Source organism: Echeneis naucrates, chromosome 22 (assembly GCF_900963305.1).
Source record: "Echeneis naucrates chromosome 22, fEcheNa1.1, whole genome shotgun sequence".
In the NCBI taxonomy this organism is placed as follows: Eukaryota; Metazoa; Chordata; class Actinopteri; order Carangiformes; family Echeneidae; genus Echeneis; species Echeneis naucrates.
Genome location: NC_042532.1, coordinates 3,174,091 through 3,317,683, shown reverse-complemented (window position 1 = coordinate 3,317,683; position 143,593 = coordinate 3,174,091). Strand labels below are relative to the sequence as shown.

At 40.0% G+C, this 143,593-nt stretch overlaps 8 protein-coding genes across 12 annotated transcripts in view; 6 read left to right on the top strand and 2 right to left on the bottom strand.

Moving 5' to 3' along the window:
* Positions 1-9,298, top strand: part of rin3 (Ras and Rab interactor 3) — a 16,326-nt gene extending 7,028 nt beyond the window's left edge. For both annotated transcript variants that reach the window (XM_029493773.1, XM_029493774.1), the window contains 10 exons: positions 1,034-1,125; positions 1,993-3,034; positions 5,225-5,405; positions 5,523-5,694; positions 5,982-6,103; positions 6,360-6,546; positions 6,839-6,970; positions 7,080-7,246; positions 7,456-7,570; positions 7,648-9,298. In XM_029493773.1, coding sequence (XP_029349633.1) covers positions 1,034-1,125; positions 1,993-3,034; positions 5,225-5,405; positions 5,523-5,694; positions 5,982-6,103; positions 6,360-6,546; positions 6,839-6,970; positions 7,080-7,246; positions 7,456-7,570; positions 7,648-7,913 — 2,476 coding nt within the window. In that variant the 3' untranslated portion in view covers positions 7,914-9,298. The remainder of the gene's footprint in view (positions 1-1,033; positions 1,126-1,992; positions 3,035-5,224; positions 5,406-5,522; positions 5,695-5,981; positions 6,104-6,359; positions 6,547-6,838; positions 6,971-7,079; positions 7,247-7,455; positions 7,571-7,647) is intronic.
* A 4,217-nt stretch (positions 9,299-13,515) lies between these two features.
* pth2 (parathyroid hormone 2) lies at positions 13,516-15,004 on the top strand. Its single transcript, XM_029494285.1, has 3 exons — positions 13,516-13,624; positions 14,271-14,445; positions 14,827-15,004. The coding sequence occupies exons 1-3, from the start codon at positions 13,516-13,518 to the stop codon at positions 15,002-15,004; spliced, it is 462 nt and encodes a 153-aa protein (XP_029350145.1).
* tedc1 (tubulin epsilon and delta complex 1) lies at positions 14,614-18,869 on the bottom strand. The gene is made up of 8 exons (XM_029494067.1): positions 18,460-18,869; positions 18,122-18,206; positions 17,552-17,766; positions 17,317-17,454; positions 17,057-17,119; positions 16,484-16,570; positions 16,243-16,374; positions 14,614-16,160 (listed from the first exon to the last, which is right to left on the bottom strand). The coding sequence occupies exons 1-8, from the start codon at positions 18,601-18,603 to the stop codon at positions 15,831-15,833; spliced, it is 1,194 nt and encodes a 397-aa protein (XP_029349927.1). The 5' UTR covers positions 18,604-18,869; the 3' UTR covers positions 14,614-15,830.
* A 1,507-nt stretch (positions 18,870-20,376) lies between these two features.
* On the bottom strand, positions 20,377-26,135 carry dnal1 (dynein, axonemal, light chain 1). Its single transcript, XM_029493980.1, has 9 exons — positions 26,052-26,135; positions 25,620-25,682; positions 25,070-25,108; positions 24,814-24,923; positions 23,359-23,414; positions 23,197-23,252; positions 22,942-23,068; positions 22,377-22,517; positions 20,377-21,949 (listed from the first exon to the last, which is right to left on the bottom strand). The coding sequence occupies exons 2-9, from the start codon at positions 25,620-25,622 to the stop codon at positions 21,900-21,902; spliced, it is 582 nt and encodes a 193-aa protein (XP_029349840.1). The 5' UTR covers positions 25,623-25,682; positions 26,052-26,135; the 3' UTR covers positions 20,377-21,899.
* An 8,264-nt stretch (positions 26,136-34,399) lies between these two features.
* On the top strand, positions 34,400-58,763 carry gphna (gephyrin a). The gene is made up of 24 exons (XM_029493651.1): positions 34,400-34,470; positions 38,155-38,233; positions 38,334-38,391; positions 39,091-39,183; positions 39,905-39,999; positions 40,129-40,195; positions 41,299-41,589; positions 42,253-42,354; positions 43,437-43,574; positions 43,983-44,025; positions 44,954-45,091; positions 45,435-45,527; positions 45,769-45,824; positions 47,919-48,038; positions 48,127-48,185; positions 48,285-48,438; positions 48,521-48,642; positions 49,025-49,112; positions 49,247-49,320; positions 50,447-50,511; positions 53,837-53,940; positions 54,663-54,759; positions 55,302-55,440; positions 55,538-58,763. Exons 1-23 carry the CDS (start codon positions 34,407-34,409, stop codon positions 55,433-55,435), a joined length of 2,334 nt encoding a protein of 777 aa, XP_029349511.1. The 5' UTR covers positions 34,400-34,406; the 3' UTR covers positions 55,436-55,440; positions 55,538-58,763.
* A 3,220-nt stretch (positions 58,764-61,983) lies between these two features.
* Positions 61,984-86,680, top strand: pals1a (protein associated with LIN7 1, MAGUK p55 family member a). Its single transcript, XM_029494353.1, has 17 exons — positions 61,984-62,144; positions 74,632-74,957; positions 76,848-77,025; positions 77,495-77,595; positions 78,692-78,799; positions 81,291-81,368; positions 81,466-81,606; positions 82,134-82,295; positions 82,582-82,659; positions 82,886-83,069; positions 83,163-83,234; positions 83,487-83,558; positions 84,474-84,641; positions 84,732-84,821; positions 85,266-85,378; positions 85,594-85,704; positions 85,834-86,680. Exons 2-17 carry the CDS (start codon positions 74,763-74,765, stop codon positions 86,008-86,010), a joined length of 2,028 nt encoding a protein of 675 aa, XP_029350213.1. The 5' UTR covers positions 61,984-62,144; positions 74,632-74,762; the 3' UTR covers positions 86,011-86,680.
* A 4,987-nt stretch (positions 86,681-91,667) lies between these two features.
* ccdc88c (coiled-coil domain containing 88C) lies at positions 91,668-127,921 on the top strand. 3 transcript variants are annotated; one of them, XM_029493452.1, is made up of 31 exons: positions 91,668-91,877; positions 95,147-95,259; positions 97,663-97,771; positions 104,928-104,997; positions 105,312-105,370; positions 106,328-106,411; positions 106,834-106,977; positions 107,242-107,465; positions 107,927-108,008; positions 108,624-108,782; positions 109,018-109,164; positions 109,828-109,978; positions 111,135-111,316; positions 112,168-112,305; positions 112,399-112,683; positions 112,795-113,592; positions 113,905-114,032; positions 114,599-114,755; positions 115,191-115,304; positions 115,591-115,752; positions 115,845-116,122; positions 116,420-116,563; positions 117,058-117,244; positions 117,356-117,501; positions 117,710-117,799; positions 118,271-118,575; positions 122,031-122,120; positions 122,469-122,579; positions 122,681-122,818; positions 123,147-123,385; positions 124,277-127,921. In XM_029493452.1, exons 1-31 carry the CDS (start codon positions 91,818-91,820, stop codon positions 125,057-125,059), a joined length of 5,877 nt encoding a protein of 1,958 aa, XP_029349312.1. In that variant the 5' UTR covers positions 91,668-91,817; the 3' UTR covers positions 125,060-127,921. The 3 variants fall into 3 exon arrangements, 2 of the variants coding, with proteins under 2 accessions (XP_029349312.1, XP_029349313.1); XM_029493453.1 differs by having other exon boundaries at positions 91,818-91,877; positions 122,750-122,818; XR_003840349.1 differs by lacking the exons at positions 122,681-122,818; positions 123,147-123,385; positions 124,277-127,921 and adding an exon at positions 120,108-120,483 and having other exon boundaries at positions 91,818-91,877; positions 122,469-122,517.
* Positions 127,922-143,190: 15,269 nt separating this feature from the next.
* gpr68 (G protein-coupled receptor 68) overlaps positions 143,191-143,593 on the top strand; it is a 9,181-nt gene continuing 8,778 nt past the window's right edge. For both annotated transcript variants that reach the window (XM_029493843.1, XM_029493844.1), the window contains exon 1: positions 143,191-143,357. The gene's annotated coding sequence lies outside the window, so the exon portion shown is untranslated. The remainder of the gene's footprint in view (positions 143,358-143,593) is intronic.

Genomic DNA, 143,593 nt, shown 5'->3' with positions numbered 1-143,593 from the left:
CTGACATCAGGAAAAGGTAATTAAAGTTAGGAGTCATCAAACCTGAAGTCAAATCAATCCAACAAGATTGGAGGTGTGTGTAAAAGCCACATCTGCTGATGTAAAATATGGCTCCGAAAAGCTCTCCTAAGACTGAGAATCTATTATTGCTTTGTATGAAGCTGAAAAAGTCGCAAAATTGTTTCAAAGAGCTAAGAAATTCATCAGATTCAAAGTTAACTAAGATGTCTACAAAACTAAAGGAATCCTTGAGGCTGCTTAACATCGCTTGACATGAGTATGTAAAAGTAAAAGTAAAATCATGCATGCATGGAGCAATGAGGAAGCTGTTGCTCTCCAAAAAGCATCACCTTTTACACCAAGTTTGCCAAAAAGGATTTCTACAGCTCAAATTGCTTTGGAAGAACATACATTACTGTGTATGTCATGAAAAGGTCGGTCATACCACATCATGAAGGTATCAGCCCATGGTTCATCATGACTACAGAGAGACTTCAAACCAAGAAAATCTAACTTCAGATGTTAGCAGCATCTCCGCAATGGAGATGCTGAAGACAGACCTGAAACAGACATCCTGAACTGAGCTGAAGCATCTCCATAGTGATCAATTGTGCAGGTCTGAGCAGCAGATACTGAAGAGCTGGTTAGTGGTTTTTGGAGCCAAAGGAGGGTTGAACAGTTAATGTAACACAACCAACAGTTAATAAATCCAAGGGCTCACTTACTGTTTCCACCTGTGCAGTGACTAATGTGCTTTTTTCAATAAGAAACAAGCAGATAATGCAGAAAAGCAACTTATTTCATACACACATGTGCAGACACATGCACAGTAAAATGCAGATCATATGTATACATTAAACATTCATAGACACATGTATGCATAAAATAAATGAACACGCATTCATGTACATACGCCTAATGTGTACAACTATACATATATGCACACATCAGCACAAAACACACACAGAGAACCATGATGACAGAAAATTTGTGTTAGGTCCTAATATTAAAATGAATTGAATATATTATTCAGAGACATCCTGACTGTCCCACTGAGGTTACCCCAGGCCATTACCACAGCAGCTAACAGAGAGGAGCTGGAGGCCATCTCTGCTTTGGGTGCAGGTAGATCACTCTACACTATTAGTACACTAGCATTTGATCGCCGCTGTAGCAAATGATTCAGAAAGAAAGGAGATAAAAGAAATAATATTGATTTGACAGTTGGCATTTGACAGTATGCATGAGTGACAGCATTTATGAAAAGAAATATAAGTAATTTATGAAATGACTGAGTGTGAAAATTCAAAAAACATGATTTATGACTAGCTGAAGAGGATGTGTAATGTCTGATTTGAATCACAAATCTTCATGTATATGAAAAGACACAGAGTAAAAGAGTTGTGACATGTGCTATATTTAAGATTCATTGAAACACTCAGAAACTCAGAAAAACTCAGAAAAAGTTCACAATTCTTGGTGGGAGTAATTCATTCCGCATTTCAATGCCTTTGTCCTGATATCCTGTCAAACACAAAACTATGGGAATCTTAGCTTAGCATAAAGACTGACAACAGCTACACATCTAAAGCTCACTGATGAATGAAAATGTTATATTTTTACTATTTAATCTGTGCAGTGATAAAGTCAAAATTGGCATTTTTATGAATTGTCATGTGCAGGGTCATATTTTTACCTGTTAACCTCACTTTGAAAAAAGCTCATGCCTCATCCACTGGACCCAAACACTGCACATGGCCTGTTTCTTACTCACAAAAATTAGCTTTGTCCAAACGTGTTGACTTATTCATGTGTTGAACGACACAAGTAACATGCTGTCAACCACATCTGATGATGTGTTTCTCAGTTGTTATGAAGTTCAAAGCAGCTGTTCACTATCTATGCTGGAAATCTGTTGCTCAAACAGATATTGAACATTCAAACACATTCAAACACAAACAACTTCTTCAACACTGTCTGCATGTGTTGCAGATTACTGGACATCTGATGTGAACCAGCAGGCAAAGAACCAGGGCCTTGTCTTGGATCAGAACCAGAGCAGTCTGTATTTGTATGTCAACCCAGTCACTGTAGAAGAGTGTCCCAGTCCCAGCAAAGACCTGGACCACTCCTGTATCTCTAAACATGATATCATCACCAGTGAAAACACCGGCTCTTCCCTGCAGAATGGAGATGTCCTGCTGAAAGTTAGCCCAGAGGACAAAGGTCAGACCAAGCTCACACCAAACCAGGAAATTAAATACAAGCGGCCCCCACCACGACCCCCCAGCCTGGGTTCAGGTACTGGGATGGGCCTCCTCTTCTCCTGTCCCCCCTCGCCTCACGCTTCATCTTCAGCAACCCCAGCTGCTGCGACAAAAGAGGAAGGAAAAGGTGGAGTAGGGGAGAGAGATGAGAGGAAGTCAATGTCAACATCACCTTCTCCATCGAGGCCTCCTGCCCCCATACAGAGCCGAGCAGCTCCCCCTCTGCCTCCTGCTCCTCTCCGTCGCACTTCCTCCAGGAAGAGCACTGACAGAGAGGTAGGGGAGGGGACGGAGAGAGAGAAGGGACAAAATGATGCAAAGAAACAGGGGGGAGGAGAGAGAGGAGAGGAGAAAGCAGGAAGAAAATCAGGCCTGTTGGGAGAGGACGCTGAAAAAGAGAACAGTAACCAAAATCAGAAGGAGGTAAAGAATGAGGAGGAAAAAGAGCCAAAATTAGATAAAGGGGAGGACAAACAAAAATCCAGTTCCCAGTGTCCACCATTAGCAAAGAAACCATCCCGTCCAGTCCCTCCACCACGGAAGAAGCCATGCTGCCCTGATGCTCCCATTTGCCCCAGCCAGGCTGGAGGAGGGTCAGCAAATCAGAGTGCTGGGATGAGAGTCCCCCTTCCCTCGCCAGCACGGAGACCAGATGTGTCGCTGTATTCACCACAAGGGGGGACCGTGCTCGCAACTGACCCTGACTCTTCTGCCAGCAGCACTGAAGAAGAAGGAGAGCCAAACCAGGAAGAGGAACAAAACCTCAAGTAAGTTTCCATTGTCTGAAGAAGGGATACAAGGAATTTCACATAGAAATTGGAATCCATTTAATAAAGTGTGAAGACAACATCTCTGGGCCACTGGGGATGGAAAGGTCAGCAAATGTGAATGTCAACGATAACATAACTGAATAATGAGGGACGGTTTAGTGTTCTGGGCTCGTTGGAGTGCTGAAAAGGTTCCTGCACACAAGGGAGGATTGGAAATTAAAGTTATGCAAAGGATTTACTGCAACTAATAACTAACGGTGGGGTGACTGACGGATAAGTTAGTATGACAGAGCTGAAAAACACCACAACACAGTACACATGTTTTTGATTAACTGACTGTAAACCAGGGGTATCAAACACAAGGGCCCAAAACTCAGCACACATTAAGTGGCAGGCCAAAGTGGAAAAAAAATGTATTGAACAGACAACATGTAAACATGTTTTGAATAAAAATAGGAATTGAAACAGACAGAATACTATATTTTATCATGTTTTTTATATTTATCGGCAATTGGAGGGCAAGACCTTGTATGTGAGGTTGGGGGAAGAGGAACCCTTCACTCAAAAGAGTTTATCAGTTAGGCAGATGAATTTGTATTTGTAAGCCCAACTGTCAATGTATTTTCTGGCCTGAAAAGAAAAGAAACACCAGACAGAAGCTAATTGTTGAATTTGAAATATCTTGTATACTGGGCATGTTGAATCTGAAATGTTGGCTGCAATATGTGGATTTAGAGTTTTGTAACTTTAAAAGAGTCCACATTGCATTGATTTCCAACTCTGTGATAATATCGTGGGGATAATGGCGGTTTGGACCATGTTTCTGTGATTATTGATGCAGTAAAATGTAGGTGCATCACTCTGCTGGAGCCAGGCTAAGCACAGTGAATATAATGATGCTGCTTATACCTCATATCAAATAGAAAAGGGCAAGAAAACAACATTGCTACAGGCCATTTCAGTAAAAGTTATTTTTCAAATGACAGACTACATTTCACGAGGCACTAGCTGCAGCAGAAATACAGCACTGAGATTTATTAGGTTTCAAAAAATAAAAAACAGAAAAAATAACTGGGGTGGTTTTTCTCTGAGCTAATTGGATGAAATAGTCATCTTGTTAATGTCTCATTGATTTGTGTGTACGTTACCTTGTTTACAACTTGCAACTGAAACAGCTCTTTACAATCATCACCATGTCCCTGGTGCTTTGGCTGGGCTCTGTGGGATGTGCTGGATCTCACTCTGGGGCCCGGTCTGGTACATGTCGGAGCTTATGGGCCAGTTTACTGGGGATCGTGTTACCCAGTGATTAGTTTACATATTGCACTTCCTGTGCTTGAAGATTGCAGTAGTTATATTAACCAATAGCTGTGTGCGCCTGTGGACTGCGGTTGCATATTACAAAGTCAGAACAAAAGCGATAATCGCCAGTTGATCTAAAATGCATATCTGGGCAATTTCATTTTAGATAAGGAAAACGTCTTGGTGTGACAAATCTTGATTTACCCCGAGGCAGTATGTGTTAAGGTCAAAATTTACCGACAGTCCAGTCTCCTGGTGGAGTTTGTTATTTTTCCTCACTTTAGGCCTGAATGGCAATCAGTTCTGGTCAGAATGTCTCAGTTCATCAAAAATATTGTTGCCAAACATGTTCATCCTTTTATAGCCACAGTTCACCAACTATCAATGTAAACTTCTTGAAGGATAAGACAAGATAAACTTGTCTCAGACTTGTTTCATCAACACACCAGTGAGTTTAGAGTGGTTCAGTGGCTTTCCCAGTCACCGGATCTGAATCCAGAAGCACTGAAATGGTGTGATGCATCTTGTGGCATTTATGCCACAAAGAATACAGGCTTTGAAAGTAAATCTACCCCCACGATTAGCAATTATCTTTGGAAACCAAACCCAGCACTGTGAAACTATTTAATGTTAACACGACATACTCGAAACTGGAGTCTAAGAATTTAGTCTGGTCCTCTAAGATTAAAACTGCTTTCTGTTTATTCATAAAAAAGAGAGGGTCTGGAATTAAAATGATCAAAACTATGCCTACATTTTTGTGTGTCATGTGTCATAAGTGCACAAAAAACACTCTCTACTTATTGTATAAAAAGTGCTATACAAATTAAGTTGGATTTGATTTGATTGTTAGACATAAAAGACTTATTGGATATTTCTTTGCAGTCGTCCTGTGGAAAGCCGTAACTCCAAGGTAGCAGTGAAGAGAACACCCACCACTGTTATTTTGGACCGAGCCCGTTACCGCCTGTCCACTGTTATTACTGGCCTTATCAGCCATGACCGCCGTCTCATGCAGCGCTTAGTAGAGCTGGCCAGGGACCCGCTGAGCTACTTCGGTAACCTGGTAAGTAGGCTCCACTGAGGAAGAAAGATTTTTTTATTCAACATTTATCAAATATCTGCTTACTAAGAGACTAAAATGCAAATGGACTCAAGTTTTGTTTTCATACTTAATGTTTAGGTAAAAGAGCATCGTGCTTTCACCTTGGAGACTATGTCAAAACACTCCTCCTCCACTGAGCTTCTGCAGGAGATCAGACAGATGATGACTCAGCTGAAGAGTTACCTACTGCAGAGTGCAGAGCTGCAAGCCATGCTAGAGCCACAACATCAGTATTCACAAGACAAACTAGGTAACTCATTGCTATCATCTGTAGAATTACTTATGTGGAATGTGGAATTATTTTGAAAACTCAAATTGGCACTACAGATTTCACTTCATATTGTAGCACTCAGCATGTGAAGCTGGGGGGTTGCTGGCTCTGTTTACTATTGCGCAGGTCTAGTTCTAACATTTACACATGGATTTTGAAACCTCTGCAATCAGGAGTTTCTATTTCTACGGGATTTATTTGTATGATTGTTTTGAATTTGTTCACGTAACGCATTCCGCGCTCTGTGCATGTGTGTGTTCATGCAGAGAGCATAGTGGAAGCTGCACTGTGTAAAAGTGTGCTGAAGCCACTGAGAGAGCCCATATACCAGATTCTGCAGAAACTGCGCAACAACGACAACAGCCTGAACCAGCTGACTCAGAATCAGGTACATCACAGGCTCTGTAGCGCTAACACTCGTAGTAGGGAAAAACAAAGGTAATATGCAATATGGTCCATGTGTTGTGTTGCATGAGAGCATGTTTTGTTAGATATCTATTTATGTTAATTTTTGTGAGGCTTTCAGAATGGACAGAGTCCAGACCTAATTCCCCTAAGGGGACAATAAATTACCTTCTCTATCTTGTGTTATAATATCAGCAGTAGCTGCTAAAATGTTGATGGCATGCATATTGTTGGATTAGTCTCTTGTATTAGGAAGCACCACTACAGCACTGGGAGTGACCACTGCTGTACCCGAGGCTGCAGCTATGGAGAAGATCAGCATTAAACTGAGCAACCTCCACCAGGAGTATTCTCCTCAGAAAAAGATCGAGCTGCTGCTGAAGACCTGCAAGATTATTTACGATTCCATGTCTATCAGCTCTCCAGGTTAGAGCCCCTCACAGTCCGACAGTCCTACAGCAACCCTGAATGCTTTTTCTCACATTTGTTAAAAAGGAAATAAATACACTTAACCTAGACAGGAAAGACATGCAGCAATTTATTTCAAATATCTCTGAGCTTGTCATATTTAAAACACTCGCTGTTTTTTGATATTTTACCCATATGCATCCGAAGATTCGTTATAAGGCAAGGCTCAGATAAAACTTTATTTCCCCTCTGGATTGTGAAAATATTTACATATTGTTGCGTGCGTCCGTGTGTGTGTGCATCCATTTAGGGCGGGCCCATGGTGCTGATGACTTCCTGCCTGTAATGATGTACGTCCTGGCGAGATCCAATCTGTCTGCTTTGCAGCTGGATGTTGAATATATGATGGAGCTGATGGACCCTTCACTAACAATTGGAGAAGGTATTTGTATTAATATGGCCAGCCCATCTCATGTTAGTAAAGCTGCTTATTACATGATTGATAATGCACAAGTGTGTGTGTGTGTGTGTGTGTGCGCGTGCGTGCGTAGGCTCCTATTATCTGACCACCACCTATGGGGCCCTTGAGCACATCAAGACTTTTGACCAGCAGAGGTCAGCAACACGACAGCTCAGCAGAGAGGTTCAGGACTCCATCCACCGCTGGGAGAGACGACGCACATTCAACCAGGAGCGCATGGCCCAAGGATCTGTTCGGGTGCTCAACACAAACACAAATACACAGACATCTCAAAAATCATTAATGTATTATTGATAGATGGACAAATGAGAAAGCATACAAATAATGATGTTGTTGGTATATTTTAAAAACAGAAAGTCAGGGTTACTGTGAAACTCACAGACTCACATTGTGAAACAAGCAACTGTGCTTATCTAACTGTATATTTGTTTATATATATTGTGCAGGACTTTCTGACAGTGTGTTGTCCTGACATTGGAACTAATCCTAAAACTCTGGGTGTCCTCCCCACCACGACAATTGAACAGCTGTCTGAGCAGTGTGCATCACGCTTTGAACAAGGTGAATGTTTGATCCGTAAGCACTGCACTGTCATTACTCTCTGGGTGATGTTAAGCCTCCCTCTTTGTCTCCTGTAGCCTCCTACACACTCAGCATGTATATAGATGGTGTTCACCGGCCCCTGGCTTCCACAGAGCTGGCCCTCAGTGTCAAGAACAGCTGCCAACCTGGAGCCTACTGTTTTGTCTATCACCCTATCGACCAACCCTGCAAGCCACCGGGCCGCAGCTGCCCCAGTGACCCGCCCCCTTCTCCGCCTGCACAAATCTTCCTCCCAGCTGAAGAAGAAGATGTGGACGCCCTGGAGCCTGAGGTGGAAGAGAAGAGTCTGATTAGCCTGTAACTCTTTCATCATCACAACAGCAGCTGCCCTATAACTATGGCAACGGCATGGCTGTTGTGACTGCATAAACAAAGGGCTCATTCACAAGAACAGGATCCAGTCTCAGTTACTGTAAGTACTTAAATGTGACACTTAAAGTTGGATTTCTTCTTAACTGAGGGAGTTACAAAAGATTGTTGCACAGACCCTCATAGGGGAAAAAAAACTGCTTTTCCAGCAAACCTGCACAGCTTCTATGGTGACCAATTGTGTGCTTGCATTAGTGATTGCGGTACCTGTGTCATCTCACCTGTTTTAGTGTCTAACTGAGTTGGTAGTAGAAAACCTAGTCTCTCAGAGGCAATACTTTGAGAATAGCTTCAAGTATTTGACTAAAGAAAACACTGTTCAGCAGACAGGTGGGATGGCACAGAACACAGTTGATCCACCGACACAACGTTCTTCACCCATAACTAACTGGAAGTATCCTTCAACATAAAACCCCAGTAACTAGAAGAGCATGGCTAAGTGGAGAGATGAGCTCTACTGCCTGCTGACAAAACTCTACAGTGCAAATCCATTCGTCATCGTTGAGGGTGTGCAGGCTGCAGAAAACTTTCATTGGGATTAACTCATCACCTGTGACTATCATCATAAACTCAGCCGTGTCACATTTAAGATACAATCAGAGGTATTTTTACAATTTGTCCCCCTTAGTTTTCCAAGGTCTTCTTTGTAATGGCTTTTTACTGACTTTAAATTAAGACCAAGATAAGGAGAAAACCATAACTACTTTAGTGAACATTTCAAATGGACGTTTTCTTTCTTTCTTTCTTTTCCTTAATTTGGTCTTTAATCTTACTGTTAACCTAAAGTATTTTGTGTAACCAGCCCTGGACATTTATGAAAGTATAATCACAGGCCTCACCTGGAATATTAAAGTAATTAATCTAAAACTTCAGTGGAACAATATGACTGATAGATTTGTGCATGATTTAGGTGAGATGAAGACAACAGAACGAGAAGAGAGTGATTTTGTCTCTGAACAAGATGGGGTCTGGAACCCTAAGGACTGCATGAGGATATGGATTTAAAATTACACGTTATTCTATACTGACTATGTTTATACTGTTTATAGTCTATGATACTTTATGCTACTCAACACGTCTGCTTCTAACTGAGACAGACTGTAAATGACTGATGATTGGTTCAAGATTAGATTAACAAGATGTATCAGTTGTTTCCATGAAAGATGCACAACATTCAGATCAGCTTCTAACAGCTGTTGTGTGGGCCAAAACCTTTTTCATACCAAAGTTCCCAGGAAAGATCAAGAAGTTACCTTCCACATGTGTCCTCTATATACTGATATTGATTGTATTGTAAATAAACTGATTTTCACTGTTTGTCTGTGCTGTGTCTATCCCTGCAAGCTCTATTAGCTGAACTGAATTAGAAATGAAGTATCTGTTCATGCTATATCCCATCATTCCTCTTCATTACAGGGATGATGGGACATTTGTAGGGTGTCTTTATTCATATCCATAAACTAATGTGAAGATACCACGTTCACCAGCTTTACTCACCTGAACCAAGAAGGTATACATATTTGTCAAGAATGAGCCAGATGAGCTCCATGTAATTTTATTCAGCCTTTAGGACCATGGTTTGAATTACAAAGGAAAATAGAGGTTATTTGACACACAGCTGTGTGAGGTAGTCATGCATAGTAACTCTATTACCTGCAGTAGATTCAGATCTGCTCCCAGTTTAGAGACGCAGCAGCTGGAGCTGAGCGATGAGCTGCTGTGGACAGAGATGGCAGATAAAATGTGGTTATCTGGCGTGTGCAGTGAGAGGGAGTCACAGTCCTGTCATAGATTCAGATTCACACGCTGTTCTGGTTTGGAGAGACAGCAGGAGCTATAGAATATATCTGTTTTAGACATTTTTTTTTAATGCTCACACATCAGATAACCTGAAACATCCATTAAAATGATATTTCAAATGAAGTGTTGGTGAGCCCAAAGCACTATCTGAAATTTTGGCCTTGTTCCATTGGGTAGTTTTTCCCGCGGTGAGCACAGAGTTGAGAACGAGTGGAGGAAGTTAACCCTTTTCTCTGGGTATCACTGTTGATTGTGCCTGAAAGGGCCAGCACGTGCCCTTCAACCCGTCTATTGTAGCCTGCCCTCTTCTCCCCTGTTTTCCCGTCTCTGCTCCACCCCTCCTGTCAGCCACACCCAGCTCCTCTGCTTCACCTGCTGCTCCCAGCTGCAGTCATTACTACCACACTGTGCAAGACTTCCCAGCATTCCTTACCTGCCTGAGCTTCTGTTGGTGATTCAGCCATCCTATGACCTGCCTGCATCATCTCTCTCCAGCCTTCTGTCCCTAACAATGAGTTCTGCCTCTGTGTTTCTGGTTTCTGTCTGTCCGGGGCTGTGTGTTGTTTTCCAATGCTGATGCTTCAATTCGGCTCCCCAGTCCCTCTCCTGGCTCCTACCTGCCTCCTGCTTAGCCCTCGTGGGCTGTGATGCTCCCTCAGTCTCCTCTTCTTGTTCTGGACCCCTCACCACCAATAATCCCCCCTCTGTAATCTCTTCCAGCCAGTGGACTGAACTGTTTAACTCCAAGAACTCACGTCCTTGTTCTTGGTTCTGCTTATAGCTCAACCCACTCTCCAAGCCTGAAGAATAAACTTTTACCTGCGTTTCTTCATCATCTTAGCTTCCTATAATCCCAGCATATGATTAAACATCATAATTAAACCCATTACAATTTCCTGCATTGACACTACAAAGACACACAAAGGTTGATGGAGAGATGGGAAGACAGTGGAATGACAGCTGCAAGTGTGTGCACGTAAACAACCACACATGTGGCTAGATCATGTCTCACAGACTAGTTATCCTCAAACATGCTACACCACAACCCCATGATGAAAAACAGACAGTCAAAAGCTTCTTTCTGTTTGACCTCTGCCCTGGTCTGCACATTTGGCACATTTAACAATTTCTGAACATGACCACTCACTACATCACCAAACAGCTATGGACAGCATTTATGATCAGGGGTGTGGACGAGCTTTTACGTCATCTCCAAGAGGAAAAATAAATAATTCAGAGATGGGAGTTGACCATGTGTCTGATGAGTACATAGGTAGTGTGAGGTGACTCAGTCCTTGTGTTTAAAGCTTGTTATCCTTTTTTTAGTGTGGATGTTGCAGACCCATTGTTAAAACCAGCTGCTTCCTGTCTGCAACAACATTATTTCCAAGAAGGACCATAATGAGGTCCTTAAATGGTAACAAGCATCCTGTTTGTTACGAACCGAGGAGAATGTCCAGAAATTCGACTTTGTCTGCTTTCATTTCACTCTGCATCCACACATCAAAAATATACATGCCAAATAGCACTTTTCCACCACTTCCAGTAAAAATGGAAATCCAATGCACACCCAATAAATGTAGATCAATTATTTCCTCATTTTAGACACATTATTAAGAAAGAGGTGAAACAATCCTGATTACAAACCTTAGAATGTAGACCCATTTAGGTCAAGGACTGCCACTTCAAAGACACAGCTGACCAGGATTTAGAATAAAAACAACAACGAAAACAGCTGACTGAGACATTTTCTATGCATTATCTGTGCACAGTAAGAAAATGTTGTAGTTTGGAATTAATTTCATATGAAAGTACTCTTCTAATGGTTTATTGAAGGTTTAGTCTAAAGATATCAAACTGATTATTCGATTGGGCAGATTATGTTTGGACTTTTGGTTTATTTCTTGTCCTATTTTATAATCCAGATGCCCTATTTGGTTCCAGATATGTTCAAGAACCCTATTTTGCAAGGGGAGGTGAAAAGTTACCCATATTTTTCTTGGACTGGTGTACTTTGGAGAATTCTTCCCATCTGAATGACTCAACAACTGTGAAAGGTGACTGTGAAAAAACAGTCAATGTCAATCTGGGCATTTTTGGGGTTGGTGGAGGCCAAATATGAGCTAGAAAGAGATTGAATGCTGGAATACTGAATACCTATGTTTACAGCGTGTTCCCACCTCCTGTCAGATTAGTTATTAGAAGGTAAAATGTTCATAAATTCCAAATTATTTTGATGCTGGGCGTCAGGTGAGATTATTTTTCACAGTGCTGTAGAGAATGAGAAGCATCCAGCGTTTGGTTCATCACCCCCAGGGTATGAATGAATGCTTTTTTATGCAGACACATGCGCACACATACAAGCACACACTAGCACAATAATGATTTTCAGTAATAAGATGCTGTGCTCACTACCACCATGACTGACAGTCTCTGAAATGAGACACTAACAAGCCAACAACACTTCCACAAGGGTTTTCCTCAAATGCAAACTCAAAGTTGGTTTGATCTGGCGCAGGGTGTGTCCGCCCGTGGGTGGCTTTGGTGGATGGAGGGTAACAACCCTCTGGTGCATTATATATAAGTGTGTCAGACCAGAAAGGGACAGTTTTAAACCACTGCAAATGTGCACACAGCAAGGCAAGACAAGGCACAACCGCAATGCTAAGTTTTTACCAAAAATTTTTGTAGTTAGAGTACCTGACTGCACAAACTCAGCGTGTTCCAGTGTTTAGCTCCTTCCTTTGGTGGCGGTTCATCAGGCAACATTTTTGTGCTTGGATGACAGCTGACCTCTGACCTGCCACATTCAGTTTGACAGGCTGGTCCAAACTGGTAACAAAGACGACAAAGCATCGATCTGAAGGGCAGGTAAGACTCTAACCAGCTGTTGGTCTTTGAAAACTGCTTGACATGCAACAAGCCAGTGTGATTTTTAACTGTGGTGCAGGTTATCAGCAAATAGTTTAGTCTTTGTGACTGCACAACTATACACATTTGTAGTGTTTTGTTGTGTTGGACTACAATGCAATGCAATTCAATGCAGAACTGATGCTTATATTTCACATGAAAATTGAGTTTGTCCTCCAGTTTTAAGAGCATTCTGCATTGAAGTGGACTACACAAAATTAATGACATATTTAAAGCGAATTATACTAACTCTACACTTTTGAAGTGTGACATATAAGAAAATTATATGATATGACATTTCATTAGTTTCAATAATAATAAAAAATGATCACTGCAAAAGGTACCCATACGCTCTACACATCTGTATAAAAAACATATGGTCGAGATATGCAGACATGTCAGGACCTTGTTTTCACCTAAATGACAGAATTTATGCATCATTAGGTGATGTGTGTAAATATAATGTTTAAAGCAGAAACTGAAATGAAATATATTTCAGCTCTTAACGAAAGGTTTTGCTGATCTATATATATATATACATATATATATATATATATATATATATATATATGTATATATATGTATATATACAGTATACCCATTGTGTCAAAAATGGCTGGAGTCATGTTGATTAAATAAATACAATAATACATCTTATTTCCTTTGTCATGCATTCTTTATATCCATTTGATAATAAGAACACATTTGGTTCCAAGACCAAAAAAAGAACCATGTTCTTCAACCAAGAAATGTATTTAGTGTGCTATTCACTCATTATTATTATTATTATCTTATTTTCTTTCTTTTCTTTTCTGTTTATTAGGATGCCTGAACAGCCAGTTTCTCCCCATAAATCCTTTGTATTGCTTTGCATTTTGGGTATGACTTTGATGACATCTGGCTTCCCCCATCCTCGACTACCTCTCAGGTACAATAAGTCTTGTTACGGGTCCAGCAAACTGCAGGTGTTCTTGGTCCACTGCTGCTGAATAATTATGCTATAGCTCAGATTTAACAGCCAACCTTGACCAAATTGAACCCTTTGAGTATAAAAACTATGGGGCATCAACCTCTAATGGCTGAGCTCCATTTATTCCCGAGTATAAAATATTTATTTCTGGGAAAGTTTTAACAGTTAGGTGAATGTTTAAACCTAAAAGGAAAAAGTCAACAAACCACAACTTAGGAGCAACACTTTGTGGACTGTCCCTAGTCAATACAAGTGTCATTGATTGTGACCATGGTAACATTGCACTTAGGCCTTGGTTCACCTGGGAATGTGTTGTCTAATGTTTTTTGTTTTAAATGCGTTTGTAAGGTGTAACTACTTGATTACTTACTACATGATTAAACACATCAGACCAGTCTGAAATATCTTTGTGAAAGTGGGCCCTGAATCAGTAGACCAAAGACCTAACTAACACTTTAGAGATACTTCACTTAAGGTTTGTTCTTCTCTCCGCTGATGTGTTTATGTGTGTATTCCTGAATTAAATAACCTGAGGTTGATTGGACTGTGCTTGTTAAAATTCAGGTTCATTTTTGTACTTGGCAAGTGTCACCTTCTCTGATCTTAGACATGATGATTCAGCTGAAGCCAAACACAGTGACTGGAACGTTCTCTTCCTGTCCATCTCTGTCCGTGACTGTAGAATTCAGACTATGTCAGCACCCAGCCTCAGAGCGGCAGCCGACAGCAAGTCACAGCTGATGAGGGAGGCTTGGCTCTTTGACCCAGACAGCACAGCAACAAGGTAACTCTAAAGCAATGCGTAATGCTGCAATGAAGCTCCAACAGGTTACCATGCATTACAATTTCAAACTTGATTTATTCATATGCTTTACATCTTTTGATTCTTTTGTAGTTATCCAATAACTTCTGTCTCCCATCATCGACATTTTATTAAACCAAAAAATAGTTGAACAATTTGGTGAACATGCATATCAAGCATCTTGAATCTGCAGCAGGTGAAATTCAGACCTTTCCCAATGGGAATAAATCCAGCTACTATTCTAAAATCTATTTGGTTGTTGTTGTTTTTCTTTTAATGGACATGCAGGCACTTAGTTATTGGATTTCTGAAGACAATGTTTTCTGTTAACTAATTTTAATTTGTTCATCTATATATTGCTAGCATGGAGCCAGCATGGCCTGTAGAATGGCCTTCTCAGGAAGCTGGGACAGTGAAGAGGAATATGGTGGTGGCTGATGACGCTGCCTTCAGGGAGAAGAGTAAGCTGCTCACCTCAATTGAGAGGCAGAAGTGGCTAAACTCGTACATGCAGAAACTGCTGGTGGTTAATTCTTCATGATAATTTATTCTTTAATGGCTATTTCAGCAGTAAGTAAAAGTGCACACTGACTAAGAACAATTTTAAGGGATTCACCCAGTTTAGGGTAGACATTCAAACTAACTGCTTTGTCATTAGAGCTTAAGTTCAGTGTCTGATATCAAAATTCTTTATACTTGCATCATTTTATTCCAGTCCTCAAAACTTCATGTCATTGATTTGCCAAAAGATTATTATATACACCTCAGAAATGTGAATGTTACTGAATAACCATTATTCAATTTAATCAATTAATAAAAATTAAAATAATGTTTTCATTGACTATTGCTGGTGTCTGACTGTATTCTTCAATTAATCTGTATATTTTACACATTTTAAGCGCAAATACTCCACATGTACAACTGTCATTAAATAAGTTCATGTACATTACAAAACTCTACTCTCCCGTTACTACATGGTTGTTAAGATCTGTCCAAAAACACACAGCACTCAGCTGACCAATCTAACTGCAACAGTCAGTCAGTCAGAAACGAACATTCACATTCATAGATCCAGCAAACAATGTAAGATAATATCTCATTGAACTGTAAAATAAAGTAAAAGACTAACTAACAAACCTGTAATTTGTTTGTTTTGTCCGAGTTGGTGCATTTACACATTTTTAAATCAGCATCTTATGTATTAAATCATATCCATGACAACAACTCAATCATAATTAAGAAAATAATGCTGTAAATAATCAGTTTTATATGATCATATTATAGCATATCATATGAAGAGTCATATAAATAGAAAAAAGTAATAGTCTTTATCAACTGGACAGCATCTCATTTACAGCCACATCAGATTACACGCTAAAGGTCAATGGTGGTATCAACACAAGTTCATTGAGTTCAGCTATCATTTCCTCCATCTGCATCCTGTTGGCCAGTCTCTGCTTGTCCCTCCTCTCCAACAGAACAGCCTCTATCTGAAGAAGCAGCTCTACAGCCTGAGATGCTGATAGCTCATCTTGAGCCTCCTCCCTGCCATGCAGCCTCTCTGCTGAGTGCATCATATGTCCAACAGGCTTCCCAACCTGGAGCTGGATTCTGTGGGTCTGGAGGAGGGTTGGTAGGGAGGGGAGAGGAAAGACTACTCTGTCTTCAGTATCCTCTCTTCCTCTCCTCTGTCCTTCCTGGGATATAAGATGAAAGAAATTACACAGAAATATTCACATTGACAAACATTACACACTAGACAACAAATGTGTAGTGCACCTGGGTTGTGGGCAGTCTCAATGGTATCTCATCCAGTTTGTCTTGCCCCTGGTTTCTGTCCTGGAACATACTGGGTGTATATGTTGACTTCTTGCCAACAGGGTCTATCAGATGGCAGTCCAACACACTGTCCTGCATGCACACAAACAAACAAACAAAAACACACACAGATAAGCACCTAGGTTTTTGTGAATTTAAGCCAATTTGATTTTAAAACATTTCAGTATTGAATCTAACTCACCATCCAAGTCCAAAAGACTTTCTCTTCCTGTTTCCAGTTCAGATAAGCTTCGAGGAGGTCACAAAGTTGCTGCATACGAACACAGTCCTATTAAACACACACACACACACACACACACACACACACACACACACACACACACACACACACACACACACACACACACACACACACACACACACACACACACACACACACACACACACACACACACACACACACACACACAGTGAATTCACCTGAGTGGAACAAAATCTAAAATATCCTTTATATTAGTCTATGGGTATGGATGAACAACATTCACCAAATGAACTTTCTAATATACTATTACTTTAAATACGGGAGCTTTGGAACCCAAGCTCATAATTTTAAATGAGCAATAAAAACAGTAAATGTGTTACTGTTATTGTGATTGTATTGTAACTGATATTATAAATTTTTTTTGTAAAGTCACATGTTTTTCACGTAGGGGGCACTAAACTGTAACAATAGAAATAGCTCATTCATCTGACTATAACACTTACAATAGTTGAGATTATCAGAGTAATTAATTTGTCCAACATACACACTTACACTCTGTAGCACTGTAGAGCTGTGGTCAGAGGACACAGTCGTAGCAGGGCTAGCAGAAAAAACCTGAGAAAAGTTAGAATCAAAGACACAGCTGTGTGTTTATATGCAATAATAAGACATATTTGCCATAGGTAATTTTTTTTCCTATTTAATCTTTTTGTGGAATGTTAATGTATTTGAGTGCAACTTGGAAATGCAGAACGGCGGCTGTTCTAAAAGAACTCAAAGCATATAACATGGACAGAAGAGGATTTTCTCACAGCATGAAGCAACCGAGCTCGCTCTTCTAGCATGAAACACAGGATCCGCCTTTGGTGTCTCAGACAGCCAACGAGCCACTGAAGCTTCCGCAGGGAGGCTGAGTCTGAGTGGAGCTCATGGGAGACCTGAATGTTTACCTAACACAGAGACAGAGGTTTGCGACATAAAAACTGAAAAATAGAAATATAGAGGTTTTGTAAACTAAAACAGTGCTGGCAGATGTGGATTACTTACAGATATAGATGTCAGAAGTGTTTTGTCTAGCTGTTGCACTCGCTGTGTCAGCAGTTTCTCTAATGTTCCTGCAGCAAGCAGCCAGCCTAAAGCCAGGAGGAGATCTCTGCTGGAGAAACTAGTACCCTCCTCTTCCTCTCCATCCTCCTTCACATGCATCCAGTTTGCATAGAAACCGGTCTGCCAGAGGCCTGCAGCCACCAACTTCCTGAGATCTACATTTAAACACAGACACAGGAAAACACACTGTCAATACATGTTCATCTCCTCCAGAGAAGTCTTCCTGAGATAACAGATCACACCATTAAACGACCGAACAGGACGTTATGACTTTATGACTTGATCTTTTAGGCCTAGAAAGATAAGTGAATAATAGAAGTAGGACGACAGAGCCAGTATTTCTGATCACATCACAGGTTTTGTCTTAAGTGCAAAAGTTGTGTTTTTATGACTGACTGAATTAGTATAAATGTCAAATAGCTTCCATAAATCCAACTGAATTGGTAATCCCAAAAGTTCAAGACATATAGCAAAAGCTATGTCTTCAAAAGAACAAACATTTTACCCGACCTTCTGGAAGCTGCGTGCTGGTTTCAGAGGAAATCACGCCAGTCTTCTGAAGGATGTTGGCAAGGAGCAGCCAAAACTGACTTTCCTGGAAAACAATAGCAAGTGAACAGATGACAGTCTAAAGTGGCATGAAGTGAACATTGTGAAATTTACTCCATCTATGTTTAAATCTGTCCAAGAGTTATCAAACCTGTAAAGCGGAATACAATGACAGCAGTATAAATTGGGCTGTTGCATTCCCATTAATAGAAACTGATCACATCTATTAAGGACAATATTTCCGTCTGAACTGGAACGGATGGAGTTGTCCCCGTCAGATCAAAGGAGGACAGACTTACCACATCGACTCCCTCGCCGAACTTTGCCCTTCTGAAGGTCTCTGGTGTCGGGACAGCGTTCAGACCCGTGGCTGCTAACAGTCTGCACAGAGCTCCAACCACCTTCTTCACCTCCACACTCACTGACGCTTTACTCCGCCGCATGACAACCAGAACACTCCGTGCACACAGCTACTGGGCGGACATGTCCCCCATTTTCTACCGCCACGAATTTGAACTGTTGACGTAAAGTACTGCAGAACTAACGTCCGGGAATAAGTTAGTATCTTTTCACCATAAATCAACGTTTTGGTTCGTTTCCAAAAACGAGGAGAACATTTTTTTTTTTCGTTATCTTCCTCGACATGAAAATCGTCAGTTAATTCCCGGTGCTGATCTTTCAGTTTTAGAGTTGTTCAAACTACGGATGTTGTCCCGTCGAGGAGAACTTCCGGGTGCTTCTTCTTCGCCTTTCCTTTCCTGGCCGGCAGCAATGGCCGTTAAAGCGCATTAGCGTCACCTACTGTGTTGGGCCAGCATCCCGTAAAAACGGATTTAAAAAGCCACCTATTCCATGATGGCATAACTCAGACGGATGCTTGTTTATGACATGCACAGTTTTATTAAGTCTGACATACACGCAGCTTAGTTTTTTAAAGATGCTTCTTTCCATACCTTCCTCATTGTCCAGAACTTGTTTTGCTGATGTTGCCCTTTATCTGTCTGTGAACTCATACCCACATATTATTACATTATTGAAATGTCTGCATTTTGTATTTAAAATAGTACAAACTTTCATAAATTTCATGAACTATGTGAAATGTAAATGATTGTTCTTCCACATGCATTTTGGGCAGGTAGCCATTGCCCGTTCTCAGTCTTTGTCTGTCAGTCCCTCTGGTGTCACCAATCAAACACATCTTTGACCCTTCCCCAATGTTCTTGCTGAGTCAAACTTGTTTTTTTGTGTTTTGTTCCTCCCTGACAGGCCTCTAACAACTAGTTCACACACAAGTGCAACTCGGACTGCCCCTACGCAAATTCTCAAAGCACGAGGCTGAATACCATTCAGACTGGATAGAACACATTGCCTGTTCTTTTTCTACTGTCAAACCATGTTCACTGCTCTCTTCACATCACAGCATTATAACAGCTGTATCACTTTACTCTAATTCCAACCATCTTCCTCACTTTTCCAGAGTTTGCCTCTTCTGTCTGTGCTTCCCTATTGAAATCAATTTCTCAAATTTACATCTCCTATATACGTGTAGTTCATCTCCCACAGTCTAATGCATGTATTAATTACATCACAACTTGATTACTTCAATGGTCTTTCTCATTGGTTAACCTATGTTGCCTACGTAGACTTCAACAGGTCCAACATTTAGCAGTAAGAGTTATTCGTTCATTCATTCATCTTCTACTGCTTATCCATGTCCGAGGGGGTTGCTGGAGCCAATCCCAGCTCACTCTGGGTGAGGGCGGGGTACACCCTGGACAGGTCACCAGTCCATCACAGGGCCAACACACAGAGACAGACAAGAGACCAACAACCACTCACACTCACACTCAGACCTACAGGCAACTTAGAGTCACCAGTTAACCCAAACATGATGTCTTTGGACAGCGGGAATAATCCCACGCAAACACAGGGAGAACATGCAAACTCTGCACAGAAACGTTGGAGGGCAACAGTGCTAACCACTATGCCCAGCTGTAAAATACTGCATTAATGAATGCATTAATAACAAAAAAAAAAAAAACTGTAGACCAAATCTCTTGGATCATAACTGAAGACGTCTTAATTTAGGTTTCTCTTTCTTGATACTCTTTTAAATGAATATCACGGTCCTATTGTGTTACTGATGGTAAAAGAAATCACCGCTCTCACACAGTCTCTTGAAGTCAGTATCTTTTTATTCAAGATGTGCACAGAATCTCACACAACAGAGTCATGAGAGAGGAACTCCCCAAACAAAGAGTAACAACAGTTTGAATACACTAGATAACTCCCCTGAGGCCTAAAATGTATATCTCTCTCAAATGTTAAAAATCATCCATTTCAAAGTACACAAAGTTCTTGACTGTCATATTTTTCTATTATTAATTAATAAAATGTATTCCCATAAATGAATAAAATGTATCAGAAAAATTCTACTACACAGCTCAATGTGTGTGTATTTCAGTATATAGGTGCATACGCATGTCTTTTCATATGTGCTGTTTCCATTTATTCATATATTTTATCTTGATTTTGCATATACATATTTTATTTCCTTGTTAACAGTCGTTGTGTCTTGAAAGCACTCATTAAATTAAGTTTTTATGTGAGAAAGAGGGAAAGACCTCTGAATGAATTACAAAAAAACCAAAACAAATAAATGTACAAATTTACAACAACACTAAACAATACATGTTTACAAATGAATAAGATCAGTACTTTGTAACAGTAATGGCTTACCAACCCACATCAAATGTATTTATTCAAAATTAGAAAATAATTTAAAGCATAAATACCTCACATTTGTGAGTACAGACATTCTTAAAAATTACAAATATAAAATTGTTAAACACAGACTCGTATTGGAACTGGATGTAATCAAACCAGATCTCAAATAAAACAGTACGAAGCAGAGCTGAGGGTGTATTTTGGTCACATTTTCACACTCAGCTCTTTTGACTTCACACATCTACCCAGTGTGGCTGGAGAGGGTGCTTTCATGTCCCATGAGTTCACACTAATTTAACCTTCTATTTTAATGTGAGTACTGTTTACTATGCGATAAGTCAATTTGGTGGAAGACCCCGATTTCAGCAAGTCCTAAATTCTGATGGCAACCTCACACAGATTCAGAAAGTGGCAAGAATTTCCATTTCGTATATCTAAGTCACTCTTCCTTACCATTAGTTTCCCCACTGCTCAGTCCAGTGTTATGTAAATGGAACATAACGCTGCTAATCTTTATCTGTATTTGGCCATCTTACCATGGTGATTTGAAATGAGAACAGTAGCAGGTGTTTGCAGCCAACTCCAAATAGGCTGCAGGATGTTGATGTTGATATTAACTGTTGTGTGTCTCTGTTTACCCTAGCTGTATAGAACTTTGAAGCATAGTCAAAGTAAGTTAAGGACGCCATTCAAACATGTTAGTTTTCATTTCAGCATCTTTCATGCCTTGACAGTCAAAACATCCTAATGCTGAAAATAGAAAACAGAAATGTGCTTATCCAGTAGTTCTTGGTCCCACACAGATAAGTCCTGTTTTGTCAGTTTACAGACTCCAAATCATAAAGATTTTGACAATTTGTTGCTTATTATGTGCCTGTTCTACAAGAGAGGCTGTTGTAAAAAATTATTTACTTTATAAAGAAAAGCAACTAGACGAACCACACAAAACTTAAAAAAGGGAAGACTTTCTAGGAGGATGGTTTTAGGGTAGTTTTGCAAAACATTACACTTCTTAACTCTCTCCATCTACTTCATCCTCTTCTTGTTTGATTACCGGGATTCCTGAAAAAAACAGAAAAGAAATAGATATTAAATCTCCAGAGCAGAGACTCTTTATTTTACTTAAATGTATATTTTCACTAATGTAAAAGTCAGTTATAATTTTCATGGTCTTCAACAGACTCCCAAACATTTTTTGTGAAAATTATGGGTGCATAATTTTCGAAGAAATTGAATGAAAGCATCTATTTCAAAGAGGTGTCCTGGTAAAAGGACATCATTTCTCAACCTGGTATTGATTATTTTGAAAAAAAAAATAATAATAAAATAAATAAATAATAATAATAATTAATTAATTACTGACAGGCTGGTCAACTATTACTAGAAGTGTTTATACTCCCCTTATTCACCTCTGTCAGTCATGATAAAAGAAGTAAGAACATGAAATATAAAAGTATTTTCACAGACGTTGTTGTTGGAACATCCCTACCATCTAACTTCATCAGATTAGGAAGTCTTTTAGAGGCTTCATCCATCCAAGTTCCCTCAGCCGAATGCTTCTCCTCCAGAGGATTTCCAACAAACACCAGGTCTGCAAGTCGTGGAAGGTCTGCAAGTCTCACAAACTCTCCTGTGCAGAACAGAATTCAACACCTCAAATTTTATTCAGCAAATCAAATTAAAAAAATTAATGGCCTAAAACTAAATACTGTAAAATCTTCCATGGTTCAACAGAGTGGGAAGACACTAACAACATCTAATGAATCAATGTTCTTAGCCTAGTTAGATTATCAGTGTCCTTTGAACATGTGTAGTGTGCCTCAAGATGTGTGGTATGCTTTTCAGTACCAGGCAGAAGATTAAAAAAAAAAAAAACTATCATTACAATGGACGTGCATTTCCTCTTAAGTAAAATTGAAATTGTTAGAGAGGTAGAGAAGTTATTATCTGCAACAGGCCACAGAACCTCATGTTAAACCTTTCTTGACACAATAAATAAACTCATTTTGAGATATAATTGGCATGTATTTACTGTATTTTTGAATTTATCTTACCCCATTCTTTCACCAGATTATTGGACATGTAAAGAACTTTTAGGTTTTTCATGCATTGAATTCCCTTCATTTTCTCTATTAAGTTATAGGAGATCCACAACTCTTCTAGTGTCTCCCCTACTGCGTCCTGCACAAACACAAAAATGGTACACAAACAAACACGCAAAAGTGTGTGTGATTTATAAAAGAGAGACAGTAATTGAAATAATAAAATAATCAAATGGGTTTCTAATTTCTCCCTCATGTGTAACTTACCAGCCCAGTGAGCGCCTTGATATTATTTCTCCCCAATGACAGTATTCTCAGGTTTTCTGAAAGGATACAATATAACACCTAATTACAGCACCACATTCCCTCCACGAATTTAGCTCGTTTTTGGTCTATGTGACTAAATGTGCCAGTATGCTCAATACTCACTCAGGCCATTGAGGTTAGTTATTTTTTCAATGCAGTTTGTGGATAGAGACAGCTTTCTGTGGAGGATATGGGACAATCATTTACCAGGGCAAAGTATGATGTGTTGGTCTGCTTTGAAGCTCAGTGGCTAACCAATAACTTGCTCTTAACTGATTTTGAAGCTAAAGTTTCATTTTTTGCCATCAGTCTATTATCAACTGCTTTACAACTGTGACTGCAACAATTTCATAATTGATTTGATTTGGTAGGATCTTCAGGAATGGCTTTTGAGCATTTAAGTGGTAATGCACATTAGAGATGGGTGCTTGATGTTATCAACTGATTTAACCATTATCAAACTTGCATTGAGTTATTTTGGTTCACTTAGTTTATTTCATGTGTTGATTTACTCTGTCGGATATGCTGTTGTTGATACCGAGGTGTTATTACTCTCAAAATATAATGTAAGATACAGCACCTGTATGTGTACAGAAACTGCTAAAACACGTATTGTTATAGCAAGAGTTTGTTTCTGGGGAATTGACAAGTGAGAAAATTTCATGCAGCTGCAGTTTGACTCCAGCTCTACTGAGAGATGTTTGTGAGATCAAATCAGGGCTCTGACTTGGAGGAAAACAAGTTTGAACCAAACTGTGAAAATTACAGGGCATATTTATGTTATATGCACAGGACAAGTTAAGTACAGTATCCCAGGCAGTGCCTCTTCTCTTCTCGACTTCAATGAGCAAATCCTAAACATAACTGTTACTGATACACTACAATTTGTGATGGACTGTAAATACGCAGCATTGCAGGAATTTTCTTTTTTAATTCTGAAGCTAAAATTAATTCCAAGATTTCACTGCCGTTGTACACATAAACAGTAAATTGATTAAATGAAGCAGAAGTTAACTGTTTTATCTCAACAAAGAGTACACTAAAAGCCAAGGGTTATCATTTCTCTCACACAACAAGAATAGACCGAACCCTTGTGTAAGACCAGACCATGTATGGTCACTGTGTGAAATTGAAGACATGACTGAGAACTGTTGCAACAGCTGTAAACAACTGACATCATCACTTCCTATTTGCATGCTGCCAGCTGTTTTCAGCCCTTTATCTGTTCGTCTCTCTGCTTTTGAACTCCAAATAAGTTGTTCTCATTTACACTCAATAAACCCTTTCTAAATAGAATAAAATACTTTCAAACTTTACACCAGATTACTAAAAATTACTAGAGAGCCAAAAAGTGAAGTGTAGCAGTGGTTTCAGCTCAATTGGAAAAGCATGGTATTTACGCAAATGAAGAAGTCTCATAGGTTGATGTTCACATTAAATCTGAATTGAATCGGAAATTAAAAAAAGGCATACATATGCTTTTCACTCCAGAAGTTACTCAAAAACTATATCAATTCAAAAGAATTTTGTCAGTGAATAGTAAGTTGTTGAAATAAGCAATTTTATGGCAGGACATACTCGCAGTTGGTGAGTGTAGACAGAGATGCGTCCATCTTCTCTATGGGAGGAATCTGACCATACAGCTTTATTGCTTTTGCTTCACTAGCTTTAGTGCCAGACTTTTCTTCCTACACACTCACAGACACACACACACAGAAAGAGAGAGAGAAATAAAGTGTGAGCGAGAGCAAAAAGGAAATCAAAAATAAAATTGTCTTGGAGTGTTGCATGGTGGTCGGTACGTGTTGTTGTTCTGTGCCTGATTGTCACTCACCCATTTGGCCAGAGCCTCTCTCACAGTTGTTGCTTTGGCCTGGAGACATTACATAATATTTAATTAGACAGGGAGACGCTGGGACAGATTGTGATGACAAGATAGCAGATCAGCATCGTCCAGACAAGCTGGAAAACCACTTTAAACACATCTTGATTCAACCACAGGCTGAAGAAACACTTTATCTTTATCATTATTATAATTAATTTTAAGCTTTTTCTGCTACACCCTTCGATCTGACATGAGTACCGTATCGTTAACTACTTCCTACCCGTGCAAGAGTGAGCAACAATTTAAACGACAAGTACAAAAACATCTCCGCGATAGATTAGCCAGCTATTGGACGCTAGCTTAATTGGCGTTGCGGGTTAGCCAAGGAGCTAATTAAAGTTAGCACACAGCGAGAACAATGTTTCACATAAAGGCATGTCTGTCAGCCAAGAAAGCGCTGCGTGGTCTGATAAGCGGTTTCCCCTGAGGCTATACGTGTATATATGGTCAAAGGCACACAATAAGCAGTGAAAACGTAACTGAAAACACAGACACTCACCATGTTGATGGTTGATGCCTGCTCCGGTTGCTATGGTGCTGACAGGGAGCTAACGACCTGCGCCTGCGCAAAAAAAAAAAAAAAAAAAATCGCATATACCGCAGATAGTAATAGAATAAAATATCTAAAATATATCGTATAACTGGCTTTATCCGCCATGAAGAAGAGAAAATAACTGCTACACTGAAGTGGAGGCTGCAGCTGACAGAAGTAGGATATTGTGCAAAAAACGGGGGGGGGGGTTAAAAAACAAGGTAAATAAATTTGTATCGCAAAGACTTTTATGTCCCTAACATTCGCCATCATATGATTGTCTTCATGAATATAAAGGTGTTGTAAGGCTGCCTAAAATCACATTATGCCATTCTTCTTCCTCACAAGAACTTTCCCTGCAAATATAAAACCATGAAAGCCAAGGTCCAATATACTGACCTCAGTCACTTGCATTTGCCGATTGAACATTACTCTTCGTTTTCACCTTGAAACAGTGTGAATTGATCCTGGTTATGCTCTACATGGGGGTGTTTGTGCTTTAATGCGGTAAATGCCTCTGTATAGCTGGTAAATATCGCCCCCCACTGATAAAACTGTACTGTTGCATCAAAGTCTGTCAGCTTTAGCCTTAAATTGCCTTGGTGAAAGCATGTTTTAGCACTTTCATCTGAACTGTACTTGTACAAGAGACACAATCAGAACAATAAACAAACATGTAATAATTAATGTCAATAATATTACATAACTATTGGAAATGTATATGGAAAATAACTTGTACGTAGATATTTTTTTCTTATGTATTTAAACACATTTGAGGTGGAGGCTACAGTTTCCAATGAAGAAAGTTCAAAATGACAATAACAAATTAATTGTTTTCAATTAGATTGGGTGAAATGCCAATGTTTTAATGTATGATATAATCTTGTAATAAGCAGCTAATCTTCAAATTACAGTATTGTTCTTGAAACAAAACTATCACCTATTCTTCTGAGACTTTCGCTAGCATGTAGTGCTTAAAGTCAGATGTCAGATACTCTTATTAAATCTTTTTATTATAAGTTCTATGTTGATATTTTGAACAGTTGCCTTCAACAGGGGAAAGTTGACCAACTAAATAGAAGCCACAAAGTTTTTCCACCAGCACAGCTTTCTGTCAAAAAGCCCTAAAGGCAAACTGATCCTGACAACAATGCTATGACATCTATCTCCAAAGCAACGTTTTCTGGTTCCTCCTGAGAGATCCTCAGACCCCATACTGGTTGGATGAGATAAAAAGACCTTCAGTGTGTGGTGGATCTATCCCCCTACCATTTCACCAATTCATATCCACAATTCACAAGCCAAACCACATGACCTCAGTCTAAATTTTGAACCCTACTCCTGTTACATACATGCTGATTATCAGTGGAAGAAGTGAGCTCACTTTGGCCGCTCAGCTCGCCAGCATGCACAGGGTGTCACAGAGCAAAACACAGCTCAGAATACGTTCACTGCAACTCTAGAACTAATGCCAGTCTCAGAGACACTGTCATATATAATATTAACATGTCTGGTGACATATGAACATATTAACTGAAGGAAGAGACATTTTCTTACCTGGCTTTTGTGATGAATAGCGTTTGTTGGATCATTTAAAATTACTTGTATCTTTTTTCACTCATTCCAACATTATATAGCTATGGCTGTACATGGTCTCTCAAAGCTGGTAAAGAAAATCCCCTTTTTAATGCCTTCATTTGGACATACCTTTAATTAATAAGCAGGAGGGGGATTTAGATGGCGTCACAAGAAGCTCTTTAACGGAGAATGTGACATGAAACTGAAACCTCTGGTTTAGGTTTGCAGAAGGCTTATATACCAGTCATTTCCTGTCCTACAACATAAAGACATCAAATACTCTCTGTGGTTGATATCTTGCAGGAGGCTTCATCTGGGAGCGTAAAAAGACTGTCAGGTGAAGGTGTCAGGTCAGGTGAATGAAAAGACAACGGGGACAGTGAATGACAGTCACGATATAAAGTATTTTGTAGAGTGGGATGAGATGGATTTTATTAATTTTGTGTCTTTTTTAAATACAGAACTGGACTCAAGCCATTTTAAATTCGATTTATTTTTTAATTTGAATGGTAGAACACACAGCATCAGTTTTACATTATATCATGAAAAGCCTCAAATTTTACTTGAACAAAATACAGAGAAAATACATGACAAAGCACTACAAAGTCTTATAAATAACACACTAATCAGGCATACATAACAAAAACGGCCAAAGCCTGTAGCATAAAGGTAATCAAGAATACATCTGTACAGCCTGGTGCAGGCATTCATTTGTGAGCAGTTTATCATTGAAGAAAGGCACAGAAACAAGTAGCCTGCCTCTGAAAAAAATCTAAATATTGCTATTGGTTTTTGGAGATTTAAGGTTTATCTCAACTGGAAAAGTTGTTAATAACGCAAAAAGAAGTGCAAGGGAAACTGACTTAAGTTGCAACAGACTGGAAGACAACAGCATCCTTATTATATCATGATAAGGATAACAGCCTTCCTCAGCTGTTCTCAATTACAATGAATCAGCACTTAATATCAGTATTCACTTTAATATGAATATAATATATAGATATTAATGCCACCTTCCCACTCAGAGAGAAAGTGTGTTCTATTAAAACATTTACTATCGTAAGACATGTTCCATGACATGGTGGTTTTACGTAAAAAAATGTAAATTCATATCAGGGAATAACTTTCAGTGGATCAGAATTTAACCATCAAATGAAATACTCTCCACTCCTATTATTTGTATTGTATATTTTCAGTGAAATGAGAGATTCAAAGATACTCTTTTGCATTGGTGGGTGTTACAGATGAAAGGCTTGTCATCCTCTGCGAAAAGTTTCAGTTCTTCCAGATAACAAATAGAGGGTACTGTTACAGATCAGGTGACTGCTCAAGAATGTGTGAGTGTGGGTGTTTGGAGTGGGCTGGGCCTTAGAGGGCCAACTAGTATAAAAGAAAGTTGAGTCAGTCAAATGCATCCAAATGCTTTAAGGATAGATCAGTTTACCTGACGGAGGACAGGACAAACCTTTGAAGCAATGAAAAGTTCATTGGACTGGACAAATTTACATAGGAGCAGGAGGTCAGGAAAATTGGGACTGAATGCTGATGAAAGTAAAAGTCGAACCCTGGAGATCAGCGTCCAGCGGATTGGCAGGCAAATTGCTGGACACATCAATATCCAATCATCCATTTATCTCCAAGGGGCTGCAAAAGTAGCCAGTTCTGCTTGTACTGTCATGAATTCAACAGGTCTCCTGGGGCTGTCTAAACCAAGACAAAAGACAACTGTCTTTCTACCACCTATCACTGGATCAAATGCCATCTGTGGCAACGTGGAACAAACTGCTGCTCAACCTGAACATAGAGAGGACACAGTCAAAGCAAAAGGATATAGTACCTATTTACCAGCTATGAGTGTGGTGTCAAAATATAAAATGGATGCACAATGTGGAAAAGTAAATCAGGGGTTCAACAAGCATAACAAAATGTGTGCTGCTCTTGCAACAGGAAACAAAGCAGCATACCTTGATTCAGAGCCTCCTGACAAACTGATCAAACAGACTTCTGTTGGACAGCCAACTGCAACACGGACTCTGGCACCAGTGGACCCTCGGGTACGTCAGCAGGAGAATGACATCAGTGATCCTGGTGTCAGTGACAGTAGTACAATGATGGCAGTCAAGGTCAAACATAATGCCAGTCTGCGTGAAGCAGGGAGACAAAGAGTTTTCTGTTCTAGTGACTCGGCTATTGAAACAGAATCTGACAGCTCTGAAAACAGAGGTCACACAGAGAGACTGAAAGACAACAATGATGATGAGTACTACACTGACCAGAAGATCATAGAATGGGTCCTTCAAGTCAACTCCAGCATCTTCACACTAGGAAATGATGAGCTAAAACACTTCAAACCTGGAGAGGAGCAAGATGTGGCAACTATAAAGATAGTCTATGCCGGAGATTGAACTGATAGAAAGATTTTATGTTGTATTTCTTTTTTTTTTATTGTTTACTGAAGTTGCACCTACTATAAATGTCTTTTTAAACACATACCACTGTCTTCGTCAATGAAAAAAGTTTTCTCAGTCTAGTTGAACATTTGTCACATGACTACAAAATTTCAGTGGTATCTTAAACATTGAGTAAAATTTGGTAAATTATATTACCATTTAAGATCAAGAATGAACTTTCATCCATAACCGCTGTTGGCTTTGAAAGATTCCAATGCCACTTTCTTTTTAAGATCATAATCAGAATATAATCCAAATATTAAAAAAAAACTTACGTAACAATTTTTCCATCCATCAAATAAACTTTGAGATTTAGTGATGGTTAATAAATTTAAATAAAAAAAATACCCTAAGTTTAAATTGAAGACATGCTATATCCTAGATGTTCAATTTATGTAAAATATAGTATTTTATGTTTGAGGAAATTCTTGAGCGTGTCCTGGGGACATAGCTCAATGGTAGAGTGCATGCAGGCCCCAGGTTCAAACCCCAGCCACAATGCAAACCAGTGGTAGGCTTCTGCTGGCCTCAAGTCCAGATAAATGGGGAAGGTTGTGACAGGAAAGGCATCTGCCTTAAAAACTACAGCCAAACCAATCATGCAACCCCAGGGAAAAGCTGAAAGAGGAAAAAACAATCTTGAAGGAACTTTTGGAGTGTCAACACTACATACTGCAATTTGGCTTCTTGCATACAAGCGGTTCCTGTCTCTTTAAAACATGGAGTGTGTCAACAGTGTAACAGGGTGGGCCTTTGCCATCCTAGATTTAAAAAAAGAAAAAAGAAAAAAAAAAAGACAGCATACTGGGGTTTTCTTCATCATAAATAGCTGTTTGTTGCTTTATTATTGCTTAAAATCTCATATACACAACCTATGGTGTTCAGACAGTTTACTTAGGGCAGTTTACTGGGACAATAAATCCAATTGAAGGAAAATAAGAAACAAAGAAGTGATGTTCCTGGAAATGTCTAAAGACTCAGCTAAAACAGGCTCCATGTTTCTCTAGCTCTGTACCACAAATCTCCATCTAAATATTTCATATCAGGTTCATATTTTTGAAACTTTGACCCAAGTTTGTGCTGTTGAGCAATGGAAAGCCATCCCGAGAGCCGACCTCTGAGGCAGCAGAGAGCTGTGGTCAAAAATTGTGAAAGCTATTGCTGCTTATTAGATGTGCACCATCAAGTTTTCACCAACTCCCTTCCTTGTAACTCTTCTTTAACTTGAAGATGTCGAGAGGTTTGTGTCACATGATCATTTGAATAATATGGCCTAAAAGCAGCTTACTTTTCTGCATGCTCCTTTTGGTGAATTTGAATTGAAATAGATACATAATTTTTTTTTTTAGTTATCCCAAATCCAAGCTCTTCTTTTGTAGACTCCACCATCAGCACATATCCTTTGATGTAAATGGACACTGGGGCAGCAAGAGCATGTCCTGCCTTCATTGCTATTCTAGTATTGCTGTAACACTGTGCTACAACTCCTGGAAGTGCAGAGGGAAGGAGGTGGAGTCAGGACAAACAAGCAGTTTGTTGGACTTTCATTCTGCTGTTCAATGTCATAGTTTCATAGGTTGTCACAGTTGTCTTCTAAAACTTTTTAGGGTGGTATATGGGCAGCTAATTAATGTGTGGGTGGGTCAAGGAGGTTGCAGCATTGTGATAGTTTTCCTATTACAGTTACAGTCCCATTTGCTTTGCCCTGTCTCCTCCATTAATGATGTAATCTCATCTGTGGATTTTTTATTTTTATTTTATTTAAATATACCCCAGGACTTGGAACTGTTCACAAGAGAACACAGCAGTCCTTAATGAAGTGCCCCTTCCTTGGTCTGGATAGCCCACTGAAGGCAACTTCTGTTATCCATTAACAAAACTGTGTACACTGCTGCCCCCCCATGGACAACCATACCTACAGTAGAAGCAGCTCATATGCTTCCAAGATCACTTATTTGATGCTAACAAACTTGGTTAACATATAGATGACTTATGTGTGACAAATCGATTAGTTAACAGATGTTGTAATGGGCATTCAGACTCTATTTTTTTCTCCTGAGACTCAAGTACAGACAGTAGGAAAAATTTACTGAAATTGCCATCAATGTTTTGGTTACATGAGAAAATGAATAATATGTCAGCCTCACTTGACAGCAGCTACTCAGTTGTAAGCAAGATTTCCAGGGCCAATGTGAGGTAATACCAGTCTCAGTTAGCAAACCCACTCAACACATTGGCCAGTGTGAAGGCTATAATGTTGAAAATGATTGGTTGAGTGCATTCATATGTAAGTTCAAGAATGCTTCTTGAAGGCCATATTCCTGGATGAGTAGATCAAAGAGTTTACAGACGAATCTATTCATGAGAAATAGTTTGTTGCAACACAGATCGAGAAAAACAATTTTGTAAACGTGTGATGTGTAAAACATTGTTTGATCAAACCAGCTTCATAGGTGAATCATGGCTGTGTGGAAGCTATTACAGTCATTTTAGTATAATTTTCCCCTATGCAGAACTATTTCAATAAAGAGAACATCAAATGCGTGTATGGGTGACATTGCATTTATTTTGAACTCAGTAGATCTGAGTTCAAAAACTCACATTCTTTGTTGCATTTACTTGTGTATGGTTATAATGTTTCATCCAAGATCAACCTTGGGGGTGAAGGGGGGAAACATATATTTCATTAATTTATTTTTGAGTAACAGCACCCAAGGAGCATGATGTATCAATCAAAGTAAAGTCAAAGTAAAAGACACAGTAGCCAAATAATTTTATTGTAGTCATGTAATTGACATTTATCCATGGAATTCAAATGGACGATATCATGAAAACAAACACACATACTGACAAAAAGGTAAATTGGAAGAAAACTCATATCACTATGAATGCATTTCTTTTGTTGCATAAAATAATGAACTTATCACCCACAGTTAAAAATGCCATCTTCCCCTCTTATCATTTAGGTGAAAAGGTCAAAGGAATTATTACAGGAGAAAATTAAACTGTTTCAAAGAAGCAAACCGGCCAAGTCACATTGTAGTCATTTCCTGTAGTAGTGACAACAAAACATTGTTCCCAGTCCTGAAATCATAAGACCTGAACACTCACAGAGTTAACGTCCCCTTATAAGTGAATGAGAGTGAGACGGCAAGGGCTCAAGGCTGAATAGAGAGGAATAGGAGAGCACCCTGTGACATATTAAGTTAATTAAGTTAGTTGAGGGCTGTACATGTGTCCAGTTGTGTGTTAATGACTTGATTCTACAGTTTTTCCTTCTCTTACCTTCCAATTAAAAAAAATAAATATTGTTGATAACTTGATAAAAAAAAAAAAAAAAAATCTTCTTTAGAATCATTGGACCAACAAAAACCTTTTTTTGGAGTGAAGACGTTTGCATTATTCCTCTTCCTTTTTCTTTCTTTCTTTCTTTTTTTTTTTTTACATTTATGTGTGTTTAATGTGACCAGGCTATGAATTTTGACTAATTCTCTGGGGCAAAGTCTGCAGAGTGTGTGCCTTGTGCACAAGTGGCCAAACTGTGCATATGCCCTTGATGGTTTTCTATTTGGACAGTCTTAAACCCTCATGGATTTATTCCTAACCCACCTCAAGTCTGCAAGAGTGAACTGCTGTTGATCTCAGTAGACTGACTTACAGCCAATCACCAAGGTCCATCACACAGCCATCACATGACACACTCAGTCCTTCCCCACCCTAAGGCATGTAACACCATGCCATTGTCCATCAGCCCGATCTCTTCATTGGGTTTAATGAGGCCAAGGCCTCCTAGGATCTATGTTTGTGACACTTACCTTAAACAACTTTGGAGGTTCATCTTCATGAAATTTTTTTTTTCTTCAGACGGCAGTTTCAAAAATGAAAAGAATTAAAGAAGAATGAAAAGAATCTCACCATCCATCCATTCAACTGACAACTACAACCCTTTGTCACATTTTCACTTCCTAATGCTTGTCTCTGTGTGTATATGTGTCAGGGCTCCGAATGACCAACCCATCCTCTTATCAGGTCAACTGGAATACCACTGGAATATGATCTAACTGTTAATCTGCAGACAAATGTATTCACAGCCATATACAATATAAACACAAAAAATGAAGGTATTAACACGGAGCTATTTCTACTTGACAGAGCAAAATATAAATGATGGACAATTTTAGATCCCCATCTTTTACATTTACATTACTTAATTTTTCAAAGAGAGGCACATCACTCAAACATTATGGAGTTGTAAAACCAAACACCAAACAGACCCGTTTACCTGTCAAAATGAAACCATGGTACGATTAAATATGTCTATTTTCATGAATTGCCAAATGTATGAAATAGGATAAATATATAAATAAATATTTTATTGGAAGATATTTTGCTAATGTTGGCTGGAACTTGTGAAAATGACCTCGTAGAGTCGAGTCTAAATGTGTTCCTGAAAGGAGTACTGGCTGAGAAATAAGTATATCAAAAATGTCACTTCAGGAACTCAAGTCTCTGTGAATGGCCCAAAATTTTCACTCAGTAGTTGGAGGACATTTATACTAAAGGACACAAGTGCACGTACACAGAGTCTCTCTCTCTCTCTCTCTCTCTCACACACACACACACACACACACACACACACACTGAGTCGTCCTCCAGAGGTGCAGCTGCTCGCACACCTCATTGTTTCTATGTACGCGCCGTCACAGTGCAGACAGAGGTTGTAAACATGGCGGCAGACGGAATGGTGCTCACCAACCACGACCATCAGACCAGAGTGGGGATTCTGACGGGTAAGGAGACAGTTTGATAAAATGCGACAGAATGCCTCTCAGTGGTCCATGTCTGCGCCTTTTTGCTGTAGATTGCTTATGAACGTTGGTATCACGATACGAGCTGTCTTCGCTGCAGAGCTAGCCAATTTTTTGCCAGTATGCTAACCGGTTCCGTTGACTGTCATTGCTCGAACGTTTCCTGCCTGCTCTTTGACAGGACAGCCCGCATTTGGGGAATGTGCTTTGAATTGGCATTATTTGCAATTTTGTGTAGACTATTGACACGTAAATATTTGCGTGAGGACTGGCTGTCAGGTTTAGTGTTGCATTAGGTAGCTACACGACAGTGTATAGTGGGATATTTTATGTAGCGTCAAGTGGGAAGAACAGTGGCAAGTAAAGACTTTCAAAATTATGGGGCTATTCCCAGGCGAGCTTGGACTGCAAAGGAGTTTCGCAAGGAATTGTGCTTTTATTTTGAAAGCAGGGCCAGCAGCGTTCCGATCTGGCTGTGGTGCGTGTCGCAACCTTGACTCTGGGGAACGTTATTTTTTTTTCTATCATTGTGGCGTTACCGAGCCTATATCATCTGAATTATTCATGTCTCCTGCAGATCCGATACGTTCGCCGCTGTCGAGGGTATTTTTTAATGAACACGTCTGTTTTTGGTGTTCTGAAAGCCATTTCATTCGCCCCTTGATGTCTGTGATTTTATTTAACGCTGCAAAGTACACCAATCCTACGTTTAGTTACCGATTAAAAAAAAACACAAGTTAGAGAGCAGGGGCAGCGCTGAGACGAAGGGGATTCAGTTGAACAGGCTGATTGGACTCTCTGATCTGTTCAGCGGATGTTCATCCTGAGTCGTGCAGAGGAGGACCGGGACTCGTCCACAGTCGTGTGACAGTCAGCAGTAGCCCCGGTGCCTACTCGCCCAGGCAGCGGAGACGTGAGAGTAATGCTAAGAGAGGAGGAGGCAGCAGCGGACAGCAGCTCTGCCGCGCTCTCCTGAGCTAGCATATCGGCTAACAGCAGCAGACCACCACGCGTTCAGTCGTGTGATGTGTGTGACTGTCTGCTCCAGCACATCTGCTGTAGATAAGATATTTTTACTATTTCTACTGGTAGAGTCTGACAGTGGAGCAATGGGTAGTCGAAAAGGGTGAAGTAGTGCCAGTGAACTCATCAAAATCGGTGACTCCAGCAGCCAGGGAGCAGAAGTGAAATAAAAGATAAGAGATTTTGCCAGTTGTAATATTATGACATTAATATTACCGGGCAGAATGAGCCTCCTGGAAACTACACAGGTGTTGTACGTTTAGCCAACTGCATTTTAATTTATCTTTCGATTTAATTTATTTATTTATTTATTTTTGGATTACAATATTCTTTCGCGTTTTTTTTTACAGTTCTACACAAATTTAATTCGATGTTCACAATAAAGCTTCATTTATATAACAGTGTTTTAGCTTACGTGTAGGGCTCTCATGTGACTGTGCTGGTTACAACCCTTGACAATGTTGGTGCTGTAGTGGTGTCTCCATTGTTTACCTTGAATGCACACATTAAAAAAGTCATCATTTGTCTGGTGCTCAGCCAATTTGGCGGTGAAACATCCTTTTCCAATTTGCCAGCCATTTGGTTGGCTTATCGATGCACAGAAGAGGACCAACTGTAAACAAGTCAGCGGTTAAAATATCTGTTAATCTGTTCCTTGTGTTAGGGCAGCATTGTGAAAAACCATATGGGTCGACTTCAGGAAATGTCCTGTTTGTTTATGAGGATTTATATTTTTGGTGAGATCAAATAGGGTTAGGGTTAGATAAAGTAATTGCCACACAATTCTTAATAAATCTTGAAGTTTGAAAACTTTCAACACAGTTCTAGCTATCCTGACTTATCTGACACGTTACTTATTCCTTGTTTCCTATGGTGAAGTAAAACCACCAACTGATTAATTGAAAATAGTTGGCTTCATATAGCAGCAAGGTGGCATAGTGGCTAGCATGGTTGCCTCACAGTAAGACGTGTGTGGGTTCAATTCCCAGGTCTAAGGCCTTTGTGTGTGGAATTTGCATGTTCTCCCTGGGCTTGCATGAATCCCCCCCATCCAAAGACATGTATGTTTTAGTTAACTGCTGATTGTAAATTGTCTGTAGTTGTGAGTGGTAGTCTGTCTCTGTCTGTCTCTGTGTGTTGGCCCTGCGATGGACAGGCAACCTGTCTGGGGTGTACAACCCCTCACCCAGTGTGAGCTGGGATTGTCTCTTTACACGGTTCAAGACCTTTGTGAGGTACAGGTTGTAATGCCCTGGTTTTTTTGTATACTAGATGCTGTCATTTTTTTCCATGCATATCCCAGAGAGCAGGGTTAACTGATGTGGCAAACACATCAAACTGCTAAATGAAAAGTGATGGCGCCTTTTCGGGTAATATAATTACACTGTCTCTATAACCCAGACATTGAACTGCTGGCTGTAGGAATGCGCCCGTATTATTTACCAAGGAAGTTCACGTACACCATTGTTATCACTGTTTACATCCCCCCGTCAGCTGATGCAGCGGTAGCCTGTGAAGTCATCAGCTCCACCGCTGCCAAACTACTGACTGAACACCCAGATGCATTCATGTTATATATTTTATTCCCTATGTGTAATGCTGCTGTTACACTGCAATTTCCCAGTCTGGGATAAATAAAGTATCTATCTATCCATCTATCTATCCATCCATCCATCCATCCATCCATCCATCTATCATGCAATGCATTTTGCAACAATTCAGCCAAACCTGTTTTGAATGGGATAGGCCCAGGCATGATAATTGTTTTGTATTTGTAGTAGTTACATTACATTATATACCTTTCATTTTTAGTTATTTTAACATACTATGGTGTAGTGTACTGTTTGTGTTGTTTTAATTAGTCAATCGCCTCATGTAAATTCAAACATTATCATTTGAATTGGCTGTTTCACAGTGCCGTTTGACTTAGGCAGAGTAAACAACTTTCTTTCAACACTGTTTGCTCACATAGTTTGTTTCACTATGTCAAAAATAATAAATTGTAGCTCAGGCTAACACAATGGGAATTCTGCTAAATTTGAGCGGGTTTTAACAGTCTGTTTTCTATCAAACAGACACCTACAAGATGAAATGAAACTTTGGACATAATGGGGACAACACACAAATAATTATGGAGCTATATTATTTGCACTTGCAGCTTTTGAGAACTAGGGGTGATTAAAATGCTTCCCTCATATTCGTGTGACCAGATAGCTGATGTAGCAGGCTGGGGCACATACCATATGAACTATCTTTCATGTTGAATATGTGGTTCAACCTCTGGCTGGGTTCTTATGATTGTCATTGTTGCTTCCATTATTTATATCCAGCATTTAGAAAAAAGTAATGCTTTTCTTTGACAAGCTTGCCACAATATGGGTGAAGTAGGAGGTCTTATAAGTTTTGGATGGTGTCCTATAGAAGCCATGAATGAAACTCTTGTTAGTAGGCTATAGAGGAACACAGCTGGATTGCCCTGTCGTAAAGTGAGTCTAATAACTCTTATGTTACACTGTAATTAGACAGTGAGATGTCTCATTGAATAGCCCTCCATTCAGTGATACTTTTTTAGAAAGGTAGTACATGATATATTTAATATGTAATAAATGCATGTCCTTTAACCTACTATCCTCTCCTCTTCAGTTAGTGACAGCTGCTTCAAGAACTTGGCTGAGGACAGGAGTGGAGTCAACTTGAAGGACCTGGTCCATGATCCCTCACTGTGAGACTATTCATAAAGTCTATGGTCCGCACTCAAATACATAACTTATACACTCTATAAACTAATATTACACTGACTGTATCCGTGTCACGTCTTGCAGGCTTGGAGGAGTCATAGCAGCCTACAAGGTCGTTCCAGATGAGATCAATGAAATCAAAGTACGTGTCTTTTGTTTTGAGCACATTGTCAATCTCAGTCTGGACTTCATTAGTTATGGTGCCACCAACTGAATGAAATAGTAGCAGCTTTTTCCCCAATAACCTCCCGACTCTTTATGTCTAGCTCATAAGTTTTCTCACAAGTGTGGTCCCTCTGTCCATCATTGAGCACCGAGCCAGTTCTGATTTCTCACTTCAGAGCTCTTTTAGCCACTGAATGCTATGAGAATATCATCCCATGCTGATCCCATGCTGACAAGCTCTTTAGAGCTGGCAGCAGTTGTGTTCTATTTATTTAATATCTCAAAAATTTTTAAGGTTTCTCTCATTTTCTCCCATTTTCAATGATGTCAAGATATAGGCTGAAAAAATTTAAAAGAGGACAATATACAGTTACATACTGAGGCAAACTGGTTTGAGATAGTCATCTTACATTTTCCAGGATGTTGATCTTGAAAATGTGCTTGGGATGAGTCCATGTGCTTGGTGCACAGAAAGTAAAAACCAAGTTCAGAGGACCCTAGAGGGATTTGACGCATAAGATTAAGTTTGGTATTGTCCTCTGGTTATCAAGGGGGATGAATGTGTGATAAAGGCTTTATTAAATACTTAAGGACACTTGAACAGGACAGGTACGTTTTCAGCCCAGAGTATTCCACATAAGGAAGTATATTTCTGTGTATGTTAATGTCTATACAGGAAACTCTTTTGGAGTGGTGTGATGAACAGGAGCTGAATCTCATACTCACTACTGGAGGAACTGGCTTTGCACCACGAGATGTTACACCTGAGGTACACACATGCATCCATTATATTATATTTAATATATTAAGGGCTTTACAGAGGGAGAGGAGGAAGGACAAAAAAATGCTCTAAAAAAAAAAAAGCGTTACACACAAATATCAATCACCATGTGGTGGGAAACGGAAAGTTTTCTGATAGATTTTTTTCACAGGTTCAGACAGTAAGGGCCCCTTCAGCTGTCGTCACTAGGAAATCCGAGGAATAACCAGCAGAGCACCATCCACTGATCTAAGCAAATGCCCAGGCACCCGTGGAATTAATAGGACCTTCATGTAATTTGTAGGAATTGACCACAGGGTGTTTCCACAGATTAAATTGTACAAAAAGTAACAGAAATGCACATTGCAGACCTTAACAGACTACAGTTACTCCCCTCTCAAACAAAGACACAGTGTAGTGATGATGTACTTTGATGGTGTGACTTTTGGTGTCACCAAAGCTCATTTGAAATCTAACCTGGAAAAATGGAGCTGGTACTATCCTCAATTTTTACCACATAAAAATCCTGAAAGGGTGAGTAGAGTGGAGTAGTCTTGGTTTGAACGGATTCCATATGGTGTCTTATAGGGGGTGAACTAGCAAGCACTATCAAAAAGAAAAAAAAAAAAGCTAAAAAACTTCAGTTATATTTTTTGAATCAAAGCATGAATTGTGCCAAACAGGAGCCTGAAATGTTTCAACTGCCAGAGTCCTTGTGTTTGTGTTGTAGGCAACCAGAGAGGTGATTGAGAGAGAGGCCCCCGGCATGGCTCTGGCCATGCTGATGGGATCACTCAACGTGACACCTCTTGGCATGCTTTCCAGGTAAGGACTTAAATATGTTCTCTACTTACTTAGACATGCTTTTTCATAATGAGCTGCAGTTCTTATCTGATTCAGTCATGTCTGTGGTGTGCTCTCCTGGTCTGATCTGCCTTGTGATGCTATTTCCAGGCCAGTGTGTGGTATTCGTGGTAAAACCTTGATCATCAACCTGCCAGGGAGCAAGAAGGGCTCTCAGGTATTCTTTGTCTTGTCACTCATATAATATACATTTAAAGTTATTATGAGAATCTATAGCTCTATAAAAGTCTGATAATATTTGACCCAACATTATAAGAAAAAGATATTTCTATAAAGACTTAAAGGGAACTGACTTGTTAGAGGTTCAAAGGTGAAAGTTGGGGATATGAACTTTAATGCTAAACTTGATCATATCCTAAATACAAGTTATCTGAGGCTACGTTTGGGCAAGCATAACAAGTGCTTTGTCTTACCTCATATTGTGAGTTTACATGCCATGAAACCAAAACAATCTGAAAGATGCTAAAAAGCTCAGCATAGTTGAGTAATGATTTTGTATGGAGCTGTTATTACAAGAATTGGCTTTCCTTTTAGATATAGTCATTTAATCCATAGTTGTATTGCAATTATAAAAATATTGATTAGTGCAGCTTTGAACCTGCATCATTATTTGTACACAAAAATGGTATTGTTAATGCAATTCGAGAGAGTGATAGCTCAGTCCCAGCTCTTATTCATAACCGCGTGTAACTTTTTTAGCAGCTAAAGAATTAGTCTACACCAAAGTAGGGATAATAAAAGCATGAAATTTGTCAGGACACAGACATTACTGCAAATGTTCGTTAATATTCTTTAGTGTCAGTTGGTCTTTCAAAGATGACATTTCTATTTCATCTTGTTCTGCTCATCCCAAATGGCTAAAGTAAATTGCTAATAATAATAATAATAATAATAATAATAATAATAGTAATTATTATTATTATTTAATACATCTTAAATTATTCACTGTATATTATAGTGGCGAATGCACAGCCACTGCCACAGATCAGGAATTAATAAATACATTTATGTTATCAGCTCAAGATCTTGGCCTAATCAAAGTAAAATTTTGGCATCATCACACCCAGGTTACAATTGTTAAGTAGTGAGTGGATCAATCAATTGACATGTCTGTATGTCAATGAAGTGTTTCATAATGTTCAAGTGGTTAAAGGCAGAGTATGGTTGAAGCTGATTATATGTTCAAGCTGTAACTGTTGAGGATTATGTAATGTTGAAGTTTAAAATCCATCTGAAGTTAAATTTAGTTTTTTCCTCCAGGAGTGTTTTCAGTTCATCTTGCCTGCTCTGCCCCATGCCATCGACCTACTGCGAGAGGCCATGGTCAGAGTCAAATCCACACACGCTGCCCTGGAGCAGCTGCCCTCTCCTGCGCCTCTGCTGGCCAACACGCACACCAGCATTCACAGCAACACCCATACCATGGAGCGTGGCACACAGTGCGAGGAAGAGGAAGATGAGGAGGATGATCGACGGAGGGGTCAACATGTCCACAACCACCACTCCCAGCATGGCTCCTCCCACATCACTGCAGCCGCTATTGCTGCCAAGGTAACTGGTTGAAAGGAAATACCAAGACGCCAACTGCTGCTCAGATTTTTTTTTTTTTTTTTTTTTTTTTTTGGTAAAATCTTATGACTCTTTACAGTTCCTTTATTAAGGCTTTTGATATAGAATGTTGCAACCTTATATTACATTACATTGAGTAAATTCTTAGATGCCTTTTTCCCAAGGAACTTAAAATGAGAGACGTCAGTAAAACATCAGTGCAGTAAGAGGCTTTGATGTAAGCAGTAACTGTAGCCCTATACCTGTTAAATAAACACTTTAGATGAAACAAGAAAGTGCTTAATAAGTGCCAGTTAGACTTGTTAGGGTGTTAGGAGAGGAGGAGGCTAAGAGATGAGTCTTCAAGAGCTTCTTAAAAGACAGAGAGACACCCCTGCTGTGATAGCATTCAGTCTAGTCCTATCATGGATTATTGTTATTATTATTATTATACATTGATAACAAAGATCATTTATAGATCTTGAGTTATGGGTATCAAGAGTTTAGATTATGGCTACAAGCAACTTCAGGAGCAGCTGAATATTCATTGAAATAGAAACTTTTTGTAATTGCATATCATTTCATCTCATTCACCTGTCTGTCCATGCTGGCATGCATCTGTCTGTCTGTCTGTGTGTTTGCGTCTTCCTGCATGCATCCAATCAGACAAGCCATGCTGTGGTAATGGCTAAGGGTGGTCCCTATCTGCCTGGCAGCTCACCCACCCCACCCACTCATTACACCTGCTCCTGTACCCATGATCAGCAGGTGAGACACTCATTACACAAAGCCATCCTGCTCCTGCCACTCATCAGTGGATCATGTCTGTCACACTGGTGGGCCACAAATACTTTTCAAATTTTTAAATATTAGATTTATATTTATAATATTTCAATATAAGATGACCAGTTGGGTGGCTAAAATAATGTTTTCCTATATCATCTAAAATATGGGATCCTAAGATTAGGAGTGAAGATAGTGTTTGAAAGTGTGATGATCACCTGGGAAACATCTTGGTCAAAGACTTAATTAATAATTAATAATAATTAAACAACTTTTGTATAGCTCATACTGTTGGTTAGATTGGTATTGTGAGAGGATTTTAGTTAAAATAATTAATTTTTCACTGGTACATTCACTTTAAATGTGCGCTACATACTTTATTAATCTAAACATGATCAGATATATGTCCTGTCAACCAGATACATTTTTCTATACAATTTTTTTTTCTCTCCTTCCATTGAGGTGGTTCTTTATGTTTTTGAGGTACAGCAGTTTTTAAAAGCATATAATACCAATACCAATTTTCTGTTTACATTGAAATGATACCAGTTCAGCGTTACTGGAGGTAAATCTAATTGTGAGGAAAAAGAAGTAATAGATTGAGAAAGCCATCGACTTACTAGAAAGATATTGTTTGAAGAAGCTGTTATAGGTTATATCAGCCATTCTCACATATATGAAGAAATGAAGTCTAGTTGGAAATTTGTTTTCTTAGGAAAAGACTTGGCCTTGTAAAGGACACATGCTGACCCACAGTTTGTTTAAATATTGTGGTGAATAATTTTAAGCCTTGAGTATGAGTTTGTTTGTTTGATTCGCCAAATTAGGTGAAATATGGATAGTTCGTTTGCAGAAACAAATGTCTCATGAGGACAATGCCGTTTAGCTACTAGTGAAACTGATGAATTCTTTTAGTAAAGTGTGTGTGTGTGTGTGTCTGCCTGTGTGTGTGTGTGTGTGTGTGTGTGTGTGTGTGTGTGTGTGTGTGTGTGTGTGTGTGTGTGTGTGTGTGTGTGCATGTGTGTGCGCGTGTGTGCACGTGTGTGCCTGCACATGCAAATCTACAGATCCCGGACTCGATTATTTCTCGAGGCATTCAGGTTCTTCCTCGAGATTCTGCCTCTTTAAGCTCCACCCCTTCTGAGTCACCACGGGCAACACAGGCCACCTCCCGTCTCTCCACTGCCTCATGCCCAACACCCAAGGTACACTAATTTTTGTACATGCACACACATTAACAATTCTGAATTCTTGACCATTAAAATCCTATTGTGTTCTGATTGAACACAGCCATTAATCATTAACAGTGCTGGAAAAAGTAAGTGAACCCTTGGATTTAATAACCTCCTTCGACGTCAGTAACCTCAAACTAGTTCTTCCAGTAGCTGTTCAACAGATCTGCCACGCTTCCATCTAATAATCCTCTGTTGAACTGTGCAATCAGGGAATTACTGCTGATATACTGGTTTTGAATGTCACAGCTAGAATTCATATTATTTATGTCTCCATATTGTGTGTATTAGACACTTATCAACAGGACACCTCTAACACAGCGACCTGACATGAATATGCATCAAACAATGGCCAAGTGTAGACTATCTGTCTCTCTGCAGGTCCAGTCACGATGTGGCAGTAATGAGAACATTCTGAGAGCCAGTAAGTTCAGAGAATGTGTCTGTTTCTGTCTGTGTGAGAACTGAATCTTGTCCAAAATGACCAGCCCACAGAAACCAAATAATAGCTCCAGAGTACATGTGTGTCTGTGTGACTAACAACAGAATTTCACCTCATCCCAGTTTTCTCATCCCAGATGAACAAAGACACTAAAGTTTTACTTTTTATGTGACAACACAACTGCAACTCCACTGTGAAGTAAACCATTGGTGTGTGAGCTGCTGTTTTGAAGTCTTTGTTTTTTATTTTTTTGAAACCAGAAGAAGTCTGAGTAGAAGGTGGAGCTGAGGAGTGAGGGCTGGCCTGCTCTGTACTCGATCCTAATTGTGTGGTAAAGTCTGTCAGTCACAGAGAAGCCAAACTCCCAATATATACCCTTCTTTGTGGTCTATTGTCCTCTCAATGAGATCATTTAAACTTGAATATCATATCCCCCTGATCGTAGAATGGAAGTTTGTTGCTCCTCAACAGATGTTTCACATTTCAGACCCAGACTCTGTGTCCACCTTTATATGCAGTTTATAGTTGAATACAAGTGTGTATAAAAAAAATTGCATGAGCCAGCTAACAAGCAGCAGCTGGCCCCTTGACAACTGATCCCACCCCTCATTGCTGCCTCAGAAAGAATGTATCCGTTAAAAGTGCAGACTGTGCATCAATCCTAAAATCCACATCCTTATGTCTTTAACATTCAACACCAACTTGCATCACTGTTGAAAATAAGCAAACCATAAGATCAGCATATTCACCATTTACTCTCACCCACTCATCCACCAAATCGTGTGTGTGTGTGTGTGTGTGTGTGTGTGTGTGTGTGTGTGTGTGTGTGTGTGTGTGTGTGTGTGTGTGTGTGTGTGTGTGTGTGTGTGTGTGTGTGTGTGTGTGTGTGTGTGTGTGTGTGTGTGAGCAGGCCACAGTGCAGTGGACATCAGTAAAGTGGCACGGCGTCATCGTATGTCACCGTTCCCATTGACATCAATGGACAAAGCCTTCATCACTGTTCTAGAGATGACGCCAATTCTTGGAATCGAAGTCATAAACTACAGAGGTCAGCCTTTTTTTTTTTTTTTTTCTTCTTTTCTCTTTTCATGACAGGGTAACAATAACCATAAATACAGAACAGGATAAGGCAACCTTTGTTAGCTGTCCTGTCCTGTACTTTCCTGTGTAGTGTGTTGTATGTTTGCGTTCCTCTGTGCATCATAATGTGCAGGCTTTTTATTGAAATGAAATTGTAATGGTGGATTATAACCTCAAAGGATGATTGGATATTTGTCCAATGCTAGTTGCCATTATATCAACATCCTGTTATAAACACGCATCAGTAGTCTGCATCAGTTTACTCAAGCATAAACTCTTTATTCTCCTTATTATATATCTGTTCTCTGCAGACGGTTTAGGTCGAGTGCTTGCTCAGGACATCTATGCCAAAGACAACCTTCCTCCATTCCCTGCTTCTGTTAAAGATGGCTACGCTGTACGAGGTGAGACCCAGTGCTATCTCCGATTTTACACCTAATACACACAAATGTAAAACAGGATCCATGAAAATATTGGGAAACAAATAATTTAATCTACTCATTTATGTTTATTTACTTGTTTACATTGAATTGGTTTAATAGCATTATTTGGGAACTGACATCTTTGATGATTAAAAAAAAACCATAAATGCATGCTCTTTTGTCCATCAATAATTTGATTAACATCATTATCATTGACCTGTAGCTGCTGATGGCCCAGGGGATCGCTTCATCATGGGAGAGTCACAGGCTGGACAACAGGTCAGCTCTAACACACTAGCACTGCTGTGGAGACACAGTCCTGAATAGTCCAGTACCTTTGGCAGCACAGCCACCAGTAGCAACACTTCAACTAAAGATTCTAATGCTGCTGTCAGATATACTATGGAACCAGTTTTAATGATGCAGACAAAGTGGGCCAGGTTGAATGCACACGATGTTTAGGTGTTGACAAGCTGACACATATCTGGTTCGTTCGCAGGAGCAGAGAGGAAGAGAGTGCAGTGAGAGTGAATATAGTTCATATTTTGTGGGGATAGATAATAGATAAACTCTCTTGCTCTGGAGTGTACTGACTTGGGCAGGGCAGAGCAGAGCAAAGAACTGGACACATTAATATGGTGATGAAGGAATAGAAAAGAAAGGAACTGTAAATATGCAAACTGAATGAATGTGAAACACGATGATGAGATCAAAAAAATTGTTGACATTTCAATTTTGTGTCTATCGAGCGAGATACATTTGTATATGTACTAGGGTTGTGCATATTTGACAGCGTGCTGATATGATACATATCTCAATCCAAAAACAATACATAAGCAGCAACTACCAATGCAAGACCATTAATTCACGCCCCCATTGCAATGCAATTTGGTTCAACACAATGTGATTCGATGTGATAGAACGAAACAAAGCAGAGATACAACTCAATTCAGTGAGTGTAACAGTTTATGTGCTTAACACCCTTTCAGAAGTTCCAAAATGAGCAGCAAAATTAATTTTCTATAAAAGCAACAACAAAAAATAAATAAGCCTTTTACAAAGGGATCTTTCATAACCGCTTACAAAAGGAAAAATGTAGTTGCTGTACTGTACTGTACTGTAGTTTGTCATGACTCCCACCAAACCTGTGCTGTTCCGCAGTAGTCATTTGCTCCCTAAAGTAACATAACAAAGGAGAGATAGTCCAAAATATCTAATTATTCAGTCAATAATATAATAATGTAATCAATGGATTGGATTTATTTGATGAAAAGACTTACTGTATTTTTTGCACTATAAGGAGCACTTAAAATCCTTAAATTTTCTCAAAAATCAGCAGTGTGCCTTATAATCCGGTGCGCCTTATGTATGTATTCTTGTTGTGCGTATTGAACTCCAACCAATTTTATGTGGTACACTGTGCTCAAAAATCTGTCCAAATATTTTAGTGCGACTTTTGTAAGTGAGAAAGCCGCTCTGCTTGATGGATTGTCGGAGCATTCCCAGCTGACACAGGGACGTTGTATTAACATTGGTCCTTGGTTGGATATGGGTTGCAATGTCAGACAACGTTAGGTAACTAATTACTACAATTAGACGTCAAGCCAACATTAGCTTTTTAACGGAAACCCAATTTTTACATCCATATTATAATCCAATGTTGTTCTCACGTCACACTAACTTCAGGAGTTTGCTATCGCTGGCAGCAATAAACCAATCCAAAAACAGAACGCAGTACGCTTACCTCCGCCACTTTTTGTAATACCGGTACTACTGTGCTTCGCTTTATGTTTATTTTATTATGCGCCTTATAACCCGGGGCCCCTTATGTATGACAATAGACCCGTTCATTGATATTGTACTTTCAATGAACGGGTCTATTGTCCCGGTAGTCTTGGTAGTCTGAAGATGTAATGCGGTGCGCCTTATGGTCCGCAAAATATGATGAATCTAGATTTCACTCCCAATTCGCATCTATTCTGCTGCTCTTCAGATGCCCACGCATCATGCCAGCACACATGCACATATCAAACTGAATCTGATGAACTTCCCATCCCTAATATATAAACATATGTGTCTTACTCCGTATCATATTTTATATATACACACAGTCATTATTCTACTTACAAACATTAATTTTAAGAACATTCAGAGATACAAACACACAGAGCCACGAGTTAAAATTGTGTTCAGAACACTCCCCTTGCTGACCATGAGCTCAAAATAGTTCTGTGCACCACTTCTGCCTAGTATAAATTTCTCTTAAGAAAAATTCAGGAAACAAACAGATATTTGGAACATAATTAATTCTTGACCTGTGGTGTGTGTGTGTGTGTGTTTGAGAGATTCAGTAACCTCTGCCTGTGTGTGCAGCCCACCCTTACAGTGATGCCAGGTCAGGTGATGAGGGTGACGACTGGAGCTCCCATTCCATGTGGAGCCGATGCTGTGGTCCAAGTTGAAGACACTGAGCTACTGAGGGAGTCTGAAGATGTAATTTTACCACCTGGCATCTAATCTGCATCACAGTCTACATATAGTTAGTGAGAAGATGTTGATATTGACAATTTGTCTGTTACAGGGCACAGAGGAGCTGGAGGTTAGAATCATGGTCCAGGCTCGACCTGGGCAAGACATCAGGTAATTCAGAAGCATGTGCTGAAAAGCTAATGGCCATAATATACACATAATACGTATTCTTTAATGTGTGTGTGTGTGTGTGTGTGTGTGTGTGTGTAGGCCAATCGGTCATGACATTAGGCGAGGGGAGTGTGTCTTGGCTAAAGGAACACACATGGGCCCATCAGAGATAGGTCTGCTGGCCACAGTAGGAGTGACTGAGGTCAGCGTACACAAGTTTCCTGTGGTGGCCGTCATGTCCACTGGAAATGAGGTACATTCCCAGTCTGGCCCATGTAGTCTCAGACTTATATTTGATATTAAATGAAGTTGAATTCATGTTTTTGTGTGTGTAGCTGTTGAATCCAGAGGATGACCTCCACCCAGGAAAGATCAGAGACTCTAACCGCTCCACTCTCCTGGCCACCATCCAGGAGCATGGATACCCCACCATCAACCTGGGCATTGTTGGAGACAAGTAGGCCCCTGCTCTGCTCCTTTTAACAAAGCACATTGAAATGTAGCTCACTAAACTGTTCAACCCTTTATAGTTTTGAACAATAACATGTAACATGCAACTTTATGTATGTATGGTTAATATTTTATTTGACTCTGGATAAACAGAGATGCTGATTGCTCATGTTTCCATTTGAGCAGTCTTACCAATTCACAGTAATTTCTGGAAAAGGCTTCCTTTGTAATTTAATGACTTCTATGATGTTAGATTACCAAACAGAGGATACATTTTAAACTTCATGTAAAATCAAGGGCGCATAATTAATCAGTACAGGCCTGCAGCTGTTTTCACAGGCTAAAAAAACAGCCCCATGATTACAAAACTGGGTTTAACATGTTTGCAGCCCTGATGACCTGCTGTCAGCTCTCCATGAAGGAATCAGTCGTGCTGATGTAATCATCACTTCAGGAGGTGTGTCCATGGGAGAGAAGGTATCTCTAACTTATAACCCATCTCCTCTGACACACTGCTCAGATATTCTGACAGTAAGGAAGCAGTCAGATTTCAAAGAAGTTCAGTTCAATATTACTGTTGTTCTCCATGTGTGTGTTTGTGCATCTATCAGGACTACCTAAAGCAGGTGCTGGATATTGACCTTCATGCTCAGATCCACTTTGGCCGAGTCTTCATGAAACCTGGGTACGATATTTTAAATACAAATGACAGGATTTTGAAACCTTTGGATGAACTATGATAATGTGTACAAAACAATTCCATGAACATGCATTCATCACTTCCTATAAATGAATTGGTAGTGAAGGCAGCATATCTATTGACCATGTGTACACAGTTTTCTTCTTTTTTTTTTTTTTTTAACAGCAAAGTTGGATACAGCAAACGGAAAATTTCAAATAAAGAGGAGATGCTGTTTAACATTGAACAAACATCTTTACAGAGCTGTGCTCACCATAATACCTTCTGACAATTGATAAATGGAAATTATCGTTTGCGTGCTCAATGTTTCCTTTACTGTTCTTAACATTATATCCTCACAATATATTGTGAGTCATTCTGTTTGATTCTAGTTTAATATTAGCTAATCCCACTTTCAGGGGATCTGGAGTGTCGGACTTGTTCAGGGTTCCAGCTTGTTATATACTGTAACAAACAATCAGAGAAGTTGTGCTGGTGTTTTCTTTTCAGTGCCATAACTGATAGCTTGTTGCACAGACAGGCTTTTCTAGAAAAACTGATGGATTATCGTTGTATCTTCATCCTTTTATGGCTCATTGTGGGAGTCAAATGAGGGTCATGAATGTAAGCCCAATTTCTCATTGAGTGAGATTTATAAACAGAATAATGCATAAGTAAACCTTTCTAATTCTGATGAAACAAATGACTACATGTTTCTGGTTTGTTTATTTTTTAATCATCTGGCCCCAGATGTGAAATAAGATGAATTAACCTCCTCCCCACTCCCTGCTGCTGTTTTCACTCACTACTCACTGCACCTGCTATAGCTGCTACTGTCAATTATGTATATTACTGCTGTAATAACTAATTACTATTAATAATATTACTCTGACCTATATTTGCACTATTTCTACTGCAACTGTTTCATGTACTATTCCTGCCACCATTGCTACAAATTATATTGTTACTGTCAAAGCATACTAGTACTGCCAATGCTATTTCTAAAGATAGTATCAATCAAACTCAAGACTAACAAATACAATAAAAACACAAATAGTAGCACTATCAATGCCTCTGATATCATCACAGCTCCTGAAGGTAAAATAATGACCAGTCCATTTCTGTTCCTCAGGCTTCCCACTACTTTTGCCACAGTTGACATTGATGGTGCACGGAAACTCATCTTTGCTCTGCCAGGTACCAAGTATGAATTGTGTGGCATGTAGTCTGGATTTTGTGTCTTTGTTGTAAAATCAGCTGGACCCTCCCCGATCAGTTTTTGCTGGCTCAGCCAACTAAAATTATTCCTATTGAAGTACTACCTAATTATAGTTTATAAGCTATTATGTGTTTGATGTGATGCATCAAAGTCCATGTGAATATAAGTAAGAGAATCAAACCTTATTTTAAGAGTAGACATAATTGTTCATAAACAAGTGGATTTACAGGAACGTTTTCTTTCCTCTCTTAGCGACAGCTAGCGTCAGAGGCATGTCCCATTTTTCTGGATATATCTTAGTAATGCAGCAAAAGAACTTCTTGAAATTTTAATTGACAAAACATACACTTGGACCCAAGAACGAAATGCTCAAATATTGGTGGATAAAGGTCAAAGGCCACCTCATGTTAGTCATTTCTTTAACTTTATGAATGTTTCTTCAGTGATTTTGGACCTAATATGCCTGTCTAATACACAGTGTAGCCTGGTTTGACGTCTCAGTCCCTTCAGCTTCATCTTGCTGATTTTTTTCTACTTCTCTATCTCATTGAATTACCCTCCAGTTTCCACTTGAACAAATCTAATTGAGTGTGTCAAATAGAATCACACACTGCAGCAGTGGGGAGTCACTTTATACATGTAAAACTGAGCTTGAGATATGATTCATATCATGTAATCAATAGTTGTAATGAGAGCTTATGTGGTCTGAAGCTAGTCTGAGTGGTGGAGGGATACAGCCATTTGAGTCGCTTCAGGGTTAAAATCTCATCCGCTGACCCTTGGTAGCTGTGTCCCAATAAGTTATCATCAGAACTTTGCTCTTTTTAGCTCCCTCCTGCTCTTAGTTACAAACGGTGAAGCAACTAATATTGATTTAGTTCAGACCATCTGATAACATGGAAAATAACAAAAAGGGAGGGTTTATTCAGAGGCGGGACAGTTAATTGATTTGTAAGCAACATTGTTTCACTAAGCTGTTTACCATTCCATCAAGAATCCCTAGTCTCGCTATTGTGCTGTTAAAAACTGTGTTGCAGGAATCCTGGTGTATATATGTCCTGTGGCCTACATATGTGGAGTGTGTTGGTCTGTGCTCCAGTCTAGCATTGTATATGTATTGCTATTGTTATTAAAGGTAACTTCAGCTTCAGAGAAACTGGGCCCTCCCTGCTGGAGGTCGTTGCCCCGAGTGAGACCGAGGCCAGACAGCCACTAACACCTGCACCTAGTGGAAGTAGGTCCTGAACCCAAAATGACCCACAATCAACCTCTGACCGCACAGACATCCTCCAAGCAGGATGAAAGGGGAGGATGGCTTGATGGACATGCAGTCTCAGCACTTGTGCTCTTGGGAAAACAAACAGAGATGTTGAGATTTCAGAAAGTGTGTAGTGATCTTGTCGTCTCGTCTGCTGGACGAGCTACACTGCATCGAATAAAGTGGGTTTGATTTAAGAGACTGAGGCCCACATGCTGGTGAGAGGCTGTTGACACTTAAAGCTATAAAAGAGCATGAAGCTAACTGAATGTTCAGGCATAAAAATGTGTCAGATAGTTACATGTCAGTGGGAGGCTGTTCCAGAGTGGAGTGGCCCGATAGGAAAAAGCTCAGCAGCTAACAGGTGACTTTTTAAATGTGGGAAGAGAGGGATCTACGGTTGATGAAAATTAGACAGTGATGAAAGAGAAAGTATGTTTTATATTTTATAAGCCAAGATTGCTGTCAGTGGTCAGATTTTCTAGGTTCAATTTCTAGCTACATTTGAAGGAATTTCTGATCTCTTCTTTGGACATTGTAAAGTAACTTAAATTAATTAACTGAAGAAGAGATACTTTGTACTGTTATGGGAACATTTTTTATTTGTGTTAACAAAAGGTGAGTTGAGAGGTTTGAAGCTTTAAATATAAGTCTTTACGCTTAACAGTGGAAGCATCTGATTTTCGACCCATGTTCATGTATTTCATTTAACACATAATCACTGACCTCACACAACTTTTTTGTACCTATTAGACAAATACAGGTGATGTGAAATTTTAAACCAAGGGTTTCACTTTTTATTAATGTAGCTGCTCACTCAGCCTTATAATACTTTTGCTTTGGAAATAACTCCAAACATTATTTTTGTCTTTGTACAAGGACTCCAGCGGAGAGTGTTACTAATTATCAAGATAAATGTATTCACAAAGTATAAATGCACAGTCTGTCATGTAGGAGATGTTGGGGAGACTGGGGGCGGTTGCAGCAAGTCTTAATCCTTCATCTAGAAAGATGCTAGAGTAATAACAATCCCTGCACATTCTCTGTGCATGGTCTCTGCAGATATGAGACATATCGAACATGTGTTGTTGGGTTTCATTGTTTAAAAAAAAAAAAAAAAAAAAAAAGAAGAAGAATTGAGAACATAATTGAGGCATGAAAATCATTTTTTATCAGCTTGATTTTTGTCAAATTGACCTGACCTGTGTGAATTAATCAAAGTTTCATGAATGTGAACCAATGTCTTGGTGAATTTAGCTGACAGTTGAATGATTGTTGACATGTATCAAACTTATTTTGTCTAGTTAGCACATGATCCTCTGTTATGCCTGATAGGGTGGAACTGGTTTTAAAACTGGTTGTCATAACTGTTCCAAAGTACTAAACAAGATCAAGACACCACACACAATATCGTTACTATAATGTTATTTCAAGAATAGTGCATGTTCTCTAAGTACTCTATTACTAATACAATTTAAGATAAACATCAAAGGTAAATTTGTGAATTGTATTTTTAACATGTTGTCCATCAGTGTTGGGGTCAGTGGCAACATCTGAATTTTTCCATTTAATTAAATATTGTGAATAATATGTTGTGTGATCATCCTTTAGATAGTCCTGTTGATTCCTGATGATCAACTGCTTACTGGGCTATTTAGATATAGTTATGTTTAGGGCACGTAGGGCAGGTCACAAGGTTGCTGTTAAGTTTAGGGAATTAGTCACTGAGTCTGGTCCATTTATTTATTTTTTGTTGCTGTAGCACAAGTTTCTTTTGTCTACTTCGAATTCAGTGTCAGTTTTGGTTGCTCTGCTTTAAGTCTGAGTAACTGAGACAAACAAAAACAATAGTGCAACCGTCCTGTCTTCCTGCAGTACAGCAACAACATATGAAATTGAAATGGAAACAGTGCAGACACTGGGCACACAACTATCCACAAGAGCTGTGCGCTACACATATACACAAATATAAAGAGTGAAGAAATGATCTATCGTTAATCTCTTAAGTATTGTCCTTAATAACCAAGTGTTGTGTTGTTGTAAAGGCAACCCAGTGTCTGCAGTGGTGACGTGCAACCTGTTTGTGATTCCCGCTCTGAGGAAGATGCAAGGCATTCTGGATCCTAGACCTACAATTATTAAAGCTAGGGTAAGACATGTATACGCACACACACACCCTATAGCAGGGGTCACCAACTCCGGTCCTGGAGAGTGAGTTGTTCCTTATCACACCTCAGCAGAGCTTGATGACAAACTGATCCTTTGAATCACATGTTTTGGAGCAGGAAACATCTAAAACATCCAGGACAGTAATTCTCCAGGACCGGAGTTGGAGACCCCTGCCCTATGGCAAAGCATGTCTATGGCAGATCATAACAGTTACAGGACAAACATGAACATATTTGTGCCATAAAGTGAAATCAAAATTGAGAGGAAAAAAAAGAAATTAGGTTTGACTCATAATAATTAAGCATAATATAATATATATATATATATGTGTGTGTGTGTGTGTGTGTGTATGTATATATATGTGTGTGTGTGTGTGTGTGCGCGTATATGTAATGCTTCATATTTAAAAGACACAAGTGATATGAATTCTCTCAAAAAAAGATCTACCAACTTTTTAAAATGTTAGACTTTGGTTTTGGGCAATCAAGAAATTAACATGTTGTGTGTGTGTGTGTGTGTGTGTGTGTGTGTGTGTGTGTGTGTGTGTGTGTGTGTGTGTGTGTGTGTGTGTGTGTGTGTGTGTGTGTGTGTGTGTGTGTGTGTGTGTGTGTGTGTGTGTGTGTGCGCGCGCGCGCGTGTGTGTGTGTGTGTGTGCGTGTGTGTGTGTGTGTGTGCGTGTGCGTGCACGCACACGCACATTAGCTTTCCTGTGATGTTAAGCTGGACCCCAGACCAGAGTACCACCGCTGTATTCTCACATGGCATCATCAGGAGCCACTTCCCTGGGCACAGAGCACAGGTACAGAAACACAGACACACACACACGCACACACAAATAGGATTGGTTCCAGAGCCACTTAACTGAACCTTAACCATAACGAATTAATGCGTAACCTTAACTTAACTCCAACTATTACAATGAAACTAAGTGTTAATACTCAAAAATGTCATTGTAGCTGTGAAGACAGGATAAAATTCACTTACGGTGATGGTTTAAAATTATTGTTGACTCACCCTGACATAACCTACAGGTTTGAGGCCTAGTAATTTTTCTGTAGCCATCTTGGAAACTGTATTTGAAGGAGCAGGTGGAGCTGAGGAGGAATGAGGGCTGGATCTGAGCTGCTCTGTACTCTATCCCGATTGGGTGCTACAGTCTGTCAATCAAACAAGCTATGCCCTTCAGTGCACCCCACATCTTACCATATCCTCTAAAAACAAACATTATGTTGTCTTGAAGATAAAACTAGAGACTAAGACAGTAAAGAAAAGAGAAAAGAAAAAGAAATCAATTGAAAAGCAGGGTTTACTCACACAAATATGATCTCATGCCTCTTCCAGGCAACCAGGTGTCCAGCAGGCTGATGTCAATGCGTAGCGCCAATGGCCTGCTGATGTTACCTCCTAAAACAGAGCAGTACGTGGAGCTGCATAAGGGAGAGGTGGTGGACGTCATGGTGATCGGACGTCTATGATGCAGGTACATCATCATCTCATCTGTCATCGAACAGGAGCCCCAATTATTTTATCATTGAGGCAGGAAAAGCACTGATCCCCCGAACTGTTTTTCTTCCTAGACTTATATGTCAGTCGCCACGAGTTACCATGGCAGTGCCAGGACTTCCTGTCTGGACAGGAAATGGGCGGGGGCAGGAAGTGATGCATGTCTACCTGGTCACCATTAGCTGTGATGTCATATGCAACAGCCAGTTGGAGCCAGCGCAGGCTGAATCCTCATTGGTATGCTCTGAGAGAGCACTATGTTTCAATGGAGAAAAAAAGAGAAAAGAAATATATAAAATATGAGATTTATTCTGTAATATTATTACTATCCTGATGAAAATGATTATTAATATTCTTAATTAATATTATATTTATTATTATTGATTGAATATTATCATCTTAGTAGTAACCATATCCTGGTCTCTCCTGTTCATTTGCTTTGTGTGTTTGTTTCCCTGGTAGATGTAGAGATGTAGAGACTTCCCTTGAACTCCTCCATCTCCCCTGACCCCCCCACCCCCACCCTTTCTCTTCTTCTTTTTCTACTTCTTTTTCTGCTCTGGTGTCCTTGTTTCCAGATACTCCCCGAGAACCTGTACCTGCAGTATTACTACATCTCCCCCTGTAACACACTGACCCTAACATCAGTATGACAGATGTGAACTAAAGACATCTTTTGATTGACGCTGCTGATATAGTTTGTGCCAGTACAGTAAAATATTACTTTCTGCCAAAAAAAATACAAGTATTATTTGTATTGTATTTTTTTATTTGTTTATTTTTTTTCTCAGTCGAAATCCAACACTGTCAAACCATCCAGAAATACTAAAACTCCTCATCTCTCGCAGTGACAGCGGGTGAGTTTATGGCTGAGCTTGAGGGCAGGGTGAGGTGGAACTTAAATCCTCCTTCACCTTACAGGAACTCTCCACAAACATGAGCAAGATCATTAGAATATAAAACATGTTACTGTCTGTCACATCAGAGGTGAACCACACCGGCAGTACTAGTATTACGCTAACCCTGTGTTCAAGTGCTGTTTCATTTCTGAGAGTTTAAGGTTTACACCATATTAAATCTAAACACTGGACAGTGCTTGATTAAAAGTGTTTTTGCATTTTTAAATGATTACAAGATAGCACTGGCTTGATTCAAAATTTTTCATATTTTCATAAAATCCCAGAAAAACACTAATGCCAACGATCTGTGAGTGTTGTGACTTCCTCTGCCTGCCTACGGCTCTCACAACCTGACCAGTTCTTACTGAAAGGATAGTTTAACATCTGTGGAAAGACCTTAATGAGTTACATATTGAAGCAGGAAGCAGATAACAGCAGGTACAAAATCTACCCACTTCCACCATCCGCTGCTTTAAAACAGGCCAGAAATTTCTAGCATTTTAAAAGACAGTAGTAGTTAGTATTTTTTTAAAAATGTTGCTCCTACTTCGTGCATTTACACACAATACTCTGGACTACTCGCACTAACCCAGAGTATTTCTAGCAGCAGGACTGTATGTGGAATTAAGTGAAAGTAAACTGCTGTGTGTGTTTGTGTGTGTGTATGTGTGTATGTGTGTGTTAATGGTAATGGTAATGAAGGACAATATCACCCAGTCTAACTCAGTAAGGCTCAGTCATGTGCTTTAATAGTTGCCTGGCAGCAGTGGAGCGGCACAGGGGAGGAAGGTGGACTAGGTTTTAGATTTCCACTCCCTGTTGGTTTTGGTCTTTTCGTGTGATTTGTCAACATTGAGAAGAATCTAGAGTATAATCAATCTTTCAGTGGCCAAAGATTACACTACTCACTGCTTGCCTACAACACTTGGTTTTTGGATTGGGAGCCATGCGTGTTTTCCCCAGTTTGTAAACATTACGGCAATGTGGAAATACGAACTGGAATGAGTGGTAACGTCCTTTGTTCCTTACTCAGAGAAACTCTGACCTGACATCACTTGAAAGCAGGGTGTTGCATTCAGGTGCTCATTAACTACACAGCTGGTGTGTTTCTGCCATGACGGTGTCAAGGTGCTTGTTGGAGTCAAAAACTATCAGTTCACTTCAAAGCTGTGAATCAAAATACACCATTTGACTGCTCTTCTCTCCATGTACTGTATGTGGTCTGAGAAAGACAAAAGCTACACAACCCCTGCATTAACTAACAGGAGATCTGTTGGTCATTTACCAAGCATTCACCAGTGCATCATACCTTAACCCCCCCCTGTTCCTCTGGCTCTTCCTAGCAGTGTGGTCAGTGCCAAATAAAATCCACATGGTCAATGATTTCGTGCAGTGTTCAGGTCAAACTGGAAGGACTGGTACAAAGCTGTGACAAGTTTGAATTAAATGGTACTTGATGATACAACAGAGATTTTTTTTTTTTTTTTTTTTGTCTTATATTGGTGTCTGTTCCGGCTGATCTTGTTCAGCTCCCCCATACTGTTGAGAAACTCATCTCTGCTGTCTTCCTCTTTGACCTGAGCGCTTCACCTGCCAGTATTTCTGACCTTTCACCCCTGTCTTTATAGGCTAAGGCCCTCGTGCCCTACTCATCTTCCTCTCTTCCTCTCCACTTTCTCCTCACTTGCATGCCCATAAAGAGGGAGGGGTGTCTTTCTCTTTGGGCAGGATTCATTCCAGGTGTGAAACCAGGGTGCAGCACCTGGGCATGGCTTCTGATCTGACTTGACTCATCAGCGATGATAAGTCTTGCTATGGTTATTTTTGCAGAAGAAGAATTTTTAAAGTCCAGGTTCTGGTACCAACACTGTCTTCTCATTTATTCCTTTGGCTCAGATGTCAGAAACTTCCCAGTTACCTCAAACGCACCATATATCTACACGTGGCTCATGCTGAGTTCATGCCATGTAAAACAGTTGAAAGGCACTGGAAGGTCCATATCCAATTTAAACAAAAAAAAAAAAATTCTGAACATAAATATTCTTTTTTTTTTTTTTTTTTTCCACATTCGGCAGCTCATATTTAATGGAAACCCATTATGACATGAACGCAGCATCTGAGTAAGTCCTGGCACCTGCCCAAGGAGGACCAATCAAACCCAAATAGATTCATTTGAGTAAGAAGAAGCAGGTTATTGTTAAACTGCCTTTGTACTGAGTGATTTGTAACACTGGACTGACTCAGTGTCACACTGCACATACTATAAACTATGACCAGCACTTGTAATGAAGCAATGACACAGCATTCTACTACTACTGTATAAATATGAAGAGGATGTTTTTTCTGTAATGATATCATTGAAACTGAAGATGAATTAATAAAAATAATCCTGACTATTCTGTATCTTTGGTTTGGGCAGCTTGCTTTTTTTTATTTATTTAATTTTTTTGTCAAATGATGATTGATATGTTTGGCTTCTATTCCAGCCTGTGTGACATTCTTCCTTATAGGCATCGTAGGAACCAACGTGCCACTGACTCTTGAGCTCAGGTTGTAAGTTTAGTAAATGGCATGAAGGGAGTCCACAGTACAACAGTAGTGATTACCTCTCTGAGGCCTGGCACATTGTTTAAGAGCAAGGATACAGCTCACATGTTAGGAAGCTAAACATTATCAGTATAGACCATAGTATCATGTCTGACTCATGAGTGCCTCCAATATACATTACAGGTGACACTAAACTGAAAATAAATGTTTCAAATTATGGCATTTTGCATTTAGCAATTGGGTTTAATGATAAAATTCTCAGTAATTATATTCAAGGATTCATTATAAACTTTGATTCTCCACTTACTTTATAATTGTGTTTGTAAAGGTTGTAATCACCATTTTCCATTAAGAGGTTTTCTAAAATATGTTTTTCCTATGTGGCTATTAATCACCAACTCCTGTTAATAGCAGAAGAACGGACTGAAGCGTGGGAATGGTTAAAAAAAGATGTATCTGGAGCTTACAACACAATCAGGAGACATGAGTGGCTGTGAACCAACTGTCATGTACAAGCACTTGCATTTTGTTCACAACTTTTGCGCCTATGTGTACAAACGCTTCAGTGCATTAAAAAAATGAAGATAAGCATTGCTCATGTGTCACTACGCACAGTGACCTATAACTATATGGATGAATAATTGAGCAGCCGGAGTTAAAGATTCTACAAAATCATCTAATGAGCTTTTGTATTTCTGTCCAGATCAAAACAGTTTGTCTCCAAACAGCCTTCCAGCATGAGATGGAATCATGTGAAGTCATGCAAACACTCTTAACCGCTGTTTTTCCAAAAAAAGTCCACTTTTTCACTTACACAGTAATAGTTGTAGTGAGTAAGTGCTTTCTTCAAATGTGTCTTTTTCCAACAGGTCTAATGACATTTTAAGGTGATGAATTAATAACTCAGTCATATTTAAAATCACGCTCAACTTTTAATATATTTTTTGTGATAAAGCAGCTGCTGTAAAATTGTGAGTCATTCATTATTATATGTCTTTCCTGTGAATTTATTACATAAATTTAGTAATTTTAGCATAATTAATGTGTGAATTGTCAACTGCAATGGAATTGTGTCTAAGTAAATTTTTTGTGAAGTCCAAGTGGCCATGAGCTTTGACCTTTGTCGACCAAAAGCTCAATTTTTCTCAGATTCCCAGAGCAACCCACAGCTGACCAAAAGGCAAAGAAGGGGAAAAGTGTGGTGAAGTAAACAGCATTGTGAAGATTTGGGAAAGCTAAGGAACAGAGTCAAGCTTTGGTCCTTGTATAGTTATCAAATTTATCACAAGCCCCCGGTTGCGCATCCTACGTTGGCGTTTTCCCCGGTGGACGAGCGGGTCGCCTTCCTACGCCTCAGGGTTGTGTGGGTGGACACTCTGACTGTTGTTTGTGCATACACACCAAACAGCAGTTTGGTGTATTCAGCCTTCTTGGAGACCCTGCATCGGGTCCTGTATGGGGCTTCGGTAGGGGACTCGAAAGTCCTATTGGGGGACTTCAACGTGCACACGGGCAATGATGGAGACACCTGGAGAGGCTTGATTGGGAGGAACGGCCTTCCTGATCTGAACCCGAGTGGTGGTTTGTTGTTGGACTTCTGTGCTAGTCATGGACTGTCCATAACAAACACCATGTTCAAGCATAAGGATGCTCATAAGTGTACTTGGTACCAGAGCACCCTAGGCTGAAGGTCAATGATCGATTTTGTGATCGTGTCATCTGATCTGAGGCTGCATGTGTGGGACACTCGGGTGAAGAGAGGGGCGGAGCTGTCAACTGATCACCACCTGGTGGTGAGTTGGGTTAGGTGGCGGGGGAAGACTCAGGACAAACCTGGCAAGACCAATTGTGTAGTGCGGGTGAACTGGGAACGTCTTGAGAAGGCCTCTGTCCAACAGACCTTCAGTTCGCTCTACCGCACTGTTGTGATGAAGCAAGAGCTGAGCCAGAAAGCAAAGCTCTCTATCTACTGGTCAGTCTTTGTTCCTACCCTCACCTGTGGTCATGAGCAGTAACATCCAGGCTGAATCTTACACCTCTTGGTAAATCTCACATACATTACCTTTATTAACAACAGGCGAGTCAGCCAAGAGAGCCAAGGTTAGGCGGCAGGTCTGAGGTCTGAGGTCAGTGACTACTCTGTTGTTACATCACAAAGTCCCAGTGGCTGGTTTTAAGGTTCTTTAAGTGTTTGAATACAGGCTGTGTGCTTTATAATCAGCAGTCCTTTTATCATCATGGGCCATATAATGACGATTTATGTGTGATTATCTACAAACTCTCTGTTTGTGAAGAAATATGTTGTTCCTAAGTTAGTCCCCCGGCAGCATGAACAGCTACATGTCTTCAGATTCAGTGTCGCTCCATTAGAGAGAGTGAGAGAGAGAACAGAAGTCTTTGTGACAACTGTCCGCATTTTATTTATTTTTAATTCCAGTGCTTTTGCCACAACAGCCAAAGCAGCAGGATCTTCTTTAAGTATTGCATAAAGTTGTAGCTCCAGCAGAGGGAGTTATTAACTAACAAGGACCTCCTTCTAGATCTTAGTAAAGTGCAAAAATATAAAGTAACTGAGAGAGAAGGTTCATACTGATGTACTTATACCTGGATAAACGGTGATGTTTGAGGTAATCCCATATTCACTTAGACGCATGTCCGATAAAATCAATGTAGATTATATTTTTATATTTTTGCTGATATTCTCTTCAACCCTTACATATATTCCGTCTGTTAAAAAAGCTGATTGGATACTGAAAAAATTAGTGCATAGTAAATTCATCACCAACAAAGCTAACACACACACACACACACACACACACAAAGAACTAATGGAATTACATTTGAGGTTTCACCCATTCTGAGCGTATTCATTTTAAATGAAAAAGAAGACCTAATCATAGATTTATTCAATCAAAAAGTATCCTTCACATACTGCACAGCGTAAGATGGGAAGATGGGTAAGTTTTTAAGTCCATACCTGTTCATGTGGGGTGTTGCTGAACACTTTCACACACACAGACACACGAACACAAAAAAGAAAATGAAAAGGGGAGGAGCGTCAGAGAGGTCTGAGCGTCTGGGTCCGAGTGTAGGAGCTGTCAGAGTCAGATTCAGATTCAGACGGGGAATTAGTCCGATAAAAGCTGAATTATCTGTGTTGGGATTAAAACGGGTCGTTATCGAATACTTTCCGGGTGGATATATCAGCTCAGAGAGGACGTTTGGCGCGGACACGGTAAGTTTTCCGCTGTTTTCCGTCGGCTGTGAAGTGGCTTTGTTATCAACAGGTGCTGCAGGAAGGAGCAACGGAGCTAGTTAGCCGCTAACATTAGCCTGATAAACGTTTAACAAAATCAACCCTCAGCGGCCAAACAAAGTGCGTTTGTGTGCCGGTGGAGGCGTCACACCGAGCGAAGGCGCCATATTCTCCGTGGAAACGAAGCTTGTTAGCGCAGACTGTGGCTGAACTGAACAGTCTCTTCCCTTAGCTGACGCTTGTCACTCGGAATTTGCGTTGTGTGTGTCCGTCAGTCGGTTGTCAGTCTCCTTCACACAGGAGCTGCCCCTCCACTTTCGGTAGGAGCAGTGTTGTGTGCTCAAGTTGTGTAATAGTTAAGAACACAGGGCTGTATTTAGTGGTTTTCAATGTTTCCATCCCGGAGTGCAGGCTGATGTGAGTTAATGTTTGCCTCGGTGGTTTCCACGCTTCTCAAACTGTGTAGAAGTGGCAGGTCCACAGGTCTGACCTGCTGTGAGCCCTAACTGACAAATACCTGAGTCATCTTTATCGCTGTGTCTACACAACACCGCACCACACCACCGAGAAGTGTGGAAATGGCACTGGTGATGATTAAGTTTAATTCTCTGCCTTTTAATCTGATTTGTCATGTTGGCTGTTTGAAATATCACACACGGCGTAAAATGGTGCAGTGTGACATAGATGGTGACCGTCTTCTTTGATTTCTGATATCGACATTTTTGACTTGAACGTAAGCGAGGACAAGTTTGACGAAAAACAGGCACAGATATAAAGAGACAGCAGAGACAGACCAACATTTTCCACAGTGATTGCTATCAGTGACAAGACTCCACAGTCAGCTAATGCTGGTGAATGACTACCTTTGCAGTGACATACTGTGGGGCTGAGGCTGTCAGCATAGTTTGATGATAATACTCTGCAGCCCTGGCACTTTAAATGACAGATTGCAAGAAGATTCTGTAGAAGTCATTGGGTTTAAGGGATAAACGCGTAATGCCTAACTCAATTTTTATAACACACAGACTAACTGCTTAGGTGTAGGATTGGAATTTAAGGAGTGAAAATGGTTATCTACACCGTTTACATTAACGTGACTGATACTAAGATCAGTATGAAACCAGAGCCTGGCCAAATACCAGACCAGTCCATTGTGCTGCTGTTGTTATGGATTATTTGTTGGTGAAAGATTGACAGTTTAGTTGAAAATTTACAAAATACAAATTTATAGATGCTGATTCCTAATACAGTTAAGAAAAATAATTTCAAATGTATAATGTATTGTGATTTTGTGCTATTTTGCATCAGCAGGGTCAGCCTTATGAACCTGGATGCAGCTGATTGAGTCACATGTTGTTTATGAATTTGCCAAGCTGCTTTTTGTCTTCAGTATTTCTTGTTTATGTTTGACTTCCTTGGTCAAACAGTGGGGAACAATATATTTCTTTCATGATTGTAAGTTTTCCCCATTGGTTTTGCTAATTCAAAATGATTGGACCAGTGTTGCCAACTCAGCATCATCAGACCCTCCACAAAAACTTAAATCATCTAGCGACAAATGTACCAGATTTTTGGACAAAGCTTGTCTGTAACTGGGCTGATAGCGACAGACTAGCATTCACGCTCACTCACACACTAATCCTAACCCTAACCCTGCTTTCAGGCAATTTAGAGTCAACAGTTAATCTAAACCTGCATGTATTTAGACTGTGGGAAGAAGTGGGAGGACTCTGGAGGGAACCTGCACAGGGAGAACACAGGAAGGCCCCAGGGCCCCTGGGAATCAAGCCCAGACGGTTTTTAATGTGAGTCAATGGTGCTAACCACCACGCCACCCTGCTGGTATAGCCAGTTACCTCTTGGTGCCTGTTGTTCATCTGTAAACAGCTGTATATTATATTATGTAGGACTAATGTATGTGAATACTAGTGCTTTGACATTTGATGACAAAGTGAAGGTGACATTTCCTGCACACACATGGACAGAGAGAGAGAGAGAGAGAGCAGTGAGGTGAAATGACAGACGTCCTCTGTTCTGCTCTCAATCTGGTTTTGTGACTTAATTCAGGCCCAAAGTTAGACTGATCAGGACAGCCAGATCAGGGTTAGACTGATGTAGCCACTTCAGCAAGGGCAGTTTTTGTCAGTTGCTTGCCGTCTCCTACCTCAAATATGATCAAGATTCCTCTTTACCTTGGTTAGTTAATGTGCTGCATTTTAGTGAGCTTTAATTATATTTCTTAGGCTATGAGGAAAAAAAGAAACCTTATCTTTTATTTCTTAATTGTCATACAGCTACATTAGATGAAGCATATACTGGGATATTTCTAAAGCAGCGGAAATACAAATAGTCAACATATTACTCTCCTCCACAACTATTCATGGAATCATTACATAATATTTGAAACCTATCCCATGCTTAGTGTACAATAGTTTTCGATAACTGAAATAGTTAATAGTAGATTAATGATAATAGTTCATCTCCTGTAATTCCGAACATGGTTTGGGACATAAAATATTTTATGTTAAGGCCTGTGTTACCGCTTTTTCCCGTCATGGCTCTTTTCCTCTTTGTCTGGTACATGCTGGTACAGCCCTTTTTAAGAATGCGCCTGCGTGTTTGAGTGTGTACTGCTAAACACGAGATAAGAGTCAGCTCTGCTTCTGCTCGCGATGACATTCCCAAAGCGCGCATCCACACACACACACACACATACACACACACACACACACACAGTCACACTCAGTGCTGTCAGTGGCCTGTGGTCTGTGGTTAGTATTTACCTGCTGTAGCTACAATTGTGATTCTGACTAAAAATCATCAAATTTCTGCTTAACTCTTCTTCTTATTATTATTATTATTATATATATATATATATATATATATATATATACACACTCACCAGCCACCATGCTAGTAACGGGTTGGACCCCCTTTTGCCTTCAGAACTGCCTCAATTCTTCGTGGCATAGATTCAACAAGGTGCTGGAAGCATTCCTCAGAGAGTTTGGCCCCTATTGACATGATGGCATCACACAGTTGCCGCAGAGTTGTCGGCTGCACATCCATGATGCGAATCTCCCGTTCCACCACATCCCAAAGATGCTCTATTGGATTGAGATCTGGTGACTATGGAGGCCATTTGAGTACAGTGAACTCATTGTCATGTTCAAGAAACCAGTCTGAGATGATTCCAGCTTTATGACATGGCGCATTATCCTGCTGAAAGTAGCCATCAGAAGTTGGGTACATTGTGGTCATAAAGGGATGGACATGGTCAGCAACAATACTCAGGTAGGCTGTGGCATTGCAACGATGCTCAATTGGTACCAAGGGGCCCAAAGAGTGCCAAGAAAATATTCCCCACACCATTACACCACCACCACCAGCCTGAACCGTTGATACAAGGCAGGATGGATCCATGCTTTCATGTTGTTGACGCCAAATTCTGACCCTACCATCCGAATGTCGCAGCAGAAATCGAGACTCATCAGACCAGGCAACGTTTTTCCAATCTTCTATTGTCCAATTTCGATGAGCTTGTGCAAATTGTAGCCTCAGTTTCCTGTTCTTAGCTGAAAGGAGTGGCACCCGGTGTGGTCTTCTGCTGCTGTAGCCCATCTGCCTCAAAGTTCGATGTACTGTGCGTTCAGAGATGCTCTTCTGCCTACCTTGGTTGTAACGGGTGGTTATTTGAGTCACTGTTGCCTTTCTATCAGCTCGAACCAGTCTGGCCATTCTCCTCTGACCTCTGGCATCAACAAGACATTTCCGCCCACAGAACTGCCGCTCACTGGATATTTTTTCTTTTTCGGACCATTCTTTGTAAACCCTAGAGATGGTTGTGCGTGAAAATCTCAGTAGATCAGCAGTTTCTGAAATACTCAGACCAGCCCTTCTGGCACCAACAACCATGCCACGTTCAAAGTCACTCAAATCACCTTTCTTCCCCATACTGATGCTCGGTTTGAACTGCAGGAGATTGTCTTGACCATGTCTACATGCCTAAATGCACTGAGCTGCCGCCATGTGATTGGCTGATTAGAAATTAAGTGTTAACGAGCAGTTGGACAGGTGTACCTAATGAAGTGGCCGGTGAGGGTATATATATATATATATATATTTTATCTGTATGTGCCCTACAGATAATATCCAACTAGGCTAGTGAGCGGTGATAGCTATCATGTCTTTGGGCTCATCATGTGGGAACCTCCTTTCACCGGTGTTTCGTATATATATATATATATGTCTGTTTTTAAAGCATATTCAAGAATGTGGTAGCTCCTAAGAATACATGTGTATATATATCATATATTATATATCTATACCACAAAGCTACTGCACTATTAAATGCCCTGTCAGTCTCCCCCTGTTGCTCGCCGGACAACCACATGGTGTGGGTTGGCTTTCATTCTGGAATTTGGGCATGCCCCGTGATTGCTCTTGGAGGCAGGTCTACAAAGTATAAGCAAGTAAAGCTTAAAATCTAAGCAGGTTGCACAACACTTGCTGATGATTTCACCTGAAGATATTCATTCATTCATTCATCTTCTACCACTTATCCATTTCTGAGTCATGGGGGTGCTGGAACCAATCCCAGCTCATATTGGGCGAAGGCAGGCTACAGCCCTGGACAGGTAGCCAATCCGACGCAGGGCCAACATAAAAAGACAGACAAACAACCACTCACACCCAGACCTACGGGCAATTTGGAGTCACCAATAAACCTAGACATGCATGTCTTTGGACTGTGAGAGGAAACCAGGGTACCCTGAGGAAATCCACACAGGCCACAGTGCTGCCCCATCTGAAGATATGTTACAGTTCAAAGCTGATTTTAATATAGGGATGTTGGATGTTGATGCTAGTCTTATGTGTGTACTCATCTGCTACTCTTTTGTCAAAACAGTGGGTTGCACCTGGTGGTGTAGCTGAGCAAGCAAAGATTTTTTTCATAGCCCCAGAAGATGTTAGTTGCTGCTTGTCATTGTAATAGTCTAAATCTGGCATCATCAAATGGTGGACCACAGACCTGTTACAATTCTAAAATTAATACAAAAAATAATCATTATTTTTCTCTGAAGGTTGTGGCTGTAGAGTACATGTGCAGTAATCTAGTTAAAATGAAAGGAGCGTCATCAATAGCCAAGCTAATCAAATCGATTGTTTATCTTTCAGCATCAGAGCATAGCGGAAGAAAGGACATGAGAGAAAATGCCTTTTTATTAAATTTTATTCAGAAGAAATTCAGTCTCTGTTTTCTTTTACTTGAAATGCAATAAAGACAACTACAGAATTGTTTTCCATTCAGTTGCTATACAAGTTCAGACTTGCTGGTATGTTGAAAGTATATTACTTTGAAAACACTTGAAATCTGACAATAAATTATTTAGAAATGTATTACGTCGTTGATTTTATTTACATCAGGGTAAACTATTTTGAGTGACATAAGATTCTGACCTCTGTTGGAAGGAAATTTTTGTAACTGGACCTCTTTGAATTTTAACTGAATAACCCAGGTCTAAATAAACAAGTATCACCCTGAGCTAGTCCTACAGTAAACATCAGGCCTTGAGTTAACATCACTCACCTTTACCCTTAAGAGAAAATTAAAGCACCTGTTATTCAGTCTTCGCATCTTGATGTCTAGATAACTTTAAGGCCTATGCCTATGCCCTGTATACAAAAATCTGCCTGGGGCCTTTCTGTGCAGAGTTTGCATGTTCTCTGCGTGTCTGCGTGGGTTTCCTCTGGGTACTCCGATTTCCTCCCACCGTGACTAAATTGTCCGTAGGTTTCAATGCAAGTGTTAGTGGTTGTTTGTCTCTGTCGTCTCTGTGTGTCTTTGTGTGTTGGCCCTTTGATGGACTGGCGACCTGTCCAGGATGTACCCTGCCCCTCACCCAGAATATTGGCTGGGATTGGCTCCAGCACCCCCTGCAACCTGGAAAAGGAAAAGCGGAAGAAGATGGATGGATGGATGCATGGATGATTCATCAGTTCTCATTGCATCCTGAACAATGAATTTTTGTTCATTGACTTGTTAACTATTGCAGTGGATGAGCAAGCTGTTGTCTGCAGCAATCAGCTTTTCCTTTGAGTAAAGCTGTCTGCTTATTGGTTGTCTCCAGGTTTCTGTTCATTCATGACATTAGATAAGTCGAACCTTTGTCATCTTCTCTGTGTTGCACTGCTGATTGACTTTACTGCCCTTGCCTGTAAATCAGCTTTGTCAGCTAGGTAGATAACCAGACCCCTAATGTGTTCAAAGATTACTCTATTAACTAAATTAACAAAAACTAATCTTTTTTTTCACTAGTTTCAGTGACGCATACAGAAAATCAGGAAATAGAATGTTTGTTGTAATATTTCTTTAATTGTCCTAACACAGCGTTGATGGGATTACATGATAGCACATTTCTGAAACACATTTGTTCTTCTAATAAATAAGTTTTGCATTAGAACCCTGAGAACCCAGTTGTTTTTGCTCAGGTTTGCTATTGTTATTGGTCTCCTGCTGTGGCTTCCAATGACTGGAATGTGGTAGAAACATGAGTGAAACCACATATGCGTTACCTGCCTTAAAAGTAAAAGCTCTCTAGGTCACATGATAGTGCTGTAATTAAAGGTTGAAAATGTAATTTTGTAAAGGCCATGCCCGTCACACCTTTTGCCCAATTGACTTGAAATTTGGCACACAAGTCCAGCTCTAAGGGCTCTAAAAAGCTTCTTGGGCCATTTAAAATAGCCTTGTGGGACTAGATTACAAAGATCAAAATTTGCATAAATTTTCTCTGGGTAGTTGTCAACCAAAATCCACAGTGTCATACTCATTTATGTAAGTAGGTACAGTTTATTCATCAAAATGTGCTATCATAAGACTTTGCTTTAATTTTCGTTTAATTTTAACAGCTCCCACCACATCCTCAGGTCTATTAAATCCAAATTTAATTTGTCTGTAGTGACAGGACATGTGACTTAAATCTTGCTTAGTTAATTTGAATCTCTTTTTTTGTTTTTGACTTTTAATTGCTGATCGCCCATTCCACACACACTGAACAACCAAGGCGACATGAAGAGAGGCTGTTCAACTGTTTCTTTGATGAAGGGAAAAAGGCCTTATAAGCATCTTTATCTAAAAATACAGCACCCAGATACAAATTATTTCTCCTCTACAGACTATTTCACAATAACACAATATTTCCAGGGGCTGTTGAGAACAAGACAACAGCCCTCTTTTAAAATGATTGCAACATCAACTATTCAAATTGTGTAAAAGTTATTTACTAATTGAAAATCAATGCACATCCCTAGTACAACAATTAGGATGTTTTTGGTTCTACTGAATATTACAATTTCTTACTTGATATCACTAAAGGAAAGGACATGGTTGCTGTTGAGTTTCTTGTCACTGAGTTTACTTTAGTATGTATCTTTTTCAGACTTCCTTCTTTTTGAGCTGATCCTCTGTGATAGATGTAATTCTTGTGGCAGACTTTCTTCTTAGTTTTTTCCTTTATATTCTAGGTGGCAGGTAAAGCTGTGACCTCATTTGCACAATTTATTTTCCTTACTGAGTAAATTGCATTGTAAGTGTCTATAGAAAGTCATGTAGGGTAATTTGGATTACCAAAACACTTGTAAGGCTCATTATGTCTCAATATAGACCAGAAGACATTAAAAGGTGCGCTAGTCCAGATGTGGACAGATAACAAAAAGCTAAAAATAATGATCACAAGTTTTATTTAACTAATCCCCTCTATTATGTAGATGCTTATTTCAGTCTTTATTTATGCTAATAGAACAATAGTCCTTATATAATATAGCTATATTTAGTTACACTGTTCTAATCAATAAACTATTTTAACTAAAGTCACTGCATGTTCTATGTCGTTAGTGTACTTTGATTGTTGTTTATTGTGTTTTCCTTCTTTTAAGTATACCTAATTTCACTTGTTACTGTTTCAGATAAGAGTGAAACACTGGTTGCATCATGACAACAAAGACCATTGCCATGAGAGTCCACTTGTAAAATTTTGTTATTGGAAAATTGTTTTGTTTCCCAAAGCTTAGCCTTGAACTGTTGCCTCAGCAGGACACGCATGCTTACACACATTCATGCAAGCTCACCAGGGGGTAAGCTGTGGTGACAGATGGTGTTATGCATGTGTGTGATACAGGAGTCCTTATTTTAGGTCATAGCTTCCTAATCCTGTGAGTGTTTCTTCAACAGTGTGCAGTCTAGATATATTCAGTCAGGATTTGAAACCAAACTTGGTGTAAAACCAAGCCCTACAGTACATCATCCTGTTAACAAATCTACAGCACATTCAGCACTTGGATCTTTCATTTTGAGCACTTGCTAGCAGCACAGTGGTGCACCTAACTTGTCTCAGTGACTTCTTCTCTGAATTCCAGCTAATGTAAACAATGGGCAAAGGGTTGGGGTGTAAAAACATTAGATGCACTTTTTTTTTCATATATAACCATTATTTTGGCAATTCAAAGAGAGTGCATGGTTGCTAACAGGGACCCACTAGAAGCTTTATATAACAGGCCTGCCATCCTTCAGACTTATTTCCGTTAATATAATGTGTTTTAATGTTAGGTCTTGACCCGGTTACTTAGGTCACAGCTCATATGAGCATTGTGGCTTGGACAGAAAAAACATGGAATTCTCATGTTCCAGTTATGGTAATAATGTAATGTTGCTCTCTTTGAATTGGCTTGATTAATTTCCAACAGGAAAGCACTTCTATAAAGTAAATTTGGCAGTGTGATTAGGCAGCTGTGACCCAAAGACAAACTCTGGGTGGTCAATGTGTGGTCAAACGCTAGTGCATCTATGAAGAATCCTCTGTTTCTGTGCACGTTGTAACTGTTTAACAATGTGAGCAGCTCAGAGAGGAAAACCCTCAACTCCAGGGGTAGGCAAGGCAAAGTGAAGTTCAGCTCTTTCTCATTAACTCAGCTGGCATGTAGCTGCACCATGATACCATGCAGGCTGTATGTGGATGTTTTAGTGCAGTTGTGCAAATGAATACAGAAGTTGACCAAAATGTAGTGTCAAAGAGAAGTTCTGTGTTAAAAGGAAGAAGCAGTTATTGGATTCTTTCAGTGGGTATCTTTTGAAAGTGGCTAAAACACAGCAGCATGTCCTCAGCTTCTGAACCAGTGGCCCTGCTTCTTCTCTAAACTGATCTGCATTTACTACAATTGAATTATCTTTCAGTTGTCACTGATGTTTTCTGGCCTGTACTTCTTACGATGAAGTATTTTGGAAAACTATTTGAGGCATACTCTAGATAAGAGCATTGCATACAACCTTGACCCACTGCAGTTTACTGCTCAGTCACATTGAACTGTGGAGGGTGCTGTGACAAGCTGTGTTTTCTGCAGGGTGTTTGCCTTAATCCTTAAGATCACAACTTGTTTGATGGGGGCATTGGGGTCTATCAATAACCGCATAGAGACATTTGCCCTACACTCACCAGACCAGGGGTCACCAACTCCAGTCCTGGAGGGCCACTGTCCTGCATGTTTTAGATGTTTCCTGCTGCAACACACCTGATTCAAATTAGTGGCTCCTTATCAGACCTCAGCAGAGCTTGATGATGAGCTGATCGTTTGAATCTGGTGTGTTGGAGTAGCTCTCCAGGACCCTTGCACTAGGCATACAAGACAACTATAAAGGCATACATAGGAAGGAGACTATGTGGTTTGGAGAAAACTAATGAGGTAACTGTTGAATTTAGAAAGTCCAGTTCTTATCACTGATGCTCCTGTGGACATTCTGACTTTCAGGCTTTCATATCAGACTCTCTCTCTGTGTCCCTGATGATCAACACACAATGGACTTCCTGTTATGACCAGAAAGAGCCTATATAATTAAGTAGGCTGCTGTAGCTTCACTCCTTTATGGAGTCAAACTAGTGTGGTTTGATGACCTTAATGAACTGGACCACAAAAAACTAAGGCCGTTAAAATGTATGGAACACCACTCCACACCACCCAGGACATTTACATCACCCTTTTTCTAGCACACCCACATATGGCCTGATCTCCACCAGTCAGTCAGAGAAACAGGTACAGAGTAGTCTGTCATAGCATGGGTCAACCCACTGAGGACACTGTTTCTGTAGTTGTGTTAGCTTAATATTTGTTATTGTAGGAGTGAGGCTTGCCCTTCAGTCGAACTCCTTACATCCTCCTGTACTCACCTCTACTCAGTCATGTCTGAGTGTCAGGCTGTAGAGTCTGATCAGCTGTTTCCTTCTCTTCCATTCATCTACAACTCAGTCCAATGTCTATGTTTCACTTTTTGCTATTTTTCACACAAAGGCTTATATTTTGAGGTCATGAGAACTTTGGATGTGGAAACTGAACAGTATTTTTTTATTGAAGTAATTAGCAAGTGACTTATGATTTAGAACATTTTTAACATTAAAATAATAATGCAGAAATGAATCCTTTGAAATTGTTGTCTACATGCAGAAAATGCATGTTCCCATCTTCATCCAGTTTGCATATACAAAGTGATACAATCTGTTTTAATTTTACTTAAATAATAGTTTTGCCCATGATGAAACCATGAAACATTCACAGCCTGCAAAAGGTGTACAAAATACTTGACTAATGGCATCAACAAAATCTATCTGGAGTAATTAGTTAAACTTGGATTTCAGTCAATGAGGCAACATTGTGACTAGGGGCTTGGAAATACTCTGACCTATGAAGTGTGTTGTGATCACCCACATACACAGCATACATGACACACTCTCCCTTCCCCCATCTGTGGAATTTTGTTCCCAGGGCTGAGCAGCATTCCTCGCTGCTGCATCATGGGACCTATCATCTGTGTGTGGTGTGTGTGTGTGCTTGCGCTTGTGCTTGTGCTTGTGCTCGTGCTCGTGCTTGTGTGTGTGTGTGTGTGTGTGTGTGTGTGTGTAGTCCTGTTGGTAAGAGATAGTTGTGAATGTGGCACTTAAAGATAAGGCATCCATCCATCTCTCACTGTTTATTTTTACCCTCTCTTGCTTTGTCTCTCCATCCATTCCTTCCGTGTTTGCCCTCTCTTGTGTTTTCCAGCATTTCTCTATCCTGCCGTTCTTCCCTTCCTCGACATATGGGCGTGGTTGGGGTAAAGATACCATGGGGACCACTCAGCAGCTGACAAACCTGTTGTCATGGTTATGCGTTGAGAGGGGGGCCTGTCTTGTCATTGTTGGGTAATGAACTAAAACGTAGAACTTTCCAGAAGAACTAAGCTAGAAATGCTCAACAAATCAGGCAATCACACAAGCATGGGCTATGTCCGAAATCACTCGATACTCCCTCTCTAGTCCACTATCAAGGGAGTGCTGTCCAAATGAATAGTGAGAATTATTGTATGCTGTATAGTTTACTCATAGTGTCCAACAATGCGTCATGAAAAGTTATGGTCACTGACTGAGCAATAAGTACCACCATGTGTTAAGTTCACAGTGAAGGCAAACCCACTTTGGCCTAACCCATTGGTTTTTGAGTTACTGTTCTGAAGTCTCCAGTTTGTAATTTGTCTTACTCCATCTTGGTTTTTTAAAACCAGAAGAAATCAGACCTCCTCTGTACTTAATCTTTATTGGGGGGTACAAAGTAGCCCCGCTGGAGTTTTGGAAATTGATATGTGACAAAATGTTAAAATATCATTGCATAATAAAATTACACACAGTAACTCTCAGCCTCTTTTTTATTTATTTATTTGATTTCAAAGTAGCTCTCAGTAAAAAGGTTTGGAGAGCCCTGGCATACAGTGGGAGGACTTTATCAGATAAAAATAGTGAGGAAGTGAGAAGAAAAAAAGGGTGTGTTTAATGTTTGAGCAGTGAGAGCAGCATGAGACTCTCCACCTGCTTCCACCTGTGAATGTTTCAGAGTACTAGTACCAGACTTCCATACACAGGAATAACAGAAACATACTTTAGGCTTGTTCTAATCACAACAGAAACTGCACTTTTGAAACGGGGACCCGACAGAGGACAACAACTCAGGCAGTCTCACATACCGGCCCTAATGTCAGGTTAAACTACAGATTTTTCTGTACAATGAGACATTCAGGCTTGTTTCTCTCATTTCATTTACTGTGAACTCTGAGTAGGCAAATACACATTCCTCCCCGGCTACAAGACATAGAATTGTAAATAAAAAAACAAACCAACATGTTTTTACATGTTAAAAGTGCTGAACATCAGAGACATCCAGTCTCCGCAGCCCTTCAATGCTTTCACCAAGGCGGTTCAATGGCCGGTGCCTCATTCCAAAGCGGCAAAACTGCCTGAAGGCACTCTCAGCCATGAATACTAGTCTGGCAGTAGCACCTCTCTCGCTCTCTCTCTCGCTCTCTGTTCTTGACCATAGGAACTGCATCTTTAGGTTTTGCAGGAATTTCCACCAAAGTAATGACATCTTACTCTTGCTCTCTCCACAGGTGACAGATCATGGCTGCCTTGTTTACTGAGCTGCCCTCCTAGACTTCTTTGCTAAACAGAAAAACATACCTAAGCATCCCTGGAATCTACACCAACACACACAGTCTCTTGACTTTTGGGTGTGTAGAGGATGACAACATCCCATTTAAACGGCCATGTTGCTGGGGAAGGGAGTGGAGGAGGAGGAGGAGGAGGAGCAGGAGATGAAGAACTGAGGGGAGGACAGCAGCACAGAGAAATGGCTGTTGACTGTCCAGGAGAACTGGGCAGTCGAATGCTGCCGCTCCGACGATCTGCACAACTGGAGAGGATAAGACAACACCAGGTATACACACCCACTCACACACTTGCTAACCAATAACTCCTTTGACTTGAAGTTGCTATCATTGTTCACATCATGCTAACTACACAGTGTCTGCATATAAATACATGAGCTGACTTCAAAAGGGCTGAGAGTAAAATCATAACTCAATTTTTTCATTGTACTTTAGAGTTACTGAGGTACTAATATTTTATATCTTCTACTTTCTGAATGAATTTTGATTTCAAGCAGATTTCTGACATCCATCGTATATAGTTAACATTAACCCCATCCTTATTTTGCCCTTTGACAATGACCAGTAGAAGCACATAGTGTTTCAGATGACTCAGTCTTGGTTCCATTTAATTGATGGCCAGACACTGGATTCTATATTTCCCTATAAACTTCAAAGTACTATCTTTATTAGACCCCACAACTTCCCTAATCCAGTTCTGTGTGAATTAAGTTCAGCTCACCTATGCATCCAAACTTTGATGACATTTCTCTTCCTCCTCCTTGATGCTCTACCAAGGTGGTAACGTGTCTGATGTGGGATACTCAACAATTTATGAAGACTTAAGGCACACAAAATGCCTTATTTTTAGCTATACTAACACAGTGAACATTAAAACAAAAATGTGTAATGATTTCAGAAAAACAACTAGTGATTACAACATTTGTCAAAGACATTTAATATTGATAGCAGCTGATTTTTTTTTTTTTTTTTTTTTTTTCATGGTGCTATAGTCATTACATAAGAAAACATATCTAACATGTAACAAGCTGCTAACGCAAGAAAACCAGTTGCGAGTTCAGCTGAATGGTTTTTAGCAACCAAGGGTTCTCCATCTCACTAAAGACAGAGCAGTACTGGCTCCAAGGTTGGACTGGGAGAGATTCTGAAGTTGTCTATGAGTGAAAGACCTAATTCGAAATCATAATCACATGTGGTAGAGGTTTTCAGTTGACCACATCTTATCATATAGGATACAAGTTCTGGTAGCTAAGTTAGAACTGAGATTATAATTGGATAATGATATGAGTTTGAAAATTGGGTTTCCGTTGAAAACCTAATGTTGGCTTGACGTCTAATTATAGTAAGGTAACGCTGACTAAATGTTGGATGATGGTTGCTTGCTTATCACTACTAATCACTACATAATAACCAAGAACCAATATTAATACAACGTCCCTGTGTCAGCTGGGAATCCTCCGACAATCCATCAAGCAGAGCGGCTTCGTCGCTTACCAAAGTCGCACGAAACCATTTTGACAGATTTTTGAGCGCAGTGTACCACATAATTGGTTTGAGGTCAGTAAGCACAACAAGAATTCATACATAAGGCGCACCGGATTATAAGGCACACTGCAGATTTTTGAGAAAATTTAAGTGTGCCGTATAGTGCGAAAAATACAGTAAATGCTATTTGAATCAGGGATGAATTGATTAGATTGTGTTAGTTAAAGGTTAAATTTGACTAAGGTAAGTTAAATGTAAAATTTTTGGCCCTTGAATGCGATATCGTCTGATGATCTTGAAGGAATTTGTTCCTTTGGGCTTTAAGAGGGACTGGTTAGAATTTCGGGTAGAAAGGGTCAAGGTCACAAGTTTTCAGCCTTAACTCACTGACTCATTCTCTTAATTAATACACAATTTAGCTTAAATCCCTAGTGATTTTTTTAATTATATTTATATATATTTCTTTTCCATTCAAGTTATATTGTTAGTCAGTGTAGGAATTATCACTTCAGGAATTAATTGTCATGATGAACAGAAATTTTTGAGGCAGAATGGAGCAGGAAAATGACACACAGAAAATTGTGTTTTTCTGATGTACAATGAATGAATGCTGTATGTATGCATGAATTGTATTCTTTTTCTGTGTTTCATTTTTCTGTGCGTATGTGTGTTAGGAGGACCTTCGGCGTCGTAGAGAGGAGGAGGGTCGTCAGCTGGACCTTAATGCCTCACTCAGGCTCAGGAAGCTCTCCCAGAATCCCCACATCGGCATTGACAACCCCACATTCCTGGAGGATGCATGTATACCGCAGCAGCCAGTCCTGAGCAGCCAGTACACACATGTACCGCTGGGTAAAACACACAGTTAACATTGCAACAGGTTATTTCAGGAAAGATCTCTGAGTAAAAGAATAGAAAAATAGGTTGCTGGATGGATCTGGAAAGGGAGTGGGGGTAGAAATGGAGATGGATAGAGGAAGTTGGGAGAGGGAAGGAATGTGAGGAAGACTTGTCTGCTGTCAAGGAGGAAATTCCTTACTGAGGGAGAGACGCACACAAGAGGATCTTGAGGGAGACTTAATTAAAATGTTGTCAAGGGTGGTATTGTTTTCGCACTCATATAATTACACAAATAGGCACACACACTGTACAACCCAAAGCCCGGTTAGGAAAATGAGAAGCTCACTTACTTACATGTTCATCTGGAGCCAGAACAAGCTAGCTAAAGCTCTGCATTTTTGAAATCTGTGTCATTTAGAGCTTTGTCTTCTCTGGTCTTTGATTGTTGTCTGTTGTATTTATGTCTGTATGTTTCATACAGAGTTGGAGGAGTTGCTGTTGTCTCTGAAGCAGGTCCGGAGCTGTCTGTCCGACCAACAGAGTCAGAATGACATTGAATTGGTACTTGCACTACTAAACAAGGTAATATAAAGGGAATTAGATGGGCAGAGCCTTGGGTGAATTTGTAATTGTGGTATTTTTCATTACTAACTTCCAAGAGGTTTGTGAAGGTTTAGCAGTGTCATCCAAGGTGAAGTATCCGTGACAACAGGGGCCTAACAAGATTCCTCCATCTGGAATGAGGGCTTAATTTCAGGAGGATGAGGGTTGAGACAAAAGCTGTGTCCCATTTTAGGGGCTACATTCTTTGGAGGACACAGTCCATAAAGCTGTGGTCCTTCATGACCGTTATACACTAGTCTATGGAGCATTTTTCTTTGTTTCATCAGCCGTGCCTGCCTTACCATTCGCTAAGTTGGACCTTGATAGTACATAAGCTAAAAACGACCCCTGAGGTTTTAAGGCAGTTGGTTTTAACAGCTGTTTTATTAGCTAAAATCCAGTACTTGGGTTGAAGAATGTAATCTTCATGCTCTCTGCTGGTGTATTTTGTTGGTGCTCTCAGCCTATGAAGGATGTGACAGGATGTGACAGTTAAATTTCATACAGTCTTCAAATGCTGCCTCTGATAGATGCAGCCCCTGAATTGGGAGACAGATAATAACAATAGTTTTAGACTAACCCTAACTCCACTGAAGCAACAGTGTTACATTTTTATAAATTTGATCTTCTTGTGCACAAATAGTACAAATAAAGTTTTTTTGTCTTTAAACCTTATTTTTATTTTATTTGTTTTAATTTTAATAAATAGTTTACGAAAATGCAAAAATGCGACTTCACGAGATTCACAAGACCATTTTATTGTTGTTGTGATTTCTATTGTTTTTGTTTCAGTGCATATATATGTGTATGTTTGTGTGTGTATGAGAGTGAGAGAAAATTGACTACTTTTATTGCTTTTATTGCTTGCTTTTATTCTGTGAAAACAAACAAAGTTTGATTGAATGTAGTAGCACATCTGTATCCCATTCTTTTGTGGATAATATTTAATGATCTGTATGAACACAGACTCAAGCATTTTGATAATCTGTCGCAGAAAAGTAGCAATGCTGTAGGCTGTGCATGTTCATAGAATGGATGTCAACTTCAGTTGAATGATGTAATTTTTCTCCTTCAGTCTGATTTCCAGTCAGCACTGAAGATCCATAATGCTGTGGCTACCAGCATGCATCGGCCCTCACCTCCATACCCACACACAAGCCAGGCCCTTCAGCTGGCTATGGAGGTAATACACGCTGATCTAACTTTCAGTGCTTTTCAATTATCCTTTAATTCTTTGACACTCCTTGGTGCATACTGTTCATATAAAACACTTTGTGCCAACCATACACGCACACGCACTCATATGCGCACAATGAAAGTTCAGGTCAGTGAATGTTGAATAATGGAGTTGGAAACAGAGCATCTCTGTTCCAGATCAATTAAAAATGAAACACTGGTGCTTACAGTATATGCACATGCACACACAAACTCCTGCATATACAAACAGCCTTGTCCGCCAAATTCTCTTTTATCATAGCCATTGTCCATATCAGTTCAAAGTGTATTAAGCCCATCGTGTTGGACTGAGCAACTTAACGAGTCAAACTCTGCAGGGTAGTTTCTGACTGAATACCAGCTCACACCAGGTGAACCAGGGCCAATTCAAAATGAAGTTAAAAACAGGTTGCTTGTTCTATCAGGGCTCTAATTATTGTCCTGCCACAGTTTTGAGCTGGCAAGCTGCAAGAGGTATTCATGGCTCATTTCAGTGGAATCTCATTAAAGACCAACACATTATTTCTGCTCTGTGACAGCTTGTCCACCCCAGCTTAGGTTCACACTGTACTCAGAAATTAACCTAACCCTAACCCCTAAGTGAAAATGAAATAACACAAAAAAGCCACATTGGGCATAACCCCAATAACTGCAGTTGAACTTTGTCTAGTTCACTCCCAACAATAAATTCAAAAGAGTTCTGAACAAGACCAATGTCAGATTTAAAACAGCCTTACCCACTACAAATGTGGGTTTTAAACTATTAGTTTGATTTTAAATTGATTACCGATTCCAAAATTACTCTTAATTCAAAAGTGATGGTACTAGGTCATAAAGTAGAATATGCTATATAGTCAACATAGTTCTATTTGTATTCATTAGGTCTATCACTTATTTGTGATGAAGTTGCACTGAAACATCAATTTCAGCTAACAGAAGCTAACAGACCAGACCATGAAACTATAGCTAACCTGACAGGCAAGGCCATGACTGAAGCCAAAAGATAGATAGATAATAAGAAGATAGAAGATAACAAGCTAGGCATTTCAAATGTTCCGAGGCTAAAAACTTGCGCTATAAAAATCAAATGAGGCTATGAAGATGTGGCTTCTGTATAAGAGTTTCTCAGATAAATAAGTGGTCACAAAAGCGAATGATGATGGTCTTTTCACTGAACAGTTCAGCGGCTAACAGCAGCTACTGTGCACTTTAAAGGTGGAATTGTTATCCTATCCCAAAAAAATGTAAATATTTGTAAATCAATAAAGACATCTCAAATTACTTTCACGATATGTCACAATATGACAACTTTCGCCAATTGATTTGGTATTGTCAGCTTTCCTGAAGACACACACTTATCCTGATGTTTAAACATGTTTAAAGTTGCAGATAACATTGGCCAAGTTCCTGTTTCCACTTGAGGTTATAAAATCAGAGATGAGCCCAAATGCTACTTTTAGTGAAAGAGTTATCTCTGCTTTCCTTCTTACATGACACTTTTCTTGCTTCCTGCTTGTCATCGCCTCCACCACTGTGCAACTTTCCCCCATCAATATATCAAATCAAATCAAATCATATTTATTTGTATTGTGCCAAATCATAACAAAGTTACATCAAGGCACTTCAAATATAGAACAGGTTTAGACCAAACTAGGAAGGAAGTGTAGGAAGGAACATGATACTGCATGAGGTTCATGGAAATGATGCTGTAGTGCGGAATTATTGAGGATAAGGGAGCAGCAGGTGTTGCAGGAACATGGGATGGCAATGAGTCACCACCTGCAGGATGAGGACACGGAGAGAGAGGAGAGGAACTGGGAGAGACAGAGATTTTGGGAAAACATGGTTAGTAAATGCAGTACACATGCTTAGAACTGGAAGAAACAGGGATTTTTAATAAGCATGGGGGGGGGTAAAGAGAGAGAGATGCTCAGTCGTTCCCCCAGTAGCCCAGGCCTATAGCAGCATAGCTAAAGAGTAGATGAACTTTAACTTATTGACTATAAGCTCTGTCATACAGGAAAGTTTTAAGCCTGGTTTTGAAAATTGCTAAACAGTCCGCCCCCCGGACTGATACTGGAAGTTGGTTCCATAGAAGAAGAGCCTGATAACTGAAAGATCTGCCTCCAGATTTACTCTTGGATACTCCAGGAACCACAAGTAAACCTCCATCTAGAGAGCGGAGTGGCCTACTAGGACAGTAAGGAACTATGAGCTCTCTGAGATATGATGGAGCTTGGCCATTAAGAGCTTTATATGTTAACAGGGGGATTTTAAATTCTGCTCTGTATTTCACCAGCAGCCAATGAAGAGCAGCTAACACAGGAGAGATGTGATCTCTTTTCCCGGTTCCTGCATCACCATATAAAGAAAGGAATGGTTGCATGTACTATGATAGTATTGTACCTGCTTTCCATAATATCAGTGATGATGAGTATGTGTTATTGCCCTGGTTTCAGGTCAGGAATCTCATCCAGTCAAGTCAGAATAAAGAGGTACTGGAACTCCACAGCCTGCTGTCAGACACACACATCCAGGTAGTGCACGCTTGGACTGCTCACTCTCAAAGCTGTTTTAATGTGACTGTCACTGATACAGACCTATAGCTGACTGTGTTGCATGTTTGTGTTCCAGTCATTGCTTCTAGCACATGACAGCATAGCAGAGAGTGAAATGGAGCCTGAACCTCAGCCTGCTCAAGGAGAAACACTGACCCAGTGGGGAGGAGAGACCGTCAAGATAGTTCGCATAGAGAAAGCGCGAGATATACCACTGGTAAGACACACATCCACTCAACATCCAGAGGGAGCTGGCATCTTCCCAGCTCCCAGCCCTAACCCTCCATCCAAGTGGTGATGGCACAACGTCATGTGTTTATGTAGTATCAACCCTTTGGACCTCTGTAGTCCTATCAGTCACTGAAGCACTTGACAAAGATTGCTTCTACGACACATACACGCACACACACACACACACACACACACACACACGTGTGTTTGCTTTATATATGAGAAGGACACTCAGGCAACTCAATGCAAACTAGAGAAGCCAGGTTGCACAATGGTTCTGCTGGTTCTTTATCAGGCTGTTGATCCTGGTTCCAACAGTGTTACAGGAGTGCAGAGCTGGATGGAGTTGTCCTTGAACCATCCACCTCCTGTGTGTCTTCATAATTAAGTTTGAGCTTTTACTGTCATTTACAAATGTTAGGGGTTGTGGTGACATTACATGACAAAATAAACCCTGTAAAGAACACTCTCTTCTTCCTGCTGTCCCTATGTATCTGTGTCTGCATTCCACAGGGAGCAACTGTCCGTAATGAAATGGACAGTGTTGTAATTAGTCGTATTGTTCGAGGTGGAGCAGCTGAGCGAAGTGGTCTTTTATCAGAAGGAGATGAAATCTTGGAGATAAATGGCATCGAGATCAGAGGAAAGGACGTCAACCAAGTCTTTGACATTCTAGTGAGTTTATTCTCAGGTCTTAAACTCATTGATATAAACCAGCCATGGATGGTAGCAAAGAATTTTTACTGTCATTTATAGCTATTACTAATAATCTGATATTGACTATGTCAGTGTCTGTTTGTCTATATGTTAGATATACATTTTACTACCTAATATTCAGATGTACCTCATGGTGTACAAAAACAGTGATACCACGGTGATACACACAGTGATGCAAAATATTAATGAATCAGTGCGTTTCTCCCTCTGTGTCCTTCCCTCCCTCACTTTCAATGTGTTTCAGGCGGACATGCATGGCCTACTGACCTTTGTGCTGATTCCCAGTAATCACAGCAAGCCTCCTCCTGTCAAAGAGACTGTGGTGAGTGATGAGTCCTCAATGTGACTACAATATGAAAAGTTAGTTTTTTCTGGAAGAAAGAAAATTTTATCAAATTGACAATTGAACCGAAGATTTCTTGCCAGTTAACCGAAATCAATTGCTGATTATTCAGAAAGCACTGATACATTAATGTTAACTGGAAAACATGCTCATCTTTGCTACTCTAGTTTATAGTCTCTGGGATTTGTCATCTTTCTCTCTGCAGATCCATGTGAAGGCACACTTTGACTACGACCCCTCAGATGACCCTTATGTGCCATGCAGAGAGCTGGGCCTATCTTTCCAAAAAGGAGACATTCTCCATATTATCAGTCAGTCAGACCCCAACTGGTGGCAGGCATACCGGGACGGAGATGAGGATAACCAGCCACTAGCTGGACTGGTTCCAGGTGCTGCTCTCTGTCTGTGGTTGGGAGGGACTTTTTGGGGGAGCTTGTGCAGAATCCTCAGTCCTGTGGGTAAACACAAATTTTTTTCCACAGGCAAAAGTTTTCAGCAGCAGAGAGAAGCCATGAAGCAGACCATAGAGGAAGACAAGGAGCCTGAAAAGCCTGGTCAGTTCCTTCTTTTATATATATATATATATATATACTCGACAACTGAACTAAGTTGACATTCCATCTCTTATCTATTTAATCTATTCTGTTTATCTATTGTCCAGTCCCCCCCCCAGCTTCACATACATAAATCCAAACATAAGACCAATTTGGATGTCAGTTTTATTTTCCAAACAAACAATTCACTGAGTAAAGTTCACATGGCTCTTTCCAATCATATTTAAAAGCCCCCTCTGCGTCTGTTTCCAGGGAAGCTGTGGTGTGCAAAGAAGAACAAGAGGAAGAGAAAGAAGCTGCTATACAACACTCACAGGAATGATGGTATGACAATAGTCATATTGGCGTCATACCAGCAACATGACGTAAAATTAACAACTTTAAGGGTGGCACTCATTCACAAAGCTCTATTGTGAAAGCTTCCAAACTACTGCAATCTCTCAATAAATGCAGAATACAATCCTGGCACTACTTGACCCTCAATGCCCCTCAAATCTGTCAACATTGACAGAGATGTTTTCAGATATTATGACATTTTCTGTCCTCAAACTAGACATAGAATTTCCCTTTGGATATTTTAGCGGTTTCTCATTTTATGGCCATTATAAATGTTACTTGCAATTAGCTTCTGAGTTTCCTGTTATGTGTTGTGTTGGCCTTGGCCCTTCTTATTCTCAGGTCTCTCTGAGAAGAGATGTTGGTCTCAATGAGACTGAGCGACTGCTTATATAAAGATTAGATAAATATGATGTGGCTTTCCCATCACATGCACACAGAACAGATACACACAGCATATAGAGTAAAATCATGTGAGTATATCCTGCTAAAATTAAATTGATGTGGAGTCATTCACAAAAGTGTGAGGAAAAAGTGAGGCGTAAATTGGTAACAATTTTATTATAATAGACAAGTCAAGTGTTCAAAATTCTAAAACAATCTTATGAAAAGTTGCCAGATTAATTTCACAGTAAAAGATGTAGTAAACTTAATATGTTTGTGTGTAAGTGCATGCAGGGAGTACATCCAGGATGTATTGTAGTTAAGAAGGTGAATAGTTCGGACTTTATTCCTACACTGTGACTTGATAGAAGACTCTAAAGAGCTTGCTTAAATATTTAATACATTTATATATTTTTTAAACTCAATATCATCACACATGGGAGGACTGATGGTGTCTCACAGCTTTTATGTTGGACCGTTTGTCACCACATGCTTCCTCTGTGCTCTCCCTTGGTCCAGATCTTGATAATGAGGAGATTCTCACCTATGAGGAGATGGCTTTGTACCACCAGCCAGCCAACAGGAAGAGGCCAATTGCACTGATTGGTCCAACCAGCTGTGGTCAGGGAGAACTAAGGCAGAGACTCCTCAGCAACCAACCAGAACGCTTCGCTGGAGCTGTTCCCCGTGAGACACACACACAGGTGCACGCCCGTAAGACACCTGAATCCTTATGTGTGTGAATGAACAAAGAGTTTTTGCTTGTGTGTTTTGCAGACACCACACGGAGCCGCAGAGAAGGGGAGCTCAGTGGGCGAGACTATCACTTTGTGTCTCGTCAGACCTTTGAAGCAGAACTGGCAGCCGGTAAGTGTTGATGTTGTGACAGCTTTCAGCTGTTTCCAAGAGGACAGACTTTCTTCTGTAAGAAAATACAGTAGTTAGAAAACCTTCATTCCAAATCTTAACCTCAGCATCATATAATCATCAAAGTGACAAAGTGATTGTGGTGATTGTGCAAATTTGTCAAAAATAAAAGTTGTTTCACCAGACTATATTCTCATTGTGGGTTCTTTTTTTCATGTTTCTTTAATTTTCCTGTTGATAGATGCAAATTAAAACATGACAATAATCTAAAACTTTAATGCATTACTTTATTTGGATTCCACATATTGCATTATTTTCTGCTTGCACCTCATATTACTGCTCCTGTGGAAAAACTGTAAATATAACTTTATACAACAATAATAGTTTATATAGTAAAATGATTATAATTAACCAGAAATATTTTGGTTTTTGGACTTTTCTCAGGGAAGCTGATCGAGTCTGGTGAGTTTGAGAAGAACCTGTATGGAACCAGTACAGACTCAGTGCGACAGGTCATCAACACTGGAAAAATCTGTGTGCTCTGTCTACACACGCAGGTTGGTATATACTCACATAAAGCAGGGTGGTATAGTAAGATTAGAGAAAATCAAAGTTGGCTCTACTTCTTAACTTAACGTGTGTGTGTGTGTGTGTGTGTGTGTGTGTGTGTGTGTGTGTGTGTGTGTGTGTGTGTGTGTGTGTGTGTGTGTGTGTGTGTGTGTGTGTGTGTGTGTGTGTGTGTGTGTGTGTGTGTGTGTGTGTGTGTGTACAGGCTCTCAAGGTGCTAAGGAGTTCAGACTTAAAGCCTTACATCATCTTCATTGCTCCGCCCTCCCAGGAGCGACTCAGAGCCTTGCTGGCTAAAGAAAACAAGAACCCTAAGGTTCCTATCCAACTGTCTAAACTGTCTGCTTACACTCAGTCAAGGATAAATATTGCTGGTGTTTACATGTGCAGTGTGTTTGCCTCAGTAATGTGTCTTTGTTTGTGTGGGTATGTGCGTTGTGTACAGCCTGAGGAGCTTCGAGACATCATAGAGAAAGCCCGGGAGATGGAGCAGACCTGTGGCCACCTGTTTGATGCCGTCATCGTGAACACAGACCAAGACAAAGCCTACAATGAGCTGCTACGACTGATCAACAAACTGGACACTGAACCTCAGTGGGTGCCCTGCTCCTGGCTGCGCTGAGGGCATACTCACAATCACATATGGTTCAAAGAGTAGATACACACAGCACATTTCTTCAGATTTTACTAACTGGACCCACAAACACGTGAAGTTTTTACACAGTGTACTGTGGTCACGGATATTATACAGAGAAAAACTAATCATTTCGAGAATAAAGTTGTAATATTATGAGAATAAAAATTTTATAAATCACAATACTGTGAAATGAATTTGTAATTTTACAAGAGAAGGTCATGGCAATATTGCAATATTATTGTAACAGAATTACAAGATAATGGTGTACTTTTACAAGAGAAAGTTTTAGTATTTTGAAATGCCAAGAAAACAAGAAAAACAAAAAGTTATGTTGATGCAAAGTTGTGATTACGTTAGATGAATTGGTTTTAGCATTTTCTAACTACTTTCACATTACCAGTAAAGTTATGGTCAGTCAGAAAGAACAACTTAACAACACATAAATTGCTAATTATTAACCCCTTTGCATTCCCTCATTTCACATGTAAACCCATAAGGGCTGTCATTTAATTGTCATGCATGAAATAAATTTCTCACACTGGAAATTATTACTTTTATAATTGATTAGTTTATATTACCACATGTTATAAGGACATTATATACAGATTTCAGCCATGACAGCCATGACATTTCAAAATTTTCTAAAAATTTAAAATTTAAATTTAAAAAAATAATACTCTGATTTTAATTTATTACAATGCAGTTTTTCTTAATTCTTTTTTTTTTGTTTGTTTGTTAAAAAAGGATGGTATTAAATAATTATATGACCTTTCTTACAAAATAACAATTTAACTAAGCTAAAATATTTAACTGCTACTTAAGTATTGTAACTTTAATGATAAAATGGCAACTTTATTCTTGCAATGGTTTGTTATCTCACATTTAATTTTTTTGCTTCTCAAAATAACTTTTTTTTGTATATTTTGACATTGCCTTTAAATGTTCTGACTTTCTACTTGCAAAAGTTCAACGTTATTCTTCTAATTTCATGACATTTTCTTATAAACTTTTGACAGTCTCCAAACTACAAGTTAAATCTGTGTCCTTAATCATAACAAGCCATTCTACCTTAACAAACCTTTTCTGCTACGACTTCATTCACAGAATTTTATATCAAGTCTCTGTCCTCATGATTCCATGACTTTATTTTTACAATATATTTTCTTAGAAAATTACAACTTTGTTGAAGCATTAATTTCTTTTCTTCTTCTTACTCATAACATTACAACATTTTCTCTAGAGTAGATTCTCTGCACACAATCAACATCTTCTAGAATCTATTGACCTGGCAGCACTGATAATTATAAATCCATATTGTGTACAGACCATTCCTGAAAGGAAGGAACTCCTCAACAAGCTGATCTCAAATGACGCTGAACTGATCCATGATGTTTTTAGCCATTAGACATTTTTATGATATCACAGAAAACTTCTGTCACCGGATTTTTATTTCAGTTGTTGTTTTACCTTTCAGACTTTTAAGTACTTTGTTGCAGTGCTGAGATTTTTGTTGTAATGTTCTCCTTTAAGAGCTTTTCAGTCTTGAGGATGCTGGGCCTCTTTCATTACGCAGCCTTTGACTTTATCCTGTTACCATTTAAATAATGATGCCCAAATCAATTTAACGCTGACAGTGCTTCTTGATTTTTTTATTTTTTTTTGTTAAGTAGCTCTGACTTGACCTTTGTCTCAGATGCCCCTGGTGAGGAGCAAATGTGGAACACACACATGCAAGCAAATCTTGAGTAGAAATTTAAACTGGCAATGAGCCACCACATGTACTGCTATAAAGAACACAGGCATTTCTTAGCCTACACACCACTACAGTGCATTAGCTGCTGACTGCCCCCTCTTCTGGAGGGTCTGGATCCTTGTTGACTGACTGACCAGTTGATTGACTCACTGTCTGATATGTCTGCCTCTCCTGTTAAAATGAACACTATTACAAAGAGAAAGGACACAGCACTTGATATGTGCTTCCTCTGGCTGACTGTCATTTTCTGCTTGTTTGACTTTCTGACTGACCAATCACAGATCACTGTGCCAGCTGACTCTTCCTGTCCTGTCTGATCACATTGAAGTCGCCCTCTGAGCCTGAGCCCTGAGGGGGCAAGATAATGAAGGAAAGTTGTAGCTTATAGTTGCGTTCTTAATTGGCACGTGGTGCTCAATTTATCATTGTATATTTTGTGTTCTTCTCTGTGTATGTGTGTTCATATATGCGTGAATGTGTGTGTGTGTGTTTGTACGCACTTGTCTTTGAAGATGGCTTAGTATTATTATGACCTGAAGTAGACCTGAAACCGTATCACTGTTATCACTATGTAGAGCTTTTATATTCACACACACATACACACGTATGTGTAATTTACACAGATATTTATCTATCCATCTCTAGATGGAGGGATAGATAGATTTATTGATAGATATATAAAATGATGAATATAGAAGTCCAAAATGCACCAATAGACTTGCAGGTTTCACCCCCTGGTCCAGGAGAAAGAGGGAGGGGGGCAGGGAAATGAACTGTATTGAATGTAAAGTTAATTGATACCAGTTTCTGTGTATCGGATATCACATCTTCCAGATAAAATCTGCTTTTTGTATGAATTCACAATGAATAAAATTAAATGATTGCTATAAAATTGCTGTTTTTGTGTTATTTTAAGGTTTGTTAATATAAAAAAATCCCAAGGAGATCTGCTTAAGATAAAATGGGTTAAAGACAGTGTGAATGTAAACTTAGGTGGAGTCTAGAATGATCTTCTCATATCTTACCAGTGAAATCATGTATGAATTGATCTTCATGCTTGGTTCGTGTTTTTGTTTCGAAAAGTCTTTTTTTATATTAAGCTTCCAATTACAAGACATTTCTGAGACAAAGGGAAAAAGAAGCATAGTCTAAAGACATAGTCACTAAAAAATTGGCAACTGCATGTTGCCTTATTGCATTAGTGTTTGCCATTGTTCAACAGCTTATTGAAGGTTGGAATGAATGATGCTTTAAAATGGTTTGGCTTTTTGATGTTTGAAATCTTCCTAATGAGAGGTTCAAATTTACAAAACAGACGATGAATTGAGTCTGCTGAGAGTTTTACAACTTGTTTTACTACTGCCTGATGTAGTCCAGTTAAGTTAATTCCTTTTGAAATATGAGTTAATCTTATGTTAAACTACTTAAATCACAAATTGTGATTAAATTGATGCCCATTATTTCTACTCCCTTATTAATTCAAATGCATTTTTATCGCCTCCATATACATCTGTTCATTTTTGTTGCTTCCACTCCTTGTTGTCAGCCATCCTGTACTAAAGTTAGACAGAAAAGGCTGATTTAATGTGACTCTTTTTCTTTATGGATAAATATTGATGTTTCTTGTGCCTGAAAACCTCTTGTTTGTTCTTCCCATTTCAAGTTGTTTGCTGCCAGACTGGTATCAGTCTGTCTTCAGGATAGGATGAGTTCCATTTAGCTGTTTCAGACTCAGAGTGGTGGTTTTGTACATGTCGGCCCACTGTCACGCTGTCATGGCTAACTGGGTCATTTGAACACACAGAAACCTACACATGACAGGAAAGCCAACCAACCATTCACATACATATTAAAATGTACATACATGAATATTTTATAAGTGGTGTAATATCCTTCAATGACAGAATTCAGTTTCTATTGCTAGTTCCCAGCAGCAGGAGGTGCAGTTGTAAATTAATAAATGCTTTTATCTGATAATAAAATAAAATGTGTTCTCCTATGTCTATCAAATTACAATGAGCAGCAACTAAAAAGGATACACGTGAAGATCCGCTTGATACAGATCTCATAATATCAATAATAATAATAATAACTTTAATTTATAGCACCTTTCAAGAGATCCAAGGACTCTTACATCAAACCAAATAAACAAAGCAGCTGCTAAAATCCGGTGAGAATAAGTGTCTGTTCAGTGCGGGCTTCAAAGAGCACAGAGTTGGCACATCCAATAATTATTATCATCATGGAGATGTGAGAGAATCACATCACACCTATCTTTGTCTCAAGAGAGTCCAAGCGGATTTGCTGAGGACTTGTGTCTCCATACTGTAGTAACAGGCAGAGACCAGGAGAGGGAGGAGTCCACCACTTTATTGAAGCCTAACCTACCGGCCTGAGCGCTCCTTAATCCCTCGCTGATTCCGGCTGCCAGGATCAGCGCGTTCCCCTCCGCCGTGAGCGCACCAACGCCAGGCTTTAGGAACGTGTGCACGGGGTGCGTGGTTGTCGGGAGCTTACAGTCTCCTGTCTCGTCATGCCAAACCGACAACAAATTCTGGATTTCCAAAAAATGTACATAGTGTGATTCCAGGCCCATCCTCCCTCCTACACAAGAGCTGCAGTCAGACTGAATGTGCTCAGCATCTAAACCTGATCTCTGGAGTTCACTGCAAAACTCTGCTTATGGCATTTCAACACTTCCCTTTACTTTGGCCTGGGTGGACCAACCCACCTGCGTGTGATTATGAATGTTGATATTAATATTTATTTTATTAATAACAATAATTGTAAATAATAATAATAATAATATATTTTGTATTATTGTAATATCACAAAAGATAGAGAAGTTTGAGTGTAATTCCATTTGTTGTCTATGCAAATAAGAATCATAGTAGCCTAAAAGTTTGTGCCTGTGCCTTGGCCTTGCACAACAGTCATTCATTTAATGAATTAAACTGATTCCTTTAGTTCTTCTTTCCTTCCTTCCATCCTTCATTCATTCATTCATTCATCATTTCCTTCCTTAGGGATCTAACCACATAACTTGTTATTTACTGTGTTTTCGTCTGATGTATTTTGTTATTTCATACTATAATTACCATAATACTGCGAAGGTTTTCTCCGTATGTGTTTAATGTAGGGTGCATGAAGTAGCTATGACTTTGAAAGCCTATAAATAATAACTCGAGCGACATTTTGTCATATCATTACTTAATTACTTAAAGTTCACAATACAGGGCCACCAAGTAAATAATCTCATTTTAAATCCCGCTTTGGGGGTTGATATCTTGTCCGCCCGAACTCTTTGGTTGGTTCATTTTGTGTTGCAGTGACGTCACTTTTATTGGCACATCTGCCAAATGAAAGCAATGAGCGGGACCACGCCTCCTGTCGTAGTGGATTGGTCAGTGCTCCTGTCACTCACATGCCTCCTACCTCGGTGCCTCCGCTCTCAGAGTCCGGTTGATGAAGAGACGGAGGGAGAGAGAGAGGTAGAGAGACCTGGCGAAGATGGAGCAAACAACGGAAACATCTTATTTTAACGATGCCCTCTGACAGCGCTCTTTCACCCGTTTGCTACTGTTTTCAGAGATATTTTCTTACTTCGCAGCGCTTTCGCCGCTTTACGGTTCGAGTCGTGTATCCTTGGCAACGGGAGTAACAGTCCTGCGAAGTTTGGATCAAGTGTTTTACCTTCGGCCGGAAAACAAAGTGGATATTCAGCCGCTGAGCTAACAGAGCGGACTCTATGGAAGGAAGCAGAGTGTGAGAAAGCACTTCAGACTGATCTTTGTCCATTTTTTAACTCACTTTTTTTTTTTTTGAACCGCTGTGTCTGGGGAAACCGGGCCCCGCCAGACAATAGTGGTGTGGGAAAGAGCTCGTGCAGGGGAGGAGGGGGGGAGGTTCGATGCCTCGCGGGGGCTTTGTTCTGCGGAGAGACGTGTCGCGGCCCGCTGGGGGGGGATCGACCGGGTTAGAGGCGGATCGATGATCAGTTGGTGATCGATAAGCGGAGAGTGAAACCGTGGGAGCAGCCATGGATGTGACCCTTTCGGAGTTGCTGGCCACCTTCATGGAGTCACCGCTGGTGGTGTGGGTGAGTGGGAGCTGCACGCGCACACACAGTTGTGGTGACCTCAGCCTTTGCTTTACTTGCTCTTCTCTCTGACTCCAGCAAGCACCGACTGACACTGAACTGAGCTGCACCTACAGGACTTTTGTGTGAGGAGTTTGGCTGTAGTTCAAACTAAGCCTAACGCTTTAGTAAGGGAGAGTTTTTTCAGTGTAAAAGCCTCAGATGAATTGATCCATGAAGAGGTTTTGGCTGGTGTCTCGGGTACTTTCCAAATGTACTTGTCATACTGTCAAACTGAGGATCACATTCTCGCTGCTCTGCTCCCCTGCTAACAGCTGCTGCGCCTTACCCCTCATGTAGATGGTGTTTCTTTTATCTCTTCTCTTTCCATTAAACTGGTGATGCATGCAAGACTTTCATCTATCTGCTGGGGATGTCCTCCGAGCAGATATTCTGTAGTTGGTATCACTGTAATGAATGAATGAAATCTGCAATTCTTTAGGTGAATTCACAATAGAAAAAAAAAACAAACAAAACAAACAAAAATCTAAGAGAGCGTCCTGTAAACAGAAACACGCGCTCACACACACAGTCACGTCCATATTGTCAACTTGCAGTCTCACAAAGAGACTGATCAATTGTCTAAATCATTATTTACATTACAGCAGACTGATGGTATTTTCATATAGCCTGGTTTAAACATAACTGACATTTAATGCTGAGAAATTTTTATTTGCTTTAACACAAAAAAAGTGTCTTTCTTTTTAACTTTCTTCTCAAATGTGTTGAAATCTGAGATAATGAGCATTTTTTTTTTGTTCCCAAGCTCATACATCCACCTGACTATCAAGACACTTTCACAGCATGATGACCTGGGCTGGTCACCATAAAATACTACTTTAAACCGTGCAATTCTGTTTTGGAATGAGAAACATTTCTTGTGTCTTCTTCGATGTTGAACTGTGGATTTCACTTTCTGTCTGGACTTTTTTTTTTTTTTTGAAGGGAAGGTTATGTGAATGTAAAGGGGTCAGTATCTGTTGCGCTACATTTTGCCTCATGCAGTCACCTTTGTGTGGAGTTGATCAAGTTGTTCATGGTCAACAGGGGCTGTGCAAAGGGTCTGTGCAAAGCTGCTGGATATTTGCAAAAATTGAACACAGTGCCAAAGTGTCTGAAATGAGATCATATTTATGCATTGAATGGATAATCTAGTCATCAATCTTGAAGCTGCTTTCATCTACTAAAAAGGTTGCTTGCTAACAAATATCCATCTTTACAGCCTGGTTGTTTTTTACCAACTTAATTAGAGGAAAGACTGGTAGAAGAGGTCAGAGTTTAGTAGTGATGTTGAAATCATTCCAGGGTCAGGGGGGTTGCTGGAGCTGGAACCACTCACACTCACACTCAGACCTATGGGCAATTTAGAATCACCAATTAACCTCTTTGGACGGTGGGAGGAAACTGGAGTACAGTATGTGAAGGAAACCCACGCAGGCACGAGGGTAACATGCAAACTCCGCACAGAAAGGCCCCAACTGAACTAGTGACCTTGTTGTGGGGCAACAGTGCTAGACACTATGCCACCATGCTGCCCTGTTGAAATCATGACACAGTTAATGTATAGCTGGTCGTATTTAGGAGGCCTCTGTGAAGATTATCTCACTGAGCAAAAGCTGCATGTTTTAATCACTTCATACAAGCTTATTTTCTAATTGGTGTTTTGTTGAGGAAACCAGGGAGATATTCGGCCCACAAAAGCCCTGCTTACACCCCTGCTGCTGTGAGTCTGAAACATATTGTTGTCACATGTTATTGTTACAATACCAGTTGATAAACTGCACTGGATTTTGGTCATACAAACACAGCAGTAACATTTACTTTAAAAATCTACTCTTGTGCATTGTTCAGAACACAGAAGTTCCCGTGTTGGTGTAAAAGTTGAACAGCTACTGAGCATATGGTTAAATAAGACGCTAATAAGAGAGATGTGCTAAGATTCCTGCCCCTCACATGTTTACAAACCCTGCCATATTCTGATTAACGTTACACTGATCTCATTAGTCAGAGAAGAATCATATCTCTGCAACATCTTTGAAAGAATCATCAGTAAAATCCAAAATACTTTAAGAGAATAATAGATAGAATCAGGATGTCTTTTTTTTTTAACATCCCTACAATCCACCCAAATGTTAGCTTGAACATATTCATCATAACAAACAACACTCACTTTAATGGAGTTCACTGAACTTGCAAAATGTTAAAAAGTATTGAAAAATAACTGAGTTGAACTATCTCAATCCAAATCGAAAAGGTAAACAGACCCCTGCAACACACTGCAAACATCAAAATGTCATGGACTGTGTGCTTTATAGTTCACTCACTCACTCATCTTCATCCGCTTTATCTGTTTCCGGGTCGCAGGGCTGCTGGAGCCAATCCCAGCTAACATTTGGTAAGGGGCGGGGTACACCCTGGACAGGTCACCAGTCCATTGCAGGGCCAACACACAGAGACAGACAGAGACGAACAACCACTCAAACTCGCATTCACTTCTACGGTCAATTTAACCTATAACCGGAGTACCCGGAGGAAACCCACGCAGACACGGGGAGAACATGCAAACTCCGCACAGAAAGGCCACAGGACAGGAACTGAACCCGCGACCCTCTTATTGTAGGGAAACACCACCAACCATTATGCCACTGTTGCTTTATAGTTAAAGGGGAAAAAAAAGTAAGATTGCTTCATCAATGCTGTAGTGGACTCACAAATCCTTGTGTATTAGACTTTGCTGGTACCCATTTCTGTCTTCCTGCTGACCAATGTGGGCTCCTGTCCCAGACTATGACCCTCAGTCAACAGGTTATTAACCCTATGTTACATCCTGTTCCCGGTGACCTCACATCCTGTTGACCTGACCGGTCAGCCAACATCTTTGTCGGAAAGATAGAAACACTATGAACATGGACAGTAGGACGCTGGCAAAGGGCCTCAGTGCAACTTTCACCTGACTAGTTCCTTTCTTTCTCTTCATCGTCGGTTTGAATATCTTAATAAAGAAATTTATTTTGCTACCAAATCATTGCTTGATGTTCACCGGACCAGATTTTAATGAGGTCTAGCTCATTCCTGGCTAGACTGCTGGAGTGGATATCAGGTAGTCAGACTATGGTTGTAGTATTAGGCTGAGCAGGGTGTTTTGTTTACCATATTGTAAAATCTTTAAGCTAGGGCATTTGTAATGATTATTTGAAACTGACTGTCTCTTGTCTTTATTTTGCCTCTAGGTGCGGTTGTTGGGCCCGCTGGGTTCGTGTGACAACGTGGGCTCAGAGGAACGTGTCAGCACCTTCATGGAACTGGTGGATGGTGTCTTCTTGCACAAGATCATGACACACATGTAGGTTGCAGCATTTAGAGTGAGAGTTTCAAATTTTATATGCATGAGTCAGGAAGAAACAACCTTTGGTGTGTATTTTTGTGTAGCTTGACTTGGTAGTGTAAGCTTAATCCAGTGTTTCCTGTGTGTATCTTTGTAAGTGCGTTTGCATGACCACATCCTGACTTGCTGGTATCAGGTTGTAGACGTCACAGCCAGATGTGCTGCTCAAGGTTGTAACTACAAGTAGTGTATAAGAGCAATTGTGAGTTTTATAATTTTCAGTGCCTTTAGCACTGAGCTGAGGTCACTCTGTGCTCAGTAGAAGGAATCAGCAGCTCTCAGCAGATCAGTTTTCAGCATGTTTACAGACCGATCTCCAGGTACATAAAAAATAATGAGTTTAATCTGTGAGGCTGCAGGAGCAGACAGAGCTGACACTGAGCAGAGGATACCAGTCACAAAGATAAATGTAGTGTAACAGTAACTTACTGGTATAGATGGGGAATACAAGTATAACTCAAGCAGGAGAAGTTGGTGCATTTGTTTTCAACTATGCTGAGTTCCCATAGGGAGCATTTATTGGAGCGGGATGCTTATATGTTGGATGTAATAATAAAAAAAAAATAAGTCACCATATGCTTAATCAGACTTTAAATTCAGTTTCGGCTTGTGTGGAACAGTGAAATAACAAAGTGCAATATCTTATAGTACATGTTTTGTTTTGTTTTGTTTTTTTCTTGCTTGACCCAATAAAAAGCTGAATTTTTGTCTGAAAATACAATGCAAATAAAGTAATTCAAGCTAGAATTATAATTATATGCAATATCTGCCAAAATGAACAAGCTACACATGCATTTTTTTGTGAACTGTACAGCCCTAATATCTGTTTTTGGATTAGCAACCATAACGCTAACCCTAACCCGATGTTGACAATGACACCACATGTTCAGATATTACTTATTGTCTTCTGAAACGGCGATAATCACACCATTGTTCTCCATACTCCATAAGTAGACTGGCCTGACTGGGGAGGGGGTGCAGGTCAGTAGGACTTTAGAGGGGTTTAGAGAAAAGTGGGTTACTGAGGAGGTCATGTTGGAAGGGCCAGGAGGACTGTTAGAGGACAGCTACTCAGAGACAGTTGATGAATCAGTCAGTCAGAGAATCAGTCAGCTGTTAAATCAGTCAGTCTGTTGACCCAGGCTTTCAACCACACACACAAAATGCAATACAATACAATAGTGAAGTAAGTGAATACATGTGACAAGACCTGACTAAGGTGAGATATAGATAGATTGTGACAGGAAGTTAAATCACGCTAGCTAACTATTCCCCCTGCTAAATTCAACAAAGAGCTTTTCTGGCCCGGTCAATCTCCCCTTGTTTCTGTCATCAGGGGCGCTTATGACAGTTGCTTGCCTGTTTGTCCTAACCAGAAGAAATTTTAAATTTGTATTTTAAATCTAAAATCATGACCACAGAGAAAATTAGACATGACCATAGACTGTCTTGTTTTACTGGCATATGACATTTGATTTTTACTTGGCTGGTTTATGATGTTATTTTGTATGTTGGAAAAGATTTACCCATTCTGTAGGCTACCATGGAAAAGACTCCCCAAGAAGAGTTTCTGTCTGAATGGCAGAGGTACAATGAAAAGGAATCCAGAGAGATAGTGGTGCCAGATCAGTATATGAACTGGGAGAACAGAGACATTTAGTCAGCTGACTGTAAGCAGAGAAGGCAGTTAAAATGTTGTACATTAAAAGCAAAAGTTGATCGTGTTACCTGAAACTTTAAAGTGTTCACTCAACTGAAGCATAATTAATGAAAGAGCCCAGATGGCAACATTTGAGAAAAAGAAATAGAACAAGGTGAAAGTTGATGTGTAAGCCCTAAAACCTAGGGCTACTTGATCTTTTAGTGACAACTCTATATTTTTGAATTATATTGCAATTATTAGCTCAGCAAAACAGTTTACATTATGCCTGTTAGTCTTTAATGCGTAAACAATAGTTTGCACTCTTGCTCCGAGCAGCATTTGTCTGCATTAAAACCTATTTGTGTATCTATTTATTGTTGTTTCTGTTGGATTTTTTTATTTTATTTCCACAGGCTGGGTAGTATAAACCTATTTAAATTTGACCCTTAAAAAAAAAAAGCTCAAAGCAACAAAAATATATTTAACACAAAGACATTAAATCCAGTTCAGATTTGCATGCCTGCATCTTCATTGTACTTCAGTGAACCTTTATGTGTGGGTGAGGGAGACATTTACAGGAGAGCATGAGAGAAGCCAGCAAAAACAGCCCATGTGGATACATTGAGTATATTTGTCAAATGACCACATGCCCTCCTGTTCATTTAATTCAACATTTAATAATGTAATTGTTTCTCTGATGTGTGTGTGTGGCTCCATAGTGACCCCAGTCCAACCCATCAGAGGCTGAACAAGAATGTGAACAACGATATATCGCTTCGCCTTTACAATCTGACTGTTCTCACCAGACACATCAGGACATACTACCAGGTACACAAACTCACTCATGCACACACATACTGCCAACAAGGATCTGGTGAACTATGGCAACATTTTATATCCTAAGCCTATTGCCTTTGCATCAGGGATAAATGTGTTTTTGTCTTTTGTTTGTCATCTAATGTGTCTATTTCAGCTCATATGTAACAAACTACAGGGCCCTGCAGGCATTACAACATTACTCTCCTGAGCCCTAGAATTTTGTGTCTGTGCGTGTGTCAGTGTGTCACTGACTCTATTGATGAGGTTACATCCATATAGATCAACCTTGAACTTACTGGCCAATCATTTGTAGTGTACTTACTCAACAGTTGATTATCTGCTGTGATCAGTAATATAAGGAAGTAACACAAGTCATGCAAATGTTATGCTCAATGGATTTTGTTACCTTTATGTGATGTTTTCATGCACAACACACAACTCATGGGCTATATGCACACAAATACATTTACAATCTCTTTTGCTCTATTTTTGTTCCCTGTCCATGTTACAAGAGACTAGTTTTTCAATCCTGAAAATGAAAAACATGCCATTCCCTTTTTTTTTTTTCCTTGTTTGAAAACTCCAGGGGTGTGTTGTGGTCTGAAAATAGCCTATAGACATTAATTGCCTGTGTGTGATTTTGTCTTGTTTTTTAAGTTTTCTCTCATACTTGACTCATGTTTTTATAAAGGAAATTTTTAGTGAGCCATTACTCTTTGTAATCAGGAAGGCATAAAAGATAATCGGCACTACTCACTACTAACTGAGACAAAGTATCTGCTGTAGCTGTAAAATATTGATCATAATGAGGAACAGCAGAGAAGTGGATCTGGACAAATCAAGGGCTTTTGAGTTTGAGGTTGACATTTTTCCCCCCAGAGTTAAAGGACTGTCAGGTGCCTTTAAGATGAAGAAGTAGAAAATCTAGAAAAACAAGAGTTTCTATATTGAAAATTAATAAATGATAGTTAAAGCTGATTCCAGGAAGTGACAGGAAGTTTGTCAATGCCGGAATAAAAACTGTGTCCATTCGTGAAAGTGATACCTCAACCCAAAAACTCAAAATCTCAGATATGACTTAATGGTGCTAAACTGCAGCCACGTTGTGCTGACTCAACTCTTTCCTCACACAATCATGGGAGTGTCCTCCTTGCATGTAGCTGTTTTATGTAATTGTTGGTATTTTAATTTCAAGGAAGATCCCTTGATACATTGTTTTATAGTGAGATGTTGTACATTGTGAGTTACACATGGCAGTGTATGCTTCATTAAAGTTAATATAAATGTCCTTACTTTTTTACCTTTTATTGGGTTTAGGTATCATATGATATTAAACAAGATTATTAAGTAGATTCAAGGTAGTAGATTAAAGTAGATTATTTCAAGGTAAAACCCAGTGCATATTGAGGTAGTACACACTGTATGTACATTATATGTTGTTCTACTTTTATTACAATAAGACTTGATCACAGCTAATGTAAATGGAAACCCGACATAATAAAGACGACATCTGCTGCTGTTTGTGTGAGTGTGTGTGTGTGTGTGTGTGTGTGTGTGTGTGTGTGTGTGTGTGTGTGTGTGAGTGAGAGAGAGAGAGAGAATGAGAGAGACAGAGAGAAAGAGTGGGCAAGAGAGACTGAATGAAGTGGGTCATTCTGGGCAATATAGGGTTAATCTGCCCATGGTTAATCTCTAACCACAGTCAAATATCCTGGCCTCCTCACAACACACTTAGCCATTCACATATGCTTACACAAACCTCATAGTACAACATTAAGTCAGGAATCTTACTGTGTGAGCTCATGGAGGTTTAGCTGTATAATCGAAACACATAAAGTCAAACTGTGGATTTGACTTTACAGTGTCCAACAGTCTGCATACAGTAATCCATAATGACAGTCCTTGTGAAAACTATTGTGAAGTGGAAGAATGTCCAGACAAACTGTAAATGTGTGATTTTGAGACACAAGTACAGTACATTTAGCTTTCCTGACAACCAAGCCTGTGGATATGGATCTGTGTCTATAAAGGTTGAGATCTACAGAACAGATATATGTGCATCTTTATTAATCTGACAGAACTGGCATATTTTCTCTGAGGTAAATGTTTGAACCATAAACTGTCCCTGCTCTTCAAAATACTTGCATCAACTCCTGATTGGTCCAGTCAGACATTATCAAATCCTTTAATATATTCCCAAATTTCTAAATTTCCCACTTGCCAAACCACTATGACACAAGGCCATTAGTTTGTGGACTGACATGACACCTCCAGTTTAGAATTTGTGCATTGGCCACAGACTTGTAAGTAAGACTTGAAGATGAGTTAAAAGTTTCTTCTTATTTAAGTCAAGAGATCTGAATACTCTTTTAAGCCATTGTACATGTAAATACATCTGTATCTAACTGGGAGTAGGTGTTGTCTTCCTTCTAATTAGAGGATGCCCCAGTAGACGCAAATGCTGGTCCAGTAAACCCCTCCTAGTTTCCCTAGTGATAAAACACTGTATGTGTGAGAGAGCGAGAGAGAGCGCATGTGTGTGAGAGCGAGGTAGACAGAAAGGAGGGGCCTGTTACCTCTATTGTGCAGATCTCAGTAACTTGATATGAGCAGCGTTGAATACAAAGCTGCTCACTCTCTTCTCATGCAGGAGCCCATTTAAACACTGCAACAATGAATTCATTCAAATCAATCAGCTTATCAACTGAAAATTTCCCAGTGATAATTTAGAGAATGATAATTGTTGCCACTGTGAGGACTGGCCATGTTTATCTGATTGTTGTCCTTGTCTTTGTCTTTTGATTTTTGGTCAGACAAACTAAGCTCACGTAAGAACTAAAATCTGGTGAACTGGGACAGGAGTCTGATTACAATTTGGATCATTGACAGACTAATGTTTCATCAACTATTCAAAAACGGATAGCTTAATTAAGCAGGCCCACTACTGTAATGTTGCAGATGCATGCTGTCCCATTTGCCAGCTGATTTATTGGTTATACTTTAGTAAATACACCGCGAACATGATGAACTCAACAAGGTCTTACTGACATTGAAATTGTTTTAGTATGGATTGTCACTAACCAAAAGAAATGGGTGTCTAAATGTGGACATTATTCAATCTCAAAACAATAGTGTTAATTGGTAGTAGCCCCACTGGTCATAAAAAACATGACTAACCTTCACTGTGAATGGAAAAAAGCTTTGTAACACTATTTTCTATCTTCAAGCAGGTTTCCCATAAGGCAACTCTTCCCTTACTGACCCACTTGTCATGCATTTGGTTGGGTCATTCATTTTGGATTAAATGAAGATGAGTAAAAGTGAAATAAATGTTAAGGTGGAGAAGATTAGTTTTATTTATTTATTCTTTAAGTTGTTGTCAGGAGTAAAAAACATTAATTAATTAATTCATCTTCCACTGCTTTCTGGGGAGGGTGTGGTGGAGCCAGTCCCAGCTCAAGTTGGATGAGGGTGAGGTACACCCAGGACAGGTTGTCAGTCCAACACCAGGCTGAGGAAAAATGTAATTTAAAAACAAGGATGACATGTTACATCTTTTTTTTTAACATGTAACATGTTTTTCTATCTGTATACACAACATATTTTGTCTCCAAAGAAAAAAACCTTTACACACCATAGCCTGCTATGACACAAATTTGTAATGATATATATAATATATATTTTATCATTCAAGGAAAAGTCCAAGTTTCCATCTTAATATTTTCCATCCTTCTTGGGCTGCAGCACATCCCACAATAACAAACGAGCAAATAAATTATTACGCTACCACAGAGACGTTTATGATAAAAATAGGTATGAGAGGAGATTAACATATTGTAATCCAGGCACCATCAATAAATTTAGAGTGTGTCTGTCTTCTTGTACCGCAGCAGAAAATTGTGGATATATCACAATCACAAGTGAAATTTTGTATACTCTTCTAAAATCAGTCTTACAGAGTGTGGGCCCTTCATGAAGTATATTATTTTGGTTTCCAGAAACATTAAGGACAATCAGGACTCTCTGTCAAAACAAATAATTATACACTACATAAGATGTCTTACAGCCTGTGCATTTGGAAGTTAATTGCTCTCTGGCTTGTGTAAAACAGAATTAAATGTGTAATAACTTTCCCTGTCAGTCTTTGTGTCTGACCCCTTTAGCGCTTTAGTCTTTCTTCGTTACCGTGGGAACTGCAGAACAAAGCCTTGAGCCTTCATGGGATGTTTTGAACCTCGTATCCTCTGGCCTACTTCACACACACACACACACAATAATACCATCCACACTGCCAGGGCATTTGTGTGTGTGTGTGTGTGTGTGTGTTTTCTAAACCCTGCTTAAACCTGCTGACAAGAGTTTTATGGCCCAAAGTCACTGCCAGGAAAGACTGTCAGTGTGTGTGTACTAAAAGGGTGAGGTTTGACTGTGAGGTTACTAGATAGTCATGTTACCTTAGGCTTGCATGAATTATAAAGTGTTGTGGGTGTGTGTGTTGTCATTCTTCAGCCTTTTAGACTGATAGAATGGAATGAATGTGTCTTCAGACATTAACTATCAATGTTCCCTGTGTCAATAGAAAAACTGTATAGCTTTTACTCCATATTGTGTATATAAGAAGAAAGGTTTTTAAAGCTCTAGGGCAAGGAAATCTTGGAACAATTGACTGGAAATTCAAAAATTCCACACAAATCACACATAATCACTTGACACATGAGTTACTTTGCTCATATCTTGAACATCTTTGGTTACAAGATGTCATGGTTTTAAGATCAGGGTTTAAGCAGCAGCTTGGAACTAGCTTGTAAGTTAGCATGTGGTTTCAGTGGGCTATGTTTCAATTAGTCTATCATACTTGTTCAGTTGACTTAAATCTCAGGGAAACCAAAGTTCTCCAGCTATAACAGAGACATGTCTGCCTTTTCTACCAAAATGCTAAGTCCCACACAGAAGCTGTCGTTATCCATTTTTTTCCTACTGGACGGATAGGATTTCATCTGTAGGATTGCTTTTGAGTAAAATGTAGTTACACAAATCTGGTTGTCAAGGCTTTAAAGTCTTCTTCAAATAAAACAGTCTGGTGATTCTGTGAAAAGGGATGCAAAGGGTAGTAGGTATTTAGACGTGTAGTTAGTGGCTATGCAACCCACACTAGATACGATTGAAAGAATGCCAATTGGCCAAATCATTTGTTGCAAACTGTGACTCTCATTCATGCTTATGGGACAGCTGTTTGTTGAATTGTGTAATCACGCTTAGCCCTAGACATCCTCAGTTTTAGATTATTTTATTTTCACCACTGATGTGGAATAAATCAGTAAAGATTGTGGATGTCTCATAAGGTTTGACGATATATAGATATATGTGACCTTACTATAAAAGGAATTAAACCAAAGGTTGTCAGTTGGTGAATAGCAGGTTTGAGTTTTAATATGGTCAAAAGACTGAGACATCTGTGCAATAAAGAGACTTATAAAGTTAGACCTTCTGTCAGCTGCCACCATGCTATTGATCCTGGATTAAAAAATTGGAGCCCAATGTATCAGTGGGACATGGACTTAGGCTTTTAGGCTGTGGGTGTGTGCATGTATGTGCATGTGTGTGTAAATAGGTCACTGTTGTGATTTGTATTGATCCCTTGTGAAACGTGTCAGATCCCAATGGAGATGTTGCAGTGGGAGAATACCTATAGTTCACAGCTATAACACTCACACAGCACACAGACGTTGTGGATACACTTTATTTACACTGCCTTAGTATTTATTGGTGTATCAGAGCTACACACACAGTGCCTCGGCTAACTTTAAATGCTGTGCTAGTGCAGTTCATTGCAGTTTTGTGTGAGCTAACCCTACGAATACAGCTGCCATGTGTGCAATATATGGAGTATCAAATGTGTTTTATTTCACAATTCATCTCACTCTCTTGGAGAATATATTTATTCTCAGATTCAAAGTTATTGGCGACGTGTCAGAGCTTCAACTCCCACCTAAAGTCCACCAACATGTCAGAGTGATGTGGTTGCCTGCTCTCATGTTTTATTCATACTGTGCTGTGTGCCTTTTCGTGTGTAAGATGGAGCGTGATAGACCAGCTTGGTCTCTGGTTACATCCTGGCTAATAGTTTGGTGTAACAGTATCTGCAGGTGTTGCTCTACCTCTAACTGGAGTAAGATGATAGTAATTATATTTGCCTGATTAGCAGCTGACAGTCCAGACCCTAGTGCTATATCTCATTAACTTTGGTCTAGTGTATACACCAGCACAGGCCATACAGAAAGTAGTTCTGAAGCTTGCTTTGACTGTGGGATTTCTCACGTTGAGGAGAAGCTGTGTGATATTGTGTGCAGTTTTTTGTGTTTTTGAGTGTATGATTCTAGACCCCCATTTCCAGCTAGTAAATTCCCTCATATATCTGTCACATACTGTACTAACACACCCGTTTGTACAATTAATATCTCCCTGTGTCACTTTGTTACACTACAGCGGCTCCTTGTCTCAGTACAACTGATCATCTTGCTATGGCAGATAGATTTTCAGGTGTGTTTGGGATGCAGAGGAGGATATTGTGGAATGGAAAGCATTCCCACCTAGTTGGGTGTTTCTTTCCTGACACACACACACAAACACACACACTCTTATGTTTTATCTCTTTGTCCACAGGAGGGTGTTTCCTGTTGGCTTCTTGCCTACACACACAAGCACACACACAAATTGTAGCATTCAAGTCTGGGTCACTTAGAACCTGGACTTTGAGTCACTTCTGTATGTTGAGCAGCCCTTATAAAAACAGGAACAACATTAGATATACTGTCACTCCTGCCTCCGCACTCACTTGAACCCCAACAGACATGGCGTTACTTATGATATTATTTTTAGTAGTAGTATTTGCTAAATTTAGAAAGTGGCTACTTAAAAATTTCTTAGTCAGAATTCTTTGGAACCACAACGAGCATATCCTGCTTCAAATGATAGGTTTATAATCAGGTTTTTCTTTCTCAAATTTTTTATCTTAAATAAATAAATATAATTAATCTTTATCTTCTTTTTCAATCATGTTGCCTGATGGATCATTATCATCACTGTAAGATTAAGAATCTTTGGTATTTATTCTCTCATTCTGTTCTCAACAACTCTTCTCAACAACCCATCATCCATGTCACAGGAGACATTACAGCAGTTGATAGTGATGCCTCTTCCCAACATCCTTTGCATCGCCAAGGATCCAATATCAGGTAACACCAATCCCTAATCCCTAAATTTGCTGTACATTCTGTTGTTAATGAAGTCCTGCATATTTCCATCACCATCTTACATGTACTTGAACAGAGATCTGTAATACTGATTAAAAGATTCCAGCGAAAATGTACTATTATACAGCCTCAGGCACCAAACCTTCAGATCATTTCATTATCATGTGGTTCAGTGGCTCTTGTGTGCCCTTATCTTTCATTCTAATTTCTTGTATTTGAACAACTTTATTTTTACTATACTGCTTAATTTTCTAGTGTTTGTGATTTATAGTGTATCTGTGTTTTATTCCCCTCAGCTAAGAGCATGGAAGAACTGAAAAGACTGTTGTTACTGATACTGGGCTGTGCTGTTCAGGTAATACATACACACACACACACACACCCAAACACAGCAGTATTACTCTGTCTCTCCCAGGAAATGTGTTTGTGTCTGTTTAGTTTTGCATGTCTGAGCACAGCCATGGGTAGTGCTGATAAGGTGAAGCGTAGGACTGCAGGAATCAAGAACACAATAGGATCGTGCCAGAGGTCCTCTAAAATAACAATTATCTGGATTATAATAAAAGAATTGGAACGATTGTGAACGTCATATTAAAAGTCTTGCTCAAGGGTACTTGTCAATTGATGAAGTATTTGTGGATGATAATTAAGGTTGTATAGATTTAATGTAATAATTAAGCAGAAAGGTGAGTTGGGAGTTGAAAGTAAAAAAGGGTCTGTCATGTGGGAGGTGGGGGTGCAGGTGTTTGTTCAGCTCTTTGTTGTCTCCTACCTCCACCTCTCCCATGGCTCTCAACCCACCAACGTCTTCTGTCATTTGTTTTCTTTTGCCCACGTCCTCTATGTTTCTCTCTACCTCACTCCACAACCCTAATTTCCCTCTCTCCTTTTGTCTCCTTCCCTCCCTATACTGGTTATGCTGGTTCCATCAAAAGGGAATGCCACGAGGCAGTGATGAATGGAAAAAGAGAGGGGGGAGGGGCTGATGAAGCACAATAAAATGTTGTTTATGTTCAAAATGAAATCTTTATCAAGACCAGAAAACATCTGTCAAACAAAATTATAATTCATATTAAACTGTATAAGACGGCAGTGTCATGTTTGACAATACACGAACATTAACAACCTGAAATATTTCAAAGATTTTATTTAGATGAAGCCCTGGAACCTTCATAGCATGTTTGCTGAGTTTCCTGTCTCTCCCCTTACCCTGTCAATAATAAGTTTTCAAACAAAATTTATGTGTGTGGGTGTGTGTGTGTGTGTGTGTGTGTGTGTGTGTGTGTGTGTGTGTGTGTGTGTCTTTGCTCAGTGTGAGCGTAAGGAGGAGATAATTGAGAAGATCAAGCTACTTGACATTGAGACTCAGGCAGCCATCGTCTCTCACATCCAAGAGGTCAGTAAAGCTCAATGTCGCAAACTTTGGCCAAATCATCTAAGCCCAAGGTCACCTTAATTTGCTATCCTGAGGCTGTCAAACCCATTTGATCAGCCTCTGATTGATAACTTTAACGTCTTCAATGTGACTTTCTCATATGTTCATTGTGTCTTTGCTGTTTGACTGATGCACTTTACCAGTGCTGTCACAAGTCAAGTCATGAAGGTGTCAACTAAGTCTCCTTAATGCTTTGTTAACTTAACACTTTGGATAATCAAGTTGTTCTTTATCAAGTCAGGTATTCTTTGACAACCCTGTGATTTTTCACATATACATATCAGGGGCTATTTTTTATTGATTTTTACATTACATTACATTTTCCAGATTAAGTAATCTACTACTACTACTACTAATATCTTTGATTTTATTTTTCTAACCAGGTTACCCATAACCAGTTGAATGTTCTTGACCTGTCTTGGCTAGACCAAGGAGCAGAGTTATCTCATGAAGAGCTGGAACCTCTGTCCCGTAACATGGCTGTATCGCTACGGCAACTGATTGACCAAAGAGACAAAGCCAGTGAGGTATTGAGACATAGATGCAGGAACCACTGCCTGGCTGATAACGTAATTTCAAATATATCAGATATTTATTTATTTATTTTTTAATTTATAGTTACATTTTCTAGTTAAGTCATTGTTGTGACAGACATATTGCGGATTTAAATAGATAATTTGCTGTGTTAAATAGCATTTTCCACTGTCGGGATGAATGAATGCATATTGTTGGAAAACAAATTAATTAATGATTAAATGTGAATTTAACAGAAACCCTTGTGCCCCCTGTAGGTCATTGTGGATCTGTGTCAAGAGAGGGATTACCTCATCAGCACACAGCCCCAAGAGGGGTGCAGGACCTCAGGCCTGGAGCCTGGGCAAACATTTGGTGGTCTGGCTGTTAATAATGGAGGATCAACTGTGTCTGTGTCTGGACTGACCAAAGAGGAAAAGCAGCATCTGTCTGTGGAGCTTGCTGACACCAAGGCCAAACTCCGCAAATACAGACAAGAACTGTATGTGCTTTAAGCCTCATTGTCATGTTGGCATAATGACTTCAGGATTAAATTAGTCATCAGAAACTTTCCTGTTTAAAGCCAAACTATGCTAATACAAGCAGTTGTTGGAAGTCTTCCACTACCAACACAGAAGTTATTATGCTCTCTAGTTCTGATCATTCCACGGTGTAATCATACAGGGGAACCAACTATTTGAAGATTAACTACACACTCCCACTCTATACACAGCAACTGGAAGTCATTCTACGGGATAGAGAAGATACACTGTAAAATAAAGGCTTACGTTATGAGCAGTTTACAGTAACTCTCACCAGTCTCATTACTGTGAGTTGATCTCGTCACTCACTCTGAGTTGGAAATGACCAGGGTGCGGAGCTAATTACACGGCATGATGATGATTGTGAAACTTTTCATTGAAGCTACTCTGTTATTTTATGTGTGTGTGTGTGTGTGTGTAGGGAGGAGAAGACAGAGCAGCTGTTGGATTCAAAACATGAAGTGGAGCGTCTGGATCAGGAGTTACAGAGGCTGAAACAGGAGGTCTGTCATTTAAGTTAACTTTTATTAATGCAGCATTTTATCAGGCAACAGATACCTTTCTTGTCTTTGTTGTGGAAGCAGAAATGTATCTCAGTATCACCACGACACTTACTGTGCTAAACTGCTCAAGAATAGTCTGGCACATTTTAGCGAAATATTACAGCTTCAGTGATATTGTCCATACCTTACTACCAATTGGCTTGTATGTCAATTAATAGTGCAGCATTGTTAAAATGTAATTGAAAAAAAAAAAAAAAAAGAATTTGTTCATCATCAGGCATAAAAAGTACAAGCTGCTCACGTTATACTGAAGACGTGCAGCCACCCGATTTACACGTGCTTTCTACAGTTTGTTATTCTATTGCAGGTATATGATGATATGTTTGAGTATTACTAAAATTTACCTGCAAATCAACCGAATAATGCGTTTAGGTCAGTCATCCATATTCATGTTGGCAATTGACCATGGCATTTGAGCTTTCATACAAATCAGGTTAATTTTTCAGGGCCCATTTAGATCCCCATTTTCTCTCATTATATGTGCTGAGTAGATTTGTTATTTACTATTTATAATTCACTGAAGTGATAATGCATATGTGTGTGTGTGTTGTTCAGAACCAGTCTTTGTCTTGTGAGGCTCGTTCAGTTCGAGTGTACCGGGATGAGGTGGATTCCCTCAGGGAGAAAGCAGCCCGGGTTGACAGACTGGAGACTGAACTGACCAGATGTAAAGAAAAACTCAATGACGTTCACTTCTACAAGAGCAGAGTGGAGGTACAACCAAAGCTTCAGTTTAGCATACACCTACACAGCATATTGTAACAATCGGACTAATTGATATTCTTAGAGATATTTGTCTTTGCATTAAACTTTTCACTGATAATGGCAATATAAACTCTATACCAACCCCAACTCACTGTATATGGCTCTGGCAGGTAACTCAAATGATGTGTGTATTTGTTTCTGTGTCTGTGTGTCTGTATGTACGTATGTGTGTCTGGTCATGTAGGAGCTTCGAGAGGACAACCTGACTCTGATGGAGACAAAGATGTTGTTGGAGGAGCAGCTTTCAGCCTCCAGAGGGCGCTTTGAAAAACTTCACACCCTTGAGAAAGACAACCTGTTACTTCGAGCTAAGATCCATGACCTGGAAATGGTATTATTCCATACTTATCTATTATAGTCATATAGTCATATACTAATACATTAACATTGCATTAAAACCCCTTTAAGACTTCTTTAAGGGGATTTCTGATAAAAAGTAAATGTAGGAGACACTTAAACAAATTTAAACACATTTGTTTTTAAATTAATATTGAAATAATAGGTACCATTCAGACAGAAGGTAAATTAAAGCGGTTTACAGAGGCATGGACATATATTAAAAATAAAACACTAAGCTAGTATTTAAAAACAAGGTCGATCTAGGCATGAGACAATATTTTAAAATGTTGTGGTGATAAAAAAGACATTGAAAATAGGTAGATGCAGATAAAAAAAATTATTGGTGAGCTGAGGCAAACAATGATGTTTCTAACCCTGATTTAAATTGGGGTTCAGGAAGTAGAAAGTCAGCTCGCCTGGCTATAATCCTGGGTACACTGAGAAAACTTTTCACAGGCAAACCCAATGGTTCTTGAGCTCATATACGCTACAGATATAGTTTTGGCTTGCCATTGCTGCAAACATGTTGATGTCACTGATGTAAAGATCCCTAATCTTCATATCCATCAGTATGAATGAATGAATTGCTTTTCTTCTGTTGTGTGTCTTAATACTTTGACATGAGCTATTAATCTTTTGGCTCTATGTTGCACAGGAGCGGGACAATGAGCGTCAAAGACTTGAGGAGCTGGTGGAAGAGAACATGCTGCTAGAGATCGGACAGAAGCAGAGTATGAATGAGTCAGCTCATCTTGGGTGGGAGCTGGAACAGCTGACAAAGAACCATGACAACGCCAACACCGAAAGTATGATGGCTACGTCCTTATATTATTTTTTTAAAATATGCATTATTTTCTGTCTAGGGCCACACAGTAATTCACTATTAATGGTGGGGTAGAAAATATTTCAATAATAGTGATTAAGTTTTCAAACGAAATTCCAATATTTCAATATACATTATTTACATTGTGACAAAGTGCTCCAGCCAGTTTGTTGTATTTAAGCTGAACAAAAAGAGCAAAACACAACAGACTAGGTCGGTGCATCATGACATCACCGCAGGCACACACAGCAAATACTCGGCAGTAGTAGGCAAGAGTATTAGCTGCTAAATGTTTACATCTGACTGCAATATAAATGTAACTGAGCGTGTTTCCACAAATGATAAGCAGGCAAAATATAGCGAAATAACAGAGAAGAGAGTAATTCAGTGGTGAAGAAGAGGTTTGGCTATCTGAAGATCAGTTTAAATTTCAGTGTGCTGCTGAATGTGCCACGAGGAGCCAACTAGCAGTATTATCTGAAGCAGTTCCTCCAGAGAGGAAGTTTGAGTTAGCCTGTCCCTAAAACAACATCAGAATGTTGCTCACTTATAGTTTCTCTCTTCTGTAGCTACTTGGAGCACTTTTCATATTTTTTACTTTGTCAGAAGCATTTTTGTTACAATCAATCTGTTTACACAAGAATAAGATAATCAGTCTGTTTTGTAGTTTAAAGTTGGTCCAAAGATATTAATATTGACAAAGATGAAATTTGTATTTATTTGATGGTGATGTCATGTTTTTTGTTTGTATATGAAGTCTGAATAATAATAAATGGTAATAAACTAAAATAAATATAAACTATAATAAAATGATTTATAGGTTAGATAGGTTTATAAGAGAATATTTCATAAACTTGGAAAACACATTTTTCAAGTTGACAGATACAGCCAACTGTTGGTGGCATTTTTGGCAGTTTTTCTCTGATTTTTATAATGTTCATATTGATATCTTGTACATATCATATCACATATCATATTAACCTAAATTTACAAATGTATCTTGATGCAAATTTTGGTCATCTTGTCCAGCCTACATTGATAGTATTATGGCCATGTTCTGATGATGACGCCTATGTTATTTTCTGTTATTTATTGTCACCTATCTTCCGTCCGAATCAAAGTGTTTCTCTCTACTGCAGCTCGTAAATCATTGGTCCATGAGCTGAACGAGTGTGTTTCCAGTCGAGTGTTAAAGTTGGAGAAGGAAAACCGGGAACTACAGGCCTCTATAGAGAGACTGAAGGGGGAGAATCACCTTTTGCAGGAGCAGCAGCTCCACAGCCAAGAGCTGGACCGGGAGAACCAGGGCCTCAGCAAGAAGGTGAGCAGCTTTGACACCATTGAGCTGGGAAGAGCTGCTATCCAAATGTCCCTACAAAATATGTTTGATTGATACACTTTTTCTATTACTTATTGTATACTCTGTTCGGATCATACACCACCTGTGCTGAGGTGCAAATGTTTATTTTTTTGTTTTACACGATAAGTCACAGTATCTTTCTGACAGAGAAATGCTGACTTGCTTGTGGGCTCTGAAGCAGTCAGACCGTCAGGTCAGCAGGGTCAGGCTATCTTGTTATGCCCTAGTTTACCACCTATAGTGGGGAGGTCTGCTCCATCTTCTATACTAGCCACTTGAACATTCTACCTTATCACATCACGGATACTCCTGCTCTGAATCGAGACTGAGAATATTCTATTTTATATTCTTATTTTATAATTATTAATTTTGTATTCCTTTTATTGTTTTTTTATGTTTTATTGTACCTGTTTAAGTGTTAATTCATGGAGCTGAATTTGACCTGCTCTGTACTGGGTCTTTTGTCTTTTGTTTAAACAACCAGTGGCATCTCCCCCTGATGGTGTTTGGATAAAATGCAGGTTTAAGGCTCTTCAGTACTGGCTTCAGTGTACACCAGAGTCTGCATTGCCTTTTTCATACTTGCTTCTTCGTGTTTTAACTGCCTTATCTTTTTACTGATTGGTTATTTATGGATTGCTTTATTTAACTTTTTATCTACTGTTTCATCTTTACACTTTACAAATATTCTAGTGAAAGCAAATTTCACAAATGCACCTTGTGCTTTCACAAAAATGTTATATATTGATGAAAGTTGTTTTGTTTGTGACAAATAAATACTATGCCTGTTCTTGGTTATTTTTGTTTGGTAGCTGGAGCGACTTCAGGTCTTGTTGGACCAGGAGAGACTGACCAATCAGGACATGGAATCTTTAGGAGAGGAAATACTGAAAGAAAAGCAAAGTCTGGAAAGAGAGATACATGCACTGAGGGCAGAAAAGGATCGTCAGGTAGAAACACACAGACCTGCTCAGGTCAAAGACAAGGCTGAGGCTCTTTATTTAATTGAGGTCTGCATCCCTTTGTTCTTTTTGTCTGACCAGATCTCGGAGCTGGAGAGTGAGAAGCAGCACCTGTCAGATGCGGTGGTGTCACTTCAGGAGCGCGCTCAGTCTAATAGTGAAGCAAGGGTTCGTGATGTGGAAGCCGAGAACCGTTTACTGCACCAGAACATCACAGACACCAGCTCACGCTTGGCCAGCTTGGAAACACAGCTCAAAGTATCTAGTGAAGAGGCAGAGAGGCTGAGGGAGAGAGCCAGCCGGTGTGAAGAGGTGGAACGGGAAGCTGTGAGGCTGGAGCGAAGCAGAGACGCTTTGAACAAAGAAGTAATAATTTCAGTGAAATTATTTATTAATTTATATTGTATTTTTCAAGTAATCAATTTGATAATTACAAAATGAGCGTGTAAGACATAGATGTTCCTGTTTTGCCTCCAGGTGGTTTCTCTGCATGCATGCAGTGAGCGGTCGGAAGCTCTAGAGAAGCAGGTGTCCTCCCTGGAGCAAGAAGTGTGCAGGTTGAAGCGGGAGGCTGAGGAGGCCCAGCAAAAGCTGCAGCAACTGGGAAGGCAGGAGGCAGAGAACAGTCTGCTGTCAAAGGAGAACCTGGACCTCCGCTGCTCACTGGAAAACCTACGCTCCACATCTGCCCGTCTAGCCACACTGCAGGAGGAGCATCAGGAGGTTCAGAGAGAGGCACAAGAGCTGAAAAGGAGGGTGGAAGAGGTCAGAGAGGATTTACAGACAGAGAGGAAGAGGACAGAAAGGCTGGAGGTGAACATGGCAGCTCAGAATCAAGAGAAGCATCGCTTGGAAGAGGAAATAGAGAGGCAAAAAGAGGAGAAGGAGGAATTGGAGAGAGAGAGGCGAGAGATACACAGCAGAGAGGAGGAATGTAGAAGGGAAATAGAGGAACTTAAAGAAGAGAGAAGAAGGAGGGAGGAAGGAGACAATGAGAGGAGGAAACTCCAACTGGACCTGGAGCAGTCAGAGAAGGGCAGGAAACACCTGGAAAAAGAGAGCTTGAAGACCAGAACACTGCTGGAAGGAAAAGAGAGTGAGCTGGAGGAGAAATCCCAGCAACTAGCTACAATAGAGAAGGAGTGTGTGGCTATAAATAAGGAAGTGGACAGACTGAAGGAGGTGGCAGTCAAAGCCAAAGAGCTGGAGAAGGAGAACAAGGAGCTGCAGAAACAGTTAACTATTGACAAGAGAACTCTGGCTACTCTGAGAGAGGTAAATTTCAGTTCAGTTCCATGAAAACTCATCCGAAAATCTTAGCAAGAGCTCCACTAAAGCATGACCAAGTGGTGGGGCATCTATCAGTTCCTCAGTTTGATTTTTAATTGGTATGTTTGTCTTTTCAACCCATTTCTTATATCTTTACACTTTCATGTCAAATAAGAGACAGAAAATGTCTAAAAAGAGAGAAGCTAGAGAATAAATACAAAATGGCCTTCAGGTGACTGTTTTGTGTATCACTGCTTCCAAGGGGCACAATTTTATCATGTGTTTCTGAGGCTTTGTATCACCCATTTTTGTATGCAGGAGTTGGTGTCAGAGAAACTAAGTGTTCAGCAGCAGAATGTGGAGTTAGAAAGACTTAATGAAGAGCTGGAGAAGATTGGATTGAACAGAGAAAAGCTGCTGCAGCATGAGTACACACAGGAAGACAGGTATCCTTTTCTCATATTTCTATGGGATTGTCCAAATCTAGAAACAGTCTAAAAGAGATCAAAATGATTTTGTTGCTGTATTGTTGTTGGGCTTTTTTCTTTTCCTTTTTTTTTGTATATAGCAAGAATATTGTTGTAGCAACATTGTAAATCAGTAATGTATGTCCATACATACAGACAAAGGAAAAGATTATCTTTTTCCTTCCGGTAAAGAATTATGCTTGTAGTCTTATTAAGACTACTGTTACTACACAAACATAATAAGACCAATTGTAGTATAGCCTGTTCAAAATGTGCCTGTAGGAATAACAGCTTCTAGCTACATTCTTCATGTCACGATGTGACATCATTATTTATAGTGCTTAATTGTCCACTTCAAGATTAGAAAAGAAATTACATCAGTAACCTGTAATTTTGTAATGTAATAAAATTGTAAGTGATTCCCACAAGGTTTCCGGAGCACCATTCATCCGAAATACTTGAGTAATACACCAGTCGAGTTTAAATTGGATAAAATTAGCAGCTGGGGAGACATTTCACTGAAGTCTTTTGTATGCATTTTTCAGCAGGTACAGGCTCCTGGAGTCTCGGCTGGAGGAAACTGTGCAGCAGACAATGAAGGTTAAGGAAGAGAAAATCACCACTCTTGAAAAGAAATTGAAGGAGAGCGACACACTTAATACTACTCTGCGTGCTGAGTTGGCTACGGAAAGAACACACATGGTCTGGCTTTTCCCTCTCTGCTCTCTTAATTGGAATATAAAGCATTAAATGAACAATGTTATTTGAACTATGAGCTGATGCAATGTAATAAGACTTAAGTTGCGCTTTGGAACAGCTGAGCTGAATGTAGTGTTCTTGTCTATTCTCTTGAGTTAAGAGTGGTTTTGTCTAAAAAATTTGTTCTGCAGTTCAAAATAAAGTATGAATCAATATTATTGATAAAAAATTTCAGCATAGATATCTGTTTCTCTAGCACTCGCACTCTCACACTCTCTCTCACTCTCTCTCTCTCTCTCTCTCTCTCTCTCTCTCTCTCTCTCTCTCTCTGAGGGAACAGTGATTATGACTTTCTTCATATTGCTATATATACATACCTTTAATAAGAGACTGGGCTGTGCAATCCAATACATATAAATGTTTTATATATATGTTTAGGTTAAAAAGGCTCCTATGAGGCAGGAGCGGGAAGAAGGTGGCAGCCAGGGTCAAGGATCAGCCACAGCGGAGCTTCTACGAATCAAAGATCATCTTATTAATGTAGAGAAAAATGTAAGTAATACATTTTTAAGCCCTGAATAAAATACTTAAGTACTTAAATCAAAATTAAAGGATACAATTTTACATTTTGACTTCATTTGATCTGCTGCTCTATTTTATTGTTGTGTTAATGGTTAATAGCTCTCTGAATTTGATATTACATTTTTTTGTGTTCTACAGAAACGTTCCCTGACGTTCCTGTCTGCCGGACACAAAATATTGTCTAAATATTACCATATGCCCTTTGTCTTTTATTGGATCAACGTTTGAATGCTCATGGCGTCTCTATTGTCTCCAGAATGCCTCACTGCAGACAGAGAGCAGCCTGTTGAAGGAGCAGCTCAAGCAACTGGAGAACCAAAACACCTCCCAGAACAACCAGATGTTGGCACTGCAGCGACACACCACCAACCTGCAAGAACAGAACTCATCTTTACATACACAAACAGCAAAGTTGCAGGTATGAACTCATCATTTAGACAAAAGAAAAAAAAATTAAGTTGACTCTTCATTAACTGTTCATTAACTTTTTTCTTTTTTTTTTTAACTTAGGTGGAGAACTCCACTCTCTCTTCTCAAAGTGCATCTCTCATGGCCCAGAATGCTGTGCTGCAAGGCCAAGTCACAGCCTTGGAGACGGAGGTAGAGTCGTGGCAACGACAGCGTGAGGAGGCATGGCGAGGTCGAGAAAGTGTGCTCAGCGACCACGAACGGCTGCTTAGTGTCCATGAGAGGCAGGCTCACGAATATGAGCAGCTGATCAGTCAACATGCTGCACTGAAATGCAAACAGAGGACACTTGAGAACGAACACCGGGCGCTGCACAACAAGTATGTGTCTAAGTATGCCACCAATCTTTGATGATCCTCAGTCTGCATTTTATGAGGTAGCGGCAAACATTTTTTTTTAATTGGCTGCCAGATGTGGATATGTTAAACTATTGGAACCCATATGTTATCTTATGATCTTGCCCTCATAGAGATTATTATTTTAACTAATGCGCATCATTATCATAGCACAGACACAAGTTGGTATTTTGGTTGATTTAACCTGTCTAGAGCTGTATTGTTTTTATTAATTACTAGTTGTATAGTTTTCTGCAGCTTATGAATTTTATCCTTTTGCAGGTATTGTATTTTGCTACAGCAGAAAGAGAAGTTGGAGGAGCAGGAGGGCCATGTTCAGAAAGAGAAAGAGGAGCTAAACCAGGAGATTCAGAAGAATCAGCTGCTACAGCAGGAGAATCAAGAAATGAAAACTGAAATTAACAGGTATTGTGTGTTCACATAGAGTTACATTGTACCTTTGCTGTTGGACCACCTAGACAACCTGTCTAGAATTACATTCCCAATAACTTATGCCACCTTTCAAATTTACATTTTATCAGTTGGACTTCTTCGTTGTCATTGTCAATTCTTTCCATATAATGTGTTTTTATGTTTTAGGTGCTTCACTCTTTGATATTCCATTTATGTTCTGTAGAAGACATATTAAAATGTAACAAATAAACTTTAAAGTTGGCATTAAAGCACTGCAAGTGCTGGTAAAATTCCATGTCTCTGATCCTGACTAAATGGATATTAGTAGTATCAGATACAAATCAGCTCAGAAGTTTTCTTGATAGGTGCAGCCATGGTTTGGCTAAGGTCGGCGGAATCTGGCAGTATATTTAGATACTGATTTTAAAACCAGATTAATGGATCTTTAACATTACTCATGGTCCTGTTGTCTTTCCTTCTTTTTGATTTCTTCCTTCCCCTTTTAGAATGACAGTGAGCCAATCACTGCACTTGGAGCACAGTGAGGGGCTCCAGCAGCGCTTCAATGAACTCAAGGGCGCATTAAGCTCCACCCAGCTAGAAGTCAGTCAATGGATGACACGATATGATTCTCTAATGGAGCAACACCAGAGCCTGGATCTGACCATGACTAAACTAGACAACCATGTCGAGGTAAACATGGCCTTTTATTTTACCAGGAGGCAAACAGGTCTGGATCAGTTCAAATTATTAATAATTAGAATTATTCATTTTGTGACTGTGTGTGCGTGTTTCTGTGTGTAGCTATTAAGTCGACTTAAAGGGAACCTGGAGGAAGAGAACCACCACCTTCTTAGTCAGATCAACCTGCTCAGTCAGCAGAACCACACTCTGCTGGAGAGGAGCATGGAGAGCAAAGAGCTGTATCATCAGGAACAGAAACTATACATGTAGGTGCACACAATGCAACACCTGCAACAGAAATTCCATCATAAATTACCTGCAATTAGGCACTTAGATATTGAACATCACTTTACATCACATTAAACAAAGTTGTAAAATGTAACTCTCCAGAACTGCTTTTAGAAAATGGACTTAAGAATACAAATACATATGGAGCTATACTGCAAATGTTATATTTTCTTTCTCTCTGATTAGTGATAAGCTGAATGCTCTTCGTCGGCAAAAAGAGAAACTGGAGGAGAAGATCATGGACCAATATAAGTTCTACGACCCTACGCCTAAAAAGTACACTAACATCAGCCACCATAAAAAATACACACTGCACTTTTCCCAAGACAAAGTTTTTAATGACGCTTTCTGGGTTTCCTAGGTTACACTTTCAACAGCCAGTCGCATCACAGGAATGTAACATAAGTGGTTGTTTTTGTAATGGAATCAGAAGTGACGTTGATGCTGAGGAGACATTGAGTCCAGCTCACAGTGGAACAGTTTAGAAAACACATTAAACTGTGGTGTTGTTGGGCTGCTTGCAGCTTTGCAACAGATTCTATCACATCATGCTCACTGCTCTTCTCTTTTTGCTAAAGACATGATGCTGATCATGGGTTGTAGGCAAAAACAGGATAATGCGGTCACTATACTTTAATTTGAATCGCACTGAAACAGTTGTCTTCATGAATTCATAAAAATGACCATCACCATAAATGTCCTTATAGGTGCTTTCTACATATCATATATGTTGCTGTGTGTTGTCAGGAGGAGTCAATGGTCAGGAGCCAAAGCTTTGGCCAAACTGATCAAACCTCGGAAGGAGAGCAGCAGGGAGAGAGTGGGGGAACGAGACAAAGATGGGGGCAAAGAGAGAGAACGAGTAAAGAGTGCCCCTGATATTCCCCTACCTGCCCCACCTCCGCTCCTCCCACCCGAGACACCACCCCCTCTTCCCCAGCGGACCACAAGTGACTCACAAGACGGTGGCCACGCTCACTGTAACCTTAACAACCACACTACCAGCCCCAGTTTGGGACCCCTGAGTCCAGCAATGACACCTGTCAGCAGAGGTATACACACTGTACACAAACTGTACACAAAAAAGAAAACATGTCTGCCGATAGTTCCATCTGAATCAACCTAAAAGTTCCTGTCACAGAATCGTGTGAAGAGGGCGGAATACACAGAAAAAACACACACATTTTTGTTATATTTTCACTGAAAACAAAGAGAGAAAATGTTAATGATCTGTCAAATTAAATCAATTTATCATGTTTTTACAATTTACTGATGTTTTCACAACAAAATATGCATCCATCCCCTCACGGATTGCAGTAATTATTGTCAACAAAAGCATGTGCACTGCTCAGCACCTTTCTGTACTGGATGCATGTACAATTTCCAGTACAACAATAACTGTTATACTGGATGATATTGAACAAGGTATGGCAAAAAATATAACACCCTTTCACTTAGTGTAGTCATAATGTATGGGCAGTCAGAGCATTGATGTTGACCAGACTGATATTACAACACATAAAATCTGTCTGTTGGTATCACTGTAGTTACAGTGTATTGTGAGCATGTCCAATGTTAATTTATTATCACCAATTTACGTAAACCTGCACGTGTTTGGACTGTGGAAAGAGGCTGGAGAGACCATTAAAACTCCACACAGGCCAGGGGTTCAAACCCAGAACCTTGTTGCTGAGTGCTGGCTATGCAAACCACTACACCACTGTAACACACCCACTCCAAATCCATCACTTTTTTATCGAAGTGCTCACGATTCATAAAGACATGACACTGAATGAAATGATGGCTGTCTACCTCAAATCCACCCCAACCACAGATCACAGTGAGAAAACAGTGGAACTCACTTTACACTCTACTTCATGCATTCTTTTTATTGCTCTATACTAACTGGGTCTAGAATTGGGTTCTCATGCATGTTTTTATGTTTTTATTTCCTTTTTTATTGCTCTACTCTTATGTGGGTCATGGCTCAGCTCAAATCACTCTGTAAGTTGAAATATTACATTTCTAATTTTCTAATATACAGTTATGTACATTCAACTGATATATTAAGTTTAAAACTAAACAACAGTCCTGTGATTCATCCTCCTCCATGAAATTTACAGAGAAATGTGCTGATCGTTACTTCTGCTCTGGTTGCATCACTGAGGGTACACTAAACTAAACAGAAACACATCTCTGTGCAATGTTTGACAGCAGTACAGATGATGTCATGTGATCACACAATTGACATTTCTGTGAATATCAGTGAAGAAGATTATTGTGCATGTTTCTGGTTCAACCCCTGTAAGATACACCTGCATATGCTATCTGTTGCTTCCAGTACACTGAGCTTTCAGGTCCTATATTGAGTCCTTGTATTAATTGAATACAGAGTGAATTGAGCTCAGTCCTGATTTCAATGAACAACTGAAATTCATCTTATTTGGTTCTCATGGGTTGTCCTGCATGTTCTGTTATTTTACACTCTGACCATCATAAAGACTTCTTCACTATTTGTGTTACTCATTGTTTAACATTTTCTCTATATTTCTCCATACCTCTTGCCAATTTCTTTCTCACTTAGCTCCTCCCACCTCAAAGCGCTTCAGTTTTCTCCGCAGTAAAAGTCAAGACAAGCTCCTCCCTTCCTCTCCTCCTCTCTCCTCCTCCTCTTCCCCTTTCTCCTCCTCTCGCCTCTCTTTCTCTCTCAACAGACGATTACGATTTTGGTCTTCCACTGACATCACTGAGGTCATCACTAGCCAATCAATGTCAGCCAACGGAGCATTCTAACATCTTCCTTCCTCATCATCATTTTTATTCATCATCATCCTCATCATCATCATTATCACTGCCCCTCCACCCCAGCATTCATTCTTATTTATTCTGCACACCTTGGTACAATTAAACTTACAAAACACAAACCACATGTTGCTGTTGTGAGCCCACCAGTATTGCTAGTAAGTAGTGTGTGTGATGTGATTTATGTGTCTGTGTGTGTCTACAGACCACTGTTTCCAAGCATCTGTCTGACTCCATGTTTGATTTGTTTCTGTAGAAAGTAGGTGTTGATGTTTGCTTGCGCTTGAAGATACAATGCTTTCAGGAAGTACTCACCTCTAAATGCTAAAATGAATAAATTTTTCTGCCATCAACAATTCACCATATTAACAAAGAGAAACACTTGTGTGTCTGCCTATGGCTTATTGATTGGAGTTGATTTAGAGAGGGCTTACACCTGTCTGTGTCAACTCTGTATACCAGTTGTACAGTGCATTGAGTCCTTGTATTGATTGAATCCAGTGCATTGAGCTCAGGCCTGATTTTAGTAAGGACCGGTCCTTACTAAGAACTTGGTCCAAAGCACCCGTCTGAGGCTGGGTAGAAGGAATTCCATCCAACAGGACAATGTACCTAGCTAAGACACTGATGATGTTAAAACAGGTGTGTCAATCTGCGAGAAAAAAAAAAAAAACCTTAACCTGAAAGAGTCAGCGATGATTGTAGAAAATGACAAAAAATGACATGAACAAAGCTTGTCTTGTCATAACAAAAAATAAACAAAACATAACAACTTAAGGCTGTTATTGCTTTCAAAGGTTCTGCAGCTACGTATTAAGAGCAATGAGGTTATAATGAACTTAAACAGTTACAGCGGCACTATAACAAAATGTGACAATGTCAAGAAGTCTGAATACATCCTGAAAGCACTGCAGAGCCATCTGCTTCACAAAGCTTTGCTGCAGAGCTTCTCTTCCACTCAGCAGTGTCAGATGATTACAGCAACTTATTCAACAACTGATTCAAAAACCTCATGTAGGTTAGCATTATATAACAGCAAAAACTGTTAAAATAGTGAATACTGTATTGTCATTTTAAATGATGAAAAGTGTAATTCATTTAATTTTATTCAGCCTGAGCCTGTATACCTGTTTACCAAATGTATGAATGTGTTGCTCTTTCCTAGTGGCCGCAATCACAATTGACATTGCAAACTAATCATCAGTCAAACTACCATTCAAACTCATTCCCACACATTTAGTGTGCCTTCCCTTTAGAGGCAATGGATGTCACTATCTTGCCCAGAGGTTGGGATCAAAACACCAACCTTCTGGCTAGTGGATGACCCGGTTTACATCCTGACCAAAGCTGCCCCCTACTAACCACTAAACTGTCTTGAAGAGAGTACATGTACAATGTATACACTGAAAATGGAACTGAAGGCCAGTTGTTGTTTCTCACATCTACTTCCATCCAAACCTCACACACAAAATTTACTGAATGCACACCAATTCATATGTACCTGTTACCTTCAATGTAAAGCTGAAGACTTTTAGCAACTTTTAGTTTCCAAATTTTAACACCAAAACAAGTCAATGTCAAGCCAGATGTCTTTTTTTTTCTAGAGTTGTAAGAATTACAGATTGACTTCACTTGAATTTAAAAGCTGTGTCTTTATGAAGGCACTTAACAGGGCCTGTGTCTTATCATTCCTACTGGTCCACAGGTTTGACTGACAGGGGCCGAAGAGTTTATGGGAACAGTACTCCAGGAGACAGCAGTGAGAGCGTCAATGGAGAGGATGGACATGTACAAGGTTATACATTACAGATCAATATCGATTTCTTTTTTTTTCTTTTCTTTTTTTTACTCTATTACTGTTTTATCCAAATGAATGTTTTTTGGTAGATATTGTCTTTTCAAAATAAAAATAAAAAGAGCGAAAGGGGAGAGAATGAAATGTTTGCTTGGTAAGAGGAATGAGCAGAGACAGCTGCTTATACCTTGACAAACAGCTTTGACATTTTATATAAAAGAGAGAGACTATAACCCCAAATACTGTAAAAGTGTGGCCTTATTATCTGTTACATTGGAAGGAATTGTTCTGCAATTATTATTGATTGATTGATAATCTAGTTTTTTGTTTGTTTTTTTTTTATTCTAGGTCAAACCCATAAAGCTCTGAGCTCCACTCCAAGCCATCAGTCACCCTCACTAGGCCTAACCAACAACTCCAGTTCCAGAATGGGACAAGGCCCCACCCGGAGACCCAGAGGTAGGCTTAGCTGTTAACACATAAGACCTTTCCAAGAGCAAGGCCAGAGGAGAGGAAATGTGTTGGGAAAGGGTTCATACGGTGCGTTAACCACATTCCAGGTATGTTATTTGATGAAGACTCCTGCCACAATACCTCTGACTCCGTGTTTGGTTACCATGGAAACAAAGGGGCTCACCCAGGATCAGCAGACTTCAGCCACAACACATCCAGCTCCAACTCTCCAGTCAATTGCAGAGGTAGTGTCCACAAATAAACGCACATAAGATTTAACCACAAAGGAAAAGAAAAACAACAAACATATGTTGCAGCAGACAAAGAAGCAGCTGGAATACAATAATTTTAATCACTTACACAGGTCCACTAATGGATCTAATGGAATATTACCAGGCAAAACATGAACGATCTGTCAATAAATGTTTTTCAATAAATAATGCTGTTATTGTTCCTACTGTTCTTACTGGTATCAATGCAGTAAAACCTTGGTGTAAACAGGGTTTCATTGTGTAAACAGACTTAGCAGATTGAACAAATTCAGCAGTAACATCCCCGTTGATTGTGTTTTAGATACACTGGATTGTCAGGCTCACCCAGCCAGCCACTCAAGCGATGATATCACAGGTCTTGGCCGACCACAGCAGACTCTGTCGCGTAGCTCCACACTCCCATACGATCATACACCCCAGAGGGCCCAACCTCAGCGTGCAGGTGGAGTTAGGAGTAAGACTCGCCCAGCATCACCTGGAAGTGAAATGGTGACACTGGAAGAGTTTCTACAAGAAAGCAACTTGCAGTCACCGCTTATGGTGAGTTTTGTGTGTGTTACACACACAGAGAGATGACAAATTAAGAACATGTTGTGGAAATGGGATTTTGGTGGAGCTTACATTTACTGATAAAATCACCACTCAGAAAACAAGTTAGAAGAAAGAATATCTTACGTTATTTTTTCAGACAGTGGTAGATAGACGGATTTTTTTCATGTCTCTTTCACAGATCACACCTCTTTCTGAATCTACAACAGTTTAGATCTAATTTTCTCATAGGTCATAGCTGTGAGCTTGTTACTGATGTCTTCCAGACACAGACTGTCTACTCTCTCGACCCTCTGTCTACTTGAAAGAGAGTCTTAAAGTGTAAGCAAGTTCTGCCCAGTCTTGGACAAACCGCTATTCAGTAATCGATTAATCAGGGTCAAGGTTAGAGGGCTGGCTCCTCTTGTCACGTCTATTAGACATCAGATGGAATTAGATACATGTTCACTTGAGATGACTAGTTGCTGACAAAACCACATCTCTCTATAACTATCCTCAACATCATGAGGTAAACAGTAGTTGGTAACCTTTCTTCTTTGGCTGTTTGTCAAAACTAATTGGCACAGTTTCAGTTAGGGTTGCATTTACAACAACCATTGCTGCCAACCTGGTGCACTTGGACTGTGTATTCATATACAGTTTTGCTTTGCTCTTTCCTGCTCTTTCCCAGAAAAGCTGAAGGTTTACAAAAATATTCTGTCTTTAATAAAAAAAAAAACTAAGTGACTCTGGGCCTACTTAATTTCAGCTTTGCTGCACACAATCATCAGCACTTAGTGACAGCCAGCTTGTGTGTGTGTGTGTGTGTGTGTGTGTCTATCAAGTAACTAATACCTGTGGGAGGACAAACTAACTTTCTGCTTTTTGATTCTCTGTCACTAGGTGTCTACAGGAAGCAGGGAGGACTTGATGACTGACTATTTCTCTCGAAGTCCCATCCCCTCTACTCCCACTGGCCGAGAGCAGGTGACTCCCACCAGTTATGTCATGCCCACCATACAACCATCAAACCAGAGACCAGGCCAGAGCGTGAAGCCATCGCCCCGCCAGCCTGTTGGCCAATCCCCATCATCAGGCCAGCCCCAGACCCAGAGGAACAGTCAGTCCCTGAGCCGGGCCTTCAGCCTGGCTTCAGCTGATCTGCTCCGCTCCAGTGGCCCAGACAGTTTCCGTGGAAAAGAGAGTTCTCCTGGCCAATCAGATGTGGTGGTTCGGCGGCAAGGGGGAGGGGTCAATGGGAGAGAGCGGCCGCTCTCTGCCCGTCTGGCAGGTCCAACTAATCAGCTTGCAGATGGCAGCTTCCTAAACCCGCCCATCCACCACTCATCCTCTCTCAATCTACAGACAGAGAGATTTGCGGAGCGAGAACGTGAGAGGGCGAGGACCACTGTTTCACAAAACGGCCCCTCCTCCTCCTCTTCCCACCATCATAGAGGAGAGGTGGCCTTGGTAACCCCTGTCAGGGCCATACCCGCCACACGGGCCAGTGAAGGTTCTGAGCATGGGGATGTGTTAAGGGAGGGGCAGTCTGGTGACTCCTCCGCCTTAAAGAAAGAAAGTGAAAGAGCAAGGTGTGGCTCTGTTGAACATCCAAAAAGCACACCAGCTTCCCCTGACCCCAACAACGACCCCCAGACTGTCTGGTATGAGTATGGCTGTGTCTAAAGTCTGGAAGAAAAACAATGAATGCTAAAGTCTGCTGTACCTAAATGTTGGAGCCTTATGGCCCTAAGTTTTTTGATTATGCTTTTAGCATTATGGACAAAGGTTTGACCTTAGAACTTCCTTAATTCAGTATCAGCTACTGGAAATCTACAGTGACAGATCATTCAGTAGAGTAGTGAGTAGAGGACCAGGGTTTCTGTTTTCTCCAGTGAAGTGCTTGGTCAATTAAAGCTAACTTTGTTCCCCTCCTGCAAGGACGGTTGATTTATGGACGCTTTCTGAAGCTGTATACAAAGCTCACGTCACAATTTTTCATGCTCCATCATAATGTAGACTCAGGCTTGAACACCACAACACTAAAATTTATGAGATGGCTGGAACCTTTAGTGTGATCCCGCAGTGCTAGCCCATCAAAGGCCATCAGTGGGGCCATCAAAGGAGCTTTTATAGAAAACCTTTTTGTTATCACAACATTTTTTAAAGATAGAATTGTGACTGTTTTGACCGGATGATAGTCCACATAAAGTGTGATTTTGAAGCTTACAGAAAAGGAGGTGGAAGCTGGAAGATCTGAAGTCTGAGATTCCATAACACCTACAGCCTGGTTTAGGGCCAGAACAAAGAATGGAACTTTAAAATGCATGGCTGATGACTGACCCTCTGCCTGGCCCTGGAAATGTTTGCCTGGATGCCACCACAAGCTGTTTGTCAGGCATTAGCCCTCAGTGAGAGGGACTGAACTAAGGACAACAACAAGCACCAAAGCAACTGAATGTATCAGATTTCTGGCCTCATCCTCTTCTCTGCCATCAAGAACAAATGCTGGAAATGAGAAAAGGAAGGGAAGAAATGGAAGAATTGAAACAAAAAGAGTGAAGCAAGTGAAGGAGGAGAATAACTTAGAATATATACAAGGATGCTGGGAGTGGAAGACAAGATGAATGGACAGATATAGAAACGGGTGGAGTGATGGGAGGATGAATAGATAAACAAGACAAAGATGGAGGGGCCCCTCCCAGTTAAATTACAGTCTTTCTTCCTCCATCTTTAGATTCTGTCCCAGCATGCAACACTGACACTTTACTGGAAATGCTCTTCTGTAGGAGCCAACACTAGTTCCTCAAAACACACAATCATTGGCACTCACACTCTCTCTCACACACACACACACACGCACGCACGCACACGTATAATGATATATACAGACACAAGCATTGTCCTTGAGGGGTTGGTTGCGGCTTTGTTAGCCATTGAACTGGATTTAATTCAAAGCCACATCCCCACACACACCACTGGGTAAGCCACTGTGTTTTGGTATGGTGAGCTGCTGCACGCTACGCTAGCTGGACAGTTGTAGACACCGCACAACAGAGAGGGAGCGAAATGTAGCCTGAAACCAGAGCCACTATGACTACCAGCGTTCATGTAGTGAATTCACTTGGCACTAGAGTTTCAAATTTTGTAATCACACACCTTACATAATGAGAACAAAATCATCAATGTCCCTGGTGCACATTAAGCTTTCGCAAAACAAAATCTGATTTATTTTTATATTTTCCTACCACTGTCCACCTTATCAGCTAATAATGTGCTCACTGTTCAATCTTCCACAGTGTCTCGGTTGTATATGAGTGCATACATCCCACTCACTCTTTGACTCAGTGCAGCTGTGCTGTTTCTGCTTTACCAGCACCTTGCTGGACACTAATCAGAGATGGAGCTTTGACCAGTGGAAATGGGGAAAACCTGAGTTTGCTGGAGACACATGAATGATTTTGCTGTCATTGTCTTAGGAGAATTTATAAATCTGTGGCATTGAGATAAATTATGATGTTAGTGAAGGATAAGAGACATTGATCCTCTCACTTTTTGGTGTGCTGCTTCAGGTTAATACAAATCTGTGCTTCCTGAAAAATATACTTAAAGGTCATAGAAAGATGATGAGGAGAAAGATCTAACACTGGAGATGTGAAAACAAGGATTTGACTGGATTAACCTTTTTGTGCAAAAAACACGCATGTCAATATGCAACAAGCTAAATTATTTTGTCTGTAATATTTGTATATGATGTTAGCTATTTTAAACTAGTCAGATGCTACAGTAGAACACTTTGGGCTACACTTTGGAGTAAAAAAAACCTTGAAAATGTTGATACCAAAACAAATTGTGTAAACTCTGCGATTCCACTGTAAAACTTTAGTAGTCATAGATTTTTTTTAACACTTTGAAAAGTTAGAAATGAGTTGAAGTGACATGATGTGAAAGACTGTCAGTAGTTTTTAAATCTTCTGGGTTGGTGTGATTGTCTATGATGGGGCTGAACTTAAGGCTTCTCTGCATTATTATTTCCCAAAGCCCTTCAGGATGTGTGTATGCGAGAGAGAGAGATTCCTAGAAACATTTATAATAGAAACACCATCACACTGCATATGTGTGTTGCGTTACCACTGCTATTGAGTCTGTGGAAAGTATGTCTGCATCCATGTTTGTGTGCATTTTTCCCTCCTGTTTCTTTGAGTGTGTCAAACAGCTTTGCTGACTGGCTGTGTGTCAATCTGCCAACCTGCCTTACTGTCTCAGAACGCTGGGTCTTCACTCAACAGCAGCTCTGTTCTGCCTGTGCTTTGAACGTCTTGATTCTTTTCTGAATGAAAATATTTTTTTTTACTGCTAACCCGTTCAGCGTCACAGCAGAGAAGTGAAAGCAGAAGGTGAAATGGCGCTGACGTCACTGACATTTCCTGCTTTATCTGGAATAAATTCTGTAACTGCTGTGACTGATGTTGTAAATCCCCAGAGCTTTTTTAAATAAAGGTTTATGAATTGTCTCAGTTGATGCTTCTATAACTTTTGGCCTCTTTTGTTTATGTGTACATTTATTTAGGCAAAATTTGAGTTCCTTGTAAAAAATTGTGTACATCCTTGTGTTGGATGTTTTGTTTTATATAATTAAAGCATTTGCCCATAAATCTAGTATCAAAGTACACAAACACTGATTTTTTTTATAAGACTATGCAGCCACGGTATAAACTGTGATTGTTAATGAGGAGTCACAGCCATTGAATGGAGGCAAAGCACCTGGTTTGCTCTCTGAAGATCTGTATCACTCAAGCTGCAGACTTATTTGATTTCTGTGATCCATGACTCAGTTTTGACGTGAACACTTCACAGTCCAACTTCTGCTTTAATTTTAGTGAGCTTTTAGAGCAATGCCCATTATCGTGTTACACACATTCCTTTCAAAAGGGAATTTTGAACTGCAACACTGGTATGTACTACTCCTACACTGATGTGGCCACAAAAGCATTGAAATGTACTTTTCTTATCTCTGTAATTACAGATTTTAATGATGTCAATAAGCACACCCCAGAATGAGAACAGGTCGTAGCATGCTGACCAAAATATATCAAAATGTTATACTAGGGCGTTAGATGAGTTTTGGACAGGGTTTGAATGCCCCTAAAGGCTGGTGCAGTCCAGGAATATCCTTTATTTACCTTCTTCATCAGTTGTGGAGTCAGGCACATAAACAGACTGCATTTACTCTGAGAAGCTGGAACTGCATCAGCTGAGGATTGAGGGCAGCTCTTATTTTCTCTTGGTGGACTTCAGAGCTTCATGTAATATTTATACATAATAAAGATATGTGGAAATGCAGCTGACAGCACACGTCCCTCAGGGACATTTCAGCAAAATTAACCCTATAATGCCTGAGCAGAGAACTAATGGACAGAAAATTATTATTATGTTTTTTGTTTTTTTTTAACTGAAGTCTTTATTTGGCCCTTCAACAACAACAAAAAAAAAGCATATTTGCTTATTTTTGTTTATATCGTATTTGTCACTTTTCTTCTTGGTCATCTGTAACATCTGTATATTTATATTAGATTTTTTTTTTTCCAAACAGCTCCCTTTTTCAATCTCTTTTTCTTTTATTTTGCCAAGGGGATGGTCTCATAAATGTATGTATCAAATATGATATGCACAGCATTAAAGGGTTAAAAAATTTACTCTGAGCAGAAGGGAGTCTGTGTTGCTTATCCATCGCCAGGAAGCAGCTCACCATGGAAGTGGTCCACAAGTGTAAGGTCCTTCTAACCTTACACCAGAACAGAGATACTGCTGATAATTAGGAGTGTGCTCATAGATGGTCTGGAGGTTGCAGAGGAGGGACACGGGGTAATCAGTGCTGAAATTAAAGCGAAGAGAGGAAACTTAAAAACTGGCTGGAAATACTAATGACACTTTCAAACAGAGTGATGCTCTAATGACAAGAAAAAGTCATGCCATTTTATCTGACAAGAAGGTAAATACAGGACTAAACAGGCAGAGATGTGCTTTAAAGGAAAATATATAGTGCTTTTATTGAAGAGATGATCAAAAAGCTCAAATTAGCTGAGTGGAACATGCCAATTACATGCACCAACATTTGGGGTGCTCGCCATCCTTGCCTAGCCGCTCCAAAATCCAGCTGCACTCAATGAAGAGGAAAAACTGATACAAAGGTTAACACATAAACCTCCCAGTTGGCCATAGCAAAAGTGTAAATGCAGAAACAACCAAGATACATAAAATAAACAAACTATGGGCAAAACACAAAAAAAGGACAGCACTGGGCAAAGATTAACTAACAAAGATTAAGGCACATTTACATATAGAGCAAGTCTCAACCAGCCTCCTTATGGAATTGTGAAAGAGACCCAACAGATGCCCCCCTGAGCAAGCACTTGGCAAAATATAGATAAAGAGATATGTTTGGATCAATGTGCTGGAGAGAGTATTGAAATAATTTGTAGTCTCTGATTGGACTTTGACAGGAGTGACTCATTGTAATTGGTTTTGTGAAATTGGAGAGTGGCATGGTTTTTAGCCTAATTTTTCCTCAGACACCCTTCCTGTGTGACCCAAAGACAGGCTTGGCCAAAATGAATGAGTTCAACAGACACACAGGGAGCTGTTCATCACCATTAATATGATAACACACAGTGACAATTTCAGCAAAACTGAATTTACACATTGTGGGATTTATTGACAATTAGTTTTAGCTGGAGAGGCTTCAGCACGATATACTGTGGACAGACTGAAGGATTTAAATCATTTTCAGTTTTTGTTGCATGCCCATTATTTGGCCATCATAAAATCTACTCTGCTAATCTCACTTATCACACAGAAAGGCTCCCCTCACCTTCACACGTATTGTGTCCTATGGACATAAGATCATAATGAGGACAGCCGCTGACGCACTCTTAGACCATCTTAGGTCAGCTGTTGAAAGCTGGTGGAGCAAACAGTTACAGATGCTGATGATTGAGGAAACTGAGTCAGCTCACTGATGGCAACAGGTGATTTATATGGCGTTAAAGAGTTAATAAACTAGTAATGAACCACTTGTGAATCAATTCTACTGTAACTTCACGAGGTAATAAAATGTCAGACTCGCAATCATGGTCCTGAAGGCAACACACAACACAACAATACTGTATGCCATGTTAAACAGTATTATAATCTTACTGTGCTATAACGGGGTTAACGTATAAACCCTGCATGTTAAAATGTCTGTTATATTAAATCTATTTTAACGCAGAGCGACAGGAACAGGAGCCACTTTCATATCTGTTCAAATCCAGATGAAAACAGGGACATTCATAAACCACACAACTGAACTACACACTCAGTCAGCGAGAGAGAGATAGTCCACACAGAGAGGGGGGAGAGAAAGCGACAGAGAGAGAGAGATCTTTATAGTCAGTTGGACTCGGACCTCTAAGAAGGAGAGACTCGGTAGGAAAAAGCTATTTTCTTTCCTATGAATTTTCCGATGATTGCTGCTTAAACTTCAGTCCTAGCGCGTGTGTGAATGTGTGTTTCGTGTGTTGGAGTTAGTCTAACGGAGCAGTTATTGTTTTTTTTTTTTTTTTGGTGGGGGTTTAATCGATGTCGGGTGTGTGAGTCAGGAGACACCGTGAGTGTGAGTATGAGGACAGACAAGCTGGAACTGAGGACAAAACCTGCATCATCTGCAGAATCATCTGCTTCATGTAATATTTATGCAGAGATATCACTGATGATCAGGAAGCAGCCCACAGCACATGTTCCTTAGCTGCACCTGTTGCCCATGTCCCCGCATTAATAACTCATCTCACCACCAAGGACACATAGGTGTGTGTGTGTGTGTGTGTGTGTGTGTGTGTGAGAGAGAGAGAGAGAGAGAGAGAGTCTGAGAGTCTCATTTGAATGTAATGATAATGGAGCTGGAATGAAATCTCAATGTGCTGCACAATAGATAAATGTAATCTTGCGTACTCTTTATTAATCTTGCAGTGAGAGACTGAGAGAGAGAGAAAGAGATAGAGATTGCTTTTTGCAGGACAAAGCTTCACGCTGGATTCAAACCTGGGCTGCTTTAGTGAGGACTGAGGCATTCTGAGTCCTCCAGCAGGTGAGACATCAGGGGACAGTTAGAGTTGTAGTGAGCCCATGGCTTTAATAACTGCTGGTTGCGTTACATTAACTGATCAACCCTCCTTTGGCTCCAAGAACCTCAAAGCCACTCTCCACTATCTGCTGCTCAGACCTGGACAGTGTTCAGGGGGAGGTTTGGATCAGTGATCACTAAGGAGATGCTTCAGCTCAGACATGTTCAGGATGTCCAGTCTGAACGCTTGTCTTCAGGTCAGCTCTCAGCATTGCTAAATGTCTGGACCTTCAGGGGTATATTGTCCTGCTGAATAAACAGCTTCTCCTGAGCTTCAGCAGATGAAGCTTCATCCTGGAGATATTTAATCCTCTACTCACTAATGTTGAACTGAGCCCCAAACCATAATGCTCCCTCCACACTGCTCCCCTTATCATCATGGCATCCTGTGTCCTTTCACACCAGAGCTGCATGTTCTCCCCGAACAATTCAACTTGGGCTACGAACAACTACTTTCCATCAGTCAATCTCTCCTTTATTATTATTTTTTTTTTTTTTACAATTATGGAGTAGTTAGGGGAGTACAACAGTATAATGGTTAGTGCTGTTGCCCCAAAATAAGAAGGTTGCAGGTTTGGTTCCCAGACGTGGGGCTTTTTGGTGCAGAATTTGCATGTTCTCCCCTGTTGCTGTGTGGGTTTCCTCCCACCGTCCAAAGACATCATGTTTGGGTTAACTGGTGACTCTAAATTGCCTGTAGGTCTGAGTGTGAGTGTGAGTGGTTGTTGGTCTCTGTCTGTCTCTGTGTGTCGGCCCTGTGATGGACTGGTTACCAGTCCAGGGTGTACCCTGCCCTCACTCAATGTGATCTGGCATTGGCTTCAGCACCCCCTGCAACCCGGAAACGGATTGATATTGATTAGTTAATTTCTTCATCCATTACTTTTCCTCCAGAAAATTTAACTAACACTCCAACGCGGTGAGTCAACCAGAGATAGGTCCAGACTCTGAGTATTTAGCAACTGAAGACAGTAAAAAGCTTTTCCTCCATAACAAATAGACACTTTCAGATGAAATCATCCTTCATGCTTGTGACTGATCTCACTGTGAGCCTTAAAATACAACAACCATGATTAATGCTGGTAAAAAAGGCCTACAGAGAAAGCCACTGAACTGTCACTTGTTTATCCTCCTACAATCATACACCAACAAGGCAAGACAAGATAAGATATGATTAGATGGTCCCATAGTGCAGCAGCAAAATGAGAGTTACAAAGACAAAAAAAACTATAAGTCAGTGATAACATAATTTGTCCAATTAAACATGCATGGTGATATTACACAGTTGTAGTATGCTAATTGTTGCATGTGGTGAGTTTGTTAGTCTGTTTTGGTGTGTGTGGTGGGCTGAGTGCAGTGTGTTACTGACAGAGCTGATCAGTGCTGCCAGGGGGTCCTGGGTCGGTGACGGCTCAGCCACCGTCTCCATGGGTCACAGGTTACCCCAGGACATCTGGTTGATTCATGAGGAAGTTGGGGATTGGCTGACAGAATATTTGTAAATATAACTTTTCTAGAAACTGATAAAGTTTTTTAGTAGTTTAACACCAGGAGGTGTGTCAACTTTTTGGGAGATTGATGCACTTTTAGTCTTGAAGCTAAACATTTTATTATTTTGGTGTGTATGTGTGACCATCAGCAGCCCTCCCTGGAAGCTAATTTGTTGTTCTTTACTGAGTGGAATGACCTTTGAGTGAATAAGGGGGGGGGGGGACAATGGATGCACAAGATGCAGAAGGATGGACAGGGGAAGGGAAGCAGTGTGGTGCTGGTGGGCACTGTCACTCACATAGGATTATGAGAGACCAGAGAATTTCTGTGTGGAACTCTGGAGACATGGGAGTCCAGGTAGGTGAAGGTGTCCCAACAGAGGAGCAGAGTTAAAGAAGTGTAGACTGGGCATATAGTGATAAACCCAGTGAACAGCTCAGCCCATTTATAGCACGATTCAACAGTTCTGAGTGATGCGACCCAACACGAGCTGGCAAGGGAATCCATACCATACCTGTATGTGGGCATTTGCTAATATTAGTGAGACCATCAGGGGCCCTGGCTACCACCTACCACCCTGTGTGCAGGAGCACAAGAGACACCAAACCCAGGGAGCCACTGCAGACATAGGATACACCACAGTCCCAGAGATTCAGAGGGGCAACTGCAAGGACCATCAAACAGCCTGAGCCAGCACATGTATGAACAGGACAGAATGGTTGCATTCGCCCCAACTGACCACTCATCCACCCACCACCAAGAAATGCCCCCGTGGGCAGAGTGGAGGAGGACGTCACCCATGCCCCAGGAACAGTCACACAGCCCAGAAGGGAATGAAGAAGTGGTAAATCATTGCACACAAATCAGAGCCCAAACCACAATGACCACAAAGGGCACAGTACTGCACACAAACCGCCAAGCGATGAGGCCCACACACAGGGCCCCTGAAAACCCCCAAGACCCAAATACCATCCGCTGCAGGGCCCCAGATCCCCACAAGGGGGATGTGAGCCCCCGCCCAACTCTGACTGTAATGGACTGAACCACACAAGCTGTGCCATGCCTAACAGCGAGTGCAAGTTCCCCATCTCCTGTGTTTCCTCAATCCCTGTTGAGGAGATCATAACCCTACAACGTGAGAGAGCCTGGATGTGGTGTGGTGCATTATGATTGGGGGACAGGAGAGGATGGCGGGGGCAAGCCAGAGGGCTACAGCACACTGCTGTCCTGCAGCCAGCTTCATCAGAAAGCACCCTGAGCCCGCCCCGGTCCTTCCCTCAGGGTGTGGTGCTTTAAAACCATGTATCTAATGTTTATTATGCACATAAATGTCCCTGTGAGAAACTATGCACAGCAGAGTGTGTGCAGAGTGAAGAGTGATGCAAGTGCAGTTTAAGAGGCCGAGCAAGTGACGGTCAGTGGATCACTGGTGCAGTGATCCAGGGGCCCACAGGCAGGGCAGGGGTTCGAGAGGATCCAATAGGCCCCTCACCAGGACTCTGTCCCTCAGCACAGCACAGAGACAGGAGCCTGCCAGCTGTCCCCCTCCCCCTCTCCCAGGATAGCCAGGGCTGTGCCTCTGGGCACACGGAGACCCCGCCAGCCACAAGTATCCATGGCACTACACTTGATAAATGCATCAATGACTTATCGCACAGTAATAGAAAACTGTTGTTGGTGTATGAATAAGTGATTCAATTTAGATAAAAGAATGTGATTGATTTATTGCTGAACTTTATTTTCTAACTGTTGTTGTCCTGAAAGACTCCCCGTTTCAAGAGTGACATTTTCTTTGTCATAACCACATAAACCCAAAGAATTTCATTTCTATAGTGCCAAGATGAATAAATTTGCAAGTTAGTCACGACAGCAGTGATATTACACACTCTGTTCTGTACACACAGATCTGTGGTGGGGTTATTTTACATCTATCAGAGCAGGCATGTGCTCCATGACACACACACACATACACAAATGCAAAAGGGCGTTAGCCTCAGCAGGAAGGAAAGATTAGTTATCTATCGGGTGGTAACTTGATCAATCAAGAGTATTAACTGCATCAGGTTTAGTTAAGTCGCTTAAAACGACCTCTGGATTGTGGATTAAATTGATAAGTTTAGAGGTGTGAATCAAGTGGTGCACACTGGGTAATATAGTTCATATTGGGCACATGCAAATTGCCTTATACCTGAAATAGAGAGGGAAGAGAAAAGCCCTGTTACTAAACAGTATACTAAAGAGTAAGATAAATGGCAGTGCTGTGTCCTGGTGCATACTCAGCCTTTTCCAGCACTAGATTGAGAACAAAGAGAAGGGCTGTTCAGGTATTGAGAGAGCATCACTGACTCATCTCTCTCCTCTGCAGTCACAGCCAACTATTTCAGGTGTGTGTGTCATTGTGTTCATATGAGTGTGGCTCTGCCATACCCAGAAAACAGAGAAGAATAAATGATGAAATAGATATATGGTGATGGTGATCCATGTTAATGCATTGGCTGGGTTAAACTTGAAACATTTCCAGTCAAGTGGTAAAATGTCAAGGTGTTCTGTGGCGCAGGTATGTTTTTTTTTGTTGTTTTTTTTTTTTTGAGAGATTTGCAAACAAAAATTGTCTATCCATCCATTATCACCAATATGTCCCAAAACCAATACTGATGCGGACCATTCACAGCGGGTTGATCTTTATTCAAAGAACAGACTTTATTGTTCTGAAGAACTCCATCTAGGACAGGTCCAGGACAGGACCAGTCCATCACAGGGCCAACACACAGAGACAGACAGAGACCAACAACCACTCACACTCACACTCAGACCTACGAAACCCACACAGAGACGGGGAGAACATGCAAACTAAGAAAAGACCCAAGCCCAGGAATCAAAGCCACGACCTCCTTGCTGTGTGTCGACAGCGCTACCCACTACACTGCAGTCTTCTAGAAATTGAGAAGCCAGAGGAGGTCAGAGTGCCTTTTTGTGGTCAGGTGATCTCTGGTAAATGCAGTGCAAAATACCACAATAATTAGCACTTAGCCATGAAGAAGCTGTATTGTGTTTCTTAGAACACCAGGAGCTGATTACCGGCAGGCCTTATAACTGCTGAGTGTCGTAACTGTTGTCATGTTGTGAACCATATTTAAGGAACAAGAGTTCCTTTTATGGCTTAGAGCTCTTTGAAGGCCCATAAAGGTAAACAGGTAAAAAAAAAGACATTTGGGACATTTGTTTAAATCTTTTACCCTTTTTCTGGCCAGAAATCTAAAATTGATACGGTTTGAAAAAAAATTTATCTTAAAAATTGATAGTTGAAACTATTCAAACTAATAACACCCACATTTATTTTGTTGATGGCAGCTTGTGTCAGTGAATCTGACACCCCTGGCTAAACCCAAGGCCACATGCAACATCAGCAAACCTTTCACAATAATTCTGTATCTTAAAAACAAATTGAGTAACATCAATTTTCCCATAAGAGTTGTGGTTTCAGCAGCTTGAGAATCGGATGTCTGTGAACACTGCTGAGGCATCATGTTCAATCTCTGAGGTCTCATCTCTGTGAGCTATTAGAGAAAAACACATCATAACAATTTATTTTTATTTACAGGATATAATGGAAATCAGATGACTTCATTGACTGTCAAACTGACAAACTGATGGAAAATCAGATGACGAAGTCTGGGTGATCCACACTGTGAAAAAGATATCATACTCATAATCACTTATATTGAATGCCAGTTTTTCCCTGTCGTAAGTCCTCTTCTAAACCCTTTCGCTTGCACAGATGTGTATGAACATATGTATATAGAGTGCTGAGAGTGTCGTATTCAACACTGGATCCACATCCAGCAGAGTAACATCATGACATTCCTTTTCAATGGCTGGCACTGTTACACTCAGCCCACACTCACTCACCTCCTGCTCCACTCTTCAGCTGGCCAGTATTTTAACAGCCCAGGCCCTCAAAAATGCTGCCAGATTGTCGTTGTGTCACACACTACTCTCCATCGCTCTTTATGGCCTGATCTCCTGGTATCGACAGGTATCCTGGTTATCCAGCTCTCCGTCAGAGAAGTTTCCTGCTTCCTGTTTCGAGACTCCTGATGCCACCACAGCCAGCCTGCCCTGTTGTTGATTGGTATTATCATTGTCAGTCACTCCAGGAAACTGGGTTCATGTTCATGAGAAAATTAGTTCTTCTTTTAACAGACAGTATTAGGCCTCCATGTCATTACACCTACAGGAATTTTTAATATGTCCCATTGTAAAGCCACAGGAGTCAATAGATGCTTCTACTATTCTGGGAAGTCTTACTTAGGAGTGTGTCCATCTGAACCTAATTTAGAGGAGTGTTTAAGAGGTCAGACACTGATGGTGGACCGGAGTCCAGTGGTGGTATGCTTTATGCCACTCCAACTGACACTTGGCATTGTGTTTGGTGATGGCAACCAGGCCATGGAAACCCACGCAGCTCCCAGTGTCAATATCAGATGACATTTGGATTATTATAGTTATTGATTTGGCAGAGTTTTGGCCACTTATATGCACTATATACCTCAGCTCTGTAGAGCTGTAGTTCATGACTTGTACTCCAAAGCTGCCTCTGTCGACACATGGCAGAGAGATAGAGGCAGATAAAGAGGCAAAGTGACCCCTCGTCGTGTTGAGAATAACTAAAAGTGTGGGGCCTCAGAACCTGGATGATAGCTATGTCATCTTCTCTTAATAACGCAATGCATGTATGTGAGTGTGTACTTTATTTGTGTGGTCTTAATGTCCAGAGGTAGTCAAATTATGTTGTAACGTCTTGGTGTTGCTATTGAGGCTGAGTTTACAAATGATGAAGTGTTGAATGAACAAAAGATAATGCACCGTTGCTGCATGATGAAGTATGATGTGGTGAACACTTCCTGTGTTTGTGGGAGCGACACATTTAGCTTCTTTTTATGTCCACTTCTTCTGCCTGGTTATATTGTTCTGGCCAGATTGTGTACTGACAACACAAGCTTGCCACTTCGTCCAATGTGTCCAGACCAGAAATTCAAAAGGTCAGTGCAGCGCAATTGTTTTCTGTTTAAAGAGGAAATTTCACAAACCTTGGCTCACAGTATATCTATAATTAAAGTTCATTCTGGTGATCTGGTTGAATATGGGTCACCTTGATTGTAATGCACAGTAAAATCTCCTGTAGGTCTAGCTGTTCACTTACGTCTTCTATTAGCCTGGCCATTGGCTACTGTGGGTTCTTTTCTTTTCTATATATATATATATATACCACCTCACTCAGGATTATGAAAGTCCAGAGAAGTTCTGTTGGACCTTGGAGCCACTGTGTTTCTTAAAGGAAGTGGTCCAGGCATCTCATCTGTGGTTTCCCAGATGGTAGAAAGGCTTCCCTCACTACCTTCAAGAATCTCTTCTTTCTTCTAACAGACGCTCCTCTCCAAAACCCTAACACATCTTTGGTCTCTTTTGGTGCACTTTCTTATTGTGTTTTCGCACTTCCATACACGATCTCCTGCACTTGTATGTGTAAATTAATCTTCGTCTTGTGTTGGGAGTCAGCACCGATCCATTTTTGGTTTTAAAAGCATACAAATACCAAATAAATTTGTTCATTGCATCGAGGCTTTTTGAACTTGTCAGATACTCATAATTGAACAAAATTATACAAATAAACGCTTTATTACAACTGGGTCTGTTTTAGACCCAGTTGTAATAAATTCATGAAGCAATAATTGCCAAAAGTGAATCATAAATACACTATCAAGCAGCAGCCTACTGAGAGCCAGCTCCTCTCCCAACCAGATTAACGTCCGTCTTTGCCTGGCTGTCTCCTACTTGAACAAAAAAAAAAAACAAACAAACAAACAAAAAAAAAAAAAAAAAAAAACAGACGGACATGTCCAAACATCCCATTCAATTTAGTGGTTAGCACTGTTGCCCCACTACGAGAAGGTTGTGGGTTCAGTTCCCAGTCTGCCTGGGGCCTTTCTTTGAGGAGTTTGCATGTTCTGCATGCACCCTCCAAAGACATCATATTTGAGTTAACTGGTGACTCTAAATTGTCCGTAGGTCTGAATGTGGGTGTCTCTGTGTGTGTTTGCACTCTGACTCTCACCCAGAGTGAGTTGGGATTGGCTCCAGCACCACCGCAACCCAGAGATGGATTAGCGGTTGAAGATGAATTAATGATTTGCAGATTACAACTCTCCAGTTTGTAGCATAAAAAAATGAGAAGATTGACAATAAGCCAAGCTTTGCATCATGTCTCTGTTAAACTAAGGCAAAGGACACAGAGCAGCACAGCAACACGGATGAGCAGGTTTCTGGGGTGGAAGACAATTTACAGTATCAACCAAAAGACATAGACACCTCTGAGTTTGATGATGCTCATTGCGAAACATTAAAATCCAAAAGCTGGAGGTCAGCACTTCCTGTGACATCAAAATATGTTACATGTTTCAATGTGAAAAATTCATCATTGCTATGACCAACCTTGAAGGTTGTGTCATTCGGGAAAAAAGCCCTTGATTCTAGCCCTGGACTATAACAAAAACAAAGGAGGTGTGCATAACCTGGACAAGCTGACTGGGAGGAGGAATTCAACCATTCAGACCTGCAGCTCTGCACTTGCACAGTGAAAGACGTTTGCTTGTCCAAGAACTGCCAATGTTCACTGGGCCAACCTAGTATAAAACAAGCACAGCGAAGAACAGGAATGTTAACCTTTGTATACACAAATGTAGATTGTGTTGCTTTCTTGCATGTGTTTAGGTTGTTGGTTAGCCACAGCAGGAATTAATGTTCATTGTTGTATGTTCACACATGCTTTAGCACATCACTCACCCTGCATGCAGCTAATCCTCCCCCCACCTCTCCTCTGCAGAACTCCAAACTCTTATACCTTAATATGAAAATTTCACTGTAGTTAAGTTAGTTAGTCATAGATCCAAATGAATAATAATTTCATGAGAATGAATGGGTGATTTGGCTGTTGTTTCCCTTTTTAGGGTGGTACTCAGAGGTTAACCTTTATTTTAATTGAAATTATCAATTAACATTAATCTCTTTAATATTACTAGTTCAGTCTATTTTTTGATAGCCAATCACCAATGAACTACCAGGACCTGATAAAATGGTGCCCTGTTGAAGTTGTATCACAACATAGCCACAATCCCATTGAGGCCACCCGATTAAAAAAAAAATGGTGTTAGGTCTGTCCTAGCAATAAAGATAGAAAGGCAAACACATTTTGTATTTTTGTTAAAGTAAAATAATAATAAAAAAAAAATGTTTTTGCCTTTCTCTTGAAGTACATATATATGTATCTAAATTGGCCTGTAATACAATAGATTTTGCAAATTGGACACCCCATCTGCTTTTTAGTTTAAATAAACATATGTGAAGTATTTATATGTTGCCTTCTTTCATGAGTGTTTTTTTTTGCCAGCCACATAATGAAACACAATCAATAACCAATGAGTAGTAAATTGTGATTAATCTAAATGAATTCACAGCAGCCATGAGATTAATCTGATTAAAAATGTTAATTGTTTGACAGGCTGAATTAAAACCAATCTTTTCATGGATAAGGAAGCCCAAAAAGAAGAAACTAAAAAAAAAGAATTGAATGGCAAATAATTCTTTTGAGGGTATTTTATGGCTGATTTAAGAAAAGCTCAAAACTGACCTGTTAACAAAAGCAATAGTAACAGACAGCTAACACAAGAGAAAGGTTAACATGAAGATTTACTGTTACTGTTGTATTGTTTGGATGAAGGTATCTGAAGAGTTCATGTAAATGTCTGAATAAAAAATAAAAAGTTTGATTTGGACGATATGGCTGTTTCCATTAATCTGCTTAATGTACAATTTGAAATTGTGAACTTAATTATAAGTGATGCAGACTATGGTCATAGAATTTTCCGGGAAACATTCTCTCATTCATCTTCTACTTCTATTCCGTTTCTGGATCGCAGGAGGTTTTGGAGCCAATCCCAGCTAACTCTGGGTGAGGGTTGGGTCACCCTGGACAGGTCACCAGTCCATCACAGAGCTGATACAGAGACAGACAAAGACCAACAACCACTCACACTCAGACCTATGGACAATTTAGAGTCACCAATTAACCCAAACATGATGTCTTTGGATGGCGGGAAGAAACCTACGCAGGCTCTGCACAGAAAGGCCCCAGGCCGGGAACCGAATCCTGAACCTTATTAGCGCTAACCACTACACCACCCTCTGGAAAACAGTTATGGTGTTAATTGGAATAACACTGAGATGGGAAAACTTAGATTCATTCACAGAACTTAATGGGAACACAGACCATTCACAGTTGTGTTTTGCTGACATTTCTTTTGCATAAAAATACAGTAGAAACCAGATTGTGGTTTCTTTAAGAAGATGGGAGAGTCAGAGAGTCATACTTCAGGACAAGCTGAGAGAGAGAGATGATACTTGTGGTCTAAATATGCTGTGTTTAAGTGTCTTTATATGGTTTTGCAGTATGTTATTATGGAGCTGTTCTAAAAATGCTGTAGAGGTTATATTCAAAGGCTTCACCGTCAATCCACTCTGTTTCACACTTGAGCTGAAGTTCACCAAGACGAAGTGGCACTGGATTGACTGTGGTTTTTGGAAAACTCATTCTTGTCCAACAAGCTGCAATCCTTGTTGACAAAATAAAAATGTTTTTTTGAAACTTTATAAAATGTTTATAAAAACATATATATATTAGATCTATAATCTATTTTTTTCATTTGAAAAAGAACTTGAAGCCTCATTTGAAGCAGTCTAGGCATTGATTACAGCTTCAAGTCTTTGCACATCTGGATTTAGATTTCATTCATCCTGGCAGAGCCTCTCAAACTTTCGTCTGCCATCTCCAGGTCTCTCTACAAAGATCCTGGTGTATGAGGTTTAGGTCCAAGCCCTGGTTGGTCAACTCAATGCAGTCAGTGCTGAAGCCAGAACCCTGAATGTTGTTTTGTTGGGCATCTCCCTGACCAAGGCCCTCTAAGTCCCTTCTATTTCAAAAGGATTGCAGCCACGGTGCTCCTGAAGACACTGAGAATCTTGGATTTGGTTGTATTTGCAGATCTGCTGTGTGATCCATTAGGGGTTTGACGTGGAGGTTTAGTTTCCATCCAGACAAGCAATGTGATTTGTGAAAATGTTTTGCCTTTTTGAAACATATTTAGAACATATATGTAATTTGCCACAGGTAAATTAATGGATGTGAATAGAAAAGAATGAAACACTTAATGATATTTGGAATGACTTGGGAAAGAGGTTGTTTTTGTTTGTTTTTTTTGGTTTTTAAAAAGCTGCAAAAACGTGTTTTCATTTTGTCATCATAAATAAAGCTCTTTTCTGTGTTTTATTCTCGCAACATTAGTGGAAGTAATGCCTACACTTAAACCACAGAAAAGGAAAGAAAACGCTAAAATGCATCATTCATTTGTTTGGGAGCTGTCGTTTTGTAGCAAGTTAGAATTAGTTTACCATTTCCTTTTTCCTTTTTTCTTTTATTATATATTAAACTAGATTTGGAGGAGAAGGTACATGTGAGTTAGAACTGGATCTGACCTGCTCTGTACTCTATCCTGATTGGGTAGCCCTGTCCCTAATCCATCCCCTGCTTTATGGTCTATGTCCTCTAAATGGAACATGTTTTAAAAAAATAATATCATGTTGTATTGAAGACTTGAAACTAGAGACTGCAACTATATCCAGTATACAGACTTTACTGACAGTGCGTGAATGAAACTCTGGTTAAGTCAGTAATGTAATATGTGCAGTATGATCCAAAGATAAGCTTGGTATATACAATGATGGCACTAGTTTAATATGGTCTTTGTCACACAAAGCTCCACTGAGGGTCCATTAGTGGGTGGTAATTTGATTCAGCTGCTGGTGAACACTTTATGGACCTTGAACCATGACCTGTTTTGCTTCATCCTGAGTCCCAGTCTTGTAGTGAGGGGAGTAGACCGTCAGTTTGTGTTTTCAAAAATCATTTTCTGTTATTTCATAATTTTGCTTGTTTAGTGAGTCAAATTACTACTTAATCTGTGAGGTATTAGCAGCATTAGTCATTTGTCACACGCTGAGCACTGAGCATGCTGAGCACTTAGTAGAGAGAGAGAGAGAGAGAGAGTGTCTGTCGTGTTCTTCAGACAGCAGTTGAACCGGAATCTGAACTTCCCCTACTATCAAGTTATGAACCAACCTGAGCACTCATAACTAGAGTAGCTGTTTTAAAACAGCTTCTGCTGCCGTGTGGACAGACAATGGAGGACAGTGGGAAGCTTCTGACATACAGTACAGATGGTAAGACAGGATGCTGCAGCTCTCTAACACTGGTGGATGTTTTTAGTCAGAAGGCTACATAACATCGGGACATAGGTAGACAGTAGCCAAGTACTTTTACATGACTGTAGTTCTGCTGGACCCTCGCTGCTACACGCTGCTTTACCATTATCAGAATATTCACTTTTATTATTGTTAATGTCAATTCTATTTTAGCTTTTCGGCATGTGTTTTCAAGACCTGACTCTACAATTAAT

What these genes read in the sequence shown, in the direction of transcription:
- pth2 (XM_029494285.1), top strand. Translation starts at nt 13,516, where the DNA reads ATGCCTGAACAGCCAGTTTCTCCCCATAAATCCTTTGTATTGCTTTGC. An exon ending in TCGACTACCTCTCAGGTACA is followed by an intron (nt 13,625 to 14,270) that starts ATAAGTCTTGTT and finishes CTGATCTTAGAC; the next exon opens with ATGATGATTCAGCTGAAGCC. An exon ending in CCAGACAGCACAGCAACAAG is followed by an intron (nt 14,446 to 14,826) that starts GTAACTCTAAAG and finishes ATATATTGCTAG; the next exon opens with CATGGAGCCAGCATGGCCTG.
- tedc1 (XM_029494067.1), bottom strand. Translation starts at nt 18,603, where the DNA reads ATGCGGCGGAGTAAAGCGTCAGTGAGTGTGGAGGTGAAGAAGGTGGTT. An exon ending in CAGCACGCAGCTTCCAGAAG is followed by an intron (nt 17,767 to 18,121) that starts GTCGGGTAAAAT and finishes GTTTAAATGTAG; the next exon opens with ATCTCAGGAAGTTGGTGGCT. An exon ending in GAGCTCGGTTGCTTCATGCT is followed by an intron (nt 17,120 to 17,316) that starts GTGAGAAAATCC and finishes AACTTTTCTCAG; the next exon opens with GTTTTTTCTGCTAGCCCTGC.
- dnal1 (XM_029493980.1), bottom strand. An exon ending in GAGAGGCTCTGGCCAAATGG is followed by an intron (nt 24,924 to 25,069) that starts GTGAGTGACAAT and finishes GTGAGTGTGTAG; the next exon opens with GAAGAAAAGTCTGGCACTAA. An exon ending in TAATCTGATGAAGTTAGATG is followed by an intron (nt 21,950 to 22,376) that starts GTAGGGATGTTC and finishes TGTTTTTTTCAG; the next exon opens with GAATCCCGGTAATCAAACAA.
- gphna (XM_029493651.1), top strand. Translation starts at nt 34,407, where the DNA reads ATGGCGGCAGACGGAATGGTGCTCACCAACCACGACCATCAGACCAGA. An exon ending in CCTCTTGGCATGCTTTCCAG is followed by an intron (nt 40,000 to 40,128) that starts GTAAGGACTTAA and finishes TGCTATTTCCAG; the next exon opens with GCCAGTGTGTGGTATTCGTG. An exon ending in TCCCTGGGCACAGAGCACAG is followed by an intron (nt 54,760 to 55,301) that starts GTACAGAAACAC and finishes TGCCTCTTCCAG; the next exon opens with GCAACCAGGTGTCCAGCAGG.
- pals1a (XM_029494353.1), top strand. Translation starts at nt 74,763, where the DNA reads ATGACAACATCCCATTTAAACGGCCATGTTGCTGGGGAAGGGAGTGGA. An exon ending in CCCTTCAGCTGGCTATGGAG is followed by an intron (nt 78,800 to 81,290) that starts GTAATACACGCT and finishes CCCTGGTTTCAG; the next exon opens with GTCAGGAATCTCATCCAGTC. An exon ending in ACTAGCTGGACTGGTTCCAG is followed by an intron (nt 83,070 to 83,162) that starts GTGCTGCTCTCT and finishes TTTTTTCCACAG; the next exon opens with GCAAAAGTTTTCAGCAGCAG.
- ccdc88c (XM_029493452.1), top strand. Translation starts at nt 91,818, where the DNA reads ATGGATGTGACCCTTTCGGAGTTGCTGGCCACCTTCATGGAGTCACCG. An exon ending in TCGTCTCTCACATCCAAGAG is followed by an intron (nt 106,412 to 106,833) that starts GTCAGTAAAGCT and finishes TTTTCTAACCAG; the next exon opens with GTTACCCATAACCAGTTGAA. An exon ending in TTATTAATGTAGAGAAAAAT is followed by an intron (nt 115,305 to 115,590) that starts GTAAGTAATACA and finishes TATTGTCTCCAG; the next exon opens with AATGCCTCACTGCAGACAGA.